This window comes from Mauremys mutica, chromosome 9 (assembly GCF_020497125.1).
Source record: "Mauremys mutica isolate MM-2020 ecotype Southern chromosome 9, ASM2049712v1, whole genome shotgun sequence".
Taxonomy (NCBI): Eukaryota; Metazoa; Chordata; order Testudines; family Geoemydidae; genus Mauremys; species Mauremys mutica.
The window spans coordinates 82,596,063-82,740,241 of record NC_059080.1 but is presented as its reverse complement, the minus strand read 5'-3'; the positions used below and the strand labels follow the sequence as shown (position 1 = coordinate 82,740,241).

Here is a 144,179-nt window from a genome sequence, read left to right as displayed (position 1 = left end):
CAACTCCACTAGAACTGTGGCCAATGGGAGCTCTGGGGGCAGCGCCTGCAGGCAGCGGCATGCGGAGACCTCCTGATTCACCCTGCCTAGGAGCTGCTGCCAGAGGGGTGTGTGAGCAGGTCGCTTTGGGAGCTGCGCTGCCCAAGCTAAGCTCTGCCCCCCTCCTGTACCCCGACCCCGTGCCCCATCCCGCACCCAGCACCCAAACTCCCTCCCAGAACCTGACTTCCGCACCAAGTCCTGCACCCAAACCCCCTGCCCCTATCAAGGTACCTCACTTTATTTTCATTTACTTCCCGTTACTTATAATATAGGAGGAGGATGAAGAAAAAAGAATGAAAAACGGGGGCGATAAGAGAGAATATTCTTTTTCTTGGCTGGGTCCCGGGGGGGTGGGGGGCAGGAGCTGAAAATGAAGCTGCGCACAGGGCCCCAACACCTCTAAATCTGCTACTGCTTGGTTACACTGGCTCAATGAGCTGGAAATACATCCGTGTGGGGTGACCAGATCACAACAGTAAAATATCGGGACACACTTAGGTGCCATGAGACCCGCCCACAGTCCACCCCCGCTCCTCCCAGGCTCTGTCCCCACTCTGCCCCAGGTCCCGCCTCCTCCCCACTCGGGCCCCCGACCACCGCGCCCTTCCTCATCCTCCGGCCTGCCACTGGCTTGCGTCCCTCCTCAGTCCCCCACTCACTGCTCGCCTCTTCACCCTGGCCGCTCACCACTCCGCCTATGGCATTGACTTCTTCTCTGCCCGGTGGGTGCTCGCCTGCCCCCACACTTCTTGCCCCTGCACCGCTCTCACCCTGACCCCATTCCACCCACTTCCCCTGAGTCCCCGTCCCTGCCCTGCCTCTTCTCTGCCTCTTCCCCTGAGCACGCCGAGTCCCCGCTCCTCTCCCTCCCTCCCGGAAAGTCCTAAGTGCCGCCAAGCAGCTGTTAGGTGGCGCTTAGGACTTTTTGGGAGGGATGGGGAGGAGCCGGCATGCGGCGCGCTCGGAGGGAGAAGGAGACAAGGGGGGGGAGCTTGGCTGCCAGTGGGTGCAGAGCACCCGCTAATTTTTCCCCATGGGTGCTCCAGCCCCGGAGCACCCATTGAGTCAGTGCCTCCCTCCCGCTCGCCTCCTTACCTGAATCATAGCTCGATCGGGACGCAGGACAAAGGGTTAAATATCAGGACATCTGGTCACACTATGCCTGTGGCCTCTGCTACGCTTCTTGGGTTTAGCTTCTTAACTGAGGAAAAAATAGCAAGGGCTTGGCTGCAGATGCAAGATATGACAGTAGGTGCCAATTTAAACTGACATAGTTATACCAGTCTAACTCCTCATATGGACACTCTTAGTCTGGTATAAGAGTACCCTTTTTTGGTTTACCTTATGTCCTATTATCTTACTTATTCCTTATATTGAAATAAGCGTCCTGTAACTGTGTCAGTATAACTAAAAACATGCAGCCTCTGGGTGCTACAGCTGCAACCAAGGGCGGCTCCAGGCCCCAGCGCTCCAAGCGCGTGCCTAGAGCGGCAAGCCGTGGGGGAGGGCGGCATGCCGGTCACTGTGAGGACGGCAGTCAGGCTGCCTTCGGCGGCAAGCCTGCGGGAGGTCCACCAGTCCCGCGGCTTCAGCGGCAATTCAGCGGTGGGGACGCCGAAGGCATGGGACCGGCGGACTTCCCACAGGCATGCCACCGAATCTGTGTTAACAGCGGACCTCCTGCAGGCGCGCCCACCAAAAGCCGCTTACTCACTAGTAAGCATAGAAGTATGAGGGATTTATAAATGGACTCTGGAATTTAATTTTCTGTCTCTTTCCTTTTCCAGCCACCCTGTCTGGTAGTATGTTTGATGCTTATGGTGCTGTGGATTTCAAACTCATTTGATTATACTTAGGGTTTGATACTTGAACCCCAAGTATCTTTTAGGGTTCACATTCTAGTGAAAAAAGGGTGAACTCAAGGAAAGGAGCTGATGAACATCCAGTTTTGAGAATGATACCAAAAAAGAACATCTTTTCTTGCCCCTGCCCCTTCACTCCCCATTGAATGCTCTAGAGAATTTGCTTTTCTTGGGAAATTTTGAAAAATCAGAGCTTCTTCCAGCTCAGAGTTACTCACATCCTAAATAACCACTGAGCATTTTTTCTGTCTTGTGTATCCATCTGTCCTGTCTTTGGGATAAACCCAGCTCTGATAGCGCCAATCAAATAGTAGGTATAGTGCTATCCAGTTGGATGTGAGTAACTCAAGCTGTATCAGGGGGTAGCCATGTTAGTCTGTATCCACAAAACCAACAAGGATTCTGGGGGCATCTTAAAGACTAACAGATTTACTTGGGCATAAGCTTTCATGGGTAAAAAACCATGCATCTGAAGAAGTGGTTTTTTACCCACGAAAGCTTATGCCCAAATAAATCTGTTAGTTTTTAAGGTGCCACCGGACTCCTTGTTGTTCAAGCTGTATGCAGATTAAGTGGATGTCACTCATTAGGTTTTGTGAAAACTCCAATGGAATACTTGATAATGATATGACCCTTTGAGAATGTTTCTGCAGATTAGATTGTAAGCAGATGGTACGCCCAACACAGTACACACACGCTGGATCTGTCCCAAACCTAACGAGTTCCTAGGGTTTGACTTAAATAACAGCAAAATAAAACATACAGCTCAGCATGAGCTGTCTCCTGAACCTGTTTCTAGGAATTCTCCCTGCAGGACCCTTCCGGTCTTGTCCCTAACTCTCCTTGCCTCATTTCTGCTTCTGAGCTGGAGATACGGTAACAGCATCCAGTCTGACTGGATGCATCAGCAGAAACAACTGCAGTTTGGTGCAGGGCCCTGTGACTTTGCACCCTGTTACATTTATGGTGCCATAATGTCTAGCTCTTCTAGCACTGTTCTACTGTTGTTTTACCAGGGCTGCCCAGAGGGGGGGGCAAGTGGGGCGATTTGCCCCAAGCCCCAGGCCCCGCAGGGGCCCCGCGAGCCACTCTGGGTTTTCGGCGGCACTTTGGCGGCAGGCACTGCCCGGTAAGTACAAGTGCCGCAAGCTGTGGGAAAAAAACAAAAAAAGCCACGATTGGTGGAACTTAGGCTGCTCTACTGCCGCCGCTTCATTCTTCGGTGGCAATTTGGCAGCGGATCCTTCCCTCCGAAAGGGACCCGCTGCCGAAGACCCAGCCCTGCCTCAGGCCCCCTGAATCATCTGAACAGCCCTGTGTTTTACTGACCAGTCTGTCCCACAAGCAAAGCCAAGAACTGTTTTATATGCGTCCAGTGCTGTAAATACCTTGTAGTAAAAAAAAATGATACTAAGACTAAACACAACAGCACTCTTTTCAGCAAACTTACGACTTTGTGTACTTGTGGATATTGTCCACAAACATCCAGATGCCCAAAGTTTTCCCAGTGCACCGCTCATTATTACTACTTATACTATGTCGAAACACGTGACTGGTGCCTTACTGGAAGTGTGTAAAATGAAGGATGCTGCTCTAGGGACCTTACAGTCTAAATACATAACCAAAAATTAAGATTCTGACTAAGCCCAAGTTTGTTTTAAAAGGTTTGGGGGTTTTTTACTGGCACAAGCATTTAATGACCATAAGTGAAAATGATAAAATAACTCCATGAAGAAGATAGATGAGAGGATTTGAGCTGTTTTGATACAGAAAAAAATCGGTGACTGACATTTTCTGCACCATTCTACAAGTAATTCCTATTGTTACTGCATCTATACCTTAAGTGGTATAGTGGAAAAGTTACTCCTTAACTGCTAAATTCACTGACAAAAAAATGAAGTATTATGATTTTTAGAATGATGGTTTCTTCTGGCTTTAATATCTATGAATCTATTACCACAATCTATTCTGAACTACAGAATTTCACCCAGGCCACAGAATTTCACCCATTGATTCTAAGATGTAGCCCAATAACCTGCTGTACATGAGTTCTTTCAAGGGCCAGGGCGGGGGAAGGAAATACTGCAGTTTATAACAATCCTTTCACAACTCCATCAGAATGTGCATGACTCAAGGATGTGTATGGTAATTGTTCTTCAAGGAAATAAATGGAAAAATAAACATGCTAAATAATGACACTAAAAAAAAACCCTCAAAATTGCACAGGGTTTTGGCCTGCAGCCATACCTCCTGGGGCTGGGACGTAAGTAATGACATATGTGGTGGGAGCTTGGACTGGGGACACTCCAAGGAACACCCAGGTTGCAAAAGTGTTGGTTATTCAGAAGTTGGAACAGAGGGCATTTTCCCATACCGTATATACTTGTTACAATTTCTCTCCCACTGTCTATGCTTCACATGAGCACAGTTTTTTTAGGCAAGCTGACAAGATATTGTTATAGCATGAAATGTTCTTCCTGCACAAGTTTTATATTCTGCACCACTCATCTATATTTGCCTTGATATACCTTCACAGAAAGGGGATACCTTCTATAAAATCAAATCGGGTATGTGATGTTCTCTAGATCAGCAATGAGCGAATGCCTGAGCATGATGTTAGTTGGTACTACTATCCTAAAGACTGCACCTGACGTTGTGAACAGAGGTCTTGACTACAGCTGTGCAAAATTTGACAGGAAAACCAAATCCAGAGCTCATGCAAAATTGAAACACTTAAAAAAACCCAAGTCAGGATTAATAATTTGAGGATCTTGTGGATAGCAAAGACGGCTATACAGGAAGACTCCATTCTTCAAATCATGGCTACTAAATCTCCAGAGAAGGGGGATGGTATCCAAAAATGGACCCTTTATGCATAGACCCGGGGTCGGCAACCTCTGGCACGCGGCTCACCAGGGTAAGCATCCTGGCGGGGCAGGACAGTTTGTTTACCTGCCGCGTCAGCAGGTTCGGCCGACCGTGGCTCTCACTGGCCGTGGTTCACCATTCCAGGCCAATGGGGGCTGGGGGAAGTGGTGCGGGCTGAGGGATGTGCTGGCCGTGGCTTCCCACCGCCTCCATTGGCCTGGAGTGGTGAACTGCGGCCAGTGGGAGCCGCGTTCGGCCGAACCTGCCGACGCGGCAGGTAAACAAACTGGCCCGGCCCGCCAGGGTGCTTACCCTGGCAAGCCACGTGCCAGAGGTTGCCAACCCCTGGCATAGACTATGCATAGCACATTCCCAAATACAGGCAGGGAAAATCTGTTACTAGCACATAGCCTGGCAGAGCAATTATCTACACTGTGGATTTAATGAGCAAACTAAGATCTTTTTTCCCTGAATCACAAACAAAATAAATTATAATAAGAGAATCATAAAATTCTCATCTTCCCAGATGTAGTCCGAAGCATACAAACAAAACAGCGGGAGCTGCTTCTCATCCATAAGCTTCTTTACCTTATGCTGCCAAACTAAGGATCAAATATGGGACAAAGGAGTGCATCTTCTGGGACACTGAAAGTTCAGTGGCCTTGCTAAACCAAATCAAAAGTGAAAAGAAGACTTAGATTTTCTAAGGTGGATTCAAAGAGGAGGAGAAATACTACTAAGTATTTAAAAAGTTAGTTTGTTGCATACAGTATATGTTGTTACTACTCCCTAATGCCAAACTACATTCTTCCCCGTTTCCCAATATAGGCCCCTCACCAACCCATTGGATCTTGGCAATCTCCTAAAGAATACTCAAAACCTCAGCAACATCTCCAAGAACACTCAGTGGTGGATTAAATATTACACAGGTCCAAAGTCCAAGGCTTGCTCCAATATTTTATGTTAAATCTTGGATTAATGCCAGAATTGCACTGCTTGTCTGAGGGGTAGCAAAATACTACTACTACTTAGCACTTATACGGTGCTTTGGAACCATCTATCTCAAAGTGATTTTCCAAGAAGGATAAGCATCTTTATCTCTATTTTACATCTGGGGAAACGAAGGCACAGAGAGGCAAATTAACTTGCCTACGGTCACATGCCAGTCAGTGGCACAAAGATAATAGAACCCAGATCTCCAGACTTCAGAGGCCATTTTAATTTCCACTTTCTTGAAACACCAGGGTCAGAAATCACAACTTTCCAAGGATATAGCATTCAGATTTAACTCTACTGATTCATGGGATACTGGGCTTTAAGTAAGATCATTCTGATTACCATCTTGCCTTTCCCCTCCACATCCTCTTCTTCAGTTCTAACCTGATTTACTCAGCCTGGAATCAGTGTTGTCCACTATCTGAAAGCTTGAAACCCCAGCTTTCAGATGGAGAAAGTAATTAATCTCTAGCTCCCAACATTCAGGAGACTATCACTGTTAAAACCATATAATTCAAGGATGGGGTTGAGGGAGAAATTGAGAAGTTAATTCTTGTACTTCCATTGTGGTTCCTTCTCTCAGCAATGCCTATGAAATTGCTTAAGACTTAACCAGCTGCTGACTTCATAATCAGCTCTTATTTCCAAACCCAAGAGAAGCTACAATCCAATTAAGTGAAACAGAGAAACTATCAATTTTTAAAGTCCAGTATTTTTTTTCATGTAATTAGACCCATAACGATGCATTAAGCATGGAAACTGCTTAAGAAGTCATCAGTAGCATCATGGACTCAACCTTCCCCTTAACTTTGCTAGGAGCTCAGACCACAGCAGAAGAACAACGTTTTTCCTAATGTTTTGCAAAACTATTGAAAAGTTTTATATAGTTGGCTTTCAATACACAATACAAATATTTTAATAAATGAAGGTCAGATCCAGCAATAGAATCAGGAGGAAAATCAGAAAAAAATGTTACTGTTATAATTCAAAATTATGCTAGTCAAGTGCAGGTATCTGGCTGTTCAGTTCCTTTCCAGTATGATGCGACTGTGCAATTGGCTATGAGATTAATTTCCCCCATTTACCCTGTATAGATTCTTAACAGGAAGGTTGAGGAAGAAGCTGGATGGATTCCATTGAAGGCCTACAGAAGTTATTAGATATATAGGAAGAGAAAAAAATCCAGAGGGCCTGAATTTTGGGACATCTCATTCAAAAGCCCAGTCCTGCAAGGTTCTGAGCATCCTAAGCTATCATTTAATCCCATGGGAGTTAACGTTGTTTGGCATCTTGCAGGACTGGGCCCCAAATAAAAAGACATGACCTCAACTATTCCATAGCAGGTTCCATGTGATCTTTGTACACTTCAAGGATGCTGGATTGGGGATTTTGGCTTGACTCTATAAAGACAGGATCTATTTAAGATCTAGATCCTGATTCAGATTTCAGTTAAAAGGCTCTGAGAGGGTGTGGAGTAGTCACATTGATGTGAAATCCTTGCTACACTGAAGTTAATAGGAGTTTTGCCATTGACTTCAATGGAGCCAGGATTGCATTCTAGGAGTCTGGGTTTCACAGCACTTTTAATATTTTCCTGATGTTCGTCCTCCATAGTTTTTCTATTTACTAAACATTCCTATATCTATATAGTCTTTTCAAACTACTATATATAGCTAGAAAGCTTTCAAATAAAAATAAACTTACTGATCAAGGTTTGTTTCTTTTCTTAGTAGAATAGCGTACCAATTGATTGCATTGTTACAGCAAGGCTATTCTGACAGAAAAATAACAAGGTATTCTATTACATTTGCAGAAAATACAAGGCACAGATACCTTAGCAAAATAATATTTCTATAGTACAAGCAATAGTTCAATGCAATTCTGTTTTTTCTCTATGCCCTAAACACAGAAATAATACTTTGTCCTAACATGAAGTTTCAGCAGCATTCACTTGGGGCTGAGGGAGGGGAGAAGAAAAGGGAACAGCAGGAGAAAGCTAAAAGTAAACTTATGACCCCAGCTACAGTGATATTCCAGAGCCCCATTACAACATCCAGTCAGGTGCAACGGAAATGCATCTGCAGCTGCACAGATTCAGTGAAAGCTGCTTGTTTATAAAAACATATGTCACACCAGGATCTTAAACCTTATTAAACCATGTGATTCAATTTTTGTTTTCAAAGACAAAAAATAAATCTAAATGTCACAATCCATGCGATCACCCACTTTAATCACACGTAGCTCATGGTCTACCAATTTTAACTGTTTCCTTCTATTGAAAATTCTAACATTTTAAATTTGTTGATTTTGTGGGGGGAGGGTTTAAATCAAGACTCAACTACTGAAAGAAATGTAATTTGTCCTCCAGAACATTTCAAGGCTGAACGGCTCTTGTCTTACATTTAATTTTGAAGGAGAGTCTGGGAGATCTGTTGTTTGTAATCTTGCAGCCTTGCAAGTAGCTGAACTTCAGCAAACCATTAACACTATGGCACATAATCGAACCTCTGGGTTGGAGAACAGGCTACCAGTTTTCAGCCCTGGGTTTTATTTATTTTTTCCAAACTGCCTGTAGCAGGGTACTGGTGCAAAAGCATCTAATTAGCCCCTGCCCAGTCAGCTCCAATCAGGGGAAACAGATTGGGGCTGATGGAAAAGGCCTGATGCTGGCCTGAGGATTGGCAACACCTGCTGGCCTGACAAACCAAGAGCTATAAAGGCTGGGAGGGAGCCAGAAGGTGGGAGCAGCCAGGGAGAAGTCAGTCAGTCAGTCAGGGAACTGGAGGCCTCCTAGCTGAAAGCTGCCTCTGCCTGTAAAGGAGGTGACTAATCCTGCAAGACTTGTCTACAGATAGACACTGGTGGTGGGAGAACCTTATATAAATAAAGACACAGGTGTTTCACAACCCTGAAGCCTCTCTGAGCCTTATTGGGGGCAGCAAGCTGGCCCCAGGAAGAAGGGCGGGATGTGGAACCCTGTTACACTGCCATGTCCAAAGTATTACTCACAATATGAACCCTTTTCTTCCTGTTTTTCCTAATTCTACTAATGGGCCAGGTTACAACTGGTTTCTTTCTTTCTTTTTTTTTTTTTTTTTTTTGGTGTTTGGTTGTGCTAACTTTAGACCCAACTCAAAGTCCACTCTGAAGCCAAAGGAAAGACTCCCATTGACTTCAATGGGCTTTGGATGAGGCCCTATTTCTGCTTTTGAATTGTTAATAGCTACTTAACATATTTTCATGGAATATCAATGATCCTTCAACTGATAGCACACAGGAGCACAGATGTGTCCAGTATTGACCCCACTGGGGGGCATGGATCAGGATTCATAGTGCACTCCCAGCCAGTACCCAGCCTGGGCTGGAAAAGCTAATGATCCAACGAGTGGACCAAATTCGGTGATGAATCCTGGTCACGTGCCACCTGAGGCATGCTGGGCATATGCTAAGAAGAAGGACCCCACTGAAGTTAATGGGGCTCTGGGTGGTGGTGGCAGTTCACCTGTGTGCCATCAATTGCAGGATTAGGGACTAAACCATTTGTTATTAACTAAAATTATATAGCTTTTGCCAGGACAAAGCCATGACTTTTCCCATGACAAACAACCAGCCTCGACCATAATCAATTAATGTGTTAATCTGCTACCACATCATGTTTTACTAACTAAATGGCACATTTCTGTCCCCTTCTCACTTGTTTGCTTTTTAATGTTCTTTATTTCATTTCCATATATCTCATTTCATGAAGTGTTATTTTATTTTCTCTTTTCTACATTGTTTGTATTAAGAAAATGATTTTTCCACCAGTGGCTGTCATGAACTGTTAGATAATTCCTAGGAAGAAATGCTTAGTGAGGAGAAAGTCCTCAGGGCTCTTTGACGAGCATCCAGCCATCTCTTTCTTGGATCAATAATAGTCTGCCTCCATAGTCCTAAACTATTGATTAGTGTCAAAACTGTTTCAAGTCTCTCATTTTGATTTATGGCATTTGCCTCATTCCTAACACGCACGATTTCAGGCATGAGTAAAATCAGCTTTGCTTTTCCTGCTGTAAGCTGCAGCCCTGCACTCATGAAAGTGTGAAGTTGCTTCTTAGAATCCAGGTGGTTAGCACAAACAAATGCAGTTTATTAAAACATATATAAATAAAAAATATAGCCATGTAATCTGAGGTCAAAGCTATCTAGTTCCTGTGAGATTTGGTGTATCTTATATAAGCAGAGATGCACGTGGAAAATAGCTCACTTAAAAATATTTGTATTTGTCAATACAGCTCTTGAAAGTCAGTAAGTGATACCTGGCTATGAGGAGCAGTCATACAAATAAAATGGTGGCATTTCCATTTCTGTTTGTGTGGAACTTGCCTCTCTGTTTTATTTTATTCCCAAAACCCTAAAACAGATTAATTTAAACAGTCACAGATCAGAGAACTGCTCGTCAAATTTGAGAGGCAGCTGACAGGAGGGAGTCGCTGCAGGTTCTGTGCTTGGAGGTAGCGGGACTTAATGAGGGATGTGTTTGATCCCCCTGTGGGTTAGTTGTTGATGGTTTGTTCTCCGCGTATGGGCTGAGTAGCTGAGCTGTGGGCCCCGAGTAAGCACAGTACCCTGCTAAAGGCCACAAGGCTCTAACCTTGGGAACTTCGATTAGTGCCTTGCTAAAGCCTGTGAGACTCTAACCCTTGGACCTGTGAAGCTATGTGATGCCTCTGAGTGGTGAGGGGACAGGAGTTGAGTAGAGCAAAGCCGGCAAGATTTGGTTTAAAACGTCACTTGCTAGGCAAACTTGAGAGCCACAAACAAGAGGCAGCCAACAGGAGAGTTTCAGAGGTCGCTCAGACAGGGAGTGTGAGTGATTTTCCTTCCATGTTCAGCACTACACGTGATATCAAGATGCCCAGCAACAGAACACTGGTGGAGACTTGCAATCCTTGTATCGTTCTCTTTCCTGCCTAAGTCAGAAGGAATTTCCTGTGCACTAAGTGCAAATTGGTGGCTCTACTGGAGGAAAAGATTCTTGCATTGGAGGAGCAAGTGGAGATGCTACTGAGAATCGGAGAAGCTGAGGAGTTCCTAGAAAGCCAGGTTCAGGAAACATCAGTATCCCAGGAATAATGGAGCTGGCTGTGAAGGAATTGGAGAGGGAGGAGGCCTGGCAGTTCATAACCACCAGATACAAGAGGTCACAGTGGCATTCTACACAGCTGGAGAGAGATGAAGACAGGCAGGTTGTGGCCACTAGAGAGAAGAGAAGCAGGAAGAATCCCACATAGCTAGAAGTTTCAAAGCAATACCAGATCCTCAACATGGAAACTATGAAAGATACCTCTCAAGATCCTGTAGGTCCAAGAAATGGAGAGATGCAAGGGACAAATATGTGAATGGCAGCTTGGCCCAACTGTAAGTAAATCAAGCTTGCCCTCAAAGAGTTCTCTCACCATCCAAGAAAGACAGATGATCTGTGTTGGAGATTCAATACTCAGAAGAATCAAAAGAACATTCTTCAAGGGACAGGTGGACAACAGGACAGTGTGCTGCCCTCCCAGAGCAAAGACACAGGTCATCACTCTAAGACAGAACAGGCTTCTGAAGTCAAGCGGCAAGGATCCACTGGTGATGATTTGCAAGATATCTCACAGATAACAGATGACTTCAGGGAACTCAGAAGTGTGCTGAAGAAGAACGTTCAAGTGATCTTTCTTGAGATACTTCCTGTCCCGTGAGCAAAAGAAGACAGAAGGCAGAAGATTCTGGAAGTGTCTAGGTAAAACATAGGCGCTAACTTCCCCTCTTTCCCATGGGTTCTCGATCCCACCCCACTCCCGTCTGCCTCCGGCCCTGCCCCCACTCCACCCCTTCCATAAGGCCCTGCCCCTGCCCCCATTCCAACCCCTTCCCCAAAGTCCCTGCCCCAACTCTGCCCCCTCCCTGCCCCTATTCCAACTCCTTCCCCAAATCCTCGCCCTGCCCACCGCTTCTCCACCTCCTCCCCTGAGCATACCATATTCCCACTCCTCCCCATCCCTCCAGGAGCATGTTAACACTGCCAAACAGCTGTTTGGTGGTGGCCAAGAAGCACTGGGAGGTAGGCAGAGGAGCGGCGTGCTCAGGGGAGGAAGAGGAGGTGGAGCGGGGGATGAGGGGAGCTTGGCTGCCAGTGGGTGCAGAGCACCCACTAATTTTTCCCCATGGGTGCTCCAGCCCCAGAGCACCCATGGAGTCGGCGCCTATGAGGTAAAAGGCAAAGGGTTTCATTTTAATGAAACATTGGTCCACCTTCTGTGGGGAGAGAGGGCTGTACGGTTTGGCTGGCCTCCACCTCAGCAGAAGGGGAGCCAATCTCCATGGGGACAGGCTGGCTGGAGTAATCAGGAGGGCATTAAACTAATAGAAAAAAGGGAGGGGGAAAAAGAAGAATGATATGAACACTCAGCATAAAATTGAGAAGTTGAGAATAAAATTAATCAAGGAACCAGAGGACATGAAGAGAAGAGATTATTGAATTGCCTATACACCAGTGCTAGGAGCCTGGGTAGCAAACAAGATGAACTGGGATTGCTCAATTATGAGCACAACATTTGATTTAGTTGGCATTACTGAAAACTGGTAGGATAATGCCTATGATTGGAACGTTAAAATAAATTGTTATTGTCTATTTAGGAAGGATCAAGTGAGCAAAAGGAGAGAGGGAGTGGCATTACCTGGTTCCCAGTCACTGATAACTCAGAAGAAAGCAATCTTGAATGCTTATAGATTAAAGTCCTAACAGATAAAGCACAAGATGGGGTATTACATGACCGAGACCAATATGGGTTCGAACAGCTTTTTATTGGGAGAGGAAAAAACAAGCTGGACCAGAATAAAATTTAAAGCCAAATGGCTGTGTTTATTTGGGGGAGAGTTACAACCTGGGCCAGGAAAAAGGGGCAATTCTTTAACTGAGATGTTATCAAAATGCAAGCACACCCAAAAAATTGTCAGAGTACAAATTTACCTGAGAAATTATTAACATACAAATTCACACTACTCACTACTTTACACTAAGTAGACAAACATGCACCAATTGCACAAGAAGGAAATTCGGGTTTGTCAGAGTGGTGCCCGGTGCAACACACAAAAGGAGCCCACAGGCTACTGCCTCAACCGCCCTTGCTTTCACACTAAGGGTTTTACCCAAAGTGTGGTGTGGCTGCAATTGTGCAGATTCCACTCACTCGGACCGCGGGGATAGAAATCCCTTGGTCGTCCGATCCCCAGATGGAGACAGCACCCAGACTCAAACACTCCACACAGAGACAGAACAGTAATTTACACAACTTGAAACAGTCTATAATCAACTACCTACTAAAATCCAGAACAGATACACAAAACTGAACAAACTGTGCAAGCATTAACCAGATACTGTAAAATACAACAATTCAACTTTCATATACTATATACACAACTTAGTACCAAGTAAGGGAGGGAAAAAGGGAAAAGGCTAGGCAAACAGAATGTTACAGAAATTAGAATGCAAATACCGCACTCCAGGCGCAGCTGACCAGCAGTACAGACACCAAGGGCATGACGAATTAGTGGGAAGTAATCCGAAACGACACGACATGAGCCGGCTAAATCCGGAGGAGACCCTGGCTGAAAGGATGATCAGGCCTTTCAGCTGACACGCGGACACTCCTGCAAATTTTGGTGGGAAGCATGGTTTTATTCGAAGGCTCTTTTACTCGTGTCAGCATCTGATTGGTCCCTGGCTCCTACGCCCTCCAGGCTCCGAGCTGTTGCCCTCTACGTCAACAGGATCTGCACACGGCACACTGCCATTTTTGCACAAGGCACTAGCCTGACCCCTAGATGACCAAGCAAAAAGAGCGGGAAAATGCACACGGCACTATAATGTTGCACACCGCACCTTAGGGTTGCACACGACACCACGATGTTGCTGGGCAAGATTAGGTCTCCGCTCTCTCCTGAGGAACAAGAACCTGATCCAAAATGGAGGTTGCCTTGTCCTTTTACCAGAACAAGATGGCCGCAGACCGACAATTGGCCATACAGAAACCATAACTGAGCATAGGGTTGTAACATTACAGTACAGATCCAATAACGCGCGAATCTGCTTAATGCGTGGTAGCGCGGTGCCTCCCAGTGCTACCTATTTAACATGCGAGACTCGTTAACACGCAGTACAGGAACTTGCTATGTAGTGCTACAGATTTACTCACTAACTCACTGACATAGAAATCGACAGGAAGTGCGGAGCAGAAACGTGCTGTACGTCTTTACCGCCGATGGGGGGGAGGGGCAGCAATGTTAAAGTGCTGCCGCGGCAAAGGACCCTGCAGCGCTTTAAGGTCCCTACCTCTTTTGCCCCCCCTCAGCCACCGAGGGGCGGGGGGGAGGGCAAAGGGAGCAGCTGTCCCGGGGCTGGCAATTTAAGGGTTGCGGTAGTGGCGTCCGGATCCCTGGGCCCCTTAAATCGCCATAGGAATCCTGGGCAGCATGGACCAGGTGGCCTGGAAGGACTGGCTAGGGGATGCTGACCCCGACTCCCACCCCTTCCACCCAAGGCCCCACCCCTTCTGAGGGCCAGAGCCACCTCAGTACCGGTAAGTGTCCTGAGTTACTTTCACCCCTGTGTAGTAACAATAATGTTTTAATTAGATTACACATTTGATTTTTATATTCTTGCAAAGCACCACTGATAGGCCTGCAGTATTTGGGACACTGTGAATATGTATGTAATCCTAGATAATTATACATGTATATATAGCTATCTTAAGATATTTCAGCATGGCCATCTTAACCCGGGGTCCGTTAACACGTGGTCGTGACGGCTTGACTCCCGACATCCACGCGTAAACGGGTCTGTATTGTAGTTGGTGTCTGCTAAAGACCACCAAATCACACTAGGGAACAAGATGACCAGCTCCTTACACACCTATCTATAATGTGTAGGAAAAAAAGCTGTCTGATCACTAGGGACTTCAATTTGAGTGTCATATACTGGAGATCTCATGTTGCCAGTATTAAAATATCCTTGGAATTTCTAAACATAGATGACAATTTCCTAACTCAAAAAGTGATGCAGCCAACTCAGGGGAATTCTTTATTAAACCTTGTTTTAGCAGATAAAGAGGAACTGATCACAGAACAAAAATCAGTGATGGCTTAGGTACAAGTGATAGTGACTTGATCACATTTATAATGTGCAAGCCCAATCAGCTTAGCTTGGAGGAAGAATGTAATAAAAAATATTAATGATAATTGGGATAATTTAACAACATTTTACTAGATACCTAAAAAAACATAATCCCTCAATCAAGGAAGGCTATACTGGTTAAAAAATAAACTACCTGGATTAGCAGGGAAGTGAAGGCAGCTATAAAAAACAAACAAAAATATATATATAACAAATGGAAGAAAGAGGAAGTTGCTATAAATGAATATAAGTTCAGAATTGTAGAAAAATGATAAAAGGGACACTAAGCGAAATCTATGGCCAGCAAAGTTAACAACAAAAAAGAGTTTTAAAAATATATTAGAATTAAAGAATCCTGACTATGGTATTGGTCCCTTACTAGATGGAAAAGGTAGAATTATCAATAATAATGCAGAAAAGGCAGAAGTGTTCAATAAATATTTCTGTTCTGTAATGGGGTGGGAGGACAGATGATATAATTTCATCATATAATGGTGATACCACTCTTTCCATTCCACTAGTATTTCATGAGGATGTGAAAGAGCAGCTACTAAAGTTAAACATTTTTAAAACAGCCGGTCCAGATAACTTGCATCCAAGACTTTTAAAAGAGCTTGCTTAGGAATGTACTGGACAATGAATGTTGATTTTCAATAAGTCTTAAAGCACTGGGGAAGTTTCAGAAGACTGTAAGAAAGCTAATGTTTTGTCAATTTTTAAAAGGGGTAAATGGGATGACCCAAGTAATTATAGGCCCATCAATCTAAATAAATAAATAATACTTGGAGATATACCAATCTCCTAGAACTGGAAGGGACCTTGAAAGGTCATCAAGTCCCAAAGCGGGACCCGGTGCCAAAGTGCAGCCGGGTCTTCGGCGGTAATTCGGCGGCAGGGGGCCCCCGTTGCGGGTCTTCGGGGCACTTTGGCGGCAGGTCCCGGAACAGAAGGGCCCCCCGCCACCGAATTACTGCCGAAGACCCGGCTGCACTTCGGCAGCGGGTCCTGCTTTGGCGGTAATTCGCCGGCGGGGGGGGTCCTTCTGCCTGGAGTGGAAGGACCTCCCACCGGCGAAGACCAGGAGCAGAAGAAGCTCCAGGGGCCCGGGCCCCGCAAGAGTTTTCCGGGGCCCCGGAGCGAGTGAAGGACCATGCTCCAGGGCCCCCGAAAAACTCTCGGGGGGCCCCTGCGGGGCCCGGGGCCTGGGGCAAATTGCCCCTCTTGCCCCTCCCCCCCCCACTGCTCTGGGCGGCCCTGACATGAGCTCCCAATGTGACACTGTGGCCAAAAGAGCTAATGCAATCCTGGGATGCATAAACAGGGGAATCTTGAGTAGGAGTAGAGAGGTTATTTTACCTCTATATTTGGCACTGGTGCGACCACTGCTTGAATACTGTATTCAGTTCTGGTGCCCACAGTTCAAGAAGGATGTTGATAAATTGGAAAGTGTCAGAGAAAAGACAAAAGAATGATTAAAGGATTGGAAAACATGTCTTTTAGTGACAGACTTAAGGAACTCAGTCTATTTAGTTTTACAACGAGAAGGTTAAGGAGTGACTTAATAATTGGCTCTTCAGTGTAGCAGAGAAAGGTATAACAATCCAATGACTGGAAGTTGAGGCATAAATTCTTCACGATGAAAGCAATGAACCACTGGAACAATTTACCAAGGTTCGTGGTGGATTCTCCATCACTGACCATTTTTAAATCAAGATTGGATGTTTTTCTAAAAGATCTGCTCTAAGAATTATGTTGGGGAAGTTCTATGAGCTGTGTTATACAGGCAGTCAGACTAGATGATCACAATAATCCATTCTGGCCTGGAATCTGTGAATTTGTCCCCAGTCTACAACTGGCTTTGCATGGGCAGCCCCTTGTGCGTACAACAACAACAACTGCAGAATTGGGGCTTTTTTTTTTTTTTAACAAAAAACAAGGATGCACTTCAGCTGAAAGTTGCAACAGGGCACAACAAAGTTGTTGAGCTCCGCCTCAAGTGGAATTGAAAGCTATGCATTAGTGCTGTAAGGTTAAAACTGTTGTCTTCTGCATTAGGCAGTTGTAGGTCTCAAATCTCCTGCTTGCCTGCTCCCTTCCTGGCATGTACTCAGGATGCAGAATGGTTGGCTGTGGGTGGGAAACGGCTGGATGAGGAGACATCAGTTTAAAAACAATCCACCTCCTGCTTCGACGCTAGACATTTTCTTCTTTGGCCTTACTCTACTCCTAGGCAAAAAAGTAATTTGCTCCCATAAATGCAGGATTCACTCCATTGCTCTCTCTTTCTTGCCCATCATCACTTTTTATCTTGCATTTGTATGATATGTGCAATACTGCACCTGCAACTTTCACAGGCTCCAGCTTCATGTGGAAAAAGAGCACAATCAGTATTCAGCCATTTTAACTTCCTCCTTCTCCTCTCTGGTTGCCTCATTTGGTAAAGTTTTAAAAAGTTAGTAACCATCTTTAACTTCTTAATTAAATTATTCAAAAATATGGCAATGCAGAATGCAAGTGAACATGAGATTGTGTTGAATTTCTGTTTCTCACTTAAAATTGTGCCTAAACTCTTGCCAAAGTAATTCCACAATAATTTGCTCTTCCTAGATGAGCACAACAATTAGAATAGTTAAAGTTTCAACTGATTTATTATTTTTAAGAGAAACGGACTTTCTAATATTTAGTCGAACTCCAAAAAACATGAAGGGAAAATTCAAATGAGTGTAGACACTGTCAGTGATACTGCTATTCACAAAATGAATATTAACTATACCTAATCAGTGTTCCATGATAAACTGAGTCAGAACACTAAATTACCGGGAAAAATCCTCTGCGGTAGGAAATATCTCTCTCAAGACAGAAGCTGGGAGTAGTGACATCAGCATGCACTTAATAAAAAAAGTTTACTTTAGTCTTTTGTCAGAACATTTCATGGCCCTAAAAATGTTGCCAGAAAAATATTCTGGGTTTTGATTTGTTTTTTTGAAAATCTTATCTTACTGCATAGGCTCACAGAATATGAGGCCGGTAGATTAGTGAGTGGGTATGATTAGAGACATTGGGAGATGGATAAAGGTTTTGCAAGGGACATGTGTGTGGGTGGGAGCAGGAGGACTCAGAAGGAAACTGAAGGTTCTTAGGACTTTCCATTATTGGGAACTCATTCTCTAATCGCTGTTCTTCACATTTGGTCTTGGAAGTACATCTCACTGAAGACTATTTACATGCTAAGTTTCAGAATTCAGCTTTAGTTTGAGCTAACTGCATCAAAAACTGTATGGCAATAACTCCTTATACTGGAAAGAGTGCAATTTTTTTCAGTCTCTCATAAATTGAAAATGGCTAAATGGATTTTTCTTAAATCTTCATGGAGATTGTGGCCCAAAGGTGAAAACAATCAAGCATGGAAAACTTCAACCACAAAGAAAAGCCCTCCAGCAAGTTTTGAGTGGGTAAAATCATGGAATTATAAATTAAATTTCAAGTACAGCATTCACTGCAATTAATACATCAACATATATTGCACTGTTGTCAATATGAATCATATTGACATCGCACCTTTCATCTCTAAAGATACTACAAATTGAGGCCAGCTCCTAAACCCATTTAAGGCAATGCGAGTCTTGCCATTAACTTCAGTTGGAGTAGGACCAGGCTCTTGAACTGATATACCCATTGATTGTTTCATTCACTATGGTGAAGCAGCTACCTCAATACCCAGCAACACTATATACGGTAATAAGCACACTACACCAAGAAGGTAATGGAAAACTGGAATTCCCCACACTGAAATTTGGGCAGGATGTAGGGATAATGCCACTACCAAGAGTCTTCTTCTTCTAGTCTTAGTCCTATCTGTATGGACTTGGCTCTTTGAGTCCCTCGTCTCCATTTCAGTCTGTCTTGAAGCAGTTCTTTGGAAAGTCAGAAGTTAATCGGATTCTTTTGTATGACATCCATCCAGCTACCTTTGGGTCTTCCAACTCTTCTCTTAACCTAGAAGTAGAGGGTAACAGTCCACCCTGTTTCCTGCATATTCTTTCAATCTTTTCACATCTTTTCTGTAATTGGTACCATTTTCACACTTCCCCTAATTTGTTCATTCTGAATATGGTCCATCCTTGTAACTCCAAGCATCTATCTTAACATTTTTGTTTCCACTGTATTCATGATCTGTGCCTGTTTTTTCCTCATGTGCCCAGCATTCAGAGCCATACACAGTACAGGCCTAATTACCACCTTGTAGATCTTGTTCACTAAAAATAACAACTGCAAACAATCCAGACCTCAGATATACATTTTACCTCAAAAACCACCTCTCAGGAAGCATAATCAGCCCTGTCACATGCAGGGAGGTTGTTTCCATACTCAGGAAAATGCTCAGTAACACTTCTTGCAACAACTTCTCAGGTGGTCTCTCATCCAAGTACTGATCAGGCCCAAGCCTATTTGGTATGTGAATACTTATATGCCAAGATTTTTCCGTGAGGTAGATTTCACTGTAGTAATAAACACCATGAAAACTCTGCCACCCTGAGTGGCAACATGAGAAGAGGTGACACTGATGTGATTTGGGGGTGGGTAGAAAGAAGAAACATTTCCTGCATTTCTGATTCTGTTGAGCTTTTAAAAGAAAAAGAGACGTTTGTATACAGCTGAAGCTCGTTGCCACTGAGTGATGTAAACATAACAGCAGAAGAGCCAAAAAGAAATGGAAAATGGCTTTTGCTATTGGGAGAGTTTGTAAAACATGTTCAGATATAGCTTCGTTCCATGGACCACATATAAAGATTGATCAGAAAACCCTCTGATCAGAAATGTTTCTGAGCCCACATTAAGACACGGGCTTTCATTGTTAATGTATTAGTGTCAGCATGAGAAACAAAGATCTGCCAACTTAAAATGTCAAATCTGCATCTCTGAACTATAAAATATTAATCTGGTTCCTGCTGTAGTAGCATTTTGTTAAAGACTCCCGAGGGTATCAAACCCAAATCCTTCACATTTCAGTTTTATTTAGTGAAACAGAACAATTTGTCAGACCACATTGTATCCTCTGTTGAAAGGAACTTAACTAATGAATTAGCTGCATTTTGTTGGTGATAGCACCAACCAATGTTTGGAAGGGCTGCTTGCCAGGTTAAAAATAATGTGTTCTACTAATTGCAGGAGGAACCTGGCGACAACCAACGTGCACTGGCTGCAGTGCACAGATTGTGCACAATGTTGTCTGTCCTGGGGCCAAGGCCTGCCAAAGAAAATGTAGAAGCAACTGTCAACAAGATTTACAGTGATGCTTCCATTTATGCAGCAGTAATGGGAGTTCTGTGATTTTTGTTGAAGGTTGGCACAAACAACTACTGGTCCATAGCAACATGCTGATCATTGCCAGAGAAAAAAATTTACATTGATTTAACATCATCCTTCCTGACAGTAAAATGCCCAAACCTAGCAACCCTCTGGCATGTAAAATGAGAGATCAGTACACAGACACACACAAAAAATCTGAAAAATTAGAAACGTATGAACAAATTAGACCTTACGCTTAATTTACATGTTTGATACACAATAGAGCTCCAGATAAGAACTAAAGCACAGTGTTTATATGGCATTAAACAAATCCCATTTTTACCTGATCCATTTCTTTGAGAAGTTTTTAATATAAAGAGCAAATGTTAAAAGAATGCAAACACTAGTTTTGATTCTATCATGTTTTGGACAGCACATATTGCACATTATATTAATTATTGCACATGACAAAAAGTGTTCAGATTTGCAGCTGGGATATACAATTTAGACATAGGCTACAGATTGGTATTTCCCTTATTATGACTCATACTATTGAAAATCTAATACATTTGGTTCTGATTATATTATTAGTTAGGTTGCGATTTAATCACAGAGGTCATGGAAATCAGAGAATCCATGACTTCCAAAGACCTCTGTGATGTCAGCTAGCACCAGCTGGGATCTGCAGGGTCCCCTGCTGCTTGTGGAGGCAGGGAGCTGCAGGGTACCACTGCTGCAGCTCCTGGCCTCCACAGGTGGCAGGTGGACCCTCCCCAGCTCCCGGCCACTGCAGGCAGCAAGGGGGACCCCTGCAGCTCCCGGCCACTGCAGGTGGCAGTGGGGGAACCCCACAGTTCCCAGCCCACCAGCAGATGTCCAGGCTCCCCATTTTGTCATGGATATTTTTAGTAAAAGTCAGGGACAGGTCACGGACTTCCGTGAATTTTTCATTATTGCCTGTAATCTGTCCGTGACTTTTACTAAAAAATATCCGTGATGAAAATCTTAGCCTTAAATATTAGGAATAATTCTCTCTCTGTTAATGCCTGCACCAGCACAAATTCTCAACACTTCTAGGGGTGGAATATTTCTTACTAGCCTAGTCTTCCTGTTTGTTTCTAGTCTGCTGCTGCTGGGTACAGTTTTTACTCATCATCAGCACTTCCACATTTAAGAACTGCACATGTTCGCCTCTTCCTGTTGCACAATTTGGCCAAATCAGAGGAGCTGTGGGGTGAAGAATAATGGTGGAGTAGGGAAGTGGCACTTAACTATACATGTTCTATGGTCAAACAGAACTTCAGAGCTGCCATTATGGCATTTTTTGTGAGCAGCACAGTCACTTCAATGTAAAAAAATCCAAGTCAAAATGCTGGGATCGCAGCAGCCAATTTGATCTCATATTAAGGTTCTCTGAGTGAAAGAGTCTTATTTCTGCAACAACCAAAGGCAGCGCCCAGAGCTTGGAAGAATGGCAGAAGGCCGTTCCATCCTTGTAAATCTCAACAATGCTAATTTCATTGCAAGTCAGTGGATTGATTTCTCACTTCCTCAGAACTAGTCGGGTGTTTCATACTTAATTTTGGTGTATTTGACTCAGTGGTGAGTTATGTCTTATTCAGGCATTCAAGAGATTTGTTTGCATAAACTGGTCTATTAATTGAGATTTCCCTGAAGTGTATCCAAACCACCTGGAAGAAAACTAAAGGTTCTCACATTTTTCAAATACACAGCTGTTACATGACCAAGAACAAAATTATCTAAGAACTGGTTAGTGAGATATTCTGTGCTGCTTTTAGTGCTAGGAAAAACAACTGTTAGCAACGATTTACTCTTCCTTTGTATAACATATGGAATTTCATATATCAGTTGCAGATAATTTAATATTTTAATTTTCACCAGTGGCATAGTATCATTTTAGGAGTTATCTGTTTCCTGCAACTTGCTTCTTTCTGAAAAGGGTTTAAGTTCCTAAAATGAGATGTGGAATTGTACTGTCCTCAATGATTTTCATAAGGTAATCATGAATTAGAGATGATCCCAAGTGGAATAATGTTAGCATGTCTTTGGCCTCTTAAGAAAGCACACTCTTCAGACATTGCTCTAGCTTGTTTCTCTTTGCATTGTAAACAGACATTCTGTTACTAGTGCCTTATGTTTTAGAGATCTCTGGTATAAGCTCATCTCACTTTTACAGATTTAATCTTCCACCTACAAGCCAAGGATATACCATGACTGTATCCACTCTTAAGTATCTGAGACCAGCACACAGTGAAGCTCTCCTTTCTGCTGCAGGAAACAAGAGATGGTCGCATCTTACCATGTCTTCTATCAGTGTGTACACCTGATATTGTACAAGTATCAAGAAACTAATGAGAGTTGTAAAGATGGTGGTTCTTAAGTTTGTGACCATTTACTAAGGCAGATACCTGTAAATGTGGCACTGATATTAAATATACCCCCACAAAAAAGAATCTTTTAAAACTCCAGGTTAGTGCGTGTACTGAATTAGTAAACTGGACAGTACATATGCTGTCCAAGGGTATACAAACAGTTTCATTCTGAATTCCCCCACTAGGATACGGTCTCATTATTAAACAAACAGGGAAACTGACCCCAAATTTCACACATATAGCATAACTAGAACTGACACTAAAATGGCTTATATTGGGATCACTGTTTAATATATGTATTAACTTTTTCAAGGATGAAAGGAAACACTGAGTTTGTTAAGTCAGCTGACTCCACTAAAGCTCTGATCCTGTGTGAATAACTTTTTGCATGCTAGTAGTCTCATTGAGTTCACACAATTACTCATGGGCTTCAGTGTTTGCAGGCTCAGGACCACCGTTTTTATTCATCAAAACTAAACTAGTTTGGACAGCACGAGGGCAAATTAAAAGTTATGCACACTGGCAAATATAATTAGATTTCTTATCGATACTGATTGCCTCTGAACAAGCAGGATCCTCTGAGGAAAAAAGATCAGAAGTCCTCAAGGATAATTCAATGGAGAGGTTTGCCCAATGTACAGCAGCAGTTAAAAGACTTCTCTGAAGCCTAATCATGACATTTTCAATTTCACTGAAAGCTAGAGTAATTTTAAAAGAGACATAAAATACAGAAAATATTATCATGAGATATCAATCAATTGTATATCTTCATATGAATGACTGTGTCTAATTTTGGTCCACTCATCACTAACACTCAGCAGAAGCTGAAAAGGTTCAAGCAGGCAATCTGGGCCATCTCTCTTAGCCTGTCCATTAAGACAAGAGCGAGGGGAAGCACAATTATATTAAAGGGCAGTAAATTTAGAGCCAATAAAAAGTTAAATAATTATTTATGCAATATATATTCAACCAGTGGGATTCACTGCTGCAAGAGATCATTGAGACACAGTACTAAAGTTGAGTTTTTTCTTCAGACCAAAAAAGTTTGTATTGGCATAGAAGATACTGACAGTTTACATAAACTTACATCCAAGTTTACATTACATATCATTTATACACACATGGTATCTTAAAAGCAGCAAAGAATAGTATCTTGGCTCACACAGAAGAATCATCCATACAGCATTATGAGCTCCCTGAACTGACAAAGAGAATTTCAAAATCCTGTTCCTGCTCATTGCCTGACCCTGACCATTCCATAACATATTAGTTACAGAGACCGAGAGGGCATTTACTGGAAGTCTATTTGAAAATCTATTCCCAGATTTCTTGGAGCAGGAAATGCACTTAAGCTCATATTACACAGTGTTATTTTGTGAACAGATTCAAAAATATTTTTGCTTTATGCTTCAAAATCAGGAAGGTAGTGTACTGTCTCACATGCCAGAAACACTTTCTTTCTGCCAAAATGGTGGGTAACAAAGGGTGGGCCTTGGATTTTCTTGTGCACTCACTGGTACAGCTGGATTTTAACAGGTATCTGTTTTCTTTGTTCCCAAAGCCCTTTAAGGAGAAGTAGCTGGATCTCAAAACAGATCGAGCTATGAATAATAAAAAAGGGAACCTCTATTGCATTGCATTGGCTTATTGCATTGCTCTTTGTTTTGTTTTGTTTTGTTTTGTTTTGTTTTGTTTTGTTTTGTTGCATAGATCACCCTGTGAGTGGAATGAATAGGTCTGAATTTTAAAAAATTGAAGTTTTTCTGCCTCCTTGTAACCCAAGCAGATTCAAAAGCATCTTCATAGTATATACCCAAGTGTTATGCTCAGCTACACAAATTTTCAGTTCACTATAATGCATTTTACAGTACTATCAAACTCACCACCACCTTCTTCCTTCAGAAGCCGGAGCTAGTGCTGTTCTGCCCTACTCACTGGGCATTAAAACCAATGGATTAGGCGCAGACTGTCATTATATAACTGTCAAAGGGAAATGAAGTGTTCATGGTTGGATTTAATAATGAACTGGATAGTTTTCTGAGCACTAACATTTATAGCTGTAAAAGCTATTGCAAAAGTACAATCAAATCTCATGCTCAGAGGTCAGGTAGGAATTTCAACCCTTCTCTGTGTACAAACACTGCATGACTAACGAGGTGCATTATAGAGGTCATTAGTAAATAAGGTCTGCAGTTGCCTAAAGCTGTGGTTCTCAACCAGGGGGTTGGCGAGCAGGTTCCAAGGGGTCCACCAAGCAGGGCTGGCATTAGACTTGCTGGGACCCAGGGCAGAAAGCCAAAGCCGGAGCCCCACCGCTGAAGCCCCAGCCTCAAGCTGTGGTGGGGCTGAGCCAAGCCCTGCCACACTGGGGCTGAAAAACAGTTGTTGTGGCACTGGTGGACTGGAGAGTTTTTATAGCATTTTGGTGGGAGGACTCAGAAAGAAAACGGTTAAGAACCCCTGCCCTAAGAGACAGTGTATTGACCATTGATCTGATCTCGTACTGTAAATTTCATGTACAGTACTACTATTAAGCAGGATTCAGTATCTCAAACATCATCTGCATTTCATAAATCCCTCTTTATTTCTCCCTCATGGACCACTGACATATTTTGTGATGTAAAAGATATAAAACATACACACTGTCACAGCTGTAGAACTAGCTGCACTTCTGTCCCCTTTGTGGTCTGAGTGCACCTCTCAAGTGTCAGGCCTTGTGCCAGTACCTGTCCTGGGTAGAATTCCACAGTCCTTCCACTCTTAGGACAGGTCCTGGGCTGCAGCACCCTGTGTGTAAACTGCGCTTTCCCAGCAGGTCCCAGTCTGACTGTGGTCACACACCTGCGGTTCTTCCCTTTGGAAGTCTGTGACCAGCGGTATATGGTGACCAGACATCCTTCTGAATCCAAGGCATTGTGTATTTGAACAGTAGGAACAATGCATTTAGAAAAGAAGGATTTTAAGTCTACACACATATTTATTTCACCTAAAGCTTACCATCTCCAGATATTAACCTACATAGGCCTATCTCAGGGTCAGCAACCTTTCAGAAGTGGTGTGCCGAGTCTTCATATATTCACTTTAATTTAAAGTTTTGCGTGTCAGTAATACATTTTAATGTTTTTTAGAAGGTCTCTCTCTATAAATCTATATAATATATAATTAAACTATTGTTGTATTGTAAAATAAACAAGGTTTTCAAAATATTTAAGAAGCTTCATTTAAAATTAAATTAAAATGTTGATCTTATGCTGCCGGCCCGCTCAGCCCGCTGCTGGTCTGGGGTTCTGTTCACCTAGGCCGGCAGCGGCTGAGCGGGGCCTGCAGCCGGGACCCCGGCTGGCAAGTGTCCAGCAGCCAGAACCCCCGACCGGCAGCGGGCTGTGCAGGGCCAGTGGCCGGGACCCCAGACCGGCAGTGGGCTGAGTGGCTCAGCCCACTGCTGCTCAGGGGTTCCATCTGCTGGCTCCTGCCAGCCGGGATCCCGCCTGCCGGACCCGCTCAGCCTGCTGCCGGTCTGGGGTTCCGGCCCTGCCCACATATAGTGGGTACCTACCTTCTCCCTGGTTCTGGCCCATTCTCTTCCTCTCTCTGCACTGAGCTGAGGGTGGGAGTGCACTGAGCACAGGGCTGAGGGTGAAGGGTCTGGCCAGGAGCTAGAATGAGGGAGGGGGCTCAGGGTTGGGGCAGGAGGTTTGGGTGTGGGGCACTTACCTGGGAAGCTCCAATTTGGTGCAAGGGGTTCAGGTGGGAATGTGGTGGGAGGGATGCAGGAGCTCCCGTTTGGTGCTCAGGGTGGGGGTGAGGATGTGGGGGGTGCAGGAGTCAGTATGTGGGGGGTGCATGGGATGTGGGGGGCTGGGTATGTGGGGGGTGCAAGAGTCAGGCAGAGGGCTGGGGGCATGTGAGGGGGGTGCAGGTGTCAGGGCGGGGGAGGCTGGATATGTGGGGGGGTGCCAGAGTCAGGACTGGGGTCATGGGGGGTGGGTGTGAAGGAGTCAAGCAGAGGGCTGGGTGTATATGAGGGGGGTACAGGGCTCAGGACATGGGCCTGGGGGGGGCGCTGCGGGGCTCAGGGCAGAGGGCTGGGTGTGTGTGAGGGGGGGTCAGGGCAGAAGGCTGGGGAGTGAGGGGGGGTCAGGACAGAGGGCTGGAGGGAATATGCCCTTATTCCATCCCCCCCTTCCCCAAGGCCCTGCCCCCACTTCTTCTCTGCCTCCGCTGGGAGCAGCGAGCACGCTGACTCTGCTCCTTCCTGACCCCCTCCCTCGCAAGGGCCATCAGCTGATCGGCTGGCAGGGAGGGAGGGATGGAGGGGGGGGGAGGAGGGGCAGGAACCCAGCACACTATGGGAAGAGGCAGGAGAGCTGGCAGGACCAAGCTTCTGCCTCCTGCCCTTGTGGCGGGGGTGGAGGAGAGCGGGCTGGGCCGGACAAGGCAGGGCAGGATTTTTAATGGCACGCTGCTGCCTGCCAGGACTCCGGCAGGCAGCAGCGTGCCATTAAAAATCGGCTGTCGTGCTGTCTTTGGCACGGGTGCCATAGGTTGGCGACCCCGGCCTATCTTCTTCAGACACCCCAGCTGGCCAGCAGGCACCTCTGTCTCAACCTGCTTCCGCCAAACAGCTCCACCTTCTCTTGAGAGAGAGAGACCTTTTTAAGCTACTACAGTCCTTCTTTGTTCTTAAGCTTTGGCTCTTCTGCACAAAACCAGTCCTAGAGGCTCAGCAAGATAGTGAACCAGAGTCCACAGAGACAATGGGTCTGCCATTGTCCCTTAACAACTCTCTAATGTTTGCTGGATGGTGGCTCATCTTGAGCCATTCTTTCTTTTCCTGCTTCTTTTTTCCCCAACAGCCCTCATATTAAACTAAATCTATATATTCAAACAGTAAACCTCACAATAACCAGATCAGCACACAGTATTCAAAAACTATTTCAGAGCATCTGCACTTCCATAATACATACTCTTAAAACATTAAAGGCCTAATTTATGCTTTAATACAGCCTCCTTTTGCATGCAAGCACACCAAACAAACACTTTTAGATCACTATCACCTGCATGATAAAGCAAGGTGGTTTACATGCACATCATCAATTTGGACAAATACATTTTGTGAATGAAAAGTTTATCACCTACGTGTGCAAGGAATGGATTCTGTCCTCCGTGGTACAAGATGTGTGCATGTGTACAGGCTGCCTTTTAAAAATCTAACCCCAAAAGGTTTAAAAATGGTAAAACTCAGTCTAATAGTAAATACATTAAAAAAACAATCTGGACTTACCCTAAGCAAGTTCAGCCTTGAAATAATTAAAAAGATCAATTCTTCAGAACTTAATTTATCTAACAACAAATTTTGGAGACTATAAAAAAATGTGAAACTCCCTCTATGAATAATTGTTGAAAATAAAAAATAAGCAGGGCCATAATTATTGATTGATAAAAGAAAATGCCAGGCATGATTTACTTGAAAACATGCAATGGGACCATAAAGAATTTGTTTTGTAAACTACTGTGAGATGCCAAAGTCAGAACTTAACCGTAAAAGTTGCAAAAGAAAATAAACACAATTTTGTCCAAATTCATTCCATTCCATTGCAAAGGCATCTGTTAGTGATTATGAGCCAGTGGGGTCTGTTGTAAAAGCTTTATACAGGTTATAGCCAATATTCTTCAAACATGACATAACTTAAAATAACTGGTTGCTAAACAAATATTTGATGCATGAGAAACTGTTATAAGAAAAAGAAAATCTCAGACAGCTTTGTACACTAACAGTTCAATAAGTCCAAAACACTTCCTGCTTCAATTTCAATTGTAAGAAACCCTAAGGAGACAGAGTCAGAGATTATATAAATTGTGGTATAAGTTGTACAATGGTAAATAGAGGTAAATCTGTGGAATTTACAGGTTGTAGAAGGAAAGTGGTCAATAGAAGGGTGAAAACAAAACAGGCCATGAGCCTCCACCTTTATCTTAGACTTTCTCACGCCATCCTGGCGTCTGTTTCTCAACACACCTTTGGCTTATAAATTATCCTTGTTTCACTGTCCTGGAAGGTTCTCTGCCTTGTTATATAACACACATGTACTCACATTTATTAGCATGTAACTTACATCACCATTTATGTCACCTCTACATTTGGCCAAAGTTGTGTGAACTGAGGTAAACATGTACTCTAAAAAGACACAAAATCGCATATTCCAGCCTCCGATCATCTTGTCTAAATATGTAAAGGGATTTTTTTTATTTAGACAACTAATCTTTTTCCTACTATCAGTCATTAGTTATTAAACAGATTTCCTTTTTTATCTCCACCAAATGAGCAGAGTATAGGTATCTTCAGAACCTGCTGCTACAGAATGCTCCCTCAGTTCTCAAGGGCCATTCATTGGCAACCGGATTTTAAGTGAGTATATTTGTCTCAGTCTTGTGGAAGGCATAGATGCCTTTGCTTCGATGTATGAAAGGGGCCTCCCCTAACCCAGACCAGTGAATGAGCTGAGCATTCAAGCTTTGTATTCCCCAAATCACAACACTTTGTTAATTTAGAATCAAGATTGCTCAAGTGCAAATGTCACCTTGTAATCTCTAAAAATCTAGGAAATCAGCACTGAAAGTCCTCCTTCTTCCCACTTCACGATATAGGTTCTCTATCCTTGTCATACTCACCCATAACCATCCACTACTCACAATGTACATACCTTCTCCACCATACTTGGGAGCAAGTGTGCAGCCTTAACTCTGACAATGATGATGGTAAAGAGAGATGGGACAGCGGAAGAGCACAGTAGCATGTAGTGGTCAAGGGCTGAACAGGGTGCTGGGGTGGAGGTGAGCCTAGTGGCATCAGTGATTGTAGGACTTTCCAGTGTTGGTGATTTAGAGCCTCTGGTGTACTAGGCAGCTGCTCTATGGGGAACCCTTGATGCACCAATATCCTGGACTGGGACCCTAGGGTCCCTGCAAAGCCCTGATTCCCCACCACTCTAGGGTCTCCCTTACACAAAATCCTCTTCCCATCAGACCATCCCTGCTCAGTCTCCCTTCCTGTCCAAAACCTTCCGCAACCCCTAATGCCCTTATTGCCCTGACTTCCTTCACCTGCTTGGCTTTGCACAGCCCTTCTCCTTAGCTGCTGCAGCCCATCCTGCCTCCAAGGGTGTCTGTGCAGAGTGGGGCAGGTGAGACAAGAAGGTAGCATCAGGAAACACCTGGCATAGCTCAGACCACTTACACCAGATAAGGGGGAATCACTTTTTGTATTTAATTTTTAAAGTGAGCAGGTGAGAGAGAAGGTTGGAGTTAGTGGGACTGTGGCTGTTTAACTAGAGGAAATCAAAGGGAATGTGAGACAAACATTAAAAACATTTAAAAGGGAGCATTTTAGAATAAAAATATACAGGGAAGACTCCATTGTTCCCTGAAAAATTATGATGCCAATTTGGACACAAATTTAAATAAGTGATTAGGTTGTGAAACAAAGGGACTTTAGTGAAATATCCAGTCACTACTGACACCTCCAGAAGTGTAAACTTTCCATCCAGTTTATTTAGGTAACTCCAGGGTTAGCTGAGAGGTTTGACCCTTGTAACAGATGCAAGGGACTTAGTCCACTGCATGGGTTAATAAACAAACATGCATCAAATTCAAAGATATTCTTAATGGTATACGGTAACTTTGAAGCCTAAAGGCAAAATATTGCTGTAATCTGTAGCTTTTAGAATGAAGCTTTGCTTTACCAAAAGTAATAGAAATAAAATGGTGGAGTGTCTTCACTTAAAACAGGCATTTTCATAAGCTACAATTCACCTACTTGCAATGACTGTCCCCTAATCTGTTGGAAAAGGCTTAAATGTATCTTACCTGCTCGGTTGGGATAACTGGGTTACTATCAGGTAGGCAAGGCGAGTTCCTGTTTCCCATTACTCTCTTAAAAGGATTCTGCACATAATTAAAAAGAATAGTAAGATCATGATGATAACTGGAAATATATACAAGCCGCATAATTATCCTTTACCACTGACTGAAGTCTCACAGCAGAGTTAATAATTGGTGTCAAATTAACTTTTCCTGATAAATGTATAAGCTCTGGTTGGGGTGGGGGAATCCACAGGGATAGCTGGGCCTTTGAGGGGGTATCAGAATGGGTAAAGGTGAGAAGCTGGACACATCAAAGAGGGGAGGCAAAGTGAGAAGAGAGCAAAACAGCTCATTGTTTGTGTGTGGAGTAGACCATGATTTTCAGAGGAATGGCCATAGCTGGAAGAGGGGACAGGCTGGGGATCAGAAGGGAAGGCAGAGTGAGAAAGGGATAGAACAATGCAATGTTTGTGGGTTTTATTTGTCCGAATTCCACATGCCGCCATTTTGTATAGTGTCATTTCACACACAACCACCCCTCTCACTTTAGCATGATTTTGATAAAATGACTGTTCTTGCACCAAAAGCATGCAAAAGTGCACATTTTTGCAGGTTTGGATTATAAAAGCCATTTTTGCTTATAAAATATCCCCCCCCAGGAACATGCCGGGTTGGTTTGAGGGGAAAAAAGTGCTATTTTCTTGAAAAACATCCCCATTTTTGAGTTTGTAACAAAATGTTTGCAGGAGATGTACTTGTGAGGGGAAGCAGAGGTGAGAAGAAGAGGTTTAAAAAGAGATGCAGGAAATGGGATTAGGAAGGCTACAAAGAATATATAGATTTCCCATTGCAAAATAAAAATAAAATTGTGAAAAGTCCTCTGCTGCATACGAGTATTTCATGTTTGTGTGCTTCAGTTATGTGTAGCACACAAGCCATCTAATTGACTTTCCATAGGATCAGAGCCACTTCTATTTAGCTTTGGAAGATGAAGATCTAATGCTTATCTGTTGTTGGGTTTTTTGGTCTATTTGCTATCTTGGGATTAGTTATATCTACTGTGTTCTTTGACATTAAACATTAGTTTTGAGCAAGGCAATTGATCACCTTGCAACAGCATTTGCATTTTTGAGTCACATTCTCATATTGAAGGATATCTATATTCCATGGTATTTCTTCCAAGTCGCCTCTTATGCACTGGAGGACCTACCCATAAACATCTGCAAAACCACCTCATTGTTCTCTTGCTAATCCCTCGTAAAGACTTTGCCGTGATGCTTACAAAAAACTCAACAAGGGTTAGGCATCGGGGGTTAATAACTGCCATTTCTCATGCTGACTACACTTGTCTCATTGTTACCTGGTGCTCTCCGCACCGGTTTGTTATAGCCACCTGTTGTCTCCTATTTTATACTCAGATTATAAATTCTTCAAGGCAGGGCCCAGCTTTCTGTTATATGTCTGTACAGTGCCTGGAACAATGAGGCTCTCATCCACGATTGGGGCGCCTATGCACTACTGCAATACAAATAGTAATAGTAACTTTGAGAGAGGGAATCTTCCCTCCAAGCCCTTGCCTTCTCTAGTAACCAATGTCGGAAGCCCGCTGGTGCCAGGGTATTGACCTGATTTTCAGTGGAGCTAAATGCTCAGAACTTTGAATGCCAATAGATGCTCTGCCCTCAGAAAATCAGACCAAAACGTGTCCATAAAGGTGTGTCTTGCTTTTTTCCCCATTGTCACACCAGACTTTTGAATTTCTTACTTATAAACTGTAGTCCATGATTGTCCAGTTCCTCTGCTATTACACTTTGGTTCATTTTTATCTGGTGCCATACAGCTGTATGTTGCCATAGCTGAGCCTGCGTGGCTTCTAGTGTTGCATGTTTCCTGTGTTGTTTGACTAATGGTTTGTGGCAACTCCTATTTCCTTGGGAACAAGTCTGCTCCCAGACTCAGGGAAGTGTGCCGTGGATTTGCTTTCCCCTTGGCATGTGTAATTCCTCCTCTGTTTAAATGTAGGACTGCACCAATTCCTCACTCATACTCATTACAAGCTTTGGCAGGTCTAGATTTACACTCATTCAGACTCCTGGGGATCTCAAACACTGCGTGTAAGACACTTTGGTGGGAAGGAATGAAAACGTTAACCTAACAAAATTGTATGCAGTGTAGTTGTAGCCCGGTTGATCACAAGATATTAGAGACACAAGGTGCAATATTGGAGAAGTTGGTGCAAAAATAGATATTGCTTCACCCACTTGGTGTCTGTGGCTCATCAAAAGATACGAGACAACTGTAAGGGAAGAAGAAACTAGCCACAGAGTAAGAATAGAAGAGGAAAGGCTGTGGGAACTCTAGAGAGCACCAGGGCTGGCTTCCATGAGCTGCTCTCTTACCTCCCAGCACGGGAAAGCCGTAGGGAGTGCAAACTGGGCGAGCTGAGATCTGCCTCCCTGCCAAGCAGGCAGGGCACTCTGGTGGTGAAGGCTGAGCAGAGGAAGAAAGGGGGAAGAATGAGAGGCAAAAAGCGAGAAAGAGAGAAAAGGAGGGAGGGCTGGAGGAGGAGAGACAGAAAACAGGCAAGAAACAGAGGGAGGGGTTAAGGTGAAGGGTGGAAGGAGAAGGGTTCTGGGGCAAGGAGAGGGGGCAGGTGGGAGGAGCAGTGTTTTCCCCAGGAATTGAAATTAGGGGCGGTGTTTGAATTTACAGGGGGGTGTCAGGGCCAATCAAGGGTGAGACCGTGAGGGTGAAGGTGGGCTGTATGGCACCATAGTAAAAACTGAAAAATGTTTCATGACCATTTTATTAGATTTAACTCATATTTTAAAATAATCACACAAATTAAAGTTGGCTACTCAAGCCTTCTATGAAGCGCTACATCTACATCCTTCTTGGTTTCTTGTTATAATTTTGCATAACTCTGTTAATGAACTTCTTGAATGCAATGCGTTCATCGTTGGTGGCTTCTCGTGTGTCCGGTACTTCCAATCCTTCAGTTGATACGCTCATTAGTTCATTCACGTGATCAGGCAAAAGGCATCTTCTTTCAGAACACAACATTCTTTTCAATGATGAAAAAGAATGCTCAACTGTAGTTGTTGTGACTGGGAGTAGCAAGACATGAATTCCTACTTCTTTCATCCCAGGAAACATAGCACAAAGATTGGGTCAAGCCACTAGTGATGATAAAAAAGAAGTTGAAGTCAAATCTTCATTCATTCATGGTATGATATTCCACTCTGTGTTCAAATTCTCTATTCTGTCCTGAGCATATGGCAGCCCCATTGCTGGTAGTGCCTCACTCCACTCAACTGTTGGTGTTTTATAGGACAGGCATCTGTAAAAGCTATGTAGAGGTTGAGTAGAATCTGGAAGTTGCTGTTATAGATTTGTAAGAATCAAGTCTGTGTACTTTTTCAGCTGTCTTAACAAACATTTCTTGTCCTCTTCACTTAAGTATTCAATATAAATGCCTTCATTAGTCAACTTCTGGACTGATGTCTTTGCCTCTTCCAGTACTTTTTCAATGGATAGCTCTCTAATTGATCTAAATGTAGCTTCTGTTGCTGGTCAAAGATCTACTACTGTGGTAGCAGATGCCTGGATGGCATTGTTTAATGACCCAAGTAGTTTCAACAGTAGACTTATGAGAGAGAGAATGGCAATAGTCTTCTCTGAACGTAGTAGCAAAAGTAATCCACCAGCCTCACTACTTAGATCCATCCCATCTTGGTAGATACTTTCCAAAGCCAGTAATAACGGCTGGAGTAATTTTAAGACAACAGCCAAGGATCACTCATGAGAAAGCCAGTGGGTTTTCCCAGGTTGGACTAATTTGAACTTCAGTCCCAGTGTATCTTTTATATTTTCCAAGATATTCAGTCTTTTTCGACTCTTGCTGAAAAAAGAATATAATGAAGACATTAAATGTGTAGCTTTTTAAATGTCTTTTGAAGAGTCTGCAGCTTGTACTAGTGCTAGTTGGAGTAGAGGGCCTCTGCAGTGTGTATAGGAGATATTAGGGTTACACTTTTCTCTGAGCAAAGCTTGTACTCCACCATGTCTTCCAGAGAGGTTTACAGCTCCATCAAATGCACAAGCAGCCATCCGTTTGGGGTCCAGCTGACAAGCATTTAACTCTTCTAAGATGTAGGTTGTCACAGATGCAGCCGATGTGTCTTCTATAACTTAAACATCTATAAATGCAGCTACTGGCCTACCACTGACATCAAGATAATGTACACAATGACTTAATACTTGATGCCCATTTGCATCAGTGCATTCAGGTATGCAAATTTTTTGAATGTGGTAAGAGAGTTCTTCACTTTTTCAACTGTTGAGTCTTTCACTGTTGCACCGCATGCTTCTAGCCAGTCAGTTGAGTTTCTTGCAGAAAGATAGTGAGCATTTGCTGGTCTTGTTCAGAACCAGTGTTCAGCTTCAGGATGAACAAGTGACAATGGCCTCCTGTTTGTAGTGTGTGGTATCTCTTGCTTAAACAGAAAGTCGGATGCCACAGCCATGTTTGTTCACATGAACTGTGTTGTGTCTCTAGCATTCTTAACAGCCTCATTAAGTACTTCTAAAACTGGCTTTGAAAGTGGGCTTATAAGGCTTTCTGCATGTTGATGCACTCCAGAGCCTGGTGTTTTGCAGCCTTTTCACATAGATTGTCAGCATTGGCTTTGCTGATCAGTCTGACAAACCAAGCTCCTCCACTTTTACCAATTATAGCATTGGGAAGCTTTCCTTCTTCATAAGCTTTTTTTGCAAGAAGTGTACCAGTAGCCATCTTTTGTAACTTCAATAAATGGGCACACTTTGACTGACAAACATTGGGAACTGCCTTTAGGTTTTGGAGACACGGTTTCCTCAGTAGGTAGCTGTATTTGTGCTTCGGGCTGGTCGGATGTAGATATACCACTTGAACCTTCAGCTGACATGCTGATATATTCTTGGTTCTTGATGTGTTCTTCACCTAGGCTGGTTTTTGAGGCCTTTGAGTGGAAAAATTGTTGCATTGTTTTTTGTCTTTTCATTTTCACTTTAACCTGCAACATAGAAGAGATATGAATAAATTTAATGTTTTGTTAGGATAATGCATTTTAACATAAGGATAGTGCAAATTACACCAAAACACATAACAGTTCGAGATTTCTAAAACAAATATAATTTTTTTTTAAAAATTATATAATTTAAATTGACTTTTGAAAAGTAAGCCATCATGGGATAAGATGAGGGAAGTCCTCTTGTGGATCCATAACTGGTTAAAAGATGGAAAACAAAGGGTAGGAATAAATTATTAGTTTTCAGAATGGAGAGAGATAAATAGTGATATCCGTGAGGGGTCAGTTTGGGACCATTACTGTTCAACATATTCATAAATGATCTGGAAAAATGGGTAAACAGTGAGGTAGCAAAATTTGCAGATGATACAAACTATTCAAGATAGTTAAGTCCAAAGCAGACTGCAAAGAGTTACAAAGGGATCTTACAAAACTGGGTGACTGGGCAACAAAATGGCAGATGAAATTCAATGTTGATAAATGCAAAGTAATGCACATTGGAAAACATAATCTCAACTATACCTACAAAATGATGGGGTCTAAATTAGCTGTTAACACTCAAGAAAGAGATGTTGGAGTCATTGTGGATGGTTCTCTGAAAACATCCACTCAATATGCAGCAGCAGTCAAAAAAAGCAAACAGAATGTTGCGAATCCTTATGAAAGGGCTAGATAATAAGACAGAAAATATCATATTGCCTCTATATAAATCCATGGTACACGCACATCTTGACTACTGTGTGCAGATCTGGTCACCCCATCCCAAGAAAGATATGTTGAATTGGAAAAGGTACAGAGATGGGCAACTAAAATGATTAGGGGTATGAAACAGGAGGAGAAATTAAAATGACTGGGACTTTTCAGCTTAGAAAAGAGACGACTAAGGGGGATATGATAGAGGTTTATAAAATCTTGACTGGTGCGAAGAAAGTGAATAAGTAAATGTTCTTTAATCCTTCACGTAACACAAGAACTAGCAGTCACTCAATGAAATTAATAGGCAGCAGGTTTAAAAAAAAACCAAAGGAAGTACTTCTTTGCACAACATAAAGTCAACTCATGGAACTCTTTGCCAGGGGATGCTGTAAAGACCAAAACTATAACAGGATTAAAAAAAAGAAGTAGATAAATTCCTGGAGAATAGGTCCATCAATAGCTATTAGCCAGGATGGGGAGGGATGCAACACCATGCTCTGAGAGTCCCCAGCCTGTTTGCCAGAAGCTGGGAATGGGCAACAGGGGATGGATCACTTGACGATTACCTGTTCTGTTCATTCCCTCTGAAGCACCTGGCCTTGACCCAGGAGCGGCTCTATGTATTTTGCTGCCCCAAGCACGGCAGTCAAGCGGCTTTCAGCAGCGCGCCTGTGGGAGATCCACCGGTCCCGTGACTTCGGCGTACCCGCCGCCAAATTGCTGCTGAAACCACAGGACCGGTGGACCTCCCGCAGAAACGCCGCTGAAGGCAGCCTGACTGCCGCCCTCACGGGGACTGACAGGCCGCCCCCCGTGGCTTAGTGCACTGGTGCCTGGAGCCGCCCCTGCCTTGACCTCTGTCGAAAGACAGGATACTGGGCTATATGGACCATTGGTCTGACCCAGTATGGCCATTCTTATGTAAAAATTAATATAATAAAATGTTTACTACAGAAACTCCCCAATATAATCACCTCTCAGGATAACAATGATGTGAGATAACAACCTTGGCAAATAATGCATTTTAAAAACCTTGGCCTACTAGGAAACATTTATACAAATTTCCATTCCCAGTCACAAATCTAGAATTCTGGAACAAAGTCACTAAAATATAGCCCAACAAACAAATGTTTATTTAACATGCCCCTCACTTTTCCCTCCACTGCACCACATTCACCGGTGTTGTCCTTGGTCAGTGGCGACTCAGAGTTCAGAGGTGCTTTCACATGTGTACACCTCCCAGGTCGGGGGGCAAGGAGGCACCTTGCTCGTTCCTCCAGCTGCTCACTGTTGTTCGTTGTGCCACCGTTCACTGCATCGCTCTGTTGCCAATGGCCCTGCACCATCACCTTCTGCTGCCACCTGCCTCTGTGACCGCTGCAAGTTGGTCTCTTGAGGTTCCACCCAACTCCCAGTGATTTCAGCTGGCGGAACCCTGCTGCTATTGCAGACTGGGCCAGCTCTTCCACAGAAACACTGTCCCACAGCAGGTCTAAGCACTTAGACCTGATTATCAGTGACTTCAGCTGCAGTGGTCACCTAACAGAACAAAAGATTATTTATGGAGCCTAATCAGCTCTGTCTTTAACCAGTGGAGAGGGGCAGGTCAAATAGTACTTGTGACTCAGGCAGACCATCAAACACCTGTCCCTACCCTCTCTCGATGCCCTCAATCAGCACAGGCTAAATACAGTTCTACTCACACAATAACAACAGCAACATTTCATTACCCTGGCATTCAAGTGATTTGTAACCCAAACTCTATCACTTGGGCAACCCAGCTCTGTTTGCTGGATACCTAGGTAGATTAGGTGTGACTGTAAATACAATCTGGTCCTGAAGCCTTTCCCCCCCAGCCCATCACTAGCTGTCAGGGAGAGCTCATTTAGACTTTGCTTACAAATCATCATTTGAAATGAATGCACTGACACTGTCCTAAAAGACAACAGCTGTATCAGGAAGCTAGCCTATGTTCACACTTTTCAAATCTGTTATACTTTTTCAGCTACACCTATTTTATCATACACTGTATATGTTTTTAAAGTGTGTATTAATGTTCCAATTTCAATTCAAATTTCTAAACAATCCCTAAATTGACAACACTGCATGTAACTTGTTCACAAAACGGGGGGTTGGGGAAATTCGGGGGTGTAGGGAAATCCCTGGGAGGAGTCAAGGGAAGGAGCTCGGGCAAGAGGGAAGGAAAGGGAGGGAGGCTGGGGGAGGGAAGAAGTCGCCACCGGAGACTGGACGGAGCCTCCTTGGTGGTGCTCGAGCGCTTCCCGGCACTGACAGCCGGGCGCGGGGGCGGGGAGCCGGCCCTACCCTTGCTATTTGTTCTGGCGCTTGCGGGCTCAGTGCAGAGCCGCCTCTGGACGCGCAGCACCTCGAGCACCCGGCATCGCTGAACATGCAGCGGCGAAGCGCAGCCCGGCTCGTCCCCCTTCTGCTCCTGCTGCCTCTGGCGTGGGGTGCGGGCCCCGAGCCGCCCCGAGCCGACGGAGAGCTGCAAGTCTCCAGCCGCCGGGCCGGGCAGGCGGCCCGGGTGGCGCTGCACTATCTCAACTACCGCCAAGGGTCGCCCAGCGCGCTGCGGGCGCTGGGACAGGTCCGGAAAGCCACGGTCAAGGTAAGGGACAGCCGGGCAGCGTTCGGGTACCGCCCCGAGCACAGGGCAGCGCCCCGAGGGGGGAGTGTCTGGGTACAGCACCGAGCACAGGGCAGCGTTCGGGTACCGCCCCCAGCACAGGGCAGCGCCCCGAGGGGGGAGTGTCTGGGTACAGCACCCAGCACAGGGCAGCGTTCGGGTACCGCCCCCAGCACAGGGCAGCGCCCCGAGGGGGGAGTGTCTGCGTACAGCACCGAGCACAGGGCAGCGTTCGGGTACCGCCCCCAGCACAGGGCAGCGCCCCGAGGGGGGAGTGTCTGGGTACAGCACCCAGCACAGGGCAGCACCCCAAGGCGGGAGTGTCTGCGTACAGCACCCAGCACAGGGCAGCACCCCAAGGCGGGAGTGTCTGCGTACAGCACCCAGCACAGGGCAGCGTTCGGGTACCGCCCCCAGCACAGGGCAGCACCCCGAGGGGGGCGTGTCTGCGTACAGCACCCAGCACAGGGCAGCGTTCGGGTACCGCCCCCAGCACAGGGCAGCACCCCGAGGGGGGAGTGTCTGGGTACAGCACCCAGCACAGGGCAGCGTTCGGGTACCGCCCCGAGCTCAGGCAGTACCCCGAGGGGGGGGGTGTCTGGGTACAGCACCGAGCACAGGGCAGAGCTCTGAGCTGGGGAGTGTCTGGGTAGTGCACTGATCAAAGGGTAACACACCGAGCCCACTGGTGTCCGGGTAACGCACCGAGCAAAGGGCAATGCCTGGAATGTGCTGGTGCCTGGGGTAACGCACAGAGCACAGGGCAGTGCCCGGCCCCAGAGCCCACTTGTTCCCTGGTAACACACAGAGCAAAGGGCATTGTGGAGTGTGCTGGTGCCTGAGGTAACGCACAGAACAAAAGGCAATGCCCCTAACCCACTTGTTCCCTGGTAACACACAGAGCAAAAGGCAATGCACCGAGTGTGTGGTACCGGGATAATGCACGCAGCAAAGAATAATACACTGAGCCCGCTTGCAAATAGCACAATGCACAAGTTTCCGACACTGACACCTCAGCCCTTTTCTGGGGAGACGATGGAGAAAGATTTGGATTTAGTGTTCTTGTGTGTCAGGGGCTGGATGGTGTAAAAGAGACAAGCAAAGGGAGACAGCAGGGCTGGAGGAACCATTTCCAAAGGAAAGGTGAAAGGATTGTGAGAGGGACCAATATACCCGCCTCAAATGTGCCCACTGGTGCTCCCAAGCAGCAAATCTTCTAATAAATTATGAATTACACTCCTGACCACGGGCTCCTGAACGAGCTGCTAGAATAGCAGTCATTTCCCAAATGGTCAGCGCTTGCCCCTAGAAGCTCTTCAATAGCCAGTACATACAGAGTTAAACTATTCATCAACTCTCTGCCACCAAACCAGCCCAGAAAAACAAAGGCAGGCGGTCTGTACTACACACTTCATTAAAACAGCTCTTAAAATGCCCTGGTCACTAGTGAAATAGTCTATTTGTCATGGCAACTGTGAATTCTCTTCAGATTTAGCAGACCTCATGCTAATTTTTATGCTAACACTTCATTTTCAACAAAAAAAGTACCTAAACTGCTTCCAAACTCCATGTTTCCAAGGAATTTTCTGCTGAAAAGTACAATGGCCTCTTTTGTTGCCTTAATCTTCAGCTTGAAAATATAGAGTACCAAGCTGCTAAACAAGTAACCTCACTGGCAGAAAGGGTTTACAGTGTATATATATTGGAATTGGAAAAGGTTCAGAAAAGGGCAAAAAAAATGATTAGGGGTATGGAACGGCTTCCGTATGAGGAGAGATTGGTAAGACTGGGACTTTTCAACTTGAAAAAGAGACAGCTAAGGGGAGTTATGACTGAGGTCTATAAAATCTTGACTGGTGTAGAGGAAGTAGATAAGGAAGTGTTGTTTACTACTTCTCATAACACAAGAACTAGGGGTCACCAAATGAAATTAATAGGCAGCAGGTTTAAAACAAATAAAAGCAAGTATTTCTTCACACAGCGCACAGTCAACCAGCCGTGAAGGCCAAGACCATAACAGGGTTCAAAAAAGAACTAGATAAATTCACGGAGGATAGGTCCATCCATGGCTATTAGCCAGGATGGGCAGGAATGGTGTCTCTAGCCTCTGTTTGCCAGAAGCTGGGAATGAGCGACATCAGCACTTGATGATTATCTGTTCTGTTCATTCCCTCTGGGGCACCTGGCATTGGCCACTATCAGAAGACAGGATAGTGGGCTAGACGGACCTTTGGTCTGACCCAGTAGGGCCATTCTTATGTTCTTGTGTGTATGTGATCATAATAGCTTTTGCTATGACTGCAAGAGAGAAAAATCATCTACTTCCTTAAATTTGTAGAGTTTAGATTATATTTTGGATTAAATTAACAATTTCAGTGTCCTGCAAGAGAATAAAATGTGCAGCAAAGGAGAACACCTATTGCCCTATGGCCATTAATCGTACTGAAATCAGTGGTGTCTGATAGAAATGGGCATAGCCCCTGAGTGTGCTTTTACATTCTAGCATGTTATGGGCTAACCAAGAAATCTAGGTCAGTGCTTCCAGCCTTAGCTCTTATTTCTCCATATATGTTAAATAGATATTACCTTGGTGTCAGCCTCTTCTGGAACATACATAAAATGACATTTTGCACACAATGAAAGTTCTATGCTTAAAGCGAGTGGAAGGCAAGCAGAGTGACTCTTCAATGTAACATGTTTGTGCCTTGAAAGGAATCTGAATTCATGAGGTGGGGATGTGGTAGGATTTAAAATAATCTGAAATTAAATTGGTGCTTTTTCTTGGCAGCTTTCAAGACTTTGTAAATAGCCTGGGACAATCCTCAAGCTATCCAAGCTCAAAACACTAAGTGTCCTATGTGCCTTACCTTTTTACCTCTTGATGCTGTTTCTTAGTTGCCAGTCACAAAACAGACAGACCTAAGAGAGCCTGAAGACAGGTTAAAGGTTCTAGCTCTGGGTGTCAAAAACAAAAGTTTTGAAATTGACAGAGTTTGATCTGAGGCCTCTATGTTGAGAGAAACCAGTGCTTTGAAAACACAGGTATGTTTCATTCCCCTGGGTGGGTCATCTTTTCCTTCCCAGAGGCTGGCCATAGCCTGAATCACTTCAGGTTTAAAATTCTGCCCTCATAACCCACCGTATCAGGTACAACACTGAAGCAATACCCAAAAAACTGACACTCAGGAGCAGCTTTGAGTGGATTTTACAGAGAATCACACTAGCCCGCCTGGCCAGAGAAAAGCAAATTAATAAGGAGACATGTAAACAGGGCTAAATAATCTCCATTCTAATACACTTAGTTAAATGACCTCCCTGCTTCTTTAGACAGTAATATTTGTAACATAATTTGATATGGATACACTAAGGGCTTGTCTACATTACCCGCTGGATCCACGAGCAGCGATTGATCCAGCGGGGGTCGATTTATCGCATCTAGTCTAGACACAATAAATCGACTGCCGAGCGCTCTCCTGTCAACTCGGGAGAACTGGGGCAGGCAGAGTCAATGGGAGAGCGTCAGCCGTAGACTTACCACAGTAAAGACACTGCGGTAAGTGGATCTAAGTATGTCGACTTCAGCTATGTTATTCACGTAGCTGAAGTTGCATAACTTAGATCCATTTCCCCCAACCCCAGTGTAGATCAGGCCTAAGTGTATGTTATGAATTAATTGATTTCCTACTTAAAAACCTTGAAATCTTATCTCTATTTCATTTTGTACTCCTTGCTTAAACAAACACTTAAGTAGTTTGTCCAAAATATAATTGAAAAAAGTTTTATAAAACCTATTATTAGATTCCACCGCCACCCCATAATTTTAGAAAATATATTTGAATGGGAAAAGGGAAACTGACAACAAAGGTAAAACTTCCTAATCTTTTGACCAAGCAGCAGCACTTGCTCCAATTCCAATGTTGTGCATTATTATAGTGTATCGTTCCAGGGGTTGAGCTCTCTCTTTAGAAATTTATCATGGTGCTGAACAGTATAATTTCCTGTGTTAGAAATCTTTACTCTAAGTGAAAGACAATAGAAGGAAAGTTAACTCTTTAGGGACTACAAAGAAATATAAATTTCCTGGCCCAAGGTGAACAAGTGTTTTTTAATTTTCTTATAAGAATGATGATCATTGTGTACGACTGACACTTTGTTTCAATTAAGTCACTCTGGGCCTGATCCAGAGCCCGCTGAAGTCAGTGCAAAGATTGGAGGAAACCTGGGGCCAGTATTGTGCCCCTTGCACTTTTTGTTCCCATAGTTGCTGCTGCCATTACCGCTGGCTGCTCCTTCCCAGCTGGGAGCCGTGGGAGCAGAGTGACAGAGCCAGGAGTAACAGTTGCTGGCTCTCCCCACAGCCCAGCAGAACACTTGACATCTCGGTTAGTTTGCAGGGATAATGACAGGGCGGCCAGGTGTATGAGTGTCACTCAAGGTGCATGATACTTGGCAGTCCTGTCTAGAACCTTTCTAAAGCAGCTATTCTAGTGTACTGAGAACTGAAAATCTGTCATGGAAGTTGGATGAAGTTTATCCCAACAATAAGCTAAATATCCCTTAGCCCAGACATTCAGCAGAGAAATGTCAACTTAACCCATTAAATTATTTTCTTTCCTGTTCTGAAATCCTCCAGACACTTCCTGGTTGGCTGACAATAACCCAGCATACATTGGTTGATGTCCTATATACCAGAGGTCTCATTTTGACCCATGGACTTGAGGTCATGTAATGCATTCTAGGATGTCATCAGCTAACCTTGAAGTGAAAGTGAAGACAGTGAAAATCTTTTCACAGAAGGCAGGAAAGGAAGAATTTTAAAAAGGCTAGTTAAAATAACTTATTTCTGTGCCAGATGCTGCCCCCCTTGTGTAGATAGGGAAATCTTTCAACATATCTTTCTATACTTAAGTCAGTTTGTACTTTAGCTTTGCAGTTCAGCCTTGAAAATTTTCTAAATACCCATGTACCAGATGGTGTAGTTACAAATAAGGAGACTACATCCATTTCAAGAAGCACGTAATTCTATACTTACATGATAACAGATATATACAAAATTATGATAGATTTTATTTCCTTCATTAATATTTATTTCAAAAAAATAAAATGAAACTACTGCAGTGTTTTGTCATGAAATTTGATTGTCATTCTTAAAGTTATCTCAGCAATAATAATAAAATGAAAATGTTTCTCAAGAGGCAGAAAGGGATGAGGCCACCATTAAGAATAAGCATCATGGAAGGAAAAACACAGCATTTATTATATGACTTCGGACATTTCTGATAGGGAAGTTTTGGCTTAACTACACAGTGGCTACTGCAAGTATTTTAAGCCTTAAAGCCCCGATGCTGCACTTAATAGCATGCGGGCAGACTGCTGCATCTCTGCAAGGCTGCAGTGACTTTAACGAGGCTCTCCAAGGGTTCAGAAGTCCCCCCCACTCACTGTCAATGGCAGTCTCAAACCCACATTTCTTCTATTATAAAAGTGTTATAATCCCTTTGGTGGTAATTATTTCATGTTATCTGTGTTAACACAGGATCCTAAAATGTTTTTTTCTGCTATGCAATATACGGAAATAATTCCCTGTGTCCCTTTAAGGCTAAATTGCAAGCTGACATAGGGACCATCTCTCCTTAGTGCTGAGTGCCTCCCTGGGTGCTCAGTCCCTCACAATATTGGGTCTTGGTTTCTATGCCACAAACACTTATAACACCTTCATAAAACTCCAGGCAGCTACTTTGTTACTATACTAAGAATGCCTGTTCATTTAATAGCCTTTGTCATTTTGACTTGACAGTTGAGTAGATCAAAAGGACAACACGTTAGCCAGGGCTCAAAGTGGAAGGGAAAAAGAAAAAAAAGCAGATAATGAGGGTCAACATTCAGTCTTCCTGCCTCTCCAAAGTGATCTGAGGCCAAACTCTCCTGTTTGTCAAGGTACAGGCTATTTTAAAGTTGTGCAAGTGGCTAATCCACTGTCACCTCTTATCTGGAATATATAACCAAGTGTATATACATAGAGCAGGTGACAGGCCCACAGCTTACAAACATTTGGTAGTAATAGCTGCCTGGAGAAAAATATGGGTGGGTGGGTGTGTGTGTGTGTAAGGAGAGCCAAGGGTGGATAAGTAAAATATGTGCACATCTGCTCAAGGTTCTAACCTCTAACACTATACAAACAGCCAGAATTCTTTTTGCTGTTCACTTGGAGAGGATTTCATGCAAAACAAATGTAAGATTAACAAATTGTAGCAATTTTTGCTATCATACAGTAATTACCCTTTCATTTAAACACACATTTGGTAAACAACTAGCACTCTCAAATAAAATACTTAGGCACTGGAATATAGACAACCCCTTAAGGGAAAATCTGTATGACAACATCCAAATGGATTCATTTGATTTGATTTTCTTATAACTGATTGTATCAAAGAAAAATGTGCAAACATCCCAGCCATTTAACTGATGCAAAATATTAATTTACAAACAAAAGACTTCAATAGATAAATAACTCATTTATAAACACCCTTTACCTGTATATGTTCATTAGCTCCCAAACCACTCAAACTCCCTGGTTGCTAAAAATTAAAAATACAAAAGTTGGTGGGAAGATAAGTGATTGACTAGCAAAGAAAGGAGCAGATCCTGCAAATACTTATTATCAGGCTTAGTGCTTACTACTTTGAGTGGTACAATGGGACTATTCATGATAGTGTTTTTCAGAATTTGACCCTAACATATTGGTTTCTGTGCAACTTGAGTGCACTTTTTACCAGGATATTCTGTGGTTAAGCAGACAACATCAGAATGAGAGTTGTTAGTTGAAGTGTTTCTGTAAAGAGCCACTGAAGAATCTTACTGAACCATTTCAGTCAGCAATCATCATCATGAAGGACTGAAATGTTAAACCATAGTGAGAAGATTTGCAGATCTGAAAAAGGCCACATTTCAAATTTGCATGCTGAGACATAGGTGCTAGAAGTAGGGGTGCTGCAGCACCCCCAGCTTGAAGTAGTTTCCATCCTATACAGGGTTTACAGTTTGGTTCAATGGCTCTTAGTACCCCCACTATACAAATTGTTCCAGCACCTCTGTGCTCAGATTTTCCAGTTTCCAAAAGTCTCCTGAACCTGTCTGCTAACTGTGGTGTCATTGGTTATTTCCACTCAGCAAGAATTGAATCTTTTTTTTTTTTGAGTCATAGCTTTTAAGAACTGAAACTTCTGATGAGATGTGAGGGTCTCTTACCTGCTAGCATCTTCAGGGATGACAGACTCAGTCTTCACTTGTAAATCAGTGTGCGACATGACAGACAACTAAACTGTACGTAATTAAGGGAATTCCCGTAGGCTATGTTCAAAAATACCACCTTGTCTTTTCAGCACTGATCTGAAGAGGTGAGTTTCATTCTTTTTAATCTAGACCAGTGGTCCCCAACCTTTTTGTGGCCAGTAGCACATTCATGTTTTCAGAAGAGTGTGGCGGGCGCCAACAATTTTTCAAGGCTTATTTTGTATTTGTACATTAAATAATACGAAAAACATATTTAATATTACATAATATATGAATCCATAAGATAAAAAGGGTAATTTTACATGTAAAAGGTATTAATTACATTATTTGGCAATTGCTCTTTCACCTTACCATGTGAATTTGCTCTTTTTTATCTACCTGTAAGAAAAATTAAGGAGTTTTTACAAAATAAATATCATAAACAGTTTTCATCTTATTTATCTTAAAAAAGTAAAACATTGTTGAACTGCTGGTCCAAATATATTTATTATTCTTACTTCAACATAGAATGAAGCCTGCAGCCCCAGAGTTCTCTGTCCCTGGCAGGCACGGGGCCACAATTTCTCTCCGGCATAAGCCGTGGCCCCACGCCTGCCGGGGACTGACAACACCGGCGCCTGCAGCCCCGGAGTCCTCTGTCCCCGGCAGGCGCGAGGCCCCGGCTTCTCTCCCCTGCTGGGCACTAGGCAGGCCCCACGCCTGCCAGGGACAGAGAACACCGGCACCTGCAGCCCTGGAGTTCTCTGTCCCCGGCAGAAGTGGGGCTGCGGTTTCTCTCCGGCTTAAGCCGTGGCCCCGCACCTGCCAGGGACCGAGAACACTGGTGCCCGCAGCCTGCAGCCCCGGAGTTCTCTGTCCCCGGCAGGCGCGGGGCCGCGGCTTTGAAGCCGGAGAGAAGCCGCGGCCCCACCCCTGCCGGGGACAGAGAACTGTGCCTGCAGCCCTGGAGAAGCTGGAGGGAAGCCGCAGCCCCGCGCCTGCTGGGGACAGAGAACGCTGGCGCCCGCAACCTGCTGGCCCCGGAGTTCTCTGTCCCTGGCAAGTGCAGGGCTGCAGCGTCTCTCCCCTGCTGGGCACTACGCGGGCACACGTAAATGCCCTGGCGGGCGCCATGGTGCCCACGGGCACTGCGGTGGGGACCACTGCTCTAGACTATCATCCTCTTCAGTACAGAATCTTAAACTGTACTACCCTGGCTTTAAAACATTCCCTAATATAAGCTCCACATTTTGGGATGGAATGCTGTGCCCAGTATTGTACTCCTATGCCATCTTCAGACCAGTGTTTTGGTTTTTCTAACTTTTCAGTAAAATATATAAGCTACAGGATACATGCTCTGAATTAATTCTGGAGACTACACGCAGCCAGGCAGAATGATTCGTGGACATACTTGCATGTTTCTTCATCACCTCTCTGAGGCCCAGATCCTGCAAAGACTTACTCATACATGCGCTTAATCTTATGCACCGTGAGTAGAATCCAGTTGAAATCAATGAGACTACTCGTGGGTGCATAAAGTTAAGCACATACACAAGTCGTTGCAGAACTGCTGCAAAGACAGCTCTTAGGCTGTATGCACTTTCAGCGTGAATCAGCTTGATGTCCATCTAACTGTGGTTTTGGAAGGTTTCTGCCTTTATCTTTATCAAACGTCCTTTTTTACTTATCTATCACAGGAAAAACCACAATCAAACGGAAGATTGGGTTACATTTTTAGATAACATTATTTCTGATAAAGCGAAGGAAGTAGTCTTTGCACACACTACTTTGCTACTCTGTGATAACAGCATTATCAGTAATAATTAATTATTATTCAGAGTTGACTCACACTAATTTGGCATTCAATATAATGAGGAGGGAAGAATCTTCTGTCCAGTGGGCCCTGATCATCACTTCTTCCTGACAGAGATCCATCTGAAAGTCAGCCGAGGAAGAACTCACCTGGTTTCTAGGGCATTGGGAAAGCAGCGACCACGTATGACTGTGCCCTGGGAACAGAATAGATGAAGGCAGACACAAAGTTGAAATTGGTTTCCATGGCCCTTCAGAATAAGCAGCAGAGTCTATGACTGTGTAGGTTAGCAGAAACATTTACAGACTTGCGGGGTCTTTGCAGACTTGAAGCTACAGAGTCTTTGGGTTGGATACAGTCTTTAGTAGTAATATTGTTCTGTAACAAATGCATATACATATTTGTGCTCCCCTGACTGCATTTGGTTTCCATTGCTCAAAGCTGGTACTAAAATAGAACCTATTTTCATAGGAGCTGTGGTGCTACTATTAAGTTTTGCTTTTAATAGATTGAACAAATTGAATGGAGAAAGAACAGCAGAACTTAGTTTTACACTATGCTGGTTTTTAAAGCTGGCTCAGTTGGCACAATTTTGCTTCGAGTAAAAATGGGGCATAACTAAATTTCTGAAGCACCTAGGGAAACTCAAACATCTTTCTAAAAATATATGCACCAAATTACACCCCTTTCAATTGGTGGTAAAGCCAAGCTAGTTCAAGCTCCTTGTTTTTTTTTTAAAAAAAAAAAAAGGGTCTTATGAACAGTTCTGGGCATTGGTGTTAGTAATGTAGATGGTGCCTTTCTCTGTAATGCTTTGTATCCAAATCTCTTAAAGAGTTAGGCGTGGTAGAGTAGTTATTGTGTAAGCACATAAAACAGTCATTTATGGATCAGCTCTTGCTGCTATTGAAGGTAATGGGACTCTTTCCATTTCCATTCCTGGGAGCTGGATCAGGCCCTGTGTGCTTATCCGTAGCCTTGGACATTATAAAACTGGTTTTAATAAGAACAGGAATAGTCACTAGGGCACTAAGGTTATCCCCTCGTCTTTTCAAGTAGTACCATGCCAGATTGGACAGCCAAAGCAAGGCAAAAGTGACCCCAGACACCACCTCTAATAATGCATCGCTGTCTTGTCCCTAATATCACACTGTAGTGCCTACACTGGATACAAGGGAAAGCCACAGCATGGGTTTCCGTGATATCACCTGAATACTGTATTTAGTAATAATCAGTAAATATTTTAATGATGAGCTTCCTACGCAGCCAGAACAATATGTGCTAAAATACAATCTGAACTTCCCCTTTTATAAAGATCTTGTTTCTCTCACTTCCAGACTATCCCAGGAATTGGACATAAGTACTACCTGCAGTTCACTACTGAAGACTACAAAAGCAGCGTAAGTTTGTATTGTAAGATGGTCCTTCCTACACAAAGTACAATACTTACCCCTAAAAACACAGGTCATTTCAATGCTTTTTTGAGTGGATCCTTCATAGGGTTTATTTTGCTCAATGCCTGAGGAGGATAATCCTGACCTGGAGCTATATTGTCCCATCAAGCTTTTAAGTCAAACTTCCTACTGATCTCAAAATCAATGGCACAGTATGGCCCTCATTATCCAAATGTATCTCCTGTGGTGTCCATACTCCAAAATCTGAATAAGCACTTGATGAATATGTTGAAATTATAACCCTCACTGCACTTACACTCTACTGGGGATTTATCATTACTGATTTCACCATATGCATCTGGGCTTCCATTACAGGCAGATCTACCATATACAGAATGATTTTTAAAATGAATCTCTATAGCTCTTCTCTGAATAAAGTCCATATTTATTATACATGAAAACTTGTCCAAGAGAGCTCTCTTATCAGTTAATCTCCTGTCCTCAGAGAGACTATCCCAAAGTATCTTTAAGTGAACCACGGACAGCTCTGCTCCCCTGTACTAGAAGACCAGCTCTGTTAAGCAACTTAATTTTTGTCTGTTGCTCAGGACGGGTCTGATTGTTATTTTTTCTGAACACTGTATACTTCAAGAGATGCAAAAGCAATAACTGACAAATCATAGGTGTTTGCCCCAATCCTCCTAGCCCTATACAAATCCTATATAGTTTCACATAATGTGCCTCCTATATATGCTGTGCCTCCAAGATTAACACAATGGAGTTTTTTTGTTTTGTTTTTAAAACATAGTGCATGCACATAAAGACATGGAGTGAAATATAATCGCTTTGATATTTATGTTTTTAGCAAAACGTTGGGACCTGCCTTGCTACAGTGCTCTACCTGAAGAGGAAACCTCGACCTGCTGTTAATATAAACTGCACATATACCAAAGATCAGAAGCAAACCCGAGAAGATGACTACAGCTTTTACAAAAAATTGAGGCAACAAACCAAACCAATCACTGGAAATGATATTCCTGGTACATTCCCTTTCAGTCATTATTTTAAATTTTGTGCTAAGCAGTTTTTGTAACCACTACAAAACCAAGCAAATATGCACAAACGTCTTTTAAAGATGTTTATTTTGACAATAGCAGCTTTAAAACAAAGAGCTTTAAAAAAGGGGCCAACATTCCTGAAGATTCCAAAGTTCTGGGCTTTGTAGGATGAAGACAACATGATGGACTAGAGATATCTGTATGATTAGACGACAAATAATTCTGTGCAAAATTCTGCAATGAAAGACCCACTCTTTAACTGTTTTTAGGGAAATCATACGGTATTAACAAGTGTCTTTTAGGCCACTGGTGTTCCCTCAACTGAGAGGAGGCACATAGGGGACTGACTACCAGAATATTTGTATATTGGAAATAAGAGTGATAATGTGCCTCAGTCATTCATCCACTCTGGATAGGCTTATAATAACTCTGTCATCATGGAGATTGGGTTTCCCATTTCACTCTTCATTGTGGGGACCCAGTGGATAGTGTTGCTTGCTAAACTCAATTCCATCAGGTCAGCCCATGCTTTTGTATTTCTGTAACTACAATAAGCTTATTATCAGTTCATTACCCTCCCCATTCAATATTGCAACATAGACTTTGAGGAAACAGTAATCCAATGTCAGTGCAAAAGTGGTTTCTTGTGTATCTGATGTAAAAGCAGAATTATTTTTACATCACTGTCTTTTACTTCCCCTTTCAGACAGCTATGGACATATTGAACCAGCCTTGGAGCCCGCATGGGCTTTGGCAGTTGCTGGCAGCAGTTACCTAATGTGGGAAAAGTCAACAGAGAACTTAAGCTATTTCATGGCACAAGTCAAGAATGTGAAGCAGTGGGTAAGTGAAGCTGAAATTAAATCTGCATTATCAGGTTAACACATCATCTCACAATAAGCAACACACAATAAGACAGCAATCAGCAGCTCATAGTCACTGTCAAATATCCTATTCATACAAGATCTCAGTATCCGAAGTGCAAGTATTTCAATCAACAATGACTTATTTTGTCCAAGAATTTATGCAAAAAATGTTAGTACAAAGTGTGAGCCAAATCCTGCTTGCCTCACTTATGCAAGTACCTCCACAGATTTCCGTAGGACTAAACATGAGAGTGAAGATTTGACCCCATGTTACTGTAATATACTGACTTTATACCAGGGCCAGGTTTGCAGAAGAAAAGTTTGATATTCAAACTATGGGAAGATGAAAGATCCTTTTCTCAGTGGCACCCTCCAGTAGTTGATGAGTTAGGATTCTTGAACCTGGGGTAAGTCTTCATTGCCCAGTTAACTCAGGCGAACAGCATCCAGCTCTGAGCATCTTGGGTTCACCTAGCCCAGGTGTGATCAGCCAAACTGCAAAGCCATATCCAAGTTACTGTGTCGTCACTGGTGCTGCGCTCCCCGTATATATCACTAGGAGTTCTTGGGGCACATCCCATGGTTCTTTGTGCTGAAGTAAGCTGAGCTGCCGTGGTTCTTTCCCAGTGAATTGTGGGAGAAACTGTCATTCCTTCCGGTTACTGGGAGAAATCGTGGGCGTGCACTGGAGGACTATCAGCATTGGAGTGATTTAGCTGATGTCATCATTTCAAAGTGAGGTTCCTAGCTCAAGCGAAAGCAGCATCTGAGCTTTAACCGACAGCCCCAGCAGGGCCAGCTAGCTCATGTTGAAAACACACCATTACATTTGGGTGAGAGGGCTTTGTGTGTGGATGGAGGAGAGTTAGAGGCAAACCCCATGTTAACTCTGTAGTGAAGACATACCCTTCGGCATCTATGGCCATATTTAGCCATTTCAATAAGTGGTATTTGGTGCCTACAGCTCCAGAGGTGATCCTGGCAATTACAGAACAGTAAGCCTAACAGTAAGCTTAACTCCAGTACCAGGCAAATTGGTTGATACTATAGTAAAGAACAGAATTATCAGACACGTTTATCGGGGAGGAGTCAACACAGCTTTTGTAAAGGGAAATCATGCCTCACCAATCTATTAGGATTCTTTGAGAGTGTCAGTAAACATGTGGACAAGAGTGACCCAGTGGATACAGTGTACTTGGACTTTCAGAAAGCTTTGAGAAGGTCCCTCACAAAAGGCTCTTAAGGTAAGCAGTCATGGGATAAGAGGAAAGGTCCTCTCACACCCTGGTAACTGGTTAAAAGACAGGAAACGAAGGGTAGGAATAAATGGTCAGTTTTCAGAATGGGGAGAGGTAAATAGTAGTGTCCCCCAGAGATCTGAACTGGGTCCAGTGCTGTTCAACATATTAAAAAATGATGTAGAAAAAGGGTAAATAGTGAGGTAGCAAAATTTGCAGAACATACAAAATTACTCATGATAGTTAAGTCCAGAGCAGACTGTGAAGAGTTACAAAAGGATCTCGCAAGATGGGATCTAAATTAGCTTTTACCATGCAAGAAACAGATCTTGGAATTGTGGATAATTTTCTGAAAAATCCGCTGAATGTGCAGCAGCAGGCAAAAAAGCTAACCAAATGTTCGGAACCATTAGGAAAAGGATAGATAATAAAACAGAAAATATCATAATGCCATTATGTAAATCCATGGTATGCCCACACCTTGAATACTGCATACAGTTCTGATTGCCTCATCTCAAAAGAGATACAGAGAAGGGCAACATAATTATTAAGTGTATGGAATCAAAAAGCTACAGCACGTACTAAATATCCAACTGGCCTTACTAATGGTGCCAGGAAGAATTGCTTCTGAACATTAGTCTAATTTTGATTGACCCTCTTCATTGTCTTTTGTGTGCATCCAGATAACTAAAGATGATTCGATTGACTTTGACTACTTGGTTATACTACATGAAATTCCAACACAGGTACAAAACCACATATTGTCTGAAATGTCTTTTCATCAACAAAAAAAGACAATGTAGAGATAACCTTGATTTTGTCTGCTCTCCAGGAAATGATTTCATGCCACCTCCGTGTCATTTGGACTCCTGGACATCCCCTCAAAGTGAAGTACTTCTGCTTGTCAGAGAATCAGCGGTCAGAATCTGGAGAAGGGTCTGGAACAGAATCTGGGTCTACTAATGGAATTTTCAATGAGGAAGAAGCAAATTTTTAAAAAGATTAATGTTGGCTTTTATATAAAGATTTGAAATGGAAAAAAAATCTTGCATTAATAGTTCCAATCGGTATTGTGATAACTCTTCTACACAAATTGTATTGCAATGAATTTGAAGCCTTTTAACTAGTCATCTTTCACCAAAAATAAATCTCTGTAGAATTTCTTATATCAAAGAAATCACACATTCTCTATATTTACCTAAAAATGTTCCTATAAAATATATACACACACCCTTGATTTTATGTCACTAAGTTACTTAGCTGTAACTCAGAATGTGAACAAAGTTAATATATGGGATAAAAGTCTTGAGAAAAGTATTAATTTTCCATCTCCATAAGAAAAATATTTGTCTACTAATTTTTTTAAATTTTTGAACAGAAATATTATGTTAGCTATTAACTTATATCAACAGTAAAATAAATACCATTACATTTGGAGGAAATTGTGTTTTATTTTTGCATGACACTGCTGATTCATTCCTTATCCTCAGCAACTCCAAGCAATCTCCATTGTGGGCATTGGTTCCAAAGCCATGGCCATTACAGGCTGCAGACCAGCCTAGGCAACACTTCTGGAAAGAGCAACAGGCAAGGCAGAGAAAACATTCTCTATCACAAACTAAAATAAACATAAGCTAAGAAGAAAAACCTGGTGTATTCCACTGTTCTGTGACCACAACATTTTTAGTGCACAAGCTACTCGACACAACATTGTGTTCCATTAGCTAAGCTTTCATTTTAAAAAAAAATGTTTCAAGCCCTCATGGCTATGAAGGCAACTGTGAAAATATGGACAGAGCAAAAATTGATGTAGTGTTCTCTTCCTCAGCGTTCAGACAGCCTGGAACAATTTGCTAGGAAAAGTACACATTTGTCAGAAGAAAAATGTGGACAAAGACCCAGGATGGTCATTCCTAGTCTATTTTTGTTTACAGTATGCACAGAGTTCCTGTTATTACCTTGAACAAACATGGATAGAACAGAACAAGCTTTGTATAGATGTAGTCCCACAGCAAGGCTCCAGCAAAACACAGCTGTTTTCAAGTTACCCAGCTAGTACTCCCAGACTCTCTTTCCTACTGCTGCCTTTTTGCCTGATCCCAAACATATTAAAGTCCTTTTGTAAGAACATAGTTTTTTCACTCAAAATTCCTTGCCCTAAGCTATGTGTTCTAGGTTTAGGGCAAGTGGAGTGTCCCCCCACCTCCCACTCTTAAATCTACGCCAATCTAGCTGGGATTGTCGTAAGAGCAAGGAAAACAGCATTTTTACTTATAACAAGTTAAGGGAATGCCTTGCAGTAGGTGAAATACTATGGTCTACATCAGGGGTCTCAAACATGCGGCCCGCGGGCCGCATGCGGCCCGCGGAGCTCTTCCCTGCGGCCCGCGGAGCTCCCCAGGGGAGCTCCGCAGGGGCCCCCAAGAGAAAAGCGGAGGCTCCCGCCTCCACCCCTCTCCTGGAGCCTCGGCGCATAGAGCGCCGAGTCTCCGTCCGAGCGCCTGAGCCCCGCCCCGCTCAGAGCCGCGTGGGGAGGGGGCGGGGCTGGGAGCTCTGGGCTGAGCGCTGCGCTCGGCGTGGAGCTCACAGCCCCGCCCCCTCACCACGCGGCTCTGAGCGGGACCGCCGGAGACGCGCTCGGGTAAGGGGGGGGGGAAAGCGGGACCCGCCGGGGCCGGGCCGGGGGAAGGGAAGCGGGACCCGCCGGGGCCGGGCTGGGGGGGGGGGAAGGGAAGTGCTCAGGGCTGGGGCAGAGGATTAGGGTGTGGGGGGATGAGGGGTTCATGATGTGGGGGCGCTCAGGGCTGGGGCAGAGGATTAGGGTGTGGGGGGATGAGGGCTCTGGCTGGGGCTGAGGATTAGGGTGCAGGGTCCTAGTGCCTGCCCTCCGCCAGTACTGGCAAGGCAGGCTTCCCTTACCCTGAGCCTCTCCAACCCCAAACCCTCAGCCCCAGCCAGAGCCCTCATTCCCCCCGCACCCTAATCCTCAGCCCCAGCCCTGAGCACCCCCACATCATGAACCCCTCATCCCCCTGCACCCTAATCCTCAGCCCCAGCCAGAGCCCTCATCCCCCCCCACCCTAATCCTCTGCCCCAGCCCTGAGCGCCCCCACATCATGAACCCCTCATCCCCCCGCACCCTAATCCTCTGCCCCAGCCCTGAGCGCCCCCACATCATGAACCCCTCATCCACAGCCCTCACCCCACACTCCAAACCTCTTCCCTAGCCCTGAGCCCCCTCACATCATGAACCCCTCATCCACAGCCCTCACCCCACAGCCCAACCCTCTTCCCTAGCCCTGAGCCCCCTCGCATCATGAACCCCTCATCCACAGCCCTCACCCCACAGCCCAAACCTCTTCCCTAGCCCTGAGCCCCCTCGCATCATGAACCCCTCATCCACAGCCCTCACCCCACAGCCCAACCCTCTTCCCTAGCCCTGAGCCCCCTCCTGCATCATGTACCCCTCGCCCTCAGCCCCACAGCCCTCACCCCTGCACTCCCTCCTATCCCCAAACTCCGTCCCAAAGCCTGCACCCCCACCCCCTGCCGCAGCCTGGAGCCTGCATCGAGCACAGAGCCTGCATCCAGACCCCCTCCCCCACCCAAACTCCCTCCCAGAGCCTTAGGCAGTAAATCTAAGTGCGTGTTTTGTCCTTTGAGTGAGGTGCATTACTGAGTGTATATATTTATTAAAACCGCGCGCTTAGGGGAGGAGGTGGAGAAGAGACAGGGCAGGGGCGGGGCCTCATGGAAGGGGTGGATTGGGGGTGGGGCCAGGGGCAGCAAGGGGGCGTGTCAGTGATGCGGCCCTCGGGCCAATGCACTAGTCCTCATGCGGCCCTCGGGGTCATTTGAGTTTGAGACCCCTGGTCTACATTATTGGCTAAATTCTCCCAGTCAAATGTTTTAATCAGAGTCATCAAGCTCAGGCTGTATGGAGATGGGGGTAAATTAAATAATAGTATTTCAATAAGTAAGCCCAGATTCAACAAAGTATTTGTTTTCAAAGCTTTGCTACTTTGTTAGAATGTTTTGGTCCTTTCTGTTCTTTCTCCCTGAGAGGACAGCTGCCTCACAAACCTATGAACAGCTGAAATTCACCCACCTGATGCAATGGTCTATTCATTTACTGAAAGTGTACGTGCACTGCCTCTTTTTCCATAAAAATTGAGATTGGTGACAGATACAAAGCTAGAAGTGACCCCTAAAAATTCCTTGAACAAACTAATGGTTACTATTCAAACAGAAAACAACAGAGCCGTCTGAACGGTTACCTAAACTCCTTACACAGAGTGTGTTACCATGTTACGGATCCAACAAAACCTGTGCAAGACACCATCCTTGTTAGGTAACCTCTTGTCTTAAAAGAAACTTCTCCCACCAAACAACCCAGAAATGTATAGGGTCTGATTCTCATTCACTCATGTAGGTTATATTGGTGTAAGTCCACTGACTAACATGGAATTTCTCCAATTAACACTAGTGTGAGATCAGAATTAGGACCTAAATTTTGAGTTATTCTAAGGCCACTTATACTGAGCAACCAGCTTTTGTCAGTCCCTTCAATAACCACATAACACTGTATCCCTGTAGAGAGATTTTTAGCCTAAATTCAGGAAACACTTGTGACCTTTAGATAGATAAATCTGTGTCTATGTAAGCTATTTGTTTAAAAAAAAAGTGATCCTCTGATAAGAGGCCAAAATGAGGGCCACAAATATATGGGGGAAAAGTGACAATCACCCAGTGTTTACTTTCTCAGCTATACCCTTATTACTTTTATGAGGGGGTTTATCTGTTTGTGGCAAAGGAAGTTCCTGCTAGAACATTTATTTTACTTGATTAAAAAAGAATAAGCAATGTGTGGGGCATTTTTAAAGGCCAAATCCAGTTGATCTTGTTCACAGGCATACTCCAGGTGAGGATAGCTACATACATGAGCAGGGCAAGCAGGATTTGATCCTATGAGGTTCACTGTGCATGGAGATAGATGCATCTATTTTGTGTCTATGTGCACCTGGCAAATCCTTGAAATTGTATTTGTTTACAATAGTTATTTTAAAATAACCATCTTCGCTATCTTTTTGTGAATGCTGATGCAAAGCACGTCACCACGGTTCTGTTCTGTGTCTGGACAACTAGAACAAGGTGCCGGGAACATTGTCCCAAAACGCTTTCTTGATTTTGAGCTTTACACACCATCCCCAACCCATGGCCTATTAACTGAAAAACTGCAGAGAACTGCAGAAAAAAGTATAGCAGGAGTTGGAGCGGTCAGGGACAAACAAATGTGCATCTGAAAATCAAAGTTATTCTTTTGGCTAGGTAATAAAAACTCTAATTAAAACACATGAACAATATCCTCTCTCTTGCCAAATTATAATAGCCTGGCTTTTACTCTGTGCAACCACCCGATGGGAACTAATTAATTGATTCTGAGGATCACTGTTGATGCCAATTTCAATGGTGGTGTGGTAGGGCAGGGGTAAAACCCCTTTAAAGCCCTGCCAAAATGCTGGCTACAGCCTGCTCTCTGGCTCGTAGGCCAGGGGTAGAGATGCAGGGAGCCCAGCTGCAAGCCCTAACGAGGGCTGGCTCAGACAAACCTGCCGGGCTAAGCCGTGACAGCTGGTCTGAGGCAGGAGAAGGCTGTAAAAGCCTTGGGCAAACCTCAGTGGGAAGGCTAGCCTGGGAGGAGACAGGAGAGGAGTATCTCTGTCTCCTTGCCAGTAAGGAAGCCTCAAGGGCCAGGAGACCCTGGGGAGGGTCTGTGGGGCACCAACTGTTGGGGGATCTGGGCACTGCACGAGCACTGTAAATAAAGACATTGGGGTGATTCAACAAAAGAGGGAGTGAACACTCTTTATTAAACCAGCCTAAACACAGGGTGCAGGCACAAAAGTGGGAGAGCCTGCGACCACCCTGTGACAGGTGGATAAAACGACCTTCTTGAATTTGAGATCTGGGGAAGAATTAGCACTGCTTGTATTTGTTTGTGTCTGTTAGGCAGTCACAAAAAGATCCCATTGGAAAGGGGGCAAGCAAATGAAATAGTAGCTAAATCCATAATACATTTCAGTTTATGAAGGTTATTCACTTTAATTCTATTTAAGGCTGGTACAATCCTAAATCCTGGGCAATTTTTTTCAAATTCACTCTAGTGGGCTCATCTGTCCTGAGCAGTGCTGCTGAGCAGCAAATTGCATTGGCAGATACATTTGGATGGTGGATTATTTATGACTTTGGAAAATCTTAGAATTTTGTTTTGGAATCAGAGTAAAATAAATATCTATGTTCACTTCCTGAAATCACATATTGCTAATGAGTGACTTGCAGAAGCAAAAGGGATTGGTTTTGGGAACAGCCTTCAAGGGCAAATTTCATTCTGTTGGATAAGAATTCATCCACCTGATGCCCATCAAGCTGTGTAAATTTAGTCCTCTGAATTGGGATCCTTGAGGATTCAAAATAGAGGCACAATAGTCACAGTATCGTATTTTCCGAAGTAACAAAATAAAATAATTACTATATCATCATTTTAATACAAGTGCTTTAAAACAAAAAATTCAGACAAATTATTATTATAATTTAACATAGATTTTTTTTTGCTAAAGAATGGAATATGTATGTGACCTTTTCAGCCGTGATCGCCGGTAACTTCTGAATGTATCATAAAGGAAGGAGCTTTTAATAAAGATTAGGTCCTGATACAGTCTGAATTCGTCTGTTCACCCTGGATGTGTTGAGTCACTGAGGTTACAGAGCTTTGCAGGAGAAAGAGTTTGTCGGAAGATTGTGAAAGCTGCTAATTAACACTCAGGAGGAGGCAAGTCAGCTCTTGGCCTTGCCCTTTTTCACGGGAAGCTGTCCTGTTGCTTCTAAGTATTTGTGAATTAGGTCCTCTTGAACACTAGGTAAACATGGCTGGTATCTACTGTATTCCATTGTATATTCACCCTTTCCCTGAAGGGGGAAAAAAAAATCAAAGTTAGGGACACTGTAAACACACACATACATGGCAGCTAGATTGCACAGTGCTCTGCAAAGCAGTATGCAGTAATAACTGCCAGTAAAGCAAGCAGAGCCACACAATGAAGCATACTGTAATGTCAGACCAGATTTATTTCACATACAATATATTTTTCTTGGAAAGGAGCCGAGACAGATAGTTTTATAACAACCAACTGACCATCACTGGGTTATAATTTTGCTTCCTCTTTTTTTGGAAAAGAATGATGCTGCTGTTAATAATGACCCACTCAACGCCTCACAGGTAGACGTATCTACATGTAACAGAGAATGTTGAGCTGCTATTTGTGAGTGATTTATGTACAGAAAATATCTCACTTGGTAAAAAGTAACTCTAGAAATTAAGTCAACATACAGCCTAAAAAATTCATATTGTTAAAGATGGAGATCTTGCTTGCTGAAGTGCTGCTTTCAAAGATCTTCATTACTTGCACAGAAATTCGAAATGGGCAACACATATTGGACTTGGAAAGTAGCTTCTATGCCCAAGCTTTTTTATTCTGATAGACACTAAGAAGAGTGTTAAATTCATGCATTACATTATCACTTAAGATTAGGGAAGAATTTTTTTTTCCCCAAAGCATGTGAAAATCATTAGTCTGCAATGACAAAGCAAATATTTAGGAGGTATCAGAACTCAGATTCTCATTTTCATTGTAACAATATTTATTATTTGTCTTTTGTAGAAGACATAAGTGAAAGCCCACCCATCTATAAACACAGTTTACAGACTGTAAAATATGGAGGTGTCCTCCTGTCTAACGTATCTTTCTGCATCCCACCAAACATGCATTTATACAGCAACACCTGCTGGTGGCAATGACTCCAGCTGTGTAGACAATGTAGGTTTCTGCACAACATACCAGTGCTCTGGGGTTCAAAATAGGCAGTATTCTCAATTCTCACTTGCCCTGCCCTGACAACTGTCTCCCACCCTTTCCCCATATTCCCTCCTCCCAATACCCTGCATCATGGGCATAGAGTGGAATTGCCCAAGGAGCAATACTTTATTTAAAAAAAACATTTTTAGACCACGCTTAAGCACTTCCAGAATAAGGATGGATTTATGCACATGCATAAATCCCATTGACTTCAATGGAATAGGGATTTTCTTGAACCAGGGCCATACAGAACTTCATTGGGAGAAAAAATGGCAGAATTCTCCAAATTTCAGTCCTGCCAATACTGTTCCATTAACTGTTTATTCCGAGTACTCTTCATTCTTTTCTAAAAGAAAAAAGTGCCCTAGAGAGATTAGGCTCCTCAAGCAGACTGTATGAAATATGTTGCTTTGATTCCTTCAGTACTCTATGGTACCCCCACCTGACTCTCTTCCTCAAAGGAGACAATACCTGAAGATTTTCTGTATATTCTAATCAGCTGAAAACTACGGGCCAGAGTCTCAGGTGGTATAAATACCATAGCTCCACTGACTTCAAAATAACTCTTCTTGTTGTTACATCAGCTGAAGATCTGGCCTTTTATTTCAACCATCCAACAACACCAACATTTTTTGCTTACAAGAGAGAAATTTCCATCTCCTAGAACTCCAAGAATTTGCAGTTTGAATATCAGCCAATTTGTAAACATTTAAAGTTTCTAAAATCATTAATTATTATTGTTAAAAGAACGTAATGCTACAGGAAGTTTACATGCAATGAAACTCTGGCAAGAACATAGCTGCCTTGGACGATAACCATATTAAGTACAAACATATCATACAAGGATCTAGCCTTTCACTCTCCTTTCTAAACTTCTCAACAGGCATTGCTTCTAAGAGTTACTGCTACTATTAATTACTGGCATACAATTGCCAGCAGGTTGTATTGTTTTCTGTGGAAACTGCCATGGACCCAGACAGACCAATGGGCACAGGCCTTTCTAAACTTGGTTACTCTGGGGAGGTCTCCCCTTTTAGAAGACCTGGCCTCAGTTGAATCTGGAGCCCATCTCCAGAATGGTGCCAAGTTAGATGATGATAAGCCACAGTGTACATGATGTGTAACACTTACTGGACCTTCACAGTGAACTGGACACCCAAGAGAACTGGCTGTTTGTATGGCTAAGCCATTCCCCTTATAGCCCGATGCGAGGCAGTGCAATTTGCTTCCATCTCCGTATCTTTTTCCATGAATGAAACTCCCCCCAATTCTATTCTTCTATGCCTCCACCTGTCCTAATTCAAACTACTACTTAAAAGTCCTTCTTCTGTGTTGCCCCAACAGTAATTAAAAAACCCAACTATAACATCAAAATGTACGTGTTCAACTTGAGAACAGTAACTCCTCACTTAACGTCCTCCCGCTTAACGCTGTTTCAAAGTGATGTCGCTGCTCAATTAGGGAACATGCTCATTTAAAGTTATAAGGGAGCATTGCACAAAGTCGTTTGGCTGCCTGCTCTGTCCACTGCTTGTAAGATTCTGTGGAAGAGCAGTGACTTTACAAGAGAGCATTGCACAAGTTCCTCTTCTCTGCCTCCTACCCCTCCCTCCCAGGATTTTACAATTGTACTATGAGAATTAATGTATGATTTGATTTTATCCTGCCAGCTACCCTTTTTGAATAGCAGAAAGGAATGACAGACCAGAACAATCCTTATGACTGATTATGGTCACCCTTTTGTTTTAGGATAAGTTATAATGTCTACTATGGTTTCCTATATGTACTGCAAATTAGGCACTCTAGTTAAATATACATTTCTTTGGTTTAAGGTTTTAGTAAGTAAGAGACAGGGTCTTGTATTGTGTCTATTTTAAGCAGATTAGAGGAATGTTGAGGGCCTGAAGCCCCAATGTGAATTGTTTTAGTTATAAGATTTAGCAAGGCTTGATTTATAACGTATTCTGCTGAATATACAAGACTGCTGTCTGTATACCTCTGGAGGTTTCTGTAAGAGACTGTTTGTGTGAATGAGGAATGCGTGCATCAGGAAAAGAAAAGGTGTGAAAGCCATCACAAATGTCCAGATGGTCAAGAAAAAGTGAGAAACTTGGAAAGACCAGGAGACAATCAGAAAACATCCATTGTATCTGATGCTAAACATGTTAGCAGCATTGACGACCTCAGAGGTGAGGCAGGCAACCCCGAAGGCGAGACAACAAATAGAAGATAATGATGGGAAACCTGACAATAACCATCAAATGATAACACCACTTAAGGACTAATGAGTATCAGATCGCGACTGACAAGAGCCCAGCTCCTCACTCATGCTCAATCTAACTGGCCATTAGATTGACTCGAGCTACAACAGACTGGTAACTATGAACATCACTGGCAGGACTCTGTGTGTGTGTGTGTATGTATGTATGTGTGTGTGACGAAAAAGCATATGCTAACTGTTGTATTTTCAACATATGCAGTGTTTTTGTCTTCTCCTTTATAAAGATCCCGTGTGCTTTGTATATCATAACATTTTCCCCACTGCCAAAAAGCTGTTGGCGGCGCTTAGGACTTTCTGGGAGGGAGGGGGAGGAGCGGGGAAGCGCTACGTCTCCACTCCTCCCCCTCCCTCCCAGAAAGTCCTAAACACCGCCTAACAGCTGTTTGGCGGCAGGGAAGCACTGGAAGGGAGGGGGATGAGCAGGGAAACACCATGTCTCTGTTCCTCCCCCACCCTCCCAGAAAGTCCTAAGCGCAAAGCGCTGGGAGGGAGGGGGAGGAGAGGGGAAGCACCATGTCTCCACTCCTCCCCCTCCCGCCCAAAAAATCCTAAGTGCTGCTAAACAGCTGTTTTGTGGTGCTTAGGACTTCCTGGGAGGGAGGGGCAGAAGCAAGGAAGCACTGCCTCCCAGAAAGTCCTAAGCGCTGCCAAACAGCTGTTTGGCGGCACTTAGGACTTTCCGGGGGGAGAGGGAATGGGAGGAGGGAGGATGCGGCATGCTCCAGAGAGGAGGTGGAGTGGTGGTGGGAAGAGGTGGGCCTGGAGTGGAGCGGGGACAGGAAGAGGCAGGCCTGGAGCATTCCCGGCAAAGTCTGCGCCTGTTCTTCTCCGGGAAGCTGCTGCTGCTGCTGCGAAGGTGCTTCCTAGCGTCCTTGCCTGCAGCGGGCTGTGCCTGTGTGGGGCAGGCCAGGGGCACTTCCCAACCACAGTACAGTACAGTATATAATGCCTTTTGTCTGCCCCCCCAAATTTCCTTGGAACCTAACCCCCCGGCATTTACATTAAATCTTATGGGAAAATTGAATTCGTTTAACATCGTTTCACTTAAAGTTGCATTTTTCAGGAACATAAAAACAACGTTAAGTGAGGAGTTACTTTAACTGTAGATCACCATAACCCACGTCTTCCTTTACTCCATCCCCTCCCTACCAATTATTACTCTCACTTACAATTGTTGTGTCTAATATTACATCGCAAATAATTCATCGCATGCATCTTTGGCCCATTTTTGTCCTAAAGTGTCTAACACCTGTACAGCTTCTGACTGCTGTAGAAATTAATAAAGTTGAGTACTCTTGAATAAACTACATTAGCTATGCACATGTTTATATTATAATTCTACTCCCTAATTGGATTCTCTTTTCTATTGTTGCTGTCACCATTGTTTCCCACTGATAAGCACACATCTTCAGATGCTTATTTCTGTAAATCTAATATACTTCAACAAAAAGTATCCAGAGTTATTTGCTGACTTACCTCTGTGAAGGATCTCAGTTCTGTGGCGTATCCAAACATATTATTCAGTGGCACCTGAAATCCAATTTAAATTGTATTATACATGTTATTCTTGTGCAAGCAAGGAATTTTTCAATGTAATGTTGAATTAAAGGCTCCAGTCTCCTAATCTTTACTCTGACATCAAAAGAGCCAGTTGGTAACACTTTTAAAATTACGCTTTGTGTTTAGTATTGATTTTCTTATATGGTTTTATAAATGGTGTTTATTTCAAAGCATTAATTTTCATTACGCTCAGCAGGAAAACAAGGACATTTTCAGTTTAAGGACATCTCAGCTAGCTTAATGGCACAACCTCAGTACTCTGTTGTTCCACACAAGAGGTCACCGTTGGAAATATCTCAGGGCTGCAGATTTTAACCAGAATTTCTGAAACAGCACTGAAAAAGTTTGTCCTTGGCTGTACTTGCATTTAAACCATGTTAAGCAGTGATTTGGCTGCACATGTTACTGATACCCACTGTCAGCAATGGATTATTTTTTCTTATGTAGACAAAGCTATAGATGGAGATAAAGCGCTGCCATGGTGGTTAAAAAATGGTTCTACATATTACTATACAATGACAATGACATTTAACTTCTTCCACCAGGCCACACTTATCCCTTGGATATGGTTTACTTATCAGACTAATATGGGCAAATTTGGAGCTCAGAAAAAGCAGCCACAGACTTAATAATAATGCAGAAGAGGAAAGAAGAAATTGCTTCTGTTCATTACCTAATTGCCTATATATTAAAATAAAGTTTCTTGTAAATCAGCTTTAGGTCTGTCATTGAAAGGGGAAACAGGTTTAGACACACTGAATAGCACATACATCAGCATACAGAGTGAAATAGCCATCTACTCCATCTTGTCCTGTGATCACTCCGTGACGACGATTAACTCCAGCAATCACAGCTCCTTGGAATTCATTCGGTGCTACAATTTCCACAGACATAATGGGCTCGAGTATACACACAGTTGCATTTTCCACAGCTGGATAAAAAGGAAGATGAAGTGGAATAGTCACATCCTTATGCTTCCCTCATCCATGCATATTACACATTCTTCAAAAATTATCTAACTCAGGCGTGCAAAATTCTATTCAACTATTACCCCACAGGACCTGGTCCAAAGCCCACTGAAATCAATGCAAGTTTTTCAAAGTGCTTTGGATAAGGCCAAAAGTGACAGGCAAGTGTGTTCATTTCCCATTATAATCACAATGACAGTAAACGGTGAGAAAACAGATGTTGCACCTGGGCTTGAAGATTTCAATGGCAGTTTTGAAAGGTAACACTTAGCTATGAGTTATACTTTTGCATGGACCATCATAGGAACTAGTGGAGAATCCTGGCTGTGATTACTTGATATTCATTATATTCCGGTGCACAACAATGTCAAGAGCTTTCATGATTAATGTTAAGTGTATTTCTTACATTACTGGAGAAGAATGTCTTGACTTCCAGCCTCCCTCAGTGAGTACTTGCACTCTTTATAGCATAGATTTTAAGGCCAGAAGGGGTCATTATGATAATCTACTCCAGTGGTGCCCAAACTTTTCCTCTCGCGCCTTCCCCTTACCTGTGATGGAATGTGTCCACGCCCCCCCTGCCCCGCAGGCCAGGAGCAGAGTCACAGCCGGGGACTGGGAGTGGAGCCCGAGCTGGAGCCAGGGCCAGGGGCTGAGCCGTGGACACTGGCCAGGAGCAGGGCTGTGGCAAGGGGCCGGCAGTGGAAGTGGGGTCACAGTTTCAGCTGGGGCCAGAGCGGCCCTGGAGGCAGAGCAGGGCCGGGTAGTGTTCCCTCCCCGCCCTCTGTGGGGGCTGGCTCAGCCCTCCCCCCCCTCCCCGAACCCCTCCAGACATTTCTCCATGCCTCCTTAGGGGGGCTGGGGACCACTGGTCTAGTCTGCATAATACAGGCCACAGAACGTCCTGCATAATACAGGCCACAAGACTGCACCCAGTTATTATTCCATCATGTCCATAACTTCAATTTGAACTATACCATATCTTTTAGTCTTGAAATACTTGATTTAGAAGCTTGAATTACTGTGTCATCAGTAATATTTTTGAGAACTGAGAATTAATAATAAAATACTGAAAATATATTAGTTCAAGAAGATGCAAGCAGAATGTCAAAGCTTCTGAGGGCATAATGTAACTTCATATGATTCAGTGCACATTACAGACCCATAGTGTGAATTTCTCGGCAACTGTTGCTAATAGGAGAGTGCCTTGAAGACAGAGACTGTAGGCAGTCGTACACAATACAACTTACTTTTATTATAGAGGAAAGTGATTAGAAAATGCTGGTGCAGATTCAATGGTAAGGTTTGCCCCCTATGAATAATTAATTTGGGGTATTTTGCGGAATGGGCATTAGGAGTGGGGAAAGAGGAACCATTTCCTGAAGATGCCGTCTCTTCTAAATAATCTGACTTTACTTTAGGCTCAGTCAAATACCATCTCAGATACTCTTAGAAAAAATTTACTTCCCTGTTTCCTTGGGGAAATAAAAACTCCCTACAGAAGTCTGACACACAAATCATACTTTCTAAGTTTTACTTTGAAGGGGCTTCTATTTGCTGTTTCAGCTTGATAGATTCAGAAAAGATCTGGCAGCATCATTTAGAACTTTTTCAACAAGCATTTGAAACTGTCAGTTTTAGGGATGGAGAGGAGGCATGATCACAATTTGTAGTATAAGAAGCAGAGACATAAACCCATCTTAAAAGAGATCAGTGCAGAGATGTTGTATTTGACTTTGAAATTAAATCTAATCAATTACAATTGCTTGGAACTGAGTGATCAGGGCAGGTTCCTATGACAAGTGTTTTATTATTTCTGCAGAGTTTAAATGCTATGAAAAGTTTTCATCCCTTCTAACCCAAGTGCTATTAGAATCAATAGCTTCTTAGTACTGTTGGAAGACCAGCTTCTAGAAGAAATCCTTTATTGATTTCTCAAAAGTTGCCAAACTCTTACCCTAGCTGGTATGTCATGTAATTTGTAACGTTTATACAAGGGAAGATTAAGTTTACCATTACAATATCAGAGTATATGTTCTTTCAAATATGACTGTACAATCTAATTTTGTTAGTGATTAATATAAGCCCAGATGGAGCCATTCAGGAAGTATGAATTAGGATGTAAATGTACAAACATTAGGCCAGATTTTGATTTCAGTTTCACTAGTATAAATAAGATCAGAATCTGGCCCATTGTCTAGGTAGGAGTTTCTGAGTTTTCTGTTCTTCAGTTCTGTGAATCATTCTGATAAAGTCTATTATCAAATAGCATTTCTAAAGCATCAATTTTTATACCATTAAAGGAACCAATGTTCCACTGTAGCAGCTACCTACTCTGCATGACATTCCAGGAGAGACTGTTCAAACATAATTACTCTTACAGGTGTTTATGATTAGGGAAAGGGTGGTTCCCACAAAGATCTATGCAAAAAGGGTCTATTGTATCTTTCCTACAGCTTCAAGAGTGAGGTCACATTCCTCAGAATGACTGTTTGGAATTTCTACAAATCTTACCCATCTACTACTCAACACAGGTTACATTTGGCCAACTGCCTCTGAACGGGAAATGTGTATGAGTAGGCAAGCAAGCAAGGAGCATAAAAATGAAATCAACAGCTTAATTTGGTTTTAACAAAGATTCAATCACGAGCATGTAAAACAGCACATCTTCAAAGTGGTTGATACCTTGTTTGAGGGCCCCTTCTCCTGCTCGGATGAAAGAGAATTCATTAGAATCCACCATGTGATGTGCACCATCTTCTAGGACAAATCGGACTCCAGAAATCTTGTGACCTATCAGAGGACCCTTTTCACATGCTTCACGGAATCCCTGTGGAGAAGTGTCTCAAAGTTAGCAATTTTCACCCCAAAATACAGCTTTAAAAAAGGATAATGTTAATGGCAGTATGTAAGGAACAGTAAACTGCCTCCAGAGATTAAGCATTAAGTCTTTTGCTAAGAGAAAAAGCTTCACAGCAAGCATAATCCTAAACTATGAATTCTAGTCCTATTACTTGACAAGAAGAAAAAACAAGACCCAAAAAACATAATATAGTAAAGGAAAGAATGTTTCTCCCTCAGAAGAGTGTGAAAGCTTTTTACTGTCATTTCTTAGACTTTGGTTTGCTGTCACTTTGGAAGAGGGCTCTGGTGAGGAATTCAGGACAAGTTTTACTTAAAAAAAAAAATCTATCTAGGTTTTTATGAGATTGCCCATGATTGTGGTATCTGAAGTATCGTCCTGAATAGAGAGAGAATGGCTTGACTAGGCTCACCACCAGTAAAGATGTCACCTTCATTTTTGATAGCATACTTTTTTTTGTAGGCAGTGGTTGGCCAAAATCCTTCTTTTGTTGTGTGACTGAAGTTAGGGGTGCAAAACGGAAGTGTCTGAGAATGACCTCAGTTTGCATAATTAATAAGAGATTCAGAAATACAGCAACATAAAATGGTACAGCAGTGCTATGATGGAGACATTGACATTAACATGCTAATATTAAAAGTTATATGTACTAAACTATACAGCCACATAAAAAAAGACACACGCAGTGGAGACATTTGGGAAATTATTCAGGGTATTTAACTTAGTTGGAGTTTCCTGCACAAAAAGATCTCAGATATGTCACAGACACACTACATTTTTAGAATTTGCTGCTGGTTATACATACCCCAAAGCAGTTACATTCAGGAAAGGGGATGTTAGAAAACCAGTCTCAATGGAAGTAGGATTGTTTTATTATAACATCTGAAAAACAACTTGTTCTTTTTTGTTTGTTTGCTTGTCTTACACTGAATATCACATGCCAAAAATGAGAAAACTGATCTGTTTACATTGTCTTTAGTAATAGAACTCTTAGGAATTGGGCAAAACACAGCAAAATCACTTTTATGCCTTGATCCTGCCTGAACTTGAATCAACAGTAAAACTCTCATTCCCTCCAATGGGTCAGGATTGGTCTCCTCAGGGATAACAATAGGAGGAAGGTAAGAACTGTGCAATTGTTATATCACAAATACAAAATATTAGAAAATATTTTTCACCTTTTCAACAGCAGGTATAAACTGCTTTGGGACGTTTGTTCCAATAGTTCTGTCTTCAAACTCCAACTGTGTGTAGTTCTCTGGATCCAGAGGCTGTAGACACCCTATTACTTTACCAAACTGGCCTGCCCCACCAGACTGTCTCTTGTGAGTATAGTCAAACCTAAAAAGACAAAACACTGTGTTATCTATCATAGAAGCTATGCACTAGTCAGAATTCCAAAGGAATATGTCCCTTTATTGACATTTTGCTTTATCCTATTTAGTTATGCATAACCAAAATGGCTATGCATTTCTATTTATCATTGAAACAATAGCCAAGAATATTCAAGGACGCACATGATGAACAGCATGATTCACCATTCTACAAGAGAGTAAAAAAAGGCAGGATACTACTTTATAGGTCACTGCAGTCCAAACGCTCCAAAATACTCTATATTAAAAAACAAAAAATAGCCGACAGACACCCTTATGGGATATTAGCATGGAAATCAGAACTCTTTTGCGGCCCCAAATTCATTTTCTTTTGCTGTCGAGTCTCCACTTGAAGTCATAATCCTCAACTGTGACATCAATTTGTGGATGCAAAAACTGGGATGTCAAAAAATGTCTGAGATGTTCAGATAGGTAAATAAAACCTTGACAGGATTAACTTGTTAGAAAGTTGTCATGCAAATGACACTTAGTTGTACAGAGAATGAAGAAAAATATAGACAACATTTTTGCAAAACAGAAATTATTTTTTTTCATAAAGCATTAGCTGTTTAAACATGGATGAGCCAGGTAGTCCCTCATACTAACAAGTATGCACTGCTGGGGCTTCTAGTGGCAGAATAAGCTCCCAAAGTGAATTTGCATAATAAAATGTATTATTAACAAAGAATGTAACAGCAGAGACTGGATTTATGAAACAGGCACTAACGGGGAGGCTGGGCCAGGGCTGATCACAAACTCGACTAGTCCCACTACTGGAAGCCCCCACTGGCAAGGTTCATTTTAGTGGCAGTATTTGCAAAGGAGAAGGATTGTGACACACACACACACCCTCCCTTCCAGCCTCCCACATCAGCTTGTCCCAGCTGCTGCGGCTCCCCACTCCTCTTCCGCAAAAGCTAAAGTAAAACACGGCTCTTCCTGTTCCACCGACACAAGGTGACTAACAGGTGACCTGCAGTGGCCAGTACTGCACACGCATCAGCCGCGTCGCTGGCCACGGAGGCTGTAGCGGCTGCTTCCTGCTTTCGCGGAAGCTGAAAGGATCGTACACTCCCCTTGAGTGATCCTTGCTCCGGCCTCGCCTTTCCCACTTGCGCTAGCAAGTAAAGCGCCCTGCTCCATGGAGATCCCCCCGTCCCACTACCCAGCTAGGAGAGCAGCCGTCGTAGCTGTGAACTACATCAACTACCAGCATGGCAGCCCCAGTAAGATCTTTATGTTGCAGGAGGTGACCAAAGCCAGCAGGGAGGTGAGTGCGTGCGGAGGGGACAACACTGCGAAGAGGGACTGGCCAGAAACACCCCGGCACATGCACTAGAACAAATTAGCCTGGGTCTGGAAAGCTGGACACAGCTGAGGGCATATACGGCGGAGATAGGCTAGTTTCCGTGCTGGCTGATTGCTCCAGAGCCACTCCCTACTCGGCTGCTCAGCGCTGATTTAGGAGAACGCAGAGCCCGGGCAGGTAGAGTCCTGTTTCCAAGCCCAGGGGAGTCTCATTGCAGCGTCACACCCATACCAGAGCTGTTCCTTTGCAGTGCTGTAACTGAGTATTTACCAGCCAGCCAATACTAAGGCCCCCAGGTAGGCTACAAAATAGCCATATTATAGCCTCCTTTAGTCTTGTGTGTCAGGACATTAATATATATATCTTTAAGTCACATAGACTTAATCTTCTAATGTTAAAATATTGTTCCCACACAAGACCAAGTTTTAACCCAGGAAGATTTAGGCTAAATTATGGTTTTCTGCTATGGCTTTAAAAAAAAAAAGTGTCCACACAGGTAAAACTACAGTGTTACCCAGGCTCCTGATTTTATCCTGAGTATTGCTATATTTGGTGTTTTGCCTAAAGCCCCAGTTCCTGGAGTCATACAGTTCTCAGCTTTCATTAAAAAAATAACATAGCCCTCATGGTTGCAAATAAAAGCCTGGAAACATAAACCACCACCGCCACCACGAGAGAAATAAAAAGAATGCCAAATTTATAATTTAAAATCTCATGGATTTCAGTGGGGTATTTCCAATAATAAATGTATTACAAATTAATTCTGCTCTTAAATGGCTCCCAGAATTTGTGATGTGGTCTTTGTGTTTTAAAATTCCCCCTGCTCAGTCCTTCATACATCAGAAACAAAGCACATAACTTCACATTAAAAGAGAAACAGAAGATGCTGTGGACACTTGAAGGCTTAGATTCTACAAAGACTTATGCACATGCATGTATGTACATGTCTGCAGGACCAAAGCCTAAAAGTCCATCTACTCAGTGTATGTGCGCATGTAAGATGCCTACATTAGAACTTGACTGTTTTCAGTGACTGGGCGGCCCATTGGGAGTTGTTCAATTTTGCATACATTTGTTTAAGTTTTGATGAACAAAAGGACTAAAAATCCTAAGTATACATCTAACACTGTGTACTTATTTGACAATTGCACTTTGTTATAATGCTTCATAATCTGCTCATAATAATTGGCATATTAAAAATTAGTAATTTAGTAAGAAAATATAAACCCTTACTAACCACTCTGCTATAGTTTTTGCTGAGATGTTTGGTTGGACTACTTATTCATGTGAATTGTAAAAAGATTTGTATTAGTGAGGTGGTGCTGTATTGGGCCGATCGGTATTTTCTTTTGAAGAGAGGAAGGAAAAGGAGGTTTTAACAGTTAAAGTGGGATTTCTTGTTCATCACTTAGCAGGAAAGAACAAAACTGCTTTTACACCTTTCTCTAAAAAGATCTGATTTACCTCTTAGAATTGATCTTTCCCTGTGTCAGGGAAGATTAAAATCCTGTCTCCCCTCCACAGAGACCAGCTCCCCTATCCATTCTAGCTGTCACCATAAAACACTGATAAATGCCCACAAATAATTAAGTCATTGTTCAAGAGTTTCTTCCTTCCATACAGGAATTCTGTAACTCTCCTCAATCCAGAAAGGATCATCGTTGATAGTTATTCCAGGTCTGGCTCCACAAGTAACAGAACGTTGGATTCTTTCCAGACTGAAGTGCATTAACCGCTAACCTGCCATACTTCCTCTCATTCTCACTTCAACTCCCCTCTTTAGGAGACTACTATGCATGGATGAAAGTCATGTTTGAGACTGTGCCTTTAGTAACTTGAGTTACAGATTAACTTACATATCAATAACCAAACTGCTGCTTTATACTGCACAAACATCTATTTGATAAGTACGCTGAATTGTCTACTGGATTCAGCACATCAGGAAGCCAGGAGCTCCCGAATTCTAATCCTGACTCTTACCTGATAATGATGTTGCCTTGGACAAGTGACTTGACTAACACTGAAACAATTCTCCACAAGAGTGTAGTGAGGATTAGTCACTGTTTGTGCATTTTGAAAATGGACCACAATAGAAATGCAAAGTATTAATAAACCTTTGTCACAGCTTTGAGCTTTTTCTTCATTGTTCTTACAGATCAGGGGTAGGTAACCTATGGCACGTGTGCCAAAGGCAGCACGCGAGCTGATTTTCAGTGGCACTCACACTGCCCGGGTCCTGGCCACCGGTCCAGGGAGCTCTGCATTTTAATTTACTTTTAAATGATGCTTCTTAAACATTTAAAAATCCTTACTTACTTTACATACAACAATAGTTTAGTTATATATTATAGACTAATAGAAACAGACCTTCTAAAAACATTAAAATTACTGGCACGTGAAACCTGAAATCAGAGTGAATAAATGAAGACTCAGCACACAACTTCTGAAAGGTTGCCGACCCGTTACAGATAATAGCTGGGACAGATCTGCTCAAAGGTCCCATGCACCAGTTGCTCAAAGATGTCTTAAGTGGCCTTGCTCCCATTACTGGCACAGTCTGAAGAATAATAATTAGCTTGTGCCCATTTTCCTTTTTGTAGTTCTGAAGTATGGAGATAAAGCTGTTATTACAGCTGCACCGCCCTCTCCTCAGACAATGTCCTTTTATATCAGATCAAAGCAGCAGAGAAAGCATAAATAACCTGGTGGTGGTAACTTCTTGCAAAGACTGTTCTCCGGTTCAACACTTCCTGTACTATACAATCTATTGTGTTGAGATACCTGGTTACAATGTGATTAAAATAGTGTAGGTATGAATGAACTATGTTCCAACGTGTGCAGCAGCCTTGCTAGTGCCCAAGGAGGTAGCACAGTTCAGGAACATAGCTTGATTCCACCTACAATGCTAGTATGAAACATGTTTAGTAGAGTTGGGGAGAGGGAAAGGACTACTGTGTAGTAACTGTGCCCGCCAACATTGCAGCTCCTACTGTACTGATGGGATTTTAGGCTCTGTCTGTATTGGCCGAGGAATCAGTTATCACCTTTCCACCAAGAACGCTGGAAAGATATTGTCATGGTTACTATCAGAACAGCTGGGACTCTCTCAGCACAGAGCTGCTCTTGATTTGAGACTGTACCATGTTCCAGAACGCAGTTAGCTGAGTCGTGAGGATAAGTCTATGCTATTCTATAGTGTTTTCATTTTACAGTTCAAATACTTTAAGACCATATACAATTCTTAATTCCTGGAGGGTGGAAGTCACCCAATGCACATGGTCCACACAAGGCTATTATTATTTGTAATACTGTAGTGCTTAAGAGCAGTAAGGATGGGTTTTATGTGGCAGGTAGGACTCTGCATGTTCCCTCTGCACTGGATGTATTTCACCCGCATGGACTTTAAATAAACTGGACCATGGATAACTAACCAGATGTGACACCAGGAACATTGGTGCTGTGTATTAAATGACTAACCTTTAAGTCTGGTCACATGTACACAAAAGATAAGTAAAGAGTTAAATATGTACTGTACAGAGTGACACTGTGCATTGTCATACTTCACAGGAATAACCTGAACAATCTGAAATAAGGAGGATTAAAGATAGAACAGTTAAACTTTTTAAAAATATTTCCTCACTTTAGGACATTCCTGATGTTGGGCATAAATACCACCTTAAATTTTCACTGGAAGATATCCTCCACAAGGTGAGTTCTGCTTTATATTCTTGAATTGTGAATTCTTTAGGGCAAGAATCATCTTTTAATTATACATGTAGACAGCACGTAGCATAAGGGAGCCGTGCTCTCTGTTCAGGCTTGTAGACTGTATCAGTAAATAATCATTTGAAAGTGATCTGGTTGTAAAACTGGAGCACAATACACAAATTTCAGAGCTCCCCTCATTGCTAATCAGGCCATAGGACTGGATTTAACCAAAAGAAGAAACAGCCAGTTTTTGCACCATGAAAGCCCTGAAGTGTCACTTTTTGCTGTACAATACCATGGTATGGCAATTGGCTGAGAAAGGCAATTAGCATATTAAAAACAAGGATGTCTTAGTGTCATCCACTGTGAGTTAGATCACATCTTCAATTTGCAGACCTCATTTGAATATATTTCTCTATCTAAACAACAAGCAGAATATTGTGTCAAATTGATATAAAAGGGAAAGCACCATCACTAAATATATAGCTTTGACATGTTCTATATAAACTACACAGAAAGTTTGTGAATATATTTTAAGGGTAATTAAGATTTTGACCCTGCTTTAATCTTAATGAAATAGTCTGCACATACTCTCACACATCAGACTTGCAGAAAAAATGGCTAATACATAAAACAGTAAAATAGATGCATTGTGGAGTTTTCTACGTATTAACTGTCTATTTTACTTTATTAAAATGGATTAAATCCATGTAACTATTTCTGTAACAGGACAATGCCATTAACTGCACTGCTGAAATTCTTTATCTTCTGAGCAACCAACGTACTGCGCCACAAGTGCATTTTACAGTGGAAGGAGAATTTGGGAAGAACACAGATGAAGCAGATAACAAATTTTACAACAGAATCAAGAGCCTTCAAGAACCGTTGGTTGCACAAAATATTCCAGGTATGAAGATGAGGGAAGGGATTTTGGCAGAAACCTTCACCTTCTTCATTCAAACTTTAGTGTCAAGCATAGCAGCAGCAAGCGTTCATTTGTTTTGAATGTGCTGAGATTGACTTTCAATAACTTTTTTTTAAAATTGCTCTTTTCCTGAATACTTATTAGGCTAGTTGCTTTGCTTTAAAAATTTACGGCTCATCACTGTTGTTAGCATTACAGTAGCTACTGGAGGCTCCAACTGAGACCAGGCCCTCATTGTGCAAGGCTCTGTACTTGAACACTGGAATAGATAATCCCTCTTCTGAACAGTTTACCACCTAAATAGAAAAGCCAAACAAAGGGTAGAAACAGACCTTTCCCAAGGTCACACAGCAGGTCTGCCAGGAACAGAACCCAGATCTCCTGACTCCTAGTCCAGTATCCTACCTACTAGGGTGAGACTGAATGAGTTTCAATTTGTCAGATTTTCACACATTTAATACAGATTATTTGCTTTGGTTCTCAGACAATTATGGCAACACGTCCCCAGAAATGGAGCCCATCAGCCATCTAGCCCGGGTGGCCTGTGGTTATATAATATGGCAGAACTCCACTGAAAACACATTGTACAATTTGGTTCAAATCAGAGATGTCAGGCAGGTGGTAAGTAATGCACCTATCAATGCACTGGGATGATAATAATTAGGAATACATTCAGAGAAGCTGCTATGTAAGGATACTCGAGCTTTTCAAGTTAGTCAAAAGTAACCCATCTGCCACAGCCAAAAGACCCTGTGGCTTTCTTACCAGAAAGAGATGTCAACTTGTCCGAGTATAAGTTTCCTTAGGAAAACCATAGATGGTGTTTAGGCAAGTGGAGATCTGTTGACTCCCTGCTTCTATTGTCTACTTGCCAAGAAGAAATATGGATTTTCTTTTGCAATTACTGTGAGACAACTTAAAATTCAAACACGTTAATCCTGGACACTGGAACACAGAATAGGACCTGACATTCAGAATAACCACAACTGGCATATCATTTAGGATCATGTTGTTGTAGTCTAAACAACTAAGGGGCCATCATACATGTTCAAAGCCCAGTTTTGGACATTCAATATGTGCAATTAACTCAGCTGAGGTTGTGTATGTGAAAGGAACACAGAGTCACAAACTCACTTTGGGTATGAAAAACTGTCACAGACTAATCACCTGAGCATCACCACTTCAGTGGTGTTCATATCATTCTGGGAACAGAATTTGTTAATTAGCTTTTCTCCCTCTGGTGGCTGACTTGGAGCAGGAGTGGATCATGTGTGGATTTTAACACAACTGTCTGCAACAGATAAATTTTAGAACAGGGAAAAGCAGACACCATATAACACTTAAATTAGATTAAATTTCAGATCTGTGCTGTGTTCCTTTCATACAGAGCTAAGATAAATTATTGGTAACTGGAATTATCAGATTTCATTTATCCTTAGATTTTGGTCTGTTTTTGTGTATTCTGCCATCCACACCCATCTCTTATAACATGTTACCATGGAGAGACTTCCTGCAGTGCCTGGCATGTCTCACCCTATTAACATAATTTCATTTACAAGTTATTTTCCTTGTTAGCACACCTTACAGACTTGAGATCTTGAAATTAGTGGGATCTGTGCTCCTAACTCATTTAGGCGCTTTTGAAAAGTCCCATTCTATTCACCGTTATTAGGTGCAAAAACAAAGAAGTAAGAGAGACCAGGGCCTTATTGTCTCTTCTTGCAAGCAGAAGAGATCCTTATTGAATGTGTGGAATGCCAACACGAAAGTATCATTTCCCTCTTCCTTGGAAACCTGCAGAAATGCATGTGCTGTAGGGATTGGATTTAGAGGCTGACGACAGGTCATAGGAGCAGCAAAGAGGGAGTTCCCTTTCTCACAGATCCCTGGAGTTGGGAGGCTACATCCCCCTGCTTCCTCTAAACCAGGGGTGGTCAAACTATGGCCTGAGGGCTGCATCCGGCCCTCCAGATGCATTTGTCTCTCGAGCTCCTGCCTGGGTCGGGGGCTTGCCCCGCTCCATGCGGCTCCCAGAAGCAGCAGCAGCATGTCCCCACTCCAGCTCCTACACATGAGGGCAGCCAGGGGACGCTGCACGCTGTCCCTGTCCCATGCACAGCCCCCATAGCTCCCAGTGGCCAGGAACCGCGGCCAATGGAAGCTGCAGGGGCGGCGCCTGCAGATGAGGCAGCGCACAGAGCTGCCTGGCTGTGCCTCCACATAGGAACCGGAGTGGGGGGACATGCTGCTGCTTCTGGAAGCTGCTTGAGGTAAGCGCCGCCCAGAGCCTGACTCCCTCCCCCTGCCCTGATCCCCCTCCCGCCCTCCAAACCCCTCGGTCCCAGCCTGGAGCACCCTCCTGTACCCCAACTCCCTCATCCCCAGCCCAGAGCCCGCACCCCCCAGCCGGAGCCTTCACCCGCTCCCGCACCCCAACCCCCAATTTCATGAGCATTCATGGTCCACCATACAATTTCCATACCCAGGTGTGGTCCTCGGGCCAAAAAGTTTGTCCATCCCTGCTCTAACCTCTTCACCCAAGGGAACAATTTTTTCTTATCTCTGCATGGTGAAGTTTAAACACCTATACCCAACATTTATGCAAGAGGATACAATTTCTCTAAATTCCAACACCTTTCAGATTAGATCTGGCCTTGAAATATTCATATATTATGGACATAGTGATTAACTGCCCCAATTGACTGGACAATGGCACATGCAAACATTTGCTACGCTTGAAACAAGAGGTATCGTAATAGTGTTTAGTATCAACAGAAACAGAACTAACTTCTATGGGATTCCATCTGGCAGTGTTCTCCCATCCAAGATTATATAATGACAGCAGTATCAGTGGTTGGAGGACTAATCCAACTGATTGCTGCTGCTAGTTTCCCAAATCAGGTATTTTTGTAGCAAGATTTGCTTTCCCTAAAATATGTACTAGCTTCTGCTGCTGTTTATCATTCCCATGTAACTTTGGATTTTCTTAAATGACCAATTGCTCTCCTCGGCTTCTTTGCCCAAATCCTAAATTATTCACAGTCACAAAAATCTAAACACACAACCAAAGCAAAGAGTCTCTATAGCAACATAAGTAAATGGAAAATGAGTCAACACTAAAAAAGTCAAATTGTTTTGGAAAATAAACCCAGTATTTCCCTTGAAAGAGAACATTACATTAGTCATGCCTGACTTTATAAACAGAGCTGTTTGAGCAATCAGTGTGGAGTTAAACTTTGTGTTCTGTCTTTCAGATGTTATTCTGTGATTAAATGAAGTGCAGCATAGAGCAAAACTAAGTTTCATCTGGTTTATACATTACTCTTTTGTAACATTTCGGACATTTTTATTGCCGCCAAGTACAACTAAATGACTGTTTTTATAAATGAAAAGGTAACTTAAATCTCAGTCCTTATTGTCTTGTCTTTATCTTGGTTCCAGAAAAGAAACAATGATTACTTGGAATTTGACTACACGGTCCTACTTCATGATATTGTTTCACAGGTAAAAGTTTTATTGTCAAGCAAAAGGGAAAATTCGATTACCACCTATGAATTCTCTTTCTAGAACCCTTCACATTAGACTGACTGACGTGTTCCCCCTTCACCCTGGTGCTTGGACCAGTAGATTGGCTGCATGACAGAGCTAGACGACCCCATCCACCTTGCATTCTCCAGAGTACTCTGCCTTCATTTGTATGCAGGTAGCAGACCAAGGGTCTCCACTTGTGTGTCAGAGCTTCAGGGATCTTAAATTCTTTGGTTATAATTCTAACTGACTACAAAAACTAAAGAGAAAAGGGTGAAATTCCTGGGCCGTTCCTGTGAGGTGGAGGAGGTTCTTTGAGCAGCTGCTCTCAGACCTCTACATCAAGGGGAAATTATTGCTAGGGTGGTCCGTTCCCCTTTCTGGCCACGTCTGAAGGGGACAAGAAGAGGAGCCAAAAAACATCCAGATCTGCTTAAACGCCCTCACAAGGACCAAAATGCTCATGTGTTGGAGAAATTTGGGTACAGAAGATAACCAGAGAGATGGGGAAGGAGAGGGGGGAGGCTCCATAGCCCAGAAGGAATATAAGCAGTGTACCCAACCAGCAGGAGGGCAAGGTCCACAAAGAGCTGTTGGATTAGGCCATGGAGCTGCCCTACACACTGGGCATGGCACTGGCAGCAGCACCTTAGGTTCCCAAAATGGCATCATCTTACTACACTGTGTCTCAGGTAAATCTTTTTTACAAAGAAAATAATTTGCATTTGATTTAAGGAAAAAGTTTTAGACTCAAAGCTTTAGATACTGTTTAGTGTAAAATCATACACAGATAACATGAGATTCCCCTCCCATTTCAAATATTACCATTCAGACACCCACTGCATCTTCATTAATATTTGCATCTTGTGAACAACACATACCATACTTTAGCCATCAGTGGGGAGGGAAGCTCCTGAAAGGAATTAGCCAACTAATTGCAATACAAAGCACAGTTTTTGTTTCTTTTAAAGTCCTGCACTTGTTTTTGTTTCTTAAACAGCAATCAGTATTCTAGTTCAGTATTGTTCTAAGAAAATTTCCAGTCTTCTCCAGTACATTATGTATGTTTTATCCACAGGAAATTATTCCTTGGCAAATGCAAGTTCTTTGGCATCCACAGCATGGAGTTAAAGTAATAAAGAACAGCCGTCAGCCAAAACATGCAGAGCAGGACTAGAAGCATATCCAGTATGGCAATAATAGATGCTCAGAAGCTATGGTGATGGAGAAGTCATATATGCAGACAGGTGTATAGACAGACTAAGTGATAAACAATATCCTCACTCACTCAGTGAAACCCTCTATTCCTTCCATTTGTATTTTACTTCATGCCCAAACAAATCAAAATAAATGTTATGTATTTCTTCTCTGTAGTGTAAATGCTGTGATGAAGATATAATAAAATGTCTCAGTGCTTGGCTAATTTGGTGTATTATGCTGGATAGGGAGAATACTTACAGTACAGGTGCTGTTATGCTCTCTCTAAAGGCAACTTTAGGCTTTCCCATGGTACAAAGACAAGCATATTCTCTTTCCATTCGCTGCAGAGAAAGCAGAAAAAATCCAGGACTGTTCCCGTCAGTGACAATGTCTTTGATCACAGTCATTGAAGTAGTTTGAAAAAAACAAACTGCATGTCTCTGTCATTCTGATATAATCCCTGTTTAGGAGCAGAAACTTCTGAACTGGAAGTGCTCCACAATACAGGTAACAGCAACATTCTTATTCAGATTTAAGCTGTACAAGATTTTCTATGTTCTATAAAATGCCAGCTCCATTTAGGGTTACATAAAATTGTTAAAGGGACACTGACATCTTGAAATACCATACATTTTATAAAGTCAAAACTAGTTTTAAGGGAATAACCTCATACAGACTCCAGATCCTCCTGCCAATTAGTTTTACAACCCATTTTCCTTTATAATTTTTAGAGCTTTTTCTCCTCTCTGTTCCTAAACAGGGGAAACTGACTATGGTGACATTCACTGTAAACAAAAGGCTGTCAAATGTACAAAATGAGCAAACAGGGAAGAAAGTACTCTTCTGAAATTTTAATTATAGTAAACTTAGGTGGTGTTTGTACTAATAGGTAAAAAATTTCAGACCAAAGTCTGATTTTGAAGAAAGCCTTCAACTAAAACTATTAATGCCCAGGAAAGATGACTAAAGAAATGCACCAACATCTATATCTAGACATTTATTAAACCACCAACTTAAGCAGCCAATAATTATTTGCATTAATATTTTAGTGCTTTTCATTCTGGAGATCCAAAAATCCTTCATGAACTATGGCCCCAACCCTCCATTGGATCTAAACAAGTGGAATTGTGCACATTTGCAGAGCACTGCTAGTAAAGCTTGTGAGGAATTTTTCGAGGAAATGGTTTTTCATTGGAAATTGCCAATTCATCAAAATGGATGTTTTCACAGGAAAAGGTCAGTTTTGATGAAACTTTCATCAAGGTTTCTCAAATCCAGGATGGGTGTGATTGTGGCTCAGACCCAGAATGTGGAAGATCTTGGTTCAAATCTCTGCTCTGCCTAATTCACACCATGAACTTGGACTTATGTCCAAGTCATCCCAGGTGACTGCCCCAATTACCAGGCTATTGGCTGCTGACTTTTTTTTGACAACACATGTCAAAAGATCAGTTTCATCCCAATGTGCAGTGGGAAATCTTTGAAATCTCAAAACAGCTTTCCACCCAAACTCTACCCATTGGAACCACACAAGCATAGTGATTCACAACTGCAGAATCAGGGCCTGTATCTTGTGATCACTTAGCCCACCTACATGAAAGATTGCGGCAGATGTTTTTAAAGTGCACAGCAACACTACACAATATCCTAGGGCAGAAAGTAAAGAGCAATACTTTCCCCAACCAAGACTCAACTGCATAGGTCTCAGATTCAGTTTCTATAATCACCTGAGCATAGATTTCCAAGTGCAGTTCTCCCATTCCAGAAACGATGGTCTCTTTGCTCTCATTGTCAAAGTGGACTCTAAAGGTAGGATCTTCTCTTGTAAACCGGTTCAGGCCTTTTGAAAATTTATCTAGGTCATTCTAAACAAAAAAAAAAAAGTACACACATGCAAAATAAATTAACTTTATTCAACATTCTATGAACAGCAGATGATAGAAAGGTCTGAAAAGTTCATCCTAACTAGCTAGCACCGTTCCCTCCCAATAAGAGGTACATGGATTTGCCATCCCAAACAGATCCATCAGCTTATAATCAGGTTCATTCTCCGAACTCCTGTAAGTGTGCCTGCATGTGCCATACCACAAAGCAAGAACACCCCTAGAGTAGGAAAACAGGTCATGATTAGGTCACAGTTAGCTAACCCCAATCTTTTCCTTAGTGAACGTGCAGGTTAACACCTTTTACCTTGATTTAGCGGATAGCCTTTTCTTAATGTAGATAAATCCCTAAAGTTAATCAGGGTCAGCTAACACATTTAATTCACATGTTAAACAATATGAGTAGCATGTTGATAAATGCATCAGCTAACATGTTTTAAGACACCACTCATTTTCACAGCATAGACAAATCCAGAGTGTTTCCCTCAATAAACTGTAAAATGACAAGAGTAGAATGATAGGGGAGGGAACTCAGACTGAAAGTTTTGTATTATTGGCTATAAATTTGATTGACAGGCTCTTACCTTGTTGGAAGGCTTCATGGCTACTGAAATGACAGGTTCAGGGACATGAATCGATTCCTGTAGTAGTTAAAAAGGAACAGTTGTCAAATAAATAAGTTTCAGTACAGCTGGCAATGCGATCATAGCAGAAAACTGAAGTTTTGGTCCCAGAGACTATGGGTTCCAAACAAAGGTGACTATTTTTATTACATGGTCTTGTTCAGATTTACATCTAACATAGTAAAAGTAGGGATGCAAAATACTAAACGGTAAACTGGTAATCATTAGTCTCCCTGGTTAACCGAACCTAACCGTTAACCCCTGCCCCACCAGCCGGAGCAGCCCCACGCCGGCCCACCAACCCCAGCCGCCCTAGCTCCCCTCCCTTTAATCATTTAACCGTTTAACTTTTTAAACGGATATTTATGTGTCTAGGTAAAAGTTCAATTAAAATAATGTTATATTCTTACAATCACAAAGCCAGGAAAATTCAGATTTAAGACTGTCACTCTGTCTTTGACCCACTCTCTATTGTGTGTAGTTTGGGCTTGTGTCTTACGGCATTGGGAATGAAGGGTGTGCATGGAAGAGATCTAAATCTATACTAGAATACTACTCTGATCACCACCAACCCTCCTAAGGAAGGAGGGAAGAGTACTAAGGTGGAAGGAAAGGGATAAGAACTTGCCCATTTGCCAAGCTCAAATCTTATGCAATAACTGCTGAAGGACAGTGGGATGAGGTGAGCATGACACATTCATATATACAACGTATTCAATTATTTTGCAAGCATGAGTGAGTGATATTTGTAAACATTTATATTTCGGGTAATGGGGAGAATTTTTTTTTTATTGAATTATAAAACTGGATAAACACTGCCACAAGTGGACATATATTAGAACCAAGAATCCTTCTGACCTAACATCATTTCAAACATAGTAAAGGAAACTGACTAGTTACAATTCTTTTATGTATATCAAAAAGGTTTTAAAATCTTAAGCTAATGATTTAATGGCTGATCGCTCATCAATGATGGTGCCCCAACAACCAATGCAGTTATGGGAGTGATGATGATAAATGATTTTATATATTGTACATGACAAACCACCAACATATCTGCATTAGTGTTACAGCTCTCTCTCTCTTTAAAGCGCTTTGTCTTATCACATATTTTTAAAGCATGATGGCTCCTTCCCAATTTTCCTACTAAATTCTGTTAGTTCCTCTCAAGACCATGACAAAACTGTACTCTAATACATACAGTAATTATAAGAAAAATATTTCTAATACTATTGCTTGAATGTGAAGTTACCTTTTTTCTGGACTGTGGCTCTTCTAGTTAGTTAAATGGTTTGGCTTCCATGTTTTTAACTCCAAATTTTCTATTTATATTGACAAACACAAAAAACATTTTTACCTATTATACCCAACTGACATTATACCTCCCCGAGAGCTGATGTGGTATTGTGTGTGTATAATATCTTATATACATGCCTACATACATACCACAATTTTACATGCTTGTATCATTTTTAAGGAATCTAAACTGGCATCAGAAATGTTTCTAAAAGTTATTTTCAGTTGGATATCCTTTGTCTGAATAAACAGAGCATTTAAATTAAGTAAAGTGGCTTAAGAACTGAAAGAATAAAAACCCGATTAAGTCTCAAGGTGTGATGGATCAGGTCCATGAAAAAAGTAGTACTTACCATGGAAATGTCAGTACTGGTTTTATCAGTGAATGTATCCCCACTAGCACAATCAATTCCAAACAATGCACATATGTCTCCTGCATAAACTTCATCTACATCCTAAGAAGAGAAAGTCAGGTTAGGTATGTACAGGGTATTGAAAGGAAATGGCAAAGCATATCTAATATACACACATAGCTATATCTGGTTTCAAGTGGAAAGAACTATGATAAAAAGGGCTGGGGTGGGATTTGCAAAAGGGGCTTAAGAGTCCAACTACTTTAACATTCCAGCTTTCATAGACTATCAGGGCTGGAAGGGACCTCAGGAGGTTATCTAGTCCAACCTCCTGCTCAAAGCAGGACCAATCCCCAACTATATCAGCTTTGATAAAAATGTGCTGTGAACAGCTGGATACAAACTTGACACAAAGATCTTCAGTGCTAATTCATAAAGGGGTCTCAGTTTCAATATTAGTTAGCCCAAGAGGAAGGGTGCTAAGCACGTCACTTGCTAACTTTCACGCACTCTTGACTTGCCCATAGTATTTAGGTTGCAAGAACTCTAGAAGCAAACCTACTTGCTTTCCATGGTTGCATGTTTTCTGGAAGGGGTAGTTTTTGTAGCATTTTGGGAGGTAGTTTTTAGTTTGAGAATTATATGAAAAACCTCACAGCAGAGCTATTTCATTGGGGGAGCTAGGAAATAGCCTTGGAAAAATAGACATGCATAAGGAAGCTGAAAAGGAGAAAATGACATCTAGCCTTCTTCAGACAGAAGGCCAAGAGCCATGTTGTAACGTGTCAGGGGTGGAGAATAGACATATGTGGAGAATCCTCCAACTCAACTGGGGAAAAAATACAATGGAGCAGACTGTAATTTTCCATTCCACATTTGGAACTCTACTAAAGGAAACAGGGTAACACGTGTCAAGTGATAACAGAATTTTGCCATGTGTTGCTTTATTTTGAGATGCTGAACAGGCACCTCAACTTTTCAAAAATGCTTCAAGGACAGATAACAGCATCCAAAATTTTTCCTCTATTTCTAGTTCCTACACTTACCTCCATCAAGTCTGCATGCATGCGAACCACTCTCTGCACTCGCACCTTTTTCCCTGTCCTGGTGTTGTAAATGTAGTCACTTTTCTTCAACATCCCCTGATAAACTCGAATGTATGTTAGCTGCCCAAAACGGCCAGCCTGCAAATGGCATTAAAAAATGGAGATAAAGGTTAGAACCACCATGAGAGTCAACAGCACAGCTACTCTATATGCACTCTGCTCTGACTGTTGCTAAAGCATCATTAATTTGGGTTTCTGAGTTTGAAACTATACATCAAAAAGAATTTCATCTACATTTCTAAAACAGTCAAACCTTCTCTCAACTCTGAGGTAGAATTTGGCATCTCCTGACAAGTTTCCTACCTCCTCAACTCACCAGCCCAAAAGCTAGCCCGCTAAAATGTATGCCACAGCATCCTAGCAATCCAGATGGTAATGTTTCATATGACAGAGGCCTCTGTCACTACTCTATAATTAAAGATGCAATCACGTTTTCATTTTAAGCCTTATTTTCCCTCTCACATATGCACAAACCCACCCCCTTTTCCAGCTTTTCACAGAAATAACATTTCCCTCTGAAACTATTTGTGATAAATCAAAGGAAGGCAAAACTTTTCAGCTACAGTTCCAACCACAGAGAAAGAAGGTAACACCTTTTAACCCAGAAAAAGTGGAAAAATCAAATCCTTTTGAAAAAACGTGATGTGTATCAAGAATGCAGCCATTTTAAAATTTCTAAATTCACCCATGTTTAGATGCATTCAGACACAGCAGAATGTAAAAAAGTTATTAAAGAAATGTATTGGCAGTCATTATTAACTAGATCTCTGATTGTAAGATCCCCATTTAAAGATTTACTTGTCAGTCTGTGGCAACAGGCACAGACATCAAAGGAGCACTGAGACCAGAGCTCAGCAGCTCCATCGGACTTTGGGAGCCAGGATAGCTGTTGACCCTACAAATATGTTACAACACAGCTATTTTTGGGATTATAAGATGTCATTCTGAGCCAAGATGGAAGAAAGGGGCAAGGAAGGTCACAAACACAGGTATAAAAATGGAGGTAAAAGACAGCACAGAATGGAGTCAAAGAAATGGGCTAAATGAGTTTGTCTGGACTAAAAGAACTGATTAGGGGTTTTCAAGCCTTCCGTTGAAGCTAAAAAAATTGTTATAGCAATAAGCCAGAATCATCTTAAGAAGAAGCGATGTCCATAAATGAGCTATCTGGAACAATTAACAATTGTTTAGGGCATTTTTCTGTGGAAAAACTTAACTCGATGGGCAGCAGCATCACCACGTGGGCTATTGTCAGCATCCTCTTCATGGTCATCACCATGTACCAGGACCTGCCATTTACCAATACATCACTATCCCTTTTGCCAGACAGTAAAAAAGTTCTAACTGGACTAAATGAGAGGACACCACCATGCCCTTGGCCTGTCCTAAGAAACAATCAACCTTGCTATTATCCTCCTAGCATATCAGCTTCATTGTCACTTTATTCCTACCTCCTGATTACATCTCTTATTTTTTGCCTTTCATCTCATAAGATCTACTGGCTCTGGTAAGGTACAGTAGTACACATTAGAGGCCATCCATGTTTTCACCCACAATTAAAATCACAGAAATTTAGGGCTGAGGACCTCAAGAGATCATCTAGTCCATACACCACTCCGATTCTGAGGCAAGATTAATTATACCTGCACCACTTCACCCCATCCTACATCCATTTGTTAATGCTTTTTCCTGGTAATTCATCTTGAGATCAAAGCTATGCTCATGAAATAAAAAGCTGGTTTAAAAAATCAGTCCCCAGAATTCAGTGCATACTGAATGTTAGAGTCAAATTATTTTGCTAGCCAACCAGAGTACATGTGGTGCCTTACGCAGGGTGCCACATACTGTAATAATTAGAAACAGCATTAAAGATCTACCTTGTACAGAATGGAAGAATTCTTATCCCTCTGCCCCTTTTGAGAGATTTGAGCTATAAAAATTATGGCAGATCCCTTTGGTTTCGTTTGCTCTGTTCTCTACCCAGGTCACAAATAATGAATGTGGGTACAGTATGTCTTTAAGGTGATTAACAGAAGCTGTATTCAACACTCTACGTCAATCAGCTGAGATCAGATGTTGGCAGTATGAAAAAGGTAAATGAAAAACTCAGAAACAATTGAAGCAAGTCAGCTGGCTAATGTACGGGCATCCATCTGCTAGAAATCCTTAGCTCAACCATCTCATGAACATAATAATGAAGTAATAAACGCAACATTTATCAGAAAGCTTTTAAACAAAACTCTAGTATGCTTCATTTACAAAACCAATAACCATCCCTGCATAAGACATTTCCTGGGGATTAATGACAAGCTGCCATTAATGGCCCAGTGCAGATAAACCTTACTTACATCAGTTCTCCCAGGAAATGTCCTGTGCCTCAATTGTTCTTGCTTAACTATAAATTCCTCTCAAATGAAAAAGAAACATTAATAACCCACCTCCAGTTTGAAAGCCAGACCTACAAAAGGCTCAGTCTCATCTCTGACTGAGTTCAGCAGCAGTTTTGTTTTATCCTCAGAATCCCTTAAAAAAAAAGGGGGGAGAGAGAGAGAGAGAGTGAGTTTAAGTGATGAGACAATACATGGCAGCTTCTTCTGGCTGCATGCTCCATCCTGCTAGGTGCTAGAGTGCCCTACACTCTCACTGAATTTGTTTGGGAGTAGGATCTGTGCACATTGCAGGACCAGGCCCTCTGGAGACAACTTCAGACAAACTACAGCCATCACTGAAGTGGAGGTCCATAGCACTGACTTATTTATCACCAGTGTTCACATCATCTCACTAAAATTCAACTGGAAGTGGCTAGCACAATGCTTTATTACACATATTTCATTCTTCATGAAAGATGCCACATTTAAAGCACTAGGGACAGAATTTCTAGACTGAAATCCTGGCCCCCTTGAAGTCAATGGCAAAACCCCTGTTGACTTCAAAGGGGCCAGGATGTCACCCCTGATCCTCAAAGCAAAAGTATAATTAGAGAGAGGTGTGCGTCAGACACAGAACTGGGAGCCAGAAAGTCTCAAGTACAAATCCAAACTCTAACCGTGACTCCCTCTGTGATCTTGGGCAAAACTGGTTTAACCTCCCAAGTTCTAGTCTCCTCATGCGTAGGATGGAGATAACACTACTGCCTCTTCCAGGTATTTTGAAAATTAGTTAATATTACTGAAGTGTGATTCTACTCTGAAAGGAGACCTAAGGTTTGTCCACACTTAAAATGCTACAGCTGCGCCACACTAGCGCTTTAGTGTAGACACTTCCTACACCAATGGGAAGGACTCTCCCATCGGCATAGGTAATCCACCTCCCTGAGAGACGGTAGCTAGATTGATGGAAGAATTCTTCCACTGACCTCGTGCAGTCTACATGGGACTTATATCAGCTTCACTATGCCACTCAGGAGAGTGGATTTTTCACACTCCGACTGGTGTAGTTAAACTGACCTAATTTTCTATAGTAAGAAAGACAGTGCAGAACATTTCTCTTTACACTGGGAAAAAACAAAAGCAAATGTGGCAGAGAGTCTCAGAGCCCAAGTCTACAGACCAGGCTCACACTATGGTGCTAGAAATAGCCATGTAGATGTTCCCACTCAGGCTCTGCTAGGATGGGGTAGTTGAGTTGTGGATTTCAGAGCCTGAGCTCTAGCTCAAGCGGAAACATCTATACAGCTGTTTTTAGTACCGTAGCACGAGTACAAAACCTGGGCTCTAAGACTCACTGCTGTGGGTGTTTTTTTGCAGTGTGGATATGGCCTTTGTGGTCAAGTGTCCCCTCCACATGTCATACTCTTCCTGCACATGCAGCAGAGACGAGTATTTGTAAATGTCAACATAGGGAGTATTCATGAGAACAGAAAGGAGAGGGAAAGCACATGAGAACCTCAACTACAGCTGGCAGGTCAAAAATTCAACTTGTCAGTACCAATAAGGGTACAAGAATGGGTTAGCTTGGCTGTTGCACCATATGCTACTATTCAATTCAGGGGCTCTAACCTCAGAGCCTCCGGGTTTGGTCTTGCAATTGTGGAATGGAAGTATTATAAAGAAAACATTCCAACCTGGATGCTAGAAGGGCAGAGAGAACCCTCAGTAGCAACTGCTCTCACCAGCTCAGAAGTAACACTGATGGGTCACATAAGAAACTTTATCTAACCTTTCTAACACAGAAGGATGGTCATGATAGGGCAGGGGGCTAAGTAGGGGTGAGGAGTCAACTGAAAAATACTGGTGCTCGGGGGTAGGGAGTGGGGTGGTAAACAACATTTACTAGTATAATTTCTAAGTATGAAGGTTTTACATTGTACCTATCACTGCATTATCTGAGCAACTCAAATACAGCAAGAGAAACTTGATCATCCTTCTAAGATTTATTTCTACATGAAGAGATGTCTGAAAATATGCACATATGTACAGGAGATTACTCAAACCACCATTTATACACAAAAGGATATATGTTAGCATTGAAGATTTGGGTGGGGTTTTTTTGTTTGTTTTTAAACTATGAGGGCATATCTATAGTAAGAGATAGCAAACACTTTTTAAATCATGCCCTGACATTTTTAAACATGGCATATGTCTTAGTCTAGATACAACCTAAGATGTTAATATCATTTTACCCTTACAAAAAAAAGACCTGACCAGATCACTAAATACGTCAGTTTTAATATTTAAGAGGAAGTAAAACAATGCTATACTACAAGTGAAAATAATGCCCCATTGATGAAGGGATTTATCATCTTATATTTATCACGCAAGCCTACTACACACACTACTATACATGTTTTTTCTTTAAAATGACTAATGAATTGTATTATTCATGCATTTTGTTAAAATTTCTTGCTCCGTTTTTTTTGAACCTGCTTGAAATCCTGATTCTATAAGCACTTTGTACACCCATAAAATAAATCTGTCCTCCCAACCCTCTGCCCTCTGGCACTCACTCCTGGTTGAGAATAGCATAGTTCTGGACTTCAGATGGATTTGGGAGATAGTCTAAGACTGCATCCAGAAGGGGTTGCACTCCTTTGTTCTTCAAAGCACTTCCCACAAGTACAGGTGTAAAGGACTTTTTCAGTGTTGCTCTTCTGATTGCAAGCTAGAAAAACATTTATGAATTACTTCTAATTTTGTAGCAATTCCAATATACATAGAACCAAAAATAGTTGCCTTTAACACTGTAGCAGTTCAGATTGTCAGCTTTGCTGGGCAGGGATTGTCTCTTTACTTATGCCTTACGAGGTGCCAAACAAATGGTTAACAAGAACAAAAAATGATACTCATTCATAAAGGGACAGGGTTGGACCAGAAGCATTGTTATAGCATTAATGATGTATGTAGCACAGTGATCTCCAACCTATTTACCCTCAAGATCACTTTTTGAATTTAAGTGCAACCCAGGATCACCACCACTGAAGGCCATTTTGGACTCCATTCACCAAAGGTCAATTATGGAAAATTTAGTCTAGTGATTGACTGCCCAATTTAAAGGGGCCCAATTTTTATAAATTACTGAGCACTCATGTTAAGGCACCCAAAATCACGAGTCAGTTTTGAAAATTTAGACCTGAAGTTTAGGCTTGAGGTTCAAGATCTCTTAAATGAAGGGCTGGAATCAATTTTCACTGAGGTCAGGGCTAAGCATGAGGCATTACAGATACACATGGCACTTCCATGTAATCAGGACTTTTATAAGATATCCTAAAACTCAAACCACTTGCAAAAAAGGGTTGTTGGTGCCTACATTAAATAATTTTACTTGCTTTTTCCATGAGCACAAACTCTTAACCATCTACCTTGCAGTTTATTTTTAAGCTCTCTTGATTGAAATAATATTTTGAAATAGCAAGATGGTTCATAAGGAGGATACTGGAAAAAAAACTTAGAGTTCTTGAATTGGAAAAAAAATCTTGCTAGATGCTTTTTTCTTTTTTCAATATTTGAAGATATACCAAAATTCATGCACAAAAATGAGATTCCATTGTCATCTTTTCTGCTTAACTAGACATTGAGTGTGTGTGTTTTGGAAACCTATTTAATTATGTTAATGCCTATTATTCCTGTTTTGCCAGCCTAATGAGACACTGGAAATGTATGGTTCCATTCAATTCTCATCAGCAATAATTTTTTAGAGATACAGAAGTAATTTTATTTCTTTTTTTTGTGAAAATTATTTTCATTCCATTGAGGAGCTGGGGCACATCAGACAGAATTTCTTGTAAATAATGTTTTGGTAGCAGAGAACCAGGTATTTGTTTAAGCACTTGATCCTTAATGAACATCATCCACTAAAACTGTGACCTTCAGGATTGATAGCCAATATGTTTTCCAGGAAAAAATATTTTAAACAAGAACTTGGTTGCCTGCCACTGACAAAAATTAGTATAAGTAAACCTGCCTTTGCTCTGTCACAGCTATTAAATAACTGTAATTAATTTGCTTTCAGGAGAGGGGATAAGAGCAAGGCCACTCTGAATAGACAAATTTACTTTTGTAACAGGCTGCCTTACCAGACATCCCACTAGGTACTACCAGCAACAAACTCTGAGAATCACTCCTCTCTTACAGCAAATCACAACAGGAACACTGAGTGCACAGATTACTGCAACACTCCCTCCTCTGGCTAGAAGAGCTTTGCAGTTCTCTAAGGCCACTATTAAGGACTGTCTTAGTCACTCAGCAGCGGGGGTGCTTTATGAGTGGGCCAGTTAGTTTTTCTTGCTTTTACATCTCATCAAATAAAGCACAGTGGACGGGATTTTCAAATGTGCAGAGCACCCAGAATTCCCACTGAAGTCAGTGGGAGCAACAGCTGCTCAGCACCTCTGAAAAATCAGGCTTTTTGCCATCATGACACGTTTTAATAGCATCTTGAGGTATAAGCTTTCTGAGTGCTCCTGTAGCCAGAGCACATGCTGGACAGCAAATTCATGATTAAAACTCCATGGAGCCAAAAATCAATATTCTTTCAATCCTAATCTGCATTACATACATAAAAGGATCAAACAAATCACTTACTCAAATCAAAAGTTAGGAGCCCAGAGCATCCAAATAAAGTTTACAATAGAACCCTCAATGCATCCCTAACTTTGAGTGACTATTGTGCCTCCATAATACACCATTAATAGCAGGCACAGGGGGCTGCTTCCTATGGTGATGCATGCAGTATAAGAACATGAACAGAACAGGAAATCATTACAAAATGGCAATCGCACATTGACTCCCTTGTTATCAGAGTAAAGAGATGCTGACAAAGGCACTTAAATCTAAAGCTATGTTTTAAAGTTACGATTTCCATGATCAAGTCTGAGTTAAATTCAGCCTAGTCTAAGTGGGTTCAATTCAGTGAAATGGTGCCCACTTATCGGCATGGATTTGGCCACTTTCCTGGGATACTGAAAATACACTCAAAGCTGGAACCCTGGTACTCTTGAGGGAATTCTGCACCAAAAAAATTAAAATTCTGCAAAGTTCTGCATATTTTAATTGTCAAAATAACACACAAACAACAATATAATCACACCATTTTCAATTATTTGCTGACAAGTATTTTGAAATAAATTACCAAAATAATTGAAAATGGTGTGACTATATTGTTATTGTGTTTGTGTTATTTTGACAATTAAAATATGCAGAATTTTAAAATATTGTGCACAAAATTAGTAAAATTTTTTGGTGCAGAATATTTAATTTTTTGGTGCAGAATTCCCTCAGGGGTATGTATATATTCACTGCTACCGGATTGCTGTGTGACTTTGAGAAAGTCATAATCTCTATGCCTCAATATCAGTAGGGCCATCAACAGTGATAGACTAATGCTTACAGAACCTGTGTGACTAAATAGATGGCTCAAAGATTCAGAAGGGCATAGAGAATATGTTTTTGCTGAACACTAAACCTAGGGTCTGACTCATGTTTGAGCCCAGACTTCCTTTCTGTCCACAAACAAATCAGCTTGACACGGGTCAGCAAGTACTCAGGACCGAGGTCCTAGGAACCTGCTAGAAGGTGGGTCAGAGCGGGAGTCCTGCTGTAACTCAAGTCCAAGCCCGGTCATTATGCAGTGTGGAAGCAGGTCACATAAAGAGACCTGAGTCACAAATTCTGTGTAGTGCAGTATGGTCCCGTTAGCACAGCGGAGACACCTGGGTCCAGGTTTACAATGCAGTGTGGACATTCAAGCACTGGCTTGGAAACACTGACTCCACAAGCCTGAGTCCCACAAACCTGGACTTAGTGAGAAGTTTGGACATACTTAAAGAGACTATCAGAGTAATGAAGGGCACATAAAAGTTCAAATCCACTCCAGACCTCACAGTCTTTTGGCAGTGTCAGTCCAGTTTTCTGTCCACATTACAAAACCCACCAACACATCTGGCAGCCTTGTTAGCCATCTGAGCTGATGTCGGAAGTGAATGTGCCTCTCACCCAAAGGAGGTGGTGCCTCTAGGTAAAGGCACACTTTACAGAGTAATAGTGGCCCTCCAATATGTAGCACTTGGCGCACTTTGGGTAATATACAGAACAATTGTAATGGTATTTAGGCACCTGAAATCCTTAGGAGGCTTTGAAAAATCTCACCGCTAATAAATAATACAGGTTCCACAAGAATCATCATTTACCTTTAAATCAGTAACTGTAGGGATCTTCTCTTCCAAAAACAGCTCCCCCAGTTGTTCATCTGAGTTAGCAACACATTCAATCAGTTCCTGGCGTCTTTCTGTAGCCTCTACTCTAAATTCAGCTGGGATTTCATCATATCTAATGGTCTCGCTACAAAGGCATAGACAACATGATCAGTTTTGTGGACAGCCATGTGAGTTGAACTTCCAACCATGTGGGCACCACAGTGGCCATGAAATTTTGAGTCAGTTCAACAGTCTCAGCATCTAGGTGGGTAATAAAGTTACTGAGGTCTATCAATATTGCATCTCCAACACCACAGAGAAACTTCAACAGTTCATGCTAGGGCTTTGCAGTGCAGCGGAACAATCTGTACATCAGCCTCAATTCCACCTTACCTTTAGTTTATCCCAAAACTCACATACCAAATGGACCTCGTTTTAGAGCAGATCTCCTACTATTTAGGTTGCATGCAACCAGACTGGCCACTAGAGCTAATCCAAACATTTTTGACTACATGAAATTTTGTCAAAATATCCTGTTTTGTCAAAGCCGAAACATTTCGTAGAGACATATTGGTTTTGACAAAGTTCTCACTGGGAAGGTTGAGAGAGACTATGTCATGCTCTCTAGCCTGGTGGTTAGGGCACTTGCCTGGGACGTGGTTCAAGTCACTGCTCTGCCTGATTCAGAGTGGTCCGGGATGAAAAGCTCTATTCTGAATCAGGCAAAGCAGGGTTTCCCACATCCTAGGCCAGTAGGCTCTCTTAACCCCTTGGCTATAGAGACACACACAGTCTTCTTCCCAAATCAAAAAGTTACATTTTCGGTCTGAAAACTGACATTTCAACCAACTTTTGTTTTGTTTCCAATGGGGTCCAAAAATGTATTTTCAAAACTTCCCACAAAACAGAATTATTGTCCTCTGGACAGCTGTAATGTCAGACCCCTTTGATTCATGCTGCACGAAGTTTCCGGCAGCTACAACTGCACCCTAATCTGGCCCTACTGGCATCTCAACAGGTTTTGAATAAAGATGCAAAGTTAGGGGTCTCATCCCCTATTAAGTTATGGATGGATGGATATTTTATTCACAGCCAAAATGAAGTGAGGAATGGGATCCTTGCCTATCTACTCCACCCTCATGAGAGACAATGGGTGAAATCCAGGTGCACTGAAGTCAATGGAAGTATTGCCGCTGTGTTGAACAGAGACAGGATTTCACCCAACAAGCTTAACCAATGGCAAGAAGAATAAAAATCTTGCTCCAGATTTCTGCCAAATATGTGATCTAACACTGTGTTGTCTTCCCACCTTGCCCACAACCACAGAGATTGCAAAGATTTGGGATCCTGAATCGAATTGCATTCCCTATATCCTTAGTGAACAACGGTGCTGTTTTACCTCCTCAGCCACATTCAGGTGGGCCATCAAAGAGATGCAGCTACCAAATCTGGGCAACCAAACATGGACCTCCCAGGCAAGTCACTAACTACCCCTCTCACTACCAAGAGAGAATTTTTTTTTAAACGTCCCTTTTTTTTTTTTGGCAACTTGAACAATTTTCTACTCAGTTTCAGCATTCAGTAAACAGGGAGTAGTCTCAGCAAATAATAAATGCCTTCAACCACTTACCCAAAGTCACCATTGAAGTATATGGCCCTTTGCTCAAGGAGATCAATAAGCCCCCTGAAGTTTCCCTCCAGGCCAATGGGAATCTGGATAAAGGCTGCATTGTGATTTAACTTGGATCTGAAAAGTTTAAAAATATAAATTAATTCTCCGTACAAGACAAGGCAGCATTTTAACTCATCTGTCCTACCTGGGTCCTTCAACAGTATCCCCGGGACCAATAAGCAAGCCTTCCCTCACTCAAATGAAAAGCCTCACTGGTTCATGTCATAGCATGAGAGCCCTAGTGAAATTGAAACACTGGCAGACCAATAAGGTTTGCTTTCACCCATGTTAGTTTGTTTTCAATAGTAATTTTAATCCAGGGGGTTACTTCTCCCTCGTGTGCATTAGTACTTTGGAGCCAGCTTATTCTTCTATTACGAATGGAATCTATGCACAGACTTAGAGGATGGAAGAGGATGGGGGAAAAAGATGAGATACAAGGCTAAAAACAACCGCCTGTCCCACCTTTATGTCCCTACTCCTTCTCCATGGGATACTGGAACACCACACTGCAGCACTACTATTATCCTAGTGCAGAGGTAATCTTCTTATTAAATCTTTATAAATGACTCCATAAACATCTCCATTATCATAATGAGTCCAAATGAGGCACAGACCCAATTCAGTAGCCATGAAACTGGCTTCTTTTTGGGAAACAAAAGTTTCATAACCTAGGCTGACATTGACAGCTGTTTTATCAATGGGAGAGTTATTTTGGTACCACCTTATGGTGACGTTAAAGAAGAGTTGTTTCTGTTACCTTGCTACCATCTGATGTAACCTGAAGCTATGCATTTTTCTCAGACCACACAAGCTAAGCAGGCTCATTAATATCTACTCAGAACATCAAGAAACACCACATGAACAGTTTGGAACTGCACTGCAAACAAGCTAAACACATTAGTTACCTCAATTGTTGCACAGCTCTGGTTGGATTTGAGCCCATTCTGTCCAGTTTATTGATGAATGTTAAACACGGAACATTGTAACGCTTCATTTGTCTGTTCACAGTCATTGTTTGGCACTGGACTCCTCCAACAGCACAGAGCACCAGGACAGCTCCATCAAGAACTCTTAAAGCTCGTTCCACTTCAATTGTGAAGTCCACATGCCCTGAATGAGAAAAACAATTTTCTGCAATGTTTTAAGCTGCAGCAGGGAATTACACTCAATTGGGTTGTTTTCTCTTCTGTATCCACATGAATAAGTCTTTAGCTATACTGAAAGGGACACTGTCAAGTCAAATTTTGTCCAAAAATTAGATTTTGGAAAAAAAAAAAGTTTCTGAGAAATTGTTTTTAAAGGAATTCCATTGGTCAGCATTTTGGTTTTATCAGATAGAAATCCCCATACAGTGACTACAACTCAAACACTACCACATTATACTAGTGCAAAAAAGCCAGAAATGGAAACTGATTTGAAGCAGACTACTGTATAAACAAAAATGAAACAGACAATCATGATACCACTGCTGATCGTGATGACTAATATTGTCTCACTGTTTTCTTGTGCTCCCCATCTCCCTTTGTATCTGCTGTCTCTTGCCCAACACTTAGATTGTAAGCTGTTGGGGCAGAGGTTGTCTTTTTGTTCTGTGTACAGCACCTAGCACAATGGGGTCCTGGTCCAAGACTAGGGCTCCTAGGTGCTATATTAATACAAATATAATAAGAGTTTATTTTTCATAGACTAAGGTGACAGAAGTACAAGATATAAACATCAGTAAAGAGTGAAACACCGATCTGATATTTACTATGCTTCCAGTTTCAGCAATTCAAGGTGTTATTAGAAGCATAGGTGAGGGCATTGTACCTTGCCTATTTACCAGATACTGCTTAGGTACCAAAAGTCATCCTCTCTGTCCCAGAAACGTGGTTCATATCTGTTCTGGAGGGATCAATGTTAAAAGTAAATTTTTTTTGCCCATTGCTATTCAGCCTTGGTCTCTCTTTTAACACTGCCAACAAAGAAGTTAATTGTCCACATAGTTAAAATCATCACAGTTGTCTACCAGAAGCCAGGAACCGTCAGTGCATTTCACAGGACACTGAAGAATGATAAAGACAATAAGCATTTTCAGTCTATACCAAAGGCCCCTAATTCCAATGAGCTTCATGTGGGAGACCCCTGCATTGAGGCTCCTGCCAAAAAGGGGGCCTTGGAGATGAAGTGCTCTGTATCGTAAGCCATTTCAACTGGGACTGAGATAAACATTTGGTCCAGTTGCTCTAATGTTTTCAACCACATTCTACAAGAGATGACTGTCATAAAGAGAATCTAAGTCTGTATGTTTGTCTTACTCAACACTCAAACAAGACTCTAGTAGAGCAGTGAGTTTTACATGGCTACCCCCAAGTACAGTAGAAACATGCGAAAGTGTCAAAGACTTTTCGGAAAAGGCTGCTGGGAACAGAGCTGTAATACCTTTCCGCCTTTATTATTATGCACTGTTTTGATGGTGCCATAAATGTGCATTTATAGACCAAAAGAAGTCTGTGCCTTGGCCTGAGGAGTTTACAAACTACGTTGAAACAAGATGCAAAAAGACTTGGATAAACCTGCATTCCACAGTTGGTGAGGCCACTAATGATTCCCAAAATAATTACACACCGAATTTCCTCCGCTCTGTTGATTTCCACACTGGCAAACAGACAGAAACACATGTTCATGTTACCTGGTGTATCTATGATGTTGATGTTGGTGTCCTTCCACATGGTATATGTTGCTGCAGACTGAATTGTGATACCGCGCTGTCGTTCCAACTCCATAGAATCCATGACAGCCCCGACTCCATCTTTACCTTTTACCTAAACACAAAAAGCAAAGCATTTACTGCAAGAAAATCTCTCACTGGCTTCAATGAGAATTTTGCCTGAATAAGCACTGACTAAGCATCTTTCACACAGGCAACAAAATTCAGCTGAGTTAGTGGCACAAGTTTACAATCCTAACTAGCTTTGCTCTTTCCTTTGCATATCATTCCAGAAGAAGACCTGGTGGTCAAAAAGCCATTGCAAACAATTTCTATTTCACTGTGAATTTAATAAGCCAACATATTTGGATCTAGTGAGCATATTCTTTATGTTTTTTATTTCAGTTTGTCACATTCACCTTTGACTGCATGGAGAAGTTTTCCATTTATGTTGGTGGGTCTGTTGGGGTTTTTTTGTCTGGGGGGAAAGAGGTGCTGGGGGGTGTATGTGACAGCAAATGTGTGTGACTTAAGGGAGGAGACAGAGAGCACCAGTCAGAGAGCTGTCTCTAGGATTCCCCACTTGGCTTGTATTTCAAACAGGATCAATGGGCCTTTAAGCACAACCTTCTCATTCCATTCAGTACTCTTTGTGGTTCAACAATTCTAGACAACTCAATAGCTGAATCATTGCATATAACGTTCAAAAGCCCCTTGCCACCAAAAACAGTGTCATACCAGTAATTCAGAGACAAACCTCATGCATCTGTGATATCCTCCCAGTATAAAAAAGGACTCGTTCTGTTAATGTCGTTTTCCCAGAGTCAATGTGAGCAGAGATTCCAATATTGCGGATCTTTTCATTGGGAATGATTCCTGAAGAACACTGTCTGCAGCCGTTCAAGAGAAACTGAAAAACAAGAGCAGAAGGCAGTTCAGCCCCTTTTGTCCATATCAGAACAACAATGGCTCACCATAATCATGCCTCAAGGAAGGTAACTTGTGACCAGTAAAGTGATTATTTTCTCTGTTTTACTGTGATAGGAAATAAATCAATTAATCTGAGCTCCCCAAGCATATGCCAGAACCCCCACCCAACTAGGGCAGCAGACAGCCTCCAACCCAAGGCCCAATCAACCCTGCACTTAGCCTGCCACTCCCTTGGGCAAGCAGAGAGAGATGCTGCAATGAGGTTTCAGTGAAACTTGCTCCCTGCACCCTCTTGCTTTCTGGGATACCAGGGAAGATGCTGCACACATTCAAAGACAATGTGTGAAGTAGCAGTCTTATTTTTCCCTACATTTACCAGCTATTAATTCACTCAAGCAACCTCCTAGTTCTCCTGTTGTGAGGAGGGCCATAGTGTGGATTTAAGGGGTCTTTGGACAATGTATGAAAGCCTATGCCTAACGGGAGCAGCAGAGAGACAGTAGGTCACAAGGTGACAGGAGAGATCAGGAATATCTGAAAATGAGCAGACAAGATAGCCATTATTGGTGAGTTCATCCCTAAAAGTGGTGTGTGTGTGAAATTGAGGACTTGGACACTTATAGACTCACCCTGTCTCCCTTCTTTTCTATCCCTTCATTCCACACTCTTCTCTATGTCTACCTACTACTTTCCATGCTCTAAGATGGTGCCCTCCATTTAGTTTCCTTTTTTCCATTCATCGCCTCTTATTTTCTAGTCAATGACAGTGTGTCCATAGAAGTGCTCCCACTGTAATAGTGATTGGCATCACTATTACAATAATGGTAAGAGGCTTAAATAAAAAAATGTAATCTCTGTGCAGATCAAGTCCCATGCCAGTAACTTGCAGGTGAGAAGCAAAACCTATAGGGAGGGCAGATCAGGGCAAAGCTGAATAAGCATAGAGCAGTTCTGTGCAGAGGCAGGTCAGTAACGAGATGGGACTAGGAATACTATTAACAGCATTTACAGAGCCCTAAGAAATACAAACCTCAACTGCAGGAAGAAGGGACCTGTTCCTTAGTTTAGAGCCCTCAACTAAAGCGGAGGGAGTGTGGGTGGGGGTGGGTTAAGCATTATATTCTAACATTGTGTTATAGCAGAAAAGAAGCAACATACTGTATCCAAGTGAGACTGGGGGTACTGAGTTGGTAGAATGCATTTATCAAGGTAATGTTAGGAAGCTTTGTCTGGTGATTAGAGCTGAGGTATAGAAGCCAAAATTCTTTAACTCTGTTTCCAGCTCCATCACTGAGTCTGCATGGCCTTTAAATCAGTCAAGTCATACTCTGATGTCTGTAAAACTGAGATAACATTTACCTGCCTCACAAGGGTATACGCAAGGTCTACAGGGACACTTTCAGATCACTTCAGACATAAATTTAAGTTTTGTGAACAAAGACAAATATACATTAATGGCATTTTTATTCCAACAAAAGCTTTTATTCTTTGTTCGGATTTAAACATTATCCTGCGGTGTTTGCAACCCAACCATAGAGTCCCACAGGTTTAAGGTCTGTCTATGTTGCACACTAAAGCTTGGCTTTGACTCTGGTTTGAGCCCTAACCCCCCTTCCATTCAGACACATCAGTCTAACTCAAGTCAGTGATCACTCAGGACCAGAGTCCTAGGTCTCTACTAGGGGGGTGACTCAGAGCTAGAGTCCCACTGTGATTCAGGTCCAAGCCCTGACATTTTGCAATGTGGACACATCTCAACTGCAGACCTGAGTATGGATGCATTTGCACAGCTGTAAAACCCCAATCTTGCAATTATAAACCCAGGTTTACCATACAGTGTGAATGCTAAATCGTGGACTTGGAAACACCAAGCCCACAAGCTTAAGTCCCACAGACCTGGGTTCGCAATGCAGTGTAGCCATACCCTAAGGGACCATGAACTTTTATGAGCTGGGCATAGAACTCTGCAGATGCCTGCTGTTTTGACAGGGCGGCAGGGGGTGGGGTCTTCAGCACATCTGTTGGGTGGCATATGCTCCACTTTAGACACACACAGTTCTGCTCGGAGCCTGGGGTCTGCCTGGAAGTCTGCCAGAACTCTGACGCTTCCCCTAGACTCCATGAATCCCTGCCCCACCGCCCACCGCATACCTGGGGGGGGGGGGGGGGGGGACAAGCCCAGGCTCCCCCCGCGCCCCAAGGATCACGAACCCTGCCAGACACACGCCAGGCAGGCGAGTCCGGGCTTTGCACTTAGTGGCAGAGGGAGCGTGGTATTCCCTACCACCAGGGCTTTGGAGCTGTGCTCCGGCCCCGCTCCAGCTCCAGGCAAACACCTGCAGTAAGCCCTGCCTACTGCCCCCGGCCGGACAGCCCTCGCCCTGACACGACGGCAACAGCACCTAACGCCACTAACGGCCAGCAGCCCCGAGCGGCCGGGCAGGAACTGGCCCTTTGCCGACACTCCCCGGGCCGGGGGCTGCTGCCCCACCCAGAAGGACTCCGGCCCCCGGGCCAGCTTGGCCCCGCGGAAACAAGCGAGGCCGCTGGCCTAGCCCAGTACCTGCTGCCACAGCAGCGCCGAGCCCTGACGCCGGCAGGGCCCCGGCCCCAGCCCCAGCCCGGCTCTGAGCAGCTGCAGCATGGCGCACCGCTCCCCTCAGCCTCTGACCGTCAAGGTCCTGCCGCCCGCGCGCTTCCGGCCCGGCTGGGTATCACTTCCGGGGCACGGAGGGGACCCGCCCGGCTCCTGCCAGCGCCACCTGCAGGGCGGGAGCGGGAGGGGCTCGGCGAGCCCAGGGCGCTGCTCGAGCCACCGGGAGGAGGGTCTGGATGGAGGGGAGTCAGGCCCTCCCGCTTCACGTGGCTTCCGTCGGCGCTTCCCAGTGGCGGGCGCAGTCATCGTAATTGATGAACGCCTCGCGCTCTGCCAGCACGCGCCGCCAGTGCAGTGCGCAGCGCTTTACAAAGAGCTCAGTATCGTCGGCGTCCTTTTACAGCTGGGGAAACTGAGGCACGAGCGGTGAATTGCCCAGTGGCAGCATAAGGAAAGGTGTCCTCAGGCTTGCCAACCCCAAGCATTCCATAAACCTGGCTTAAAAATCACAAGATTTTTTTGAATAATATATTAATTATTAGTAGTATTAATACAATAATAATAATAAAAGGTTGGATTCTGTGTATTTGCCTTCTGGATTATGAGCCTTAGGGTGCCCGTGAATCACATTTTTCAAGCTTCCTTTTCCTCAACCATGAAGATTAGAAAGTTACAATTTTTTTAAATGAAAGCTGTGATTCTCCTGTAATCACTTGATTCCAGGAGCTGGAGCTTAAGAACTACACCAAATATCATGCGAATTGTTGACAGTGTGAGCATGGTGAGAAAATTCCCTTCCCTGTCCTACTGTGCTGTCCACCAGCACTTTCCAGGCTAGTGAGGGCTGTGTTTCAGTGGTACTGTAGGTGTATAGTATATTAAGTGTTTTGTATAAAATATATTATTAATACAGTGTCCTTCCCTACCCCCAGACACACTGATTACAATATATAGATTAATCTGGCAAACAATGTCTTAATTCAAATCTAGGCACAGCAATAATGAGATGGAGTGTTTATACTTGTTATTTATATTACAGTACCCCCTTAGAACCCGTATCATGTTGGGCCTCTTTGTGATATAAGTGGAATGGTACAAAAATTAGATAAATAGGACTTTTCTGGAATGTTAAAGACTAGTCAGTGGTGGCAGAGCACTTCTCAGAATGGGAAGAATTCAGTCCCAAAAATGAACAGGATGGAATGGCTTAAAGGTATAAGCCAAGTATGAAGACTTAAGACACCGTGGAATCATAAATTCAAATTGCAGCAAATCCCACTTACTTCTCTTTCTAAAGTAGGAAAATATCATACCATACCATGCACTATAAATGTGTGTGAAAGGGAGGAGAATGGGGCTTGTGTGTCTTTCTGACAAAATCTTAAAAATTAAAGCTGTGTCAGTTCTTTGTTGACAGTAAAGGTCCATTGCACTGATTAAGAAACATGTATACTTGAGGGTACCTCACTGAATTCCCCTCCTGCAATACTGCAGTGCATGTTATTGTCCACCCACAGGTGGGTGCATTTCAGGGGCACTGTTTCACAGATCATTTGGGATGAACTGTGCTATAAATATGTAATAGAAGACTTGAAAAAATATACCAAATATCTGCTAGCCAGAGACTGATGTACTAGGGATGGGATGAAGGTGGACACCAGACAGATCCAAGGACAACATCCTGTAAGAAGCCTGCTGCAGCAAAAGGGCTGGAGGGTTCTGAGATTTTTACTAGGGTGCTGGCCCAGAAACTGCTTGTGGCCTTAATCTTCCATATGTCACTGACTGGTAGATGTAGCAAACGTTAAGCTTCCTCCTTGTTCTAACTGCTGAAAGGGAAAAGGAACTTCATTATCTGGTCTCTTCCCAGAGGAGACTCCTCTACTGCAGGTGTGGAGGATCCCACCTATTCTTTTGTACAGAGTTTCCTGGATGTTATAAGGAGGCAGGATGTCTGTCTCTGATGTTCTCTACCCCTCCCCTAGCCGCCTGAGGGTAGAAAGGTCTCCAACTACTACTATCTTTCTCAAGAGCATCCTGCCTGCTGTGAGAGGGCAGTCTCCATTATTCTCTTTCTCCCCTCCCCTCTCCCCGTCTTCTCTGGACTACTGGCTTTTGTGCAGGGGGAGAGAAGGAGGGCTAGGGAGTGTGGATGGATGAAGGGAAAGATGTCACCACTGCATCTCTTTAATTTTAGTAACTCCAAGATCTGCCTCTGCAGCTGCTCAGAACTTGCCCTACAGGAGGAGGATGTTGGACAGAGAGGTGCTCTGTAACTGTGGGGCTTATTTCTGCTCCTTCCTCAGATCACAAATCTGGGCAGAGATCCTCTGGGCTCCTTCGAGGAGCAGTGGGCTCCTGGACTCCTTCAAGGAGCAGTGGGCGCTGTCCAGGGTTCTCTTCTCAGTGTCCTCTTCTGGATCCCTGATTTTGACCCTGAAAACCCTCACTTGTTTTCCATTAGTTGTTTCCTGACTTCAGTTGAGACCTGGATTCAGTGGCTCCTCCCCTTGGGCTGGGAAAGGGGCCTTTAGATATGGGCAGACTTCTGCTCATCCACTCCCGCCCCCCCTTCCACAGAACTCAAGAAGTGCTCAGAACTTTGTCTTGCAGTGAAGGAGTAAAACTGAATATTTGTCAGTTTCACTGCTCCATCTTTATGTGTCACTGCTTACACTGAGCAGCAGCAGATGCGCTAGAGCTGGATAGCAGCAGGAAGACAGTCCAGAACTAGTTGACATTCTTATAGCTGTCTTCACAATATATGGAATTATTTTTTTTGTAATGAAAGGATACATTCTGCAGTAATTTATGTCATGCACCCTCCTTCACCAAGAAAAGTTCCCCACTTGCCAAAGGTAAATTGATTTTCCAAGCCCTAGTGTAAATTATTAAACCATTTTCAAAGAGGGCAGGGGAAAATTAAAAGCTAGGCTGTGCTAAATTCTAATAATTATTTTATCGAGGGACACAATTGTCGTGGCTTATTGGCAGCAAGGAAGCAGAAACATTCAGAATGCTTGTGCTGTCACTGCTATACAGTTTTTGATTATACTATGTATTGGTGCATAAGCACAACACATGCATTACATTCTGCTTTATTCTGCCACCTATTATAAGCAGTTATCACACCCTGAACACAAATCACAAATATGTGCCAAAGTGGAAGATTTAAAACTTTAATTTGGTTTTTAATGCTGTGAAATTCTCCTCAGAGCATACTGGATCTGTACTTCAGAGCAGGGCTTAATGATGGCAAGGAGAAATGTATAAACATTCCTAATGCAGTATGTTGTGCTAGAGCAGGCAGGCATGTATGATGCAATAAGACCAAAATTTGAATATCTAGTAACCTAAATTGCTTAAAACATTGTCACAATAGCTATCCTATAAGTACCATCCCTTAATTCACTGCTATTCACCACTGCAAAAGGTTATCATATTTGTACTTTTCCTTTTTTTCCAGAGTAGTCATCAGCATTATAGCCATCATGGAATTCTGCTAAAATGGATCACTATTTCATATGTAGTTTGTTCCAAACAACCTTAGATCGTTCTAGTAATAACAGCAACTCTACTCACAACTTGAACTTCAGCAAGTTGAACAGTCTTTTTCCAAAGTAAGGCAGAAGATCTGATTGGTTCTTTGGATAGGAATACATATTCAATTATTTTAGTTCAACTTTTAATTCGTTAGTATGTTTGGAGATCAGAGTTATTAAAAGAACCAACTCTGGCCTCTAGCCAAATAATTCATACATTTGTGTATCCACACCTCTCTGTACTGTACTTCTATGTTTGGCATTCCTAAATTGATTGGTAACTTTAGATACGTACAAAATGTATAGGCCATGGCACATACAACACAAAGCTTGCAAGCAGTATCCACGTCTGGGAAATTCCTTTCTGATTGAAGCCTTCGTCAGCTGTTCTATCATAGATGTCAATTACATGATTTATTGTCCTTGAAGTTTAACACATACTTTGCACGGTGGGGAGAGAGGATAGAGGAACTACTGCAGCACTTGCTGTTTAAGTGTTCAAGTGCACATTAATGTACAGCCAGGAAACAAAAATACTTTGATGGAAACTAAATACGCCATAAAATGCTGCCCTTAATTATACTCTTGTATCCCCCACAAGTCAATAGGGCTGAACAGGCAAAATTAGACTAAGTTTTGTACAAATAAATCCATTTTATTTGTTTATATTACTATTAAGGAAACAGAACTTCAACTACCAAGTGCGCTGACACATTTTGAGAAAAATTTGCACTACGCAGCTGTGAGACACTGTAAAAGTCACTTCACTTCTCTGTGCAAATTTCCCCTCCTACTCTTTGTGTGTCTATTTAATTGTAAACTCATCAGGGCAGGGACTGTCTCTTATTATGTGTTTGTGCAATGCTTAACAGTGTGGTTTTTTTATCTCAATTGATAGCTCTAAGTGCTACTGTAATACAAATATGAACCTTCATCTAGTCAAACTGGTATATTGTGTGTTAGAATTTGTGATCTAATTTGGTGTCATCTTACTCCTGCACGAAGTTCTACGGACTCCAAAGGGATTGCTTTTATAAGCAGGGCAGGTGTAATTTGGCCTTCCAATAAGAAGCTTCTTGGCTGATGCTTAAGTGTTTTGCTGACTCAGTGCCTGAGTATTCAGTTGCACAAATACATCTGAGGACTGAAAATCCAATGTGATGTAAATTTGAATATTACAAGTCTCACAGATGTCTACCTAGGTTGATGGTGTGTGCAAATATACATGTAAATTGAATGTTGGGCACCAAAGCTCAGACACCAGACTGAGACCACTGGGAAAAATTAGGCACTAAATGTTGAGTTTTAATAACAATACTGTAGGGATTTCACAGGCTCTGGAAACACTACACTGGGAAAATGAATTCATACATATCCAAACCATTGCAGCTTCAACCATAAATCTTTCATCAGGCAGGTGGAAGAACAGGTTCTTTCCCTAGTGAAACTCATTTCCGGTGTGTCATCTTTTACTCTGCCAGGGTAGATTTCACTAGTCAAAGATGGAGCGGGGGTGTAACCTCATCAGATAAGTATCAGAGGGGTAGCCGTGTTAGTCTGGTTCTGTAGAAGCAGCAAAGAATCCTGTGGCACCTTATAGACTAACAGACGTTTTGCAGCATGAGCTTTCGTGGGTGAATACCCACTTCTTCGGATGCAAGTCCGAAGAAGTGGGTATTCACCCACGAAAGCTCATGCTGCAAAACGTCTGTTAGTCTATAAGGTGCCACAGGATTCTTTGCTGCCTCATCAGATAATAACCTCATGTGGAACACTTTATATCTCAGGTGCATTACTACTCAAAGGAATAGTCTTCAACCATCCTACCTTCAAGAGCATAGAATTATTTAAAAGTATGCAAAGAATGGGATAGGTGTCAGATTTATAAATTTAAGTAACTACACACAGATGAAGTTTGTTACTCACCAGGGATTTTTTCTTTTTAAATATCCAACAAGTTTCTGGATATGGCTAAATAGTTCAGAACTAAACCCTCCAAAAGACAGAGTCTCACTTTGGGTGAATGCTAGTGTTCAGCTAGTAAACACGTTTTTCTTCTGCCTCACTGCTCCTCTCTATTACTACAACATCACTCCATCTCTAGGTTTGTACATTTTAAAATATTGATTTGGGTAGTCACTTCAGGAAAATTTTAAAGAACAAAAGATTCTAGTGTCTTGGACAAAAGACTTTTTACACAATGAGGCTTTCATTTATACCACATCCTTGAGCAAAGTATTCTTTCAATCCATACTCTAGTCAGGAAATTCTCACCACCCAGTAGGGTGTTCATGATCAGAGGCATTACTTCCTATGCTAGTGGGGCAAACTGGATTTAGGTGTGGGCTTCCATTTATCTTCTGAGGCTTTGAAACTTTGAGATGACATCCTCAAACAGCTTTCACACTGAGTGAAAACATGACCTATGACACTAATAGAAGCTTGTTAGAATATGTAATTTTATTCTAGAACCTTTCTGCACATGACAATGTCAACTGAATTAGAGTTTGACACTTTCAGTGTTTGTCCCCTAAGAACATTTAAAAAACGAAAAATAGTACAGGGAATCACCCTCAGGAAAATTTGTGGAAGAGTTGGCACTTTTACTGGTATATTTTAAATACAAAGGTATCTGCTAGTTTTCTTTTTTTAGAGTCCTCATGAAAGTTGCTAAATTGAACTGTGTTGCGATCTACATGTTACTGCAATGTTACTGACCTATGAGCGAGGGGTCCCAGCAACAAGGAAGTACTAGGTTGGAAAGGAGGAGGGCTGATGGCCGCCCTCCCAAAACTTTAGGAAACAATGTCCTGCACTGTACAGTTCATTGCCAGATATTTCCCAAATGAACTAATGAAGTTTCAATCTAATTAAAACCACACTCCTCATATCTCGTCTTTATTTCTGCATGGCTAGGACAAGGCAGTAATTCAATGTGCATGTTTATGCAATCCCTGGCCTCTGCTGAGTACTGCATTTGGCACTAATGCAATTGTGGTTGGGGAATTGTATAGATAAGGGGATTGTTGATATGAGAATATGGAGCCTGCCGTTCACATAGAGGCTACAAATTCAAGGTCAGTAATGCCCAAATGTTACAGCCATTTGAAAACTGTTCAGTGGTTGCTGCAAAAAGAGAGTTAATGGTCTCTGTGCTAATGCACAAGCATCTATATTGTAAAAAAAAAAAAAGATTGGAAGAAGCCAGACAACCTGGTGAAGCCAGAAACAACAATACAAAACAAAACCCAGCCAGGTGAAAAACTAAGCTGAATACAGGAGATGTTTCATTTGCCTCGACTTAGGCAAAGAACTGTAACATTGGACAGCTTGAATCTGAATTTTCTGTGATGCCACGCATTAGTCAGTGATACTAAAGAGAAGTACTCTATCAATTGAAAGAATTACCTGTCTGAAATCCATCCTAGTCACTGCACAGGAAAACTATTCTTAATATCTCTATCTTATCCTTGTTGCATTTTTTTAGCTGCATGTTTTTCTTTTAACAGCCAGCACATTTACTTCCCTACAGAATATTGCTGTATGAAAAAGTATTATAACAGCCCAAACCAAACACAATGCACATTGTGGTACAAACTAAGCAAAAAACCAAAAGGTTAAAGAATAAACAACTCTTTATTAACCAAAGAATTATATTTTTATATCTTTAGAAACAACTTTTCCTGCATTAACTTTTAGATTATTTAACATTACATCCAATTCAACAATGTGTATTAGTCCTCCACTGCTTCTTTACAATCATAGTATCTGCTTATTTAATAAAGAATGAAGTACTTTATGTATGTGTCAGTAATATTTCCTATTCAAGTACACACAAAAGATGTAAAGAGAAAAGGTTAAGTATAGTCAAATAATATGAAGGGCTGTAAGATGTAGAATTTTTTTATGAAGATACAGGATCTCCTAAACAGAAGATTTCCTTCTGATTTGATTTTAATATTACATTACAATTCTAATGTCTAAGTGTTCGGTTACATTGCTTGTTATTAGAGAATCTAGGTGACAAAACTGAAACATACATTAAGGGCCTAATCTTGCTCTAAATGAAATCAATGGCAAGATCCCCATTAACTTCAATGAAAGCGGGATCAGGCCTCAAATTTGTACACTGGTTAGTATCTAAGGACAGTACATTTTCAGATTAAGATTTATTATCTGTAAATAAGTCTGACTGACTGTATGAACTACAAATGGGTCTTAGTAACATTAAACCATAGGCACTGGCTTTTACTATAATACTTGAAGAAAACCCATTGCATTAAGCAAGCAGAGAGAAAACAGTCTTCCATTCCAGAAATACACATAACATGCCCTGTTTAAGTGTAAGAATGATAATAATATTAAATAATTTAGGGATCTGCAGGGGAAAAAAATCAATATGGTTTCAGAGTAAACATGTTTTAAAGACACCTCGAAGGTTGATATGATTAAAAAAGTGTACATCTTGGCCATGAGAAGTCAAATGCTGTAACTTAAAAATAATAATAGATTCATTGTTCACGCTTATATTTATATATCATCTACAATTCCTTCCAAGTAACAAAATGGTGCATGAACTTTGACACAGATAACATACATTAAGAGGTTTACTTTTCCCAATAAGTCATTCAGTTTGTTTTCGCCTAAAAACTTTAAGCCAAGGAAACTTTTAAAAAAGAAAACAAAAAGTACAAACAAGGAAGAACTTTGAAATAGTAAAATTTTCAAGGGAGGTCAACAATTTTTAGGCTTACCAGATCCTGGATTCCTTAAAAATCAGGACACAAAATGATACAACACAGCCACAAACTTAGCTGATAGAAGAAGAAGAATGACTACAAATAGCATTTCCTGCACATATGTTTTTAAAACTATCATTTACAGAGGGAATGGTGTAATTATTCAGCATTTAGTTCATATACTTATACTGTCTGCTGAACCAAATTTGATTCCCATACCAATCTGGTTACGAATGCCAACAGTCATATCTATTGTTCATACAAGGGAACTGCAGTATATTGCCACAGAAAATAGAAAACCCATCATGCTACTTAACTCTAGCCCTAGTACAGAGAATCTGCAATGGTGAAAAATAATGGGTTACCTTCAATGGAAACACACAAAGGATGTAGAACCACTTAAGAGATACAATATAAAGCCATTGAAATCAATAAACTACATACAGAAAATCAACTATGCAAAAGTGATAAATAAGAATGTTGATAAACTTAAATTTTACTTAAAAACAAGTTACTTTACTTATTTTTAGACTCCGTTAACATTCTGAAATCAGGGAAATTACCATGAATCTGGCGATTATTCAATAGCTATTGAATAATTTTATAATATAATTTTAAATCTAATTTCACCAAAACCACACTGGTATTGCTTCAGCCACAAAAAAATAATTTTACAAAAAGTGAATTTAGTTCTTGTGTTAGTTGTATAGCATGGGTAATAGATGTAGTTTTACCACCAAGCCTGCTGAAAAGTTTGAGAGATTAGCATAATTGTAGGAAAAAAGCCTTGGAAGGCAAAATATTATAGCTTACAGTATACAGAAAAGTGATAACCCAATAAAGTGCTTTTCAGTGGTAAATATTTTCTTTTACTGCTCAGACCCAGATGTAGTAGCCAAAGAGCTGGTGTCTTCAAGAACATTCAGTGGTCGAATGACTAGACGAGCAGGGCACACTAACACTTAAAAACCAGGGATTGGTCTATGATCTAGCACCATTATCTTCTCTGAAAAAGATCCCATCCAAATCATTATACAAGCCATTTATCTTTTGCTGGTTTTGATTGGGACGTGCGATCCTTTCACATTGAGGTTCTCCACAGAAACTTCAGGTCTTCTGGATCCTGCAATCAGTGGTTTTGGGTGGGGTTTCTCCCTGAAACAAAACACAATCAAAACCATTGTATAATGCTTGGTGAACAATATGATGCATTGGCCAAGTATTTTTTCCATTTACAAAACACACAGTGAATAATCTAGTTATTTTTATGCAAGCCTTTACGATATGTATTTAAGCTGTTTTACAACTTAGAAACATCCTCTGCTGGTAAAACTACTAGCATGTTTCAGTGGATGAGAAGCTTTAGCAGCCTAGGCTTTTTGTTGAGTTTATTGTGTACTTATGAATTCGATAAGAGACAGCTGCAAATTGGCATGTTGGCAGAACTCACTGAAGTGAATGGGAACTGTGCCTGATTAAAAACTGAGCAGTAATCCAGAGCTAGATTTGTCACTCAGTTTACATGAGCACAACTTGCCCATGGAATACTGCAGGAGGGGCTAATGCAGCCTCTGCAGTGTGGCAATGTTTCCCCTCTAGGACTGTGCAGAAGTGACACATGGAAAGCACTCTGCACGGTTTGGGAGAAGGTGAAACAAGGACTAGCGCTTCTTACCACAGTATTCCCTACTCACTCCAGAAATTAGTTTGAGCCAGCATTAACTCTTGCTGCATATATCCTCCATGGTTGATATCAAGCAGCTAACAAGGGCAGCATACCGCTTACTGGAGTTATGCTGATAAGAAAAGACCAAAAGAGAAGCATGGAGAAAACAATCTATGCTGGACAGATAACTACTGCCTTCATAGATATCTTCATAGCATGCTCTTCCCCACAGATTCCCTGGTCTCTGGGGTTGGATGGCCTTGTCTCCTCCTGAACCTATGCATCTCACTCCAAGGGATACTGCCAGGAGAGGAATACAGCAATTTTCTGACCTTCTCCTGCTCTTTTCCTCAAGGGGATGGACCAATCCACCTCTGAGTAAAGAGTGGAGGATTCAGCCTTAACACAGTGAACCCAATTTGCATGTGATCAATTTTACCATTATTCTCTCTCTATCTCTGTTTGAGATAAAAACATACTTGTAAATTTTACAATTTTTTTTTTTTTAGACAAGTCGAATTATAACCAAATAGGTTAAACGGCCAAAACTTCTGAAAGCCACACCTAGTATTTCCTCAAATTTTAGTTATATCAAAATACTACTCTGAATTACACTTCAGCTACATAATCTGTGAAGCAGAGAGTAAGTATATTATTTCTTCTCAAGGTTCCTAACAGGAAGTTCTTATTAATGAAATACAAGCATACATTCATTTTCTTTTAAGAAAAAGGAAAGACTATCAGCATAATTAGAGCCATTACAGAAACCGTTTCTACCTCCTTGATGCATCTTCCTTGCTTATATGATGGTTACTTCTGTGTTTTGGAGCTTCTAAATTGCATCTAGCTCCAGATGTTCCAAACTTCATAATCTCCTTCTGCCATTCCTCATCAAATATGTGGGCCTCAGCTGCAAAAAGTTAAAAACATTTTTGTTTTAAACCTGATGAAAACCTAGGAGAGAGTATTTAGCTACAATTGCTACATCACTAGTTAAAGCAATTGCATTAAAACACAAAGTTTTGTCACTGGAATTTTATATAATTTAATATATTACTGTTCATTCAAAAGCATAAAACGTTACCACTCAGATTACCCTCAAGTATGACCAAAGGCCCCCCCCCGAATAGCATTTTCAAAAGTGACTGATAATTTGGGGTTCCTCACTTTTTAGGTGTCCAACTTGACACCTACTGAAGGGGCCAGATCAACAAGTCAGCACTTCCTAAAAAAAAAAAATCAGAGGTGTGTGCTGGAAAACTTACATTCATCCAAGTTGATAAATTCTTGATTCAGTTCTCCATCACCAGTTTTGTTGTTCTTTGATTTTTTAATTACATGGGCACGATCATGAATGTGATGACCAATAGCCATTTTTTCCAGCCCACTTTCAGAATCTTTAAGTGCTTTTCTAGTCTCTTTGATCTGCTCAAAGAAGGGAAATTATATTGCAATTGCTACTTCAACTGAAAAAGTGGATTATACAAATTAGTTCTCAGAGTTTTATTTTTAATTCAAAATAAATTTGTTTTAAAATGAAATTTATGAAAAAAAACAGATCCTTCCTACTGAATCTATTTTAATTCCACCGGCTGAAAGACTGATAGCTCAAACAATACTCATCCCACTGTTGGCAGACAGGAAAGATAATATTACCACCCAACAGTTTTTAAGAAGAGAATATGCATGCAGATTATTAATTGTTTCAAAATCTGTCAGAGCCCAGCCTAAATATAACCCCTGCAGAGAGCCTTAAACATTCTCCTTGACAACAGAACAGATAAGTATGTGTTGGTATTCTCTACATGAAAGGGCAACTAATTACGAGGCTGTCATGTTGACTTGTCTGAAACTCTTGGCCACTGCTTATCACTGTGTTCATAGGTATATTATTAGAGCCTTTCTGATAACCAAGTGCTGGCTTGAGCTCTGATATGATTGGCTGTGGGATATTTTCAACAGCCTCATACTGCTTGCATATAATCTTTCATGAACCTTGCTTGAGGGTTCAAATTTAAATTTGAATTTCTTAGCAGAATTAGATGCACAACAGCTGCAATGAAGCTAATGAGAGGGCATCTTCATCTGAAGCATTATGTAAGCATTTAAAAGTCAAGTACTTAGGCTCAACAGATAATTCGAAGTAGCTATTTTGCACTATTATGGGTACATAAAGTGATTTGAGGTAAAGTCATGTATAAATGCAGAGACTTAGTATCTTACGATTGCAAATATTTAGGTGTAAATATACCCCAATAGGCAAAAGGAATATGACATACACTGGTTCAAAAAGCAGCAAATGCACAACTGGTAGCTGTATTACTGATCTATTCAGCTTTTGAAAAAATGGGTATACAAGTAGTTTTAGTAGGGGATAGCACAGGATATAATGCCTTAAAGAGTATTTTCAAACAGTATCTACTCTAAGATATACACTCTGTTACACCATTGCTATATCTTTCTAAATTATAGAAATGATTCACCCCAGTAAGCATTTTAAAGGAGACTGAACTTAAGTCTGCATTAATATACAGTCTGACAATTTAATAACACTCTTCAGCCATGTCTCAAAAATACTTACACCTCCTGGAGCTGTGCGGGTCTGAGCTGAAGCTTGAAAAACCTTTGGTGGTTCATCACCTATCTTGGAATATGTCATCACAGAAGAAGAACTGAATGAGTGTGCATCTGGATTGAGTGAGAGATGATCCTGAAATTGATACATTTCAAAGTAATACAAATGTTAAAGCGGGCAGATAACCTAAGAAGAAAGAACAGTATCCCACATTGGACACCTTCTCCATCTCAATATTACTTTTGAGGAATTACATCAGGAAAAAATAGGAGGGAAAAAGCCTGAGTTTGCAGTATCCTCTGTATTTGCCAGTGAATCTTGCTTTAAGCCCTGATCATGCAGTCTGTCCACACAGAGGGACCCCTCTGCCCACATACAGCCCTATTGACTTCAATGGGATGTGCTTTTGTGGAGTTTATTGCAGGATTGGTACTTCAGAAGGGAAGGAACTGTCTTTATGTGTGTGTCATATACAGAACAAAGTACACAGTCTGCACTTAAATAATAAAATAGTCATGTAATGTATTTGGGAGGATAAGGGTATAAAAATGTTCGAGTATTCTACTGTCTTTTGTTATCTGATGATAACAAAAATGTTTTACCAGAGCACCTTAATAAATTAAACACATTTGACCATATTCTATTCAAGTACATAGATATAACTTATGTACAACTGATCGTATAAAGAATTAAAATTTCAATACTTTCTGGGCAAAAAACAAAACAAAACATTTTTTCTCTGCACCCCATAGATATCATAATATGGCTTTTTATAGGACTTCCTGAATAACTGTTTTAAACACTATTATTCTGGCAATATAAATAATACTTTTAAGACTGAATTTTTGAAATGTACTTACAAAATTTCTTTGCAGGTCTAGCATACTGTTTCTCATGTTTGATATAGTTCTGTCAATTGCAAAGAAAGGATCTCTGAAATCTGAATTCTGTTGGAGGAGAGAAATTATTAGCTACAGGAAAGCACAAACAAACAAAACAATGAAAATAAACTGTGAATTTTAAGGCTGTTCTTTGACAAGACAATCACATGCATGTTTCCGAATATGCAACCAAATAAACTTCTCACAAGCTTTGTAGAGCCTACAAGTAATTCACAAATACAAATGAGCTGAAAACAACTCCCTTTTTTAAAAATTAAAAGCCAAAAAGCACAGGTGGGAAACTTGGGATTGTGGAAGTGAAAACAGAAAAGGGAAGATCATAGTTTTTTTAGAAATTATTGGAATGTCAAAACAAGCACACATTTAGGATGGCATTGATGATTGTTTGGGGTCTCTGTCCCTTTAAACCTCTCTTTGGACTGACTAACCTGTCAATTCTGGTGACATCCAGAGAACCAAACAAACTAGAACAGCAATATGTCTTTCCACCCTTAGAACACCAAGGTAGGCAGAGCATCTCTAATGTGCAAATCTCACTGGTTGCATTCATAAACATAAAGCAGTCAGCCAGAAAAGGACATGAATGAGGATCTAGGGCGGACTCCAAATGTAATCAGTGAAATTCTTCAGACATTGTTAGCAATTGTTCAACAAATGTCTCATTAGGTAGTGCTTATGACCTCCACAGAGCAGGGGTAGGCAAACTACGGCCCGCGGGCTGAATCTGGCCCATGAGCTCCCACTGAGGGTCTGGAGCTTGCCTCGCTCCAGCTGCGGAGCAGGGTTGGGGGCTGCTCCATGCAGCTCCTGGAAGCTGCGGCATGGCCCCCTCCGGCTCCTACATGCTCCAAAGGCCCCCTCTGGTACTGCAGGGGCAGTGTGCAGAGCAACCTGACTGCGTTGCCGCGTAGAAGGGACATACTGCTGCTTCCAGGAGCCACTTGAGGTAAGAAGGGGTCCAAGCCTGTGCCCCTGAGCCTGTCCCCACACCCCAACTTGAGCCTACATGCCCCTCCAGCACCCTACCCCCTGCCCCAGCCCGGACCACTCGCCCATCCTCTGAACGCCTCAGTCCCAGCCCAAAGCACCCTCCTACACCCCAAACTCCTCATCCCCAGCCCCATCCCAGAGCCCTCACCACCACCACCCCCGCACCCCACCCCAGAGCTCCTCCGGGCTCAGTTTGTCTACATCTTTCTGAGGGTGTGGTGCCCAGAACTTCAGCTGAGGCCTCACCAGTGCTTAGTAGAGCAGGACAATTATCTCCCATGTCTTATATATATCACTCCTGTTAGCACACCCCAGAATGAAATTAGCCTTTTCACAGCTGTGTCACATTAACTCGCATTCAATTTATGATCCACATTGATCCCTTTCAACTGCCACCTAGTCAGTTATTCCCCATTTTGTTGTTGTGCATTTGATTTTTCCCTTCCTAAGGTGTAATATTTTGAACTTGTCTTTTTTGAATTTCATCTTGTTTTCAGACCAATTCTCTAATTTGTCAATGTCATTTTGAATTCTAATCCTGTCCTCCACAGTGCTTGCAATCCCTTCCAGTTTGGCATCATCTGCAAATTTTATAACCACTCTCTCCACTTCATTATCCAAGTCATTAATGAAAGTATTAACTAGTACTGGACCAGGAAAGACCTCTACAGGGCTCCACTAGATACTTCCTCTCAGGAGGACAGCTAACCATGATAATTCTTTGGATATGGTCTTTCAATCAGTTGTGCTTCCTCCCTGTGGTAATTTCATCTAGACCACATTTCTTTAATGATATACCAGTATTTATTACTCATGGCTAAACTTCATTAGGCAGAAAGAGGTGTGGAATGGTGTTCTGATCAGAAAGATAAACAAAAACAGACATATCAAGAAACACATTTGCTTGACAGACCTTTGAGTAGCCTCCAATTTTTATAATTCTCAGTCACAAGATCTACATTTACACGTCAAATGCATTATATCTCCTTTGGATAAAGTAGACAGCAGACCTAAGAGAAGCAGCAGGTATATGAGTGACTCCCTTCTGACTAGCATGCACCACATTGGGTTAACCTAATGAACTACTGGAGGTTTTAGTTGTTTCATAAATACTGCATAAGCAAGCATTTCTTCACCATTTAAAAATTAATTGCATAATTCACAACATATTATTTCAAGAAAGCACTATGGAATAAATGATTTTCCTGGTCATTCTGGAGTGGGGATGGGAAGGAGATCTTTGCACATCACTGACAAATGACTCAGAATTAAAATGCAAAACTATAAAGTGAGCAGCTAATTCCAGTGCGGCACAAAACTGCCTTATAAGAAAACATGTCCATATCAAAAGGGACAGCCTGAAGGAGAAAAATGAGCCTTTGAAATGGTGTAATTATTGTCAAGGGTCTGAAGAAAACCTGAACAAGCCTATGTCACTGGATTAAGTTAAGTAAAGCATCTGTCTCTGTCCAGACAGGGAAGAGATTATAGGTTGTTACTATACTGCTCCCAAAAATATACTTCAAAACACACAATTATGCTGGCTGGCTAAGTTTAATTTAAGGATGTCCATTCCCGAAGCCAATTTAAACACTTACGTGTATGGTAAATACACTGACACCAAAATTCCATTTTTGAATTTGATTTGAAAATCATGACTGTTTCATTAAGAGTGCAACAGGAAGATCAGACTAGTGCACATTTTAGAGTGAGAGATACAGTTCTCTTGTCAAAGGAAATGTTATCAATGTTATTGGGTCCCCCAAATTCTCTACTCCCTTCTTCCATCCAGAAATTCTAATCATGGCCATAACTACCACCTTCACTCCCATACCACATATACAGGAGATATTATTGCTTAGAAGGTTCTTGACAATGTTATTTTCTTTCGCCATCAATGGAGAAGCTAATGACACTACTTCGGTCTACTTTTGTTTTGGAGAACCAGTATCATTGATGATATCAGCAGAAACATGGTATTGCTATGGAAACAACATTTCCTAATTAATTATTTAATTGCAGAGCAGCAAGGAGCTTGCGTATCATTTGAATGTCTTGTATCAGAATGATGGCTTCCAACCACACAAGATAATGTGCATGTTCCTGTCAAAGCTCTCAGTATTCCCATTTTCTTCTGCATTGCACTCTTCATCCATCCTGCAATAACACTTGAGACACTGTGTCAGAGGCACTATCATTGTGGAAAACGTCTCCATTTGTTAGAGTTGTTTTATGTTGCTTCTGAGTTGGCTACAAGGGCCAAAGAATGACAGTGATACAGGGATGAGTTTTATCTGTGTAAAAAATGGAAAAAATCCTTTTACAGCTATTCCCCCCCCTCCCCCCCCCCCCAAAAAAAAAAAACTATTGAGGACATTCCCCAACAAACTAAAAATGTTGGCACAATTCAAGTTCTGGTCCTAGAACTGATATTGCCCTGCTAGTAATACTAATCAAAGAAATTATCTTTTCCCCAAAAGTTTTGTAAAAGGACAAATCAAACTATTTAGAAAAAAAATTTTCAGCAGCAGTATCAAACTTGATATCAGTAGAATATTTACTCAACCTCAGCATTTTCACTAGATAAAAACATTCCTTTGTTATATCACTCAGCATTTCTAACAAGCAACTACAGTAGTTAGAAAGCATCATGTAGCTATGATTTATTCTTGTTTTAGTTAGAAAGATAATACATACATGTTAGCAAAAGTTACAAGGGCTGTTTCTCTCAGGATACTAACCATGCTACCAAAACTGCCAAAGGGCATGAGGGAGCAGCTCTCTGCCTGGAAGAAAAGTACCAGTTCTTTTTAGTTATTGTACCGATTATGCATCATGGTTAAGGGAAATCCAGTGCACTTTCACATATAGCAACTGAAATAATATGTTTTTGGTAAAATTAAAAAAAAAAAGTTATTTAAGGGGACCTCAGTGATTTATAATATGTTAAAACATATCATGAAACAGTTTTCTGTAGACACAGGAGTACAATTATTTCAAAATAAAAGCAGATAACTGCACTCACGCTGAATAAATCATATTTACACAAATGTAATAAAAGTACTTAATAAGAAATCTGTGTACCATAGCAACGTTTATACTAGAGGTAATTAAAACATAAGGTTTATTTCAAATGTCCCCTGCTTCCCCAAACACTCAATTCTGCATATGTAGCAGAGGCAGTCACAGAGAGGATAATTAAAACCAACAAATCTGTTTCTACTCAACAAACAAATTTACATAACTAAATTACAAAAGGCTGGCATAAATTTTAGGGCAGAAAAACTGAAGTAAGTGATACAGCTGATCTACTCATAAGCTCTCATTTTATGTAATGCAAGAGATTAATGTAGACTTAAAAATGAAATATACACATATTCTCTAAAATATTCAGATCCCTCAGGATAAACCAAATCAACCCTACTATGTCAGCAGTTTCAAAGGTCATTGCAAAGAAGTTCTAAGTATATCTATCATCACATACACAACAGTCTGAAGACTAATAAATCCACAGTGCATAAATATATTCTTGTACAGATGCATAAATAGATGCAGCTATGAACACTGTCAGATACAGTGCCTGTAAAACTGACTAGCTGGTCTTGAATATCCCTGTATGAGAGAGCAGTTGAAATGCAGGAAAACAAATTTAAATTTCCAGGAAATAAGGATGAGATGTTAAATTTACACACACACACCTCTCTCTCTCTCTAAAAAAAATGTGTGTGGCTCATGAGTATAACACTTTCTAATAATGCAAGTTCAAAATGGAATACAACATCTGGTTGCAGAATATTATATGCTGTATGGAGCCATATACATTGCAGCTAAGGCTGATGGCTAGTATTGGGAAAAAATGCACAAGTAACTGTCATGACTTCCTTTCATATCTAAACAATAATTTAGTTTTTGATCATGGTCAATTAGAAATTAAATATCCTTTATTTTACAATAAAAATGTAAAACCACTTAATATTTTCCTAATAGTTTAAATCCATAAAAAAGCTCTTATTGCACTACGACTGGACATTCATAAAGGCGGCTTCCTCAGTAGTAGAGCAGGTTAAAAAATGGAAAAAGAAAATCAGCACTTTGGGGTTTTTTCTATAGCAATTCTGAATTTTTTGAACTTTTCTCAACCAGTTCTACTTAAAGCTGTGGTAACCAAAATCCAACTGTTTATTGAAAGAAACTAAAAATTCATAAATGTGACAAGTTACAGCTCGAATCAGACACACTGAAGACAACTTAAGAAATCAGAGTATTACTGCATGTGTTAATGCATTGTATTCTTCCACTCCCCTCCCCATCCAAAAACAAAAGTTAAAACAAGCTTTGTGATCTGTTTAGAAAACAGTGTTCAAACAAACCTGGAAGAACAGTTAAAATCTTAAAACAACAAATGTGATTGCTCCCAGATTGTTGCAACATACATTTTGTTCCTTTTTTAAATGAAACTTAAGCACTATAATTTACTTAAACACAGTAGGAATTATACTTTCATTAATGACCGGATAATTTTCCAGCATGGACTCAGACAAAAAAGTTTTGAAGCTTTTAAATAAACTAATTCTTCTCAAAGTGTATAATTTAAATCTGTAATAAAGACACTGGTATGTCCCTATACAACAGCCAAGGTATAACACCAAGTCTGACTGAACCATCCCTTGAGCAAAAATATCTACACCCAAAAATCCACAGTAGTTTCTAAATATTTATGCTTTGAAATGTTGAACTTTATGCTTTTGAAATGTTCCTCTATCAAATGCATTTCGATTTCATCTGAATTCTTCATTCTTGCTTCTCTAACACTTATGATTGGAGCAAACAAGCACACTGAACCAGGATCAGGTCACAGTATCCAGCTCTAAGTTTTCTGTGCAACTTGGCCACAAGTTTTAGAGCAGCCACAAGGATTTTTTTAAAAGGATATTGGGGTGACTTTACGCACCAGGACTAGGCAGATGTATTTTTCTTGGTGCTCTTTCAAAGTAATTCAGCGTCCCCAAACACTAAGCTCCTCCCAACCACAACTCATGTTCCTCTGTGCCTCACAATTGTTGAGATTAGACAGTGAGAAATCCCACTGTTTTTTTGTTTGTTTGTTGTTTTTTTAAAATAAGGTCAAGCCCATATTTAAGCATCTGCTGAACTGAAGCCTGAGAGCCTACTCCTCCCATGGACTTTAATGGAAGCAGAATCAGACCCCAAGTGGGTCCAACTCTATCTATAGTTTAAACTAACTTTCAGCTTATAAGCACAGGGGAAAGAATCTGCCAGTTACTCTTTTGACCTGCAGGTGACAGTTTGAGTTCCAGCTATGTTTATTAAGCTCCAAATATGTAAGTTTGAATTACAGTGACTGATTTTGGCAAAGTTCCACAACCCCCTGTAGTTGTGTTATCCTTGAACTAAATGGCAGTAGTTCATATCTAATTTAAAACAAAGTCAAAATGCTTTGAACATAAAATATATTTGTCATATTATTTAAAAACATATATCCTTTCTAAACCAATAAATCAGATTAGATTTAGCAACAGAAACATTGCCATAATTGTCACTGCATGACCAGTCAGTTGAAAGTGTACTTTATATAAGACAGACTGTTGCCAATTTTCTTCTCTTTTGCAGAGAGTCTCCAGGATTATTAGATTTCATATCATTTACTTGATCTTCCTTAATTGTTACAGCCATATAACTGGAGGCAAGACATTTAAGGATCAGGCTGAATGCAGAATATGAAGCATCAATTCAAAGTAAAGAAATTGTATAACGCTTAACATTATTCCAACAATTTTAGATGACTAGGTTTCAAATGTGTCTTACACCCATGAAAGTGGAAATTCAAGGTTAATGATGAGCCATTACAATACTTAGGCGCAGACAAAACTGAATGAATTATGGAGAAAGCAAGACCCTTCACTATTCTAAAGCCAACATCATCTGAACACAACATGGTAAGTAAATTAAATGGAAAACCAAAAACCTAGGGCCCACAGTATTATAGGTCTTCTTCCACAGACTGAAGCCTCTCCACTTCAAAGAGCAGATGGCTTGTGGAGGCTTTGCAGGCCAGTAGCTTCAGACAGCTAAAGGACATTGATAGTGGCTAGCTATGAATCATCCAATTTTGTTGATTTAATCTGCCATACACGTTTAGGGGCAGATTTTCAACTGGAACAACATTTATGCACCTCATATTGCTTCCAGTAATTAAATGCATAAATTCTTGACAACATTTGTGTGTATAATTACGTAGGCCCAAGAGATGAGTTTGTAAATTAACGGCATAACTTACATACCCACTTTAAAAAAATCTTTCCTTTAACATTATTAAATAAAGGAAATTCATATATAAAAATAAAGGGAAGTTTAGGGAAAACTCTTCCACTGGAAAATTTTATCCCCTGCTATTTAAATATTAGCCATGCACAAGTGTTTTTTTCATCACCAGTTCTAACATAAAACAGCTATAAATGAGTTAAGTAAAACTCTTATATAGTGCTTTTCATTCAGAGATCACAAAGCACTTTACAACAGGTAGGCAAGTACCATTATCCCCATTTTAGGGTAGGCAGAGAGATTAAGTAACTAGACCAACGTCACATAGGCCAGTCGTAAGGCCAGGAATATAACTTTGATCTCTTGTTCCCAGACCAGTGTCCCATCCATTAGACTAGGTTAGAGTCTAAAATTGAAGTGTTATGCTAGATACCTGAAACAATTAATTACTGGTAAAGGAAAAAAATCCTTCGAGATAATGAAAGGACTTACTCTCTGATTTCCCCTCAACGCAACCTGAGAATCATGGTGTCCTCTTTGACCTCGAGCTCTTTCGCCACCCTCTGTAATACTGAGAAATGGATCTCGTCCAAAAGGATCAGAAAAACTTCTCATCATTTGACGCATGTATTGATGCTGTGCAGCAAAAGGCTCCCTAGGGAGTGGGAGGAAGAAACAAAGAAAACTCATGAATATTCTTTTAGAAAGTTAACGTGACTAATTCCAAACTATGTAAAATGATTAGGAAATAGGCCAGGCCTGCTGAGCAATAACCAGAACTCCACTTAAAGCCACTAGACACATGGATCTCCAGACACTTCATCACCTAGATAGCAAAAACTGTTTTCAATGGACAGCTCCATTGTAATAAACCCCAGGGAGGCAGAAATTTCCACTTATTCCCTCCATCCTGCTGTTCATTTCCCCATGTATTTCTCTCTTCTATTCCCCATAACTCTTTTGCCTCATCCTCCCATCATCAACCCCTCTGGCTCTCAACTCTCCATATTTCATTCTCTTCTTCATCACCTTTAGTGAGGTCTCACATGCTTCAAATCCATCTTCTTTTCAACCCAATCTCATACCTTTCCTGCCTGCCAGGCTTTAATACCATCAACTTTATATTTGTGACTAAATATACAGTGACTAAAGTGAAATCCCTGCAAGTTGCATGGGCCCTCTTTAAAGACACCATAATAGAGGCCCAACTTCAATGTATACCCCAAATTAAGAAAAACAAACAGTAAAAGAACTAAAAAAGAGCCACCGTGGCTTAACAACCATGTAAAAGAAGCAGTGAGAGATAAAAAGACTTCCTTTAAAAAGTGGAAGTCAAATCCTAGTGAGGCAAATAGAAAGGAGCACAAACACTGCCAACTTAAGTGCAAGAGTGTAATAAGAAAAGCCAAAGAGGAGTTTGAAGAACGGCTAGCCAAAAACTCCAAAGGTAATAACAAAATGTTTTTTAAGTACATCAGAAGCAGGAAGCCTGCTAAACAACCAGTGGGGCCCCTTGATGATCAAAATACAAAAGGAGCGCTTAAACACGATAAAGTCATTGCGGAGAAACTAAATGGATTCTTTGCTTCAGACTTCACGGCTGAGGATGTTAGGGAGATTCCCAAACCTGAGCTGGCTTTTGTAGGTGACAAATCTGAGGAACTGTCACAGATTGAAGTGTCACTAGAGAAGGTTTTGGAATTAATTGATAAACTCAACATTAACAAGTCACCGGGACCAGATGGCATTCACCCAAGAGTTCTGAAAGAACTCAAATGTGAAGTTGCGGAAATATTAACTAAGGTTTGTAACCTGTCCTTTAAATAGGCTTCGGTACCCAATGACTGGAAGTTAGCTAATGTAACGCCAATATTTAAAAAGGGCTCTAGGGGTGATCCCGGCAATTACAGACCGGTAAGTCTAACGTCGGTACCGGGCAAATTAGTTGAAACAATAGTAAAGAATAAAATTGTCAGACACATAGAAAAACATAAACTCTTGAGCAATAGTCAACATGGTTTCTGTAAAGGGAAATCGTGTCTTACTAATCTATTAGAGTTCTTTGAAGGGGTCAACAAACGTGGACAAGGGGGATCCGGTGGATATAGTGTACTTGGATTTCCAGAAAGCCTTTGACAAGGTCCCTCACCAATCTGATCTTGTTTTTTCCCCATAAACTCCCAATCTGTGTCTCCACATTCCTGAACAACAGTAAACTCTTTCTTTTAACCTCCTCCAGATCCCGTCCACCCCATTTACTACCTTCTCTACTACACTGAAGCCAACCTGAACAAGGTAGCGGCATCTCTCCTTTTAGCGTAATTCAAAGGATAATTCTTAATCCTTCCCCTCTTCAATAGCTTCTTGTCCTCCTTCCCCTCATCCTTTTCATGTGTGTCCACCAGGCTTCTGTCCACAGTCCCTCTTCTTGGCTCTAGGAAACCTTAACTCCTCCCATGATGCTAACTGCCTCTATGTGAATGAGTCCCAAATCACCCTCCTAGCCTCACAGGCATGTCGTCTCCAACATCCAATCATCTCCTTATACTCACTAAAGATTAATTTCTTTCCTTACACTCTCCATTAAATACTACATCCCTGGCTTATAGCTATGTTGCCACCCTTGACTTTTCTCCTTCCTCCATACCTCTCTCTCTCACTAGGCCCCATGGTGTACGGAAGTTTGTTTGTTTTTAAAACTGGCTAAATAAGACTTGTCTTAAAAAATCTAGAGTTATATTTGTAATATTGGGTGAAGACATTTATTTAAAAGCATGATTTTTAACCAGTGTCTCTTTAAGCTATGCATGTACTTTACATCCATGTCAGTGCAGACAAACAATTCCACGTCTAGAAGTAGTTTTTTTATTGTTAAGAGCAGTCCTTAACTCACCCTACATACATGATTCCTAGTTCTAGCTTCAGTCCAAACATGATAAGCAACTATAAGGCATCAAAGTGTCTTGGCAGTTATTCACAGATAAATGCCTTACTCACAGTGTGAGAAATACAAGCACAAGCAAGTTTTCACCTGTACAACCACTGTTCTCAAAACCATAAAGCATAGGAGTGCCACCACAATTTATAATTGCATACATACACTTCCATAAAGCCTCCTCCTACTCCACAGACTTTAAATATGTTTAGATACCAAAATACAAAATTCATATACCATTTCTTAAATAATTTAACACATAGTTTTTCTGTCTGAAGGCTTTATCCATCTTCTCTTTCCCACACAAAAGACAGGTCTCATTCCCTATTAAGCACCAAATGAAATATGCTCAGTGTGCCATGCCCAAGAACGTACAGGACTTATAGCAGTTTTCCAAGTACAGTTTGTCTAGCAAGTTGCATTACATTTCATCCCGTGGGGATATAACTTTCAGGAGAAAACAGGTCATGAAAAATGCAGTAATTAAACATGGTACAACAAAAGGCTTGTTTTTAAAAAACAAAACTACTGATATTTGGCAATTGGTAAAGGTATTACCTCTATACTTATAAATGAAGCAAGTCAAAGAAACATGAAAAAAACTGAGGTCTTACTTTTTGGCCATCTTGTGGGAAATGTTGAATGATTTTTTATTCTTAACAACATTCCTCCAATATTTCTGCAAGAGCATGTGCATATAACAGTAATGCATTCTAAGAATCTGAAATATTTCATACATAGCATTTAAAGCACTCTTCATCTAAGGATCTCAAAATGCTTTACAATGATGAGATTGTAAAATGTGGGCATAGGTATTGTCTAGGAAGCAGACACAAAGAGATTAAGTGTTTTGTCAAAGGCCACACAATGAGTCAGTGGCAGACCCACAAATAAAACAGATCTCCCAACTCCCAGGTCCAGTAATTTATGCACAGGATCTTGTTTTGTGATGTGGCTAAAGGGGAGCTGCTGGTGCAATCCTATGTATAGAGTATACAAAAATTTCAGGTTCGCTAATAACCAACAAGACAGGTTTCAGAGTAGCAGCCATATTAGTCTGTATCTGCAAAAAGAACAGGAGTACTTGTGGCACCTTAGAGACTAACACATTTATTTGAGCATAAGCTTTCGTGGGCTACATCCCATTTCATCAGATGCATAGAATGGAACATATAGTAAGAAGGTATATATACATACAGAGAACATGAAAAGATGGAAGTTGCCATATCAACTCTAGAGGCTAATTAATTAAGATGAGCTATTATCAGGAGAGAAAAAAAAACTTTTGTAGTGATAATCAAGATGGCCCATTCCAGAGAGTTGACAAGGTGTGAGGATACTTAACATGGGGAAATAGATTCAATTTGTGTAATGACCCATCCACTCCCAGTTTCTATTCAAGACCAGGTTAATGGTATCTAGTTTGCAAATTAATTCTAGTTCAGCAGTTTCTCATTGGAGTCTGTTTTTGAAGCTTTTCTGTTGCAAAATTGCCGCCTTTAAGTCTATTACTGAGTGACCAGAGAGGCTGAAGTGTTCTCTTACTAGTTTTTGAATGTTATGATTCCTGATGTCAGATTTGTGTCCATTTATTCTTTTGCGTAGAGACTCTCTGGTTTCGCCAGTGTACATGGCAGAGAGGCATTGCTGGCACGATGGCATATCTCACGTTGGTAGATGTGCAGGTGAACGAGCCCCTGATGGTGTGGCTGATGTGATTAGGTCCTATGATGGTATCACTTGAATCGATATGTGGACAGAGTTGGCAACATGCTTTGTTGCAAGGATAGGTTCCTGGGTTAGTGTTTTTGTTGTGTGGTTGCTTGTATTTGCTTCAGGTTGGGGGGGCTGTCTGTAAGCAAGGACTGATCTTTCTCCCAAGATCTGTGAGAGTGAGGGATCATCTTTCAGGATAGGTTGTAGATCTCTGATGATGTGCTGGAGAGGTTTTAGTTGGGGGCTGAAGGTGACGGCTAGTGGAGTTCTGTTACTTTCTTTGTTGGGCCTGTCCTGGAGTAGGTGACTTCTAGGTATTCTTCTGGCTCTGTCAAACTGTTATTTTACTTCAACAGGTGGGTATTGTAGTTTTAAGAATGGAAAGCTAATAACTCTGTGTTTTGGGGGACACAACATGTTCAGTTGAGTACTGTTACATCTCTGAAGACCACAACTCAAATCATAATTACAGGGATGAGGAGTTAGCCAATCTCACCATACTACACCTCCACCCCGATATAACGCTGTCCTTGGGAGCCAAAAAAGCTTACCGCGTTTTAGGTGAAATCACATTATATCGAACTTGCTTTGATCCGCTGAAGCACGCAGCCCCCCCCCTCCCCCCCCCCGGAGCGCTGCTTTACTGCGTTATATCCAAATTTGTGTTGTATCGGGTCGTGTTATATCGGGGTAGAGGTGTAGCTTTGGGTTTTGTTTTGTTTTGTTAAATTTGACTCAAGCCCATTGTTGGTCCTAGCAGGACATACAATATTTGCAGTGGTACAGTCTGGTCAGGCATTATCAGACAGTAAGAGATGGAGAAGCCCATTTAAGTTTAACAACCCATCATGGAGAGAGAAGATGCTAATTCTTTTTTAAATATTTGTAACTCATCTGTTGCTCAAGTTTGAGTTTGCGGGTTTCGGGGGGAGAAAGAGGAAGATGTAATGGCAAGGAAAGTTGACGTACGAGTTCCTGCATGTTTTGTACCCCTATGCTACAAAACTGACTGACTTTCTCAAGAATTTTTTTTTCTTTTTAAAGCTTCACTACTAGATAAGGATCTTGCACACCAAGCTTCTGTTCTTCACATGTTAAAAAAATGTTATAAGCCACTATAAGTAAATTTATAATGGAAGCAATGGCAACTCTGATAGCAAAACAAATCTGTTGTTCCACTATTATGCAGTAATTACATTTGCATTATGATCTAATTGGTAGATAATTTCCAGTAAAGGTCAAATTAAGACTTTGAGAGGATTAGGAATCGGATATAGAACCTCTCTCATCTGAGGCACAGTTCATACTCCATCCAGGTCAATAGTAACCAAAAGATTCTTCAATCTGATGGTGAAGGGGTTTACGTGAAGTGATTTTGTACGGGTCTCAGTTCACCTCAAACAAATGTTCATATCACAAAACTGTTGTGACAGCTGCAGTAGAGAAGCTAAGGATTCGGTGGCTCTGAGGATTGAACTATTGTCTCACTTCTACAGGCAGGTCCTCCAACTCAGGAGCTGCTGTAGTTGGTAGGAAAGATAGCCTTTGTTACCACCTGAATTGTGTATGCTCTGTGGACAGAGGAGGATCCAGTCTTTTAAACTATCAGTCAGGCATAATTCATAATCACTACGGCAAGACAAAATATAAATCACTAAAAATGAAAAGCCAGATACTGCAAACACTTATGCAAGCAAGTGACTTTACTCTTGTGAGTAACTCCACTGAGATACGTTACCTGCAAGTGTAAGCATTTGCAGGACAAAGTCTGAAGTTCCTAAATTCAAGTGCTCTTCATTCCCAGTTGAAAACAACAATGTTCTCAGAAAATGGTAACAAAAATATTATTGCTACTCTTTATTTTAATCATACATTTTATTCTAAGATGTGTGTTCAACTGAATAACCGTATTTTTATTACTTTAGAAGATCACAGGGTGGATAAAAATAAATATTTTTTTAAAATAAAAAAATCGGATTTATTTGATAAAATGCTTTTTCAGGAAAAAACCTTATGTAAAGATAGTTTTAATTATGATACATTATAGCTCAAAGAGATCTCATTATGGAACAGGGATTATAAATTCTAATTCTATAGTATGAGATAAACATTACATGAATATGTTATGTTTAAGAACAGCTTTGTAAATGTGTTCCAATAGTTTATGGATTAGGGAACCAATTTTATGGGGTTCCAGGGGCTTCTGTATAGATTATTTAGGTTAATCTTTCTATCTACCCAATGGGACTCAGTGTTCAGTCTAGAAAATACCATCAGAGATGCTTAGTTTTGCAGTTATCAAACTGTGGATTTGTGTCTCCAGAGATAACATGCTTGTTAACAGCAAAAATGTTTTAAAATAAATAATATATAGTGGTGAGAAATAACAGACCTCAACCCTATTGTCCCTCTGCAAATTTATGTACACAGAGTCAATCGATCCCTTACCTCTCTCTAAAAGTGCAAAATTTCAAAAAAGTTCAGTGAATAGAAGATTGTTGGGGGCAGAATAGATCTGGACAAGGAGAAGAAGTCTGGAGATAAATGTGAGAGGGGAGGGACAGGCAGTAGAAACAAAAGCGAAACTGTTTGAGCAGCATATTCCAGAAGTCTTGAGGTCTTTCTGAGCGTAGCCTTCATTGATTTGAGATCTACCATACCATTCTCTCACTAGAAGGAAAAACCTATAAAGGCAGCAGGCTGTAAAAGAGACCCAGTTTGGGAATATTTTAACCAAGTTCCTCTACCTATGGGTAAGACAGGCATACGTGTAAAATGCAAACAGTGCAACAAAGAAATGCAAGGCCTGGTTGTCCGAATGAAACATCATCATGAGAAGTGTTCCTTCTCAGGAGAAAGCTGCGTTGAAGAATATGAAAGGAACACGTCTGAACATGCAGGATCTTCAGGTTGGTAAACATTTTTCTTTCACACTTCTTTCTTAAGGACTGCCTGTCTTCCTTCTGGAATATTCTTGAATTCTCATGTTTGAGCAAAAAAATATAGTTATTACTTTACTCTATGGTACTATCATTTTAGATGCAATTGTGATAAAAAATAAATAGCTGAAATAGGCAGATCGTCCTTTTACAATTTCACCTTTAAAGTAGTACTGAGTGTTAGTGAATGCAATGAGTAATACTAAATGAGCAGTATGGTAATTAAATAACTGCACTGACTTATTTTATTTAGGAGAATCCATCTTCAACATACAGGATTCTGAAGACTATCCACCTTCAAGATCACCATTATTTTCTACAGTTTTAGAGATATCTGCCATAGTGTTTCAGTCACATCATGTATGTCACATAGCCACAGTATATTATCTGTAGCAAAAAGGAAAAAAAAAATTTCCATCATCCAGAAACAACCACAGATAAGTTTGTGATAAGAATCAGCAGATTACAAAAAAGAGGTAATTGATGAAAAAATTGCCTGGTTTGTTTATGCAACAAACTCGTCTTTCTGTATGACTGAGAACCCACACTTCATTAACATGGTTAGTCATTAAGAGCAGGACACAGTCCACACAACAGAGCAGATGTCACAGGCAAATTGCTTCTAAAAATGAAACCTACATCTATCTGAGTTGTGAAGAATGCACTTTTATGTAGAAATCCATGATTAAATCAAGTCTTCCTGACTAGTGATTTAAATCAATTTGATTTAAATAATTCCAAATGTGATCTTTTAGGGTGGATTTTAAGTTTCAGAGTGGTAGCCATGTTCAGAGCTGGCTTTATGAACTGCAGGGACCAATTCAAATACCCGGCAGCGGTTGGGGCTTCAGTGGCACTTCGGCAGCAGGGAGTCCGCTCCAGGTCTTCCGTGGCACCGAAGGACCCCCCGCCGCCGAAATGCTGCCGAAGACCCAGAGCGGACACTCCCTCACCCCCAAAATGCCAAAGACCCAGAGCAGACCTGGTGAGTAAAAAAAATTAAAAAGGCACCTAAGGTGCGGGGCCTCTTAGGTGCAGGGCCCGATGCTGGGGAATCGGGGGAACTGACCTAAAGCCGGCCATGGCCGTGCTAGTCTGTATCAGCAAAAACAACAAGGAGTCCCTGTGGCACCTTAGAGACTAACAAATTTATTTGGGCATAAGCTTTCGTGGGTTCTAGCCCACGAAAGCTTATGCCCAAATAAATGTGTTAGTCTCTAAGGTGCCACAAGGACTCCTCGTTATTTGGAATTAAATAATTTAATTAATTCACTATTTTAAAATAAAATTATGTTAGTTCTGATTTGTAATGAAGTCAGAAGCAGCAGAAAGTCGCACTGAAGATAACATCTGGAATGATATAACACATTGGCAAGTTAAAAACAACAGAAGAGATCTAGCTTCTGCACTTGCCTGAGCTATTCAGAAGGAAATTCATCTAGGTCCTGGAAGCATTTTGGCCAAGATCAACTAGTGCTTCCCAGGGACAGCTGTCTAGAGACGGAGACATTTATAATATTACTCTTAACCCAGACACTATTTCCAGTTCATCAGTCAAAAATCTCTCCTTGTGAGGCAGTGGAAGCCTTTATTATACTAATTTGGCAGTTAATCTAGTCATTGGCTGAAGAAGTAAGCTGATCCCCATAGCTGTATGTAAAGCAGCTCTGCAAGAACTGTTCCAGCAGTCAATCTCTCACTCTCACATGCTCTCTTACACACACACACACATGCACACTTTTTTTCCCTTGCAAACAATCCCCCATCTGCTAGAGCAGCACTGGAGCCAGAAAAAAGGAGGAATTATGACAGTTGAAAGTATGATGGTGTTTCCACTATCCTTTAAACATGTGACCTACAATAAACTATACGTTACATTTTTCATCTTTCCTTTCATATATAAATGAAAACAGTTTCTAAATGGGACAATTACCAACAATTGGGGCTTTCATGTGGGAATCCTTGTTAAGGGAAATTTTGCAGTTCCTGTAAAATCTTGCACATCTAGTTGCCACAATATTGTATGAGTTTCTAGAGGTCAATGGTACCAATCAAGTATAAATGTAGGATAGCCTGAGGACTACAGAAAGTTAACCCCACAGGTAAGAATATTCTTCTTGAGATAAGGCCCAGAGCATGCTCTCAGGTGTGCACATGCAACATAAGAATGGCCATAGTGGGCTAGATCAATGGTTCATCTAGCCCAGTATCCTGTCAGTGGACAATGACAAATACTTCAGAGAGAGTGAACAGAACAGGACAATTTATCAAGTGATCCATCTTCTGTCATCCAGTCCCAGATTCTAGCAGACAGAGTTTACGACACCCAGAGCACTGGGTTGCATCCTTGACCATCTTGGGTAAAAGTTCATGGCAGACAGGTCCATCAATGGCTCATCTAATTCTTTTTTGAAACCAGCTATTCTTTTGGCCTTCACAATATCCCCTGGCATTGAGTTTCAAAGGCTGACTGTGCATTGTGTGAACAACTTCCTTATGTTTGTTTTAAGCCTGCTGCCTATTAATTTCATTGTGTGACCCCCGTTTCATGTGTTATGTGAAAGGGTAAATAACATTTTTATTCACTTTCTCCACACCACTCATGATTTTACAGTAGCGTATTCTATGCTAGCATACTCCACTTATTCATCTCTTTTTTAAGATGAACAGTCCCAGTCTTTTTAATCTCTCTTCATATGGAAGCTGTTCCATACCCCTAATCATTTTTGTTGCCCTTCTCTGTACTTTTCCCAATTCTATGTTTATTTTTTTCAGATGGAGTGACCAAAACTGCACGTAGTATTCAAGGCGTGGCAAACCATGGATTTATATAGTGGCATTATGATATTTTCTGTCTTATTATCTAGCCTTTTCCTAATGGTTGCTAACTTTGTTAGCTTTTTTTTTTTTTTTTTTTTTTTAAAACACTGCTGCTGCACTGTGAGTAGATGTTCTCAGAGAACTATCCAAAATGACTCCAAGATCCATCTTGTGTGGTAATAGCTAATTTAAATCCCATTATTTTGTCTGTATTGTTGGGATTATATTTTCCACCGTGCATTACTTTGCATTTATTAAGATTGAATTTCATCTGCCATTTTTTTGCCCAGTCACCTAGTTTTGTGAGATCCCTATATAACTCTTCCTGGTCTACTTCAGAATTAACTAACTTGAGTAATTTAGTATGGCTTGTAACTTTTCCATCTCACTGTTCATCCCTTTTTCCAGATCATTTATTAATATGTTGAACAGCATTTATTAGTGCAGTACAGAGTTTAATGTTTGTTTTGGTTTTACCCACAGCCAGTTTTGTCTAATGAACTCTGTACTCAGTCAAAATTGTTTGTAAACCATGTTAATCCTTGAACAGTCCTTCCCCTAACAACCTCTTCTGTGCAATAAACACTTCCCTCAAGGTACTGTTAGCACTGTTATGTCAACTCATCTTGCACAGATCACCCGTGAGGTAATTTCACAGTGATACGTACGGAAGAGAAATAGCTCCACTGGTTATAGCTTCTTGTCTGTTTTGGAAGAATGGATAGTGGTTGCTATACTGGCACTAGAAAAGGTTCAGAAAAGGGCAACTAAAATGATTTGGGGTAACTAAACTAAGGGCAACTAAAATGATTAGGGATTTGGAGAGGGTCCCATATGAGGAAAGATTAAAGAGGCTAGGACTCTTCAGCTTGGAAAAGAGGAGACTAAGGGGGGATATGATAGAGGTCTATAAAATCATGAGTGATGTGGAGAAAGTGGATAAGGAAAAGTTATTTACTTATTCCCATAATACAAGAACTAGGGGTCACCAAATGAAATTAATAGGCAGCAGGTTTAAAACAAATAAAAAGAAGTTCTTCTTCACGCAGCGCACAGTCAACTTGTGGAACTCCTTACCTGAGGAGATTGTGAAGGCTAGGACTATAACAGCATTTAAAAGAGAACTGGATAAGTTCATGGTGGTTAAGTCCATAAATGGCTATTAGCCAGGATGGGTAAGGAATGGTGTCCCTAGCCTTTGTTTGTCAGAGGATGGAGATGGATGGCAGGAGAGAGATCACTTGATCATTGCCTGTTAGGTTCACTCCCCCGGGGGCACCTGGTATTGGCCACTGTCGGTAGACAGATACAGGGCTAGATGGACCTTTGGTCTGACCCGGTACGGCCGTTCTTATGTTATGATGTTGCTCAGTTTCTTCTTTGCTCTAATCCACTGTAGTTTCTCTGAACTCCTGCTGCAGATACATTTGCCAAAGGTAACACTGGCTATCTCCTCATGTGCAACCCTGTCTCGCAGTTCAGGAGAAACAAATAGAATGCTAACCTGTGTTGTCTGAGGTTAGAGATTACTTCTTATAAATAATGCTTGTTTTGACTAGTTTCCACCTTGTATGTCAGCCCTTCAGCCAACCAACTCCTGTTTTATATAGGAGATATGTGAGCAGCAGTGGCTTTTCGGTTATAGTATACTTACATATTCAAACTGTAGTATAACTTCCAATTCGCACAGGCATCTTCATTTTTTAGCAGGAGCATGGCTTGCCAAATGTCTAAAATAAACTCCCTTTCTAGCATAATGGGTAAGACCCTACCAAATTCACAGCCATAAAAAACATGTCATAGACCATGAAAGCTGATCTCCCCTGTGAAATCTGGCTGTTGTATTATATTGCTACTCATATTTGTGTACTGCTGCTGGTGGTGGCGCTGCCTTCAGAGCTGGGTGGCCGAGAGCAGCTACTGACTGGGAGCCCAGCTCTGAAGCCAGAGCCACCAACAGCAGCAGCACAGAAGTGACGGTGGCACGGTGTAGTATTAACCTTACTTCTGCACCGCTGCCAGCAGCAACGCAGAAGGTTGACAATACCATACCATGTCACCCTTACCTCTGCGCTGCTGCCTTCAGAGCTAGGTGGCCAGACAGTGAAGGCAGTGCCGCAGCCAGCAGCAGTACAGAAGTAAGGATGACAATATCGTGACACCCCCCCCCAAATAAATAGCCTTGCGACCCCACTATGCATGACTTTCTTTTGGGTTGGGACCCCCACAATTACAACACAGTGAAAGTTCAGATTTAAGTATCGGAAACTATGACATTTAGGATTTAAAAAATCCTATGACCATGAAATTGACCAAAATGGACCATGAATTTAGTAGGGCCCTAATGATGGGGAAATCCAGAGATGTTAAAGGTTCCTGCCTTGGCTGCTTACTTTTGAAGTAAAGGTACTTCCATGTAGTAGGCAAGTACTGAAGCAGAGAACTGAGACAGCTGATATGATTGACGTTCAAAATATAGCTTATAGTGTCATGTATAACTAGAACAAAAAATATTTCAGAAAAAATATATATATATACACACACACTAGGGCAAGGAGTAACCTTGACAAGTACTGGGGCAGCACGAACTTGCGACTGGAAGCTTCAAAGGTAGCAGCAATGTTTGGATTTTTCTGTATGGGAGGACTTTTTAAGGGGGAGCTACTGGGCCGTATATAGAGGCTAGTGGTTGTTCTGATTCATAAAGTTCATGTATTTTCTTTTCTCCCACTCGGCAACCCCCAGTATGGAATCATGTTATAAAAACATTATTACAGCTGGGTGGAAAATGGTAGTCACATCCTGGGACATTTTTAGAGATTTTGAAAAAATTTCCTGCCCTCAACCCAGATAAAAAGTCAATCTCCAAAATATTTGTGAACCGACAATCTGGGTGGGAAATTTAAATAAATAATTTAGTCAGGACAATTGAAATGTTTTAACATTTTCAAAATGTTTTGATTTTTGATCCTTTTTATTTTACTATAATTAGTTTAAATTTTAAAATAAAAATTTGTTTGGAACAAAAAACCCAGAAATTTTTATCTCAGAAATATCAAATGGAACATGGACATTGAAGAATTCTTGAAAAATAAATTCCCAACAAACTGAGAAATAGGTCAAGATCAACCTTTTCTCAAGAACAGTCAGTTTCAGATAAAAATAATAATAAAAAATCACCCTGACCAGCTTTACTAAAGATTTTTATTGATAATTTAATCCTTACAAGTGTCAATAAATGCAATAATGAATAATCTGTTCCTAATTAGTGATGATGTAGGGCCAAATTCTTCTTTCCGATATTCTACAGCACCGTTGATGGGTGTGTGCTTTAGATTTGTAAGAAGACATTAAGTATCAGAGCGGTAGCCGTGTTAGTCTGGATCTGTAAAAGTAGCAAAGAGTCCTGTGGCACCTTATAGACTAACAGACGTATTGGAGCATGACCTTTCGTGGGTGAATACCCGTCAGTATTCACCCACGAAAGCTCATGCTCCAATACGTCTGTTAGTCTATAAGGTGCCACAGGACTCTTTGCTACTTTTAAGAAGACACTGTAACTATTCTATAGAGGTTAGAGTTTATAATCTAGATTAGAGACATAAAAGGAGTGGGGGAAGAAGGGAATGAGAGAAATTACATAGAATGATGTGATTTGGATTGTTTTGGCATCTCTCATACTTCAAAAGTTCTTTTTTTTTTTTTGCTTTAGTTGAGTCCACAGCAGAGTGCCAAGAGTTACAAAGGGATCTCACAAAACTTGCTGACTGGGCAAGAAAAAGGCAGATGAAATTCAATCTTGATAAATGCAAAGTAATGCACTTTGGAAGACATACTCCCAACTACACAGACAAAACTTAAGAGTCATTGTGGATAGCTCTCTGAAAACCTCTGCTCAATGTGCAGAAGCATCCAAAATTCATTAGGAAAGGGAGTAAGACAGAAAATATCATAATGCCACTATATAAAATGCATGGTATGCCCACACCTCAAATACTGTGTGCAGTTCTGGGTCACCCCATTTCAAAAAAGATATATTACAACTGGAAAAAATACAGAGAAGGGCAACAAAAATGATTGGAGGTATGAAACAGTTCCCCTTTGGAAGAAACTAAAAAGACTGGGACTATTCAGCTTGGAAAAGAGACAACTAAAGGCAGCTATGATAGAGGTCTATAAAATCATGAACGATGGGGAGAAAGTGAATAAGGAAGTGTTATTTATCCCTCCACATAATACACAAACCAAGGGTCACCCAATGAAATTAATAGGGAGCAGGTTTAAAACAAAAGGAAGAACTTCTATACACAGTCAACTTGTGGAACTCATTACCAGAGGATGCTGTGGAGGCTAAAAGTACAAATGGGTTCAAAAAAGAATCAGATAAGTTCATGGAGGATACACCCATCAATAGGTATTAGCCAAGATGATCAGGGATGGAACCCAACGCTTTGAGTGTCCCTAACCTCTGACTGCTAGAACCGGGGAGGGCTCACCTGATAAAACTGCCCAGTTCTGTTCACTCCCGCTGAAGCATTTGGCATCAGCACCCACTGTCAGAAGACAGGATACTAGGCTAGATGGATCACTGGTCTGACCCAGTATGCCCATTCTTATGTTCTTATTGATGCACAATCTTCTCAGACTGTGATCCTTAATTTAAAAGTTTCTTTAGGTAGACTACATAAGAAAAAAACCTAGTAGAGTTTTCATAATACCTGTGCTCCGCATAGTCTATTAGGGCTCTGCATAATATTGACGTTGTATAATCATAAATCACTTTTTGTAGTCTGTTATCTTTACAATCCCACTGGATCAACTGAAGCATCAGGCAACCCACATTTTCAGCAGTTAAGAAATCATAAAAATATGGATTAAATCTTTTTTTTAAATATAAGATATGGGCATTTTAGCCAATAGGACTGCAATATACAAATGATATGTGCAATAGCGTGAGAGTATGATGACTGGCATTTACCTCTGATATGACATTTCACCAACTAGGATGTGATAATACCCATCACACAACACTGACTTCTTCGTAGGGTAGCCTCGAGTGGGGAAAGTGGGAGAAGAAGGGAGATGAGAAGAAGAGCACCAGTATGATGGTTCTGGAAATCAATTCATGTTTTCCTTACCTGTCATTTCCTTGAGATTAAAATAAGAGATGTATTAACCCCGTGTTTGCTGGAACATACTGTAAACCAAGAAATCTATCTATATCTAACACACACACACACACACAGGTAAAGGCATTAAACACAGACACAAAGATGCCACACTTTGCTATCTGGAGGACAGTTCTGCAACTATGAACTCCAGTACTTCATATGCTTTGCATGTACTGGCCTGACCATCCACCACCGGCAGATCTCAAGAACACAACGATAAAAATACCAGCCCACTCCCCCCTTCTGCTAGCAATGGAGGCGCTGTGGACAGAGCTGCAGCCTAAGTCCCTGACCCAAAGTCTTCCCTAAGTGGCTCGGTCAGGTTTCCTCCCCAGCTGAAAAGCGCAGAGCAGGACGCTCACAGCCATGCGCCTTCACCATCTTCTGCTTTCAACTGTTTCTCTGGTTAGTACTTCAGGGGGGTCGAAGATCCCGGTTCTAATTCGGACCCCCCCCTCCCTTTCATGTCTCCTCAGCGCGCATCACACTCACGGCCACCCCGCCCACCTGCCCGGCAAGGGCTGAAGCGCGAACACGGCTGGGCCGCCGCCAGCGCCTGGCTCCCACACACACCCCGGGGAAGGAGACCGAGGGGACGGACCGGAGGAGCCGGCTCCAAGCCGCTCCGGGTGCGAGGATGAGCCAGGCGAGGCAGACAGCCGCACGCATCAGGCCGGCCGGTGCAGCCTCGGGCGGGTGGCGCAGCCGGTCTCCGAGCGCCCCGCAGGCTGGGAGCTGCCCCCGCCAGGTGCCTCGCCCCGCCGAGCACTCACCGGAAAAAGGGGTCTTCTTCGAAGAGCTCCCTCAGCCCCCCAGCCCCGAACATGGCTGCGACTCCGCTCCTCGGCCGGCCTCCCTCCCGACGGGCTGTGGCACCGCAGCTGCAGCCCCAGCGCGGGAGGGAAGCCCGCCGGCTCCCCGCGGCTCGCCTCTCCCTCCGCCCACCAAGCTCACGTGAGGCGCCGCTCGCTTCCCATTGGCTGCCACTGGCCTTGGCTGCCTCCCAATAGGGTGGGGGAACGGAGTGGGAGGGTGTCGTGGCGGGGCTGCTACCCTGGCAACCGCTTTCAACACAAGGCCTGGCTTGGGCTGCTGGCCAGGTCTAGAAGCTTCTAGCTCTGCCCGAGCCTCAAGGACAATAGGTTACGCGGGCGGACAGCACCGTGACGGGGGGAGGGGAGCCCCTAGGGCAGGGACCGGGCAGGGCACCGTGACGGGGGGAGGGGAGCCCCTAGGGCGGGGACCGGGCAGGGCACCGTGACGGGGGGAGGGGAGCCCCTAGGGCAGGGACCGGGCAGGGCACCGTGACAGGGGGAGGGGAGCCCCTAGGGCGGGGACCGGGCAGGGCATCGTGACGGGGGGAGGGGAGCCCCTAGGGCAGGGACCGGGCAGGGCACCGTGACAGGGGGAGGGGAGCCCCTAGGGCAGGGACCGGGCAGGGCACCGTGACGGGGGGAGGGGAGCCCCAAGGACCAGGCACGGGGCGGAGGGGACACAGCAGCACAATAAAGTGGGTTGCAGCATAAGTACTTGGACGCACAGCACCAAAATATTAGGGGCATTAGAGCATAGGGATGGAAAGCCATGAAGTGTGTGGGTGGGTAAAGTTGGTGGGGGGGAGACAGTTACCTCAGAGAGAGGCTCCAGAGAAAACTATGGCGCAGGGGCACTAAATAACCATATGGCACCCTGGGGCCTCTTAGGAGGAAGCACAGGCCCATGGTATATAGGAAGCCTAGGGCCACAGCATGTGGGGTTTGCTGCACCCAAAATGGAGTGCTACCCCAACAGCACTATTGTGCAGGGTCCCTAGGGAGGAAGCCAAAGAAAAGTCCAAGGGCAAGGGGCCAAAGCAAACAGTGCACTGTAAGACAATGAAAAATAGCAGAGACTTGGAAAAATATATTCTGTAGCTAGGAAGTAATAGGCTATTTAGAGACAAGGAACAGAATTTGCACAAGAGGTGGAGATGGGAAGAATTGCCCTTATTTCCACTTTCAAATTATTCATTATTGGTTTTACTCTAGCCCTAGGAGCCTTAGTCGTAGACCAGGATCCCTGAATGTTAGGCCCTTTGCAAATGCAGACCAAAAAGACAGTCCCTGACCCCCAAGGCTTACAGTCTACATCAGTGATACTCAGACAGAGGCTCGTGAGCCACAAGTGGCTTTGTAGTGTGTCTCCTGAGGCTCTTTGCAGCATGTGATATTAAAACAGTGTGATTTAATTATTAACCAATCTAAGTTGTTAACCATTCAGAGTGCTTTTACTATATTATTAACCAACTGTAGTGTATAAAATAATAATACTTGGCCCTGGTTTACACTACGAGTTTAGGTTGAATTTAGCAGCAGTAGGTCAATTTAACCCTACACCTGTCCACACGACCAACCCTGTTTTGTCGACTTAAAGGGCTCTTAAAATCGATTTCTGCACTCCTCCTCGGCGAGGGGTTTAGTGCTAAAATCAACCTCACTGGGTCGAATTTGGGGTAGTCTGGACGCAATTTGACAGTATTGGCCTCCAGGAGCTATCCCAGAGTGCTCCATTGTGACTGCTCTGGACAGCACTCTCAACTCACATACACAGGCCAGGTAGACAGGAAAAGCCTCAGGAACTTTTGAATTTCATTTCCTGTTTGGCCAGCGTGGTGAGTTGATTAACACAGGAGTCCATGCAGTCCTACTGCACCATCTACTTCACCAGTGGAGAACCGCAATTACCATAAAGCTCCGCTCACTCTGCTCCGCCAAGCTGTCAAAGCCTGGCAGCAGCAGCAGCTCACTCAGCCAGTGTGCCGGGTGCCGCTCAGTCCAAGCACGCTGCTGCCGGGGAGCACCTGGCCAGCCCAGCCCAGCGTTGCTCCCCGGCTCAGCCCCACTCCCGCGCGTGGCGTGGGCTCTTGGGCCCTCTTTCCGCAACTCCCCGCACTGCACACCTTTTAGCCTTGCTCCAAGCCTCCTCTCTCCCGCCAGTGGTGTCTGAGTAGCTCCTGGCTCACCAGCCTCCCATAGCTCCCGACACCAAGCCTCTCAGAGCAGCCCCCTTCCCGAGTGACAGTGTTGTGTTGCAGGGGGAGTTAGCTCTTTATTCCCTGCTCTCACTCTTCATTCTCAGTCACACACACACACACCCATGCTATCCCAGCTCTCCCCCGCTTTTCCATCACAAGTGTTTTCCCCACCTCCCTCCACGCCACAACACGACCACTTTTTAAATCTCATTCACAATCATCCTCGAGTGGAAGATTGCCTGTATCCCCCCTCTCCAAAACTCACTTTCCACTTTGCTCCCCCCCTTCCCATACTGCGTCCCTCGCCCTTCAGCCCTTTCCCCCCAAAATGTCTTTCTCCACATCGCAACGCTCGGCTTCTCATTGTCACCACACACCCCTCCACTGGACTGCTCTACTTATCCCCACATTTTCCTTCTTATCCCATTTCTCAATGGCTCCCTTTCGGTGTGGAAATGCCAACCTGATCATAAATCTTTTGCCTGATCCAAGTCTGAGACTCCTTAACACGTTTTCATAGCATGTGAATTGTTTGGAAATAGTGGGGTGGGGTGGGGTGGCGCGGCGTGTGAAGAACACAGTTCTTCCTGGATTTTCTACTGCTGATTTAAGATTTCTGCATGGGTTTTTGGACCCCTTCAATCGCTGGGTTGGTGGTTATCTACTACATCTATTTACTTTGGCAGCGCAGCTTTTGGCTCAGGCAGCTCAGCTGGTAAATTTCATGTTCGTAATGCCCGACTTGACAGATACTCATACATTTGGTTGCTCTGTGTTAGTGGTATAGTTATATATGCAATACGGACACAATATGGACACAAAAGGTATTGGTCCATAAAGGTTTATTTTGTAATGACAGGAGTGACTTATCTTTAAAGGTGGAAAAACAGAAGTTCCCTAAAGAAGACTGGACTAAAAAACAACTGAAGTTGTGACTCTTAGTTACCAACAGTGTTTTAACAGTCAGATAAAAAATAAAAAAGGTCTGACAATAGAGTTGGTATTCTGTGAGATTTTATTCATACTGTTTTAGCTTTTGGTATGTATCTATTTACAAATATTGTCCCTTTCAAAGCAGAAGTGAAATATCAATTGTTTGAAACCCGAAACTCTAGACACACAACTGAATTGCCTTTCCTTGGAGCCTCTAAAAACAGCTGATGCAAATGAAATAGGATTTTTAAGCAGCACCCAGGACACAACAGCAGCGGTGACAGTGAGCTGAGCTGCGTAGGAACAATCAGTTTCACACATACAGAATGGGAAGAGACTGTCTAGGAAGGAGTACAGCAGAAAGGGATCTAGGGGTTATAGTGGACCACAAGCTAAATATGAGTCAACAGTGTGATGCTGTTGCAAAAAAAAGCAAACATGATTCTGGGCTGCATTAACAGGTGTGTTGTGAGCAAGACACGAGAAGTCATTCTTCTGCTCTACTCTGCGCTGGTTAGGCCTCAACTGGAATATTGTGTCCAGTGCTGGGCACTGCATTTCAAGAAAGATGTGGAGAAATTGGAGAGGGTCCAGAGAAGAGCAACAAGAATGATTAAAGGTCTAGAGAACGTGACCTATGAAGGAAGACTGAAAGAATTGGGTTTGTTTAGTTTGGAAAAGAGAAGACTGAGAGGGGACATGATAGCGGTTTTCAGGTATCTAAAAGGGTGTCATAAGGAGGAGGGAGAAAACTTGTTCATCTTAGCCTCTAAGGATGGAACAAGAAGCAATGGGCTTAAACTGCAGCAAGGGAGGTTTGGTTGGACATTTGGAAATTGTTCCTAACTGTCAGGATGGTTAAACACTGGAATAAATTGCCTAGGGAGGTTGCCGAGTCTCCATCTCTGGAGATATTTAAGAGTAGGTTAGATAAATGTCTATCGGGGATGATCTAGACAATATTTGGTCCTGCCGTGAGGGCAGGGGACTGGACTCGATGACCTCTCAAGGTCCCTTCCAGCCCTACAATCTATGAATCTGCATGGAAAAAAGGTGCAAAACAATTGTCTGCCGTTGCTTTCACAGAGGGAGGGGCGACGGACGACATGTATCCCAAACCACCCGCGACAACGTTTTTGCCCCAGAAGGCATTGGGAGCTCAACCCAGAATTCAAATGAGCAGCGGAGACTCCGGGAACTGTGGGATAGCTACCCACAGTGCAATGCTCTGAAAGTCAATGCTAGCCACCATACTGTGGACACACTCCACTGACTTAATGCGCTTAGTGGGGATGCACACCATCAACTGTATAAAATCGCTTCCTAAAAATAAATTTCTGTAAATGCGACCTAATTTCGTAGTGTAGACAAACCCTTAGTCATTTTACTGTGAGAATAGTATACATCTATAGTAAATAAAACAATGAATTCATATTACTGTGGCTCTTTTGGGTAATGGTGATTGCTAATTAGGCTCCTGAACCACTGAGCTCTGAGTATCACTGGTCTAAGTAAAACGAGAGATTATGGATGGATACAGACTGGTGGGAGTAGCAGGAACAGTGAGATGATGTTGGTCCACATCACAGGCTGGTCTCTTGCACACTAGTAGTCAAACTGTTGTCAAGTTTTATGTAGGTATCACACCAAAGTTTTGAGGCATTTGAAGGTGGATAATGTGGTGGCTTTGTGGGATATTTACCAGGAGCACCGCCCAAGCCTGTGAGGAAGCACGGGAGAAAGGATGAAGGTATCTGAAACTGTAACAAGTGGACAGTGGAGGCTCACGCCATTGGGCAATCAGAGGCAAACATTGACAAACTAATAATTGAGTCTCAGAATGTGAGACTTGGCAAGCACTGCATTAGAGTACTGGATTTCTGTAGCTAAATACAAATAAGTCTACTTGGTAACAACTTGCACAACAGGATTTGTGTACATTTAGCTGGCCAGGGTTGTGAAATCCTTGACCATAGGTTCTCTATT

At 42.0% G+C, this 144,179-nt stretch overlaps 4 protein-coding genes across 5 annotated transcripts; 2 read left to right on the top strand and 2 right to left on the bottom strand.

Annotated features, from left to right (window-relative positions):
- Nucleotides 1–38,542: 38,542 nt before the first annotated feature.
- On the top strand, nt 38,543–54,004 carry RARRES1 (retinoic acid receptor responder 1). The gene is made up of 6 exons (XM_045029815.1): nt 38,543–38,903; nt 49,344–49,406; nt 50,266–50,440; nt 51,165–51,301; nt 53,246–53,308; nt 53,395–54,004. Exons 1-6 carry the CDS (start codon nt 38,685–38,687, stop codon nt 53,557–53,559), a joined length of 822 nt encoding a protein of 273 aa, XP_044885750.1. The 5' UTR covers nt 38,543–38,684; the 3' UTR covers nt 53,560–54,004.
- Nucleotides 54,005–59,084: 5,080 nt separating this feature from the next.
- Nucleotides 59,085–102,074, bottom strand: GFM1 (G elongation factor mitochondrial 1). Its single transcript, XM_045029814.1, has 18 exons — nt 101,938–102,074; nt 99,202–99,354; nt 98,427–98,559; nt 96,661–96,865; nt 95,711–95,827; nt 94,075–94,225; nt 90,397–90,551; nt 87,890–87,974; nt 85,392–85,529; nt 84,346–84,447; nt 82,658–82,714; nt 81,918–82,055; nt 80,449–80,531; nt 69,326–69,488; nt 67,970–68,114; nt 65,087–65,247; nt 64,233–64,286; nt 59,085–59,528 (listed from the first exon to the last, which is right to left on the bottom strand). Exons 1-18 carry the CDS (start codon nt 102,016–102,018, stop codon nt 59,397–59,399), a joined length of 2,253 nt encoding a protein of 750 aa, XP_044885749.1. The 5' UTR covers nt 102,019–102,074; the 3' UTR covers nt 59,085–59,396.
- Nucleotides 70,479–80,413, top strand: LXN (latexin). Its single transcript, XM_045029816.1, has 6 exons — nt 70,479–70,790; nt 74,475–74,537; nt 75,267–75,444; nt 75,947–76,083; nt 78,904–78,966; nt 80,069–80,413. The coding sequence occupies exons 1-6, from the start codon at nt 70,662–70,664 to the stop codon at nt 80,165–80,167; spliced, it is 669 nt and encodes a 222-aa protein (XP_044885751.1). The 5' UTR covers nt 70,479–70,661; the 3' UTR covers nt 80,168–80,413.
- A 7,055-nt stretch (nt 102,075–109,129) lies between the features above and the next one.
- MLF1 (myeloid leukemia factor 1) lies at nt 109,130–139,189 on the bottom strand. Of its 2 annotated transcripts, none has more exons than XM_045031601.1 (7): nt 139,021–139,189; nt 123,159–123,321; nt 115,353–115,439; nt 114,499–114,627; nt 113,183–113,342; nt 112,695–112,827; nt 109,130–111,406 (listed from the first exon to the last, which is right to left on the bottom strand). In XM_045031601.1, the coding sequence occupies exons 1-7, from the start codon at nt 139,071–139,073 to the stop codon at nt 111,295–111,297; spliced, it is 837 nt and encodes a 278-aa protein (XP_044887536.1). In that variant the 5' UTR covers nt 139,074–139,189; the 3' UTR covers nt 109,130–111,294. The 2 variants fall into 2 exon arrangements, with proteins under 2 accessions (XP_044887536.1, XP_044887537.1); XM_045031602.1 differs by lacking the exon at nt 139,021–139,189 and adding an exon at nt 138,215–138,224.
- Between the last annotated feature and the right edge of the window lie 4,990 nt (nt 139,190–144,179).

Coding starts and splice junctions, on each gene's coding strand:
- RARRES1 (XM_045029815.1), top strand. CDS start 38,685: ATGCAGCGGCGAAGCGCAGCCCGGCTCGTCCCCCTTCTGCTCCTGCTG. Junction 38,904..49,343: donor TCCGGAAAGCCACGGTCAAG/GTAAGGGACAGC, acceptor TCTCACTTCCAG/ACTATCCCAGGAATTGGACA. Junction 49,407..50,265: donor CTGAAGACTACAAAAGCAGC/GTAAGTTTGTAT, acceptor TTATGTTTTTAG/CAAAACGTTGGGACCTGCCT.
- LXN (XM_045029816.1), top strand. CDS start 70,662: ATGGAGATCCCCCCGTCCCACTACCCAGCTAGGAGAGCAGCCGTCGTA. Junction 70,791..74,474: donor TGACCAAAGCCAGCAGGGAG/GTGAGTGCGTGC, acceptor TCCTCACTTTAG/GACATTCCTGATGTTGGGCA. Junction 75,445..75,946: donor GGTTGCACAAAATATTCCAG/GTATGAAGATGA, acceptor TTTGGTTCTCAG/ACAATTATGGCAACACGTCC.
- GFM1 (XM_045029814.1), bottom strand. CDS start 102,018: ATGCTGCAGCTGCTCAGAGCCGGGCTGGGGCTGGGGCCGGGGCCCTGC. Junction 85,530..87,889: donor GTCTGGCTTTCAAACTGGAG/GTGGGTTATTAA, acceptor TGCCATTTGCAG/GCTGGCCGTTTTGGGCAGCT. Junction 64,287..65,086: donor ATTTCACTCTGTATGCTGAT/GTATGTGCTATT, acceptor ATTGGATTTCAG/GTGCCACTGAATAATATGTT.
- MLF1 (XM_045031601.1), bottom strand. CDS start 139,073: ATGTTCGGGGCTGGGGGGCTGAGGGAGCTCTTCGAAGAAGACCCCTTT. Junction 123,322..139,020: donor GAAGAAGACCCCTTTTTCCG/GTGAGTGCTCGG, acceptor CCCACTCCCTAG/GGAGCCTTTTGCTGCACAGC. Junction 114,628..115,352: donor TAGACCTGCAAAGAAATTTT/GTAAGTACATTT, acceptor TATCAATTTCAG/GATCATCTCTCACTCAATCC.